The 144,179-nt window shown below is 40.8% G+C and overlaps 4 protein-coding genes and 1 long non-coding RNA gene across 9 annotated transcripts in view; 4 read left to right on the forward strand and 1 right to left on the reverse strand.

Moving 5' to 3' along the window:
- Positions 1–2,289: 2,289 nt before the first annotated feature.
- On the forward strand, positions 2,290–10,273 carry LOC128600117 (cell adhesion molecule 4). The gene is made up of 5 exons (XM_053612313.1): positions 2,290–2,396; positions 5,435–5,695; positions 6,076–6,405; positions 7,015–7,260; positions 8,114–10,273. The coding sequence occupies exons 1-5, from the start codon at positions 2,339–2,341 to the stop codon at positions 8,284–8,286; spliced, it is 1,068 nt and encodes a 355-aa protein (XP_053468288.1). The 5' UTR covers positions 2,290–2,338; the 3' UTR covers positions 8,287–10,273.
- Positions 10,274–15,180: 4,907 nt separating this feature from the next.
- On the reverse strand, positions 15,181–17,478 carry LOC128600121 (uncharacterized). Its single transcript, XR_008384518.1, has 4 exons — positions 17,389–17,478; positions 16,929–17,174; positions 15,822–15,867; positions 15,181–15,703 (listed from the first exon to the last, which is right to left on the reverse strand). It is a non-coding gene; the product is annotated as an uncharacterized LOC128600121 (long non-coding RNA).
- A 16,109-nt stretch (positions 17,479–33,587) lies between these two features.
- Positions 33,588–62,223, forward strand: tyk2 (tyrosine kinase 2). Of its 2 annotated transcripts, none has more exons than XM_053612301.1 (24): positions 33,588–33,736; positions 49,193–49,395; positions 49,484–49,607; positions 49,756–49,888; positions 50,147–50,310; positions 50,574–50,952; positions 51,035–51,223; positions 51,519–51,676; positions 51,761–51,878; positions 52,472–52,655; positions 55,020–55,138; positions 55,257–55,424; positions 55,541–55,628; positions 55,862–55,989; positions 56,112–56,247; positions 56,969–57,120; positions 57,213–57,363; positions 57,518–57,612; positions 57,684–57,876; positions 58,027–58,145; positions 58,276–58,448; positions 60,071–60,188; positions 60,376–60,486; positions 60,572–62,221. In XM_053612301.1, exons 2-24 carry the CDS (start codon positions 49,212–49,214, stop codon positions 60,710–60,712), a joined length of 3,525 nt encoding a protein of 1,174 aa, XP_053468276.1. In that variant the 5' UTR covers positions 33,588–33,736; positions 49,193–49,211; the 3' UTR covers positions 60,713–62,221. The 2 variants fall into 2 exon arrangements, with proteins under 2 accessions (XP_053468276.1, XP_053468275.1); XM_053612300.1 differs by having other exon boundaries at positions 33,591–33,740; positions 60,572–62,223.
- Positions 62,224–63,479: 1,256 nt separating this feature from the next.
- raver1 (ribonucleoprotein, PTB-binding 1) lies at positions 63,480–78,395 on the forward strand. 3 transcript variants are annotated; one of them, XM_053612310.1, is made up of 15 exons: positions 63,480–64,526; positions 66,496–66,562; positions 66,777–67,246; positions 70,092–70,283; positions 70,435–70,555; positions 70,637–70,731; positions 70,886–70,957; positions 73,661–73,739; positions 73,845–74,047; positions 74,467–74,551; positions 74,658–74,794; positions 75,177–75,248; positions 76,075–76,197; positions 76,460–76,525; positions 76,627–78,395. In XM_053612310.1, the coding sequence occupies exons 1-15, from the start codon at positions 64,206–64,208 to the stop codon at positions 76,771–76,773; spliced, it is 2,250 nt and encodes a 749-aa protein (XP_053468285.1). In that variant the 5' UTR covers positions 63,480–64,205; the 3' UTR covers positions 76,774–78,395. The 3 variants fall into 3 exon arrangements, with proteins under 3 accessions (XP_053468285.1, XP_053468283.1, XP_053468284.1); XM_053612308.1 differs by lacking the exon at positions 70,886–70,957 and having other exon boundaries at positions 73,658–73,739; XM_053612309.1 differs by lacking the exon at positions 70,886–70,957.
- A 7,855-nt stretch (positions 78,396–86,250) lies between these two features.
- Positions 86,251–144,179, forward strand: part of pde4a (phosphodiesterase 4A, cAMP-specific) — a 72,564-nt gene continuing 14,635 nt past the window's right edge. Inside the window, exons 1-13 of one of the 2 annotated variants that reach the window (XM_053612304.1) lie at positions 86,251–86,639; positions 124,860–125,045; positions 125,424–125,460; positions 125,571–125,641; positions 126,715–126,764; positions 130,386–130,498; positions 136,406–136,499; positions 138,491–138,654; positions 138,747–138,845; positions 138,979–139,143; positions 139,275–139,374; positions 140,228–140,382; positions 140,476–140,598. In XM_053612304.1, coding sequence (XP_053468279.1) covers positions 86,347–86,639; positions 124,860–125,045; positions 125,424–125,460; positions 125,571–125,641; positions 126,715–126,764; positions 130,386–130,498; positions 136,406–136,499; positions 138,491–138,654; positions 138,747–138,845; positions 138,979–139,143; positions 139,275–139,374; positions 140,228–140,382; positions 140,476–140,598 — 1,650 coding nt within the window. In that variant the 5' untranslated portion in view covers positions 86,251–86,346. Of the gene's footprint in view, positions 86,640–124,859; positions 125,046–125,423; positions 125,461–125,570; positions 125,642–125,751; positions 125,843–126,714; positions 126,765–130,385; positions 130,499–136,405; positions 136,500–138,490; positions 138,655–138,746; positions 138,846–138,978; positions 139,144–139,274; positions 139,375–140,227; positions 140,383–140,475; positions 140,599–144,179 lie in introns of those variants that run through there. The other variant, XM_053612305.1, reaches the window with a different exon arrangement.

Consider the following 144,179-nt stretch of genomic DNA (forward strand, 5'->3'; position numbering starts at 1 on the left):
ATCACATCCCTCTCTACTGGCACATACCCTACCTCATTTAAGCAGGCCCGGGTTACCCCACTGCTTAAAAAACCATCACTTAACCCTGCTGTAGTTGACAACTACAGACCTGTTTCCCTTCTCCCTTTTCTTTCCAAAACTCTTGAAAGGGCCGTTTTTAATCAACTCTCCAATTTTCTCACACAGAACAACCTCCTGGACACCAAGCAGTCTGGCTTCAAGAGCAACCACTCCACGGAGACTGCTCTGCTTTCCGTCACTGAAGCCTTACGACTAACAAGAGCAACCTCTAGATCATCTGTCCTCATCCTACTTGACCTCTCTGCTGCTTTTGACACTGTGAACCATCAGATCCTCCTGTCAACTCTCTCCAGCCTGGGCATCACTGGAACGGTTCTGCGCTGGGTGGAATCCTATCTCTCTGACAGATCCTTCAAGGTAACATGGAAGGGGGGTATTTCTGAAACTCAGCAACTCACAACTGGCGTTCCACCTGGGTCAGTTCTGGGTCCACTCCTCTTTTCTATCTACACTACGTCTCTAGGGCAGGTGATTGAGTCTCATGGCTTCTCACATCATTGCTATGCTGATGACACCCAGCTCTATTTGTCTTTCCAGCCTGACGATCCATCCGTCTCTGCACGCATCTCTGCTTGCCTGTCGGACATCTCGGTCTGGATGAAGGAAAACCATCTTAAGCTTAACCTGGCAAAATCTGAGCTTCTCGTCATCCCAACCTGTCCCTCAATCAACCACAAATTTTGTGCTCTCTTTCTTGTAGGTGGGTGAGTCGGGCAGGGACAGGGGCGTTGGGGCGAGGAACAGCCCAGTATAAACTTCACTGACATCTTATCCTCCTGTTTTCTTATTCTGGACTGATGATTTTCTCTCTCACTTTCTGTTCCTGGAGTTTGACTCCAATCTTTCTTTTGCACTTTTCTACCCCTAACTCTTCCTCCACATCTAGATCACTGACTCGACACATCTGTGCATCTTAGTTTTAGTCACAGCCTCTCAGCGGTCCCGACAAGTTTCGGCACAGGAAAACGTTGTGATTTCAACCAGACAGTTCGGCGGAGTGTGTTGTAGAATCAACCTTGTTTCGACGCTGAATAGATATTTTATTTCAGACCTGATAACGCTGTGGTGAACAGAGCACACAGACTACGTTTACATGGACAGCAGTAATCTAATTATTGACCTTATTCTGAATAAGACAATTGTGATTAAGGTATTTATATGAGTCATGTTTAGAATACTCATTTCATGTTCAGGTTTTACATGTTATAGAACACAGACCGATTAACAGCACACGTCATTACGTCACCGCGCCACGCCGTCCGACGTCCCTCCAGAATTTCACATATCTACATACAGTTGGTCTTCGTTATGGTACCGTATACAGTTTTGGGTGTTTTTATTTTTAATTTTACAGATGTTTCAAGTGCAGTTAATTATTTGTCGTGTTATACGTGCTAATAGACGACTGCTTGAAGCCGTGGGCTGCGTCCCAAACCGCACATTTACAGAAATACGTGAATTTCGCCTACTATATAGTAGGTAAGTACGCGGTTTCGGACGCAGCCATGCTCTCTTGTTTGCCTTCAATGGTTGAGCACTGCCGTGTGTGTACATGTCCTGTCGCACAATGCGGTGAAAACTCCCACATGATGTTAATAGTCTGATTAAGGTGTGTACATGTCTGTAACGCACGTCGATAATGCGACTAAAACAGGAATACTCCACACGTCTTAATTCCATTTGTGTTTACTTCGAGTATGACTTTAATCAGATTAAGGAAATAAAAAATTGCTCTTTACATGCTAGTTTCTTAATCAGAGTATTTTCTTAATCAGGTTAATGTCGGATTATTGTTGTCCATGTAAACGCAGTCAGTAGTGAATGCTGACTGAACACTGTAAATTAATTGATGACTGATTCTGACTATATAACTAAAACTAGAAGTGAATCGACGCCTCTTTGCTGTATCCTATATGAAGGAAGATTTCCAAAAAAAAGAGGACACATCCGGGGTAAATGGAACGTTTCTCAGACTGAATGCGAAAGTAGTTGAGATCCTCCGGTTAATGTGTGTCATGATCAGTGTGTGAACCCAGATCATCTGAGTAACTGACGACAGACCTGGGCGTGGTGTGTGTGTGTGTGTGTGTGTGTGTGTGTGTGTGTGTGTGTGTGTGTGTGTGTGTGTGTGTGTGTGTGTGAGAGAGAGAGAGAGAGAGACTTGGGCGGGTTTTAGTGTTATGAGCCGAGTTGCTACAGACTGTTGGATTTGTTTCGAGCACTCTGTCAGGGATTATTTTATACACGACGTTCAGCCATGGCGCGTCGCGGCTTCTTCCGGTTAGTGTTCCTCTCAGCGGGTTTTATTCTCAAAGGTAGGATCTGAGCTCTTTGATCGACTCTTGTTTATCCTCCTGTTGAACTCTGTGTAATACATTCATTCCTCACGCTGTAAACCGCCGGCCTGAAGTTTTCCACACGGTATGGAACAAAGGTCAGTTAGAAGTAAAAGTACCTCAGGGAAGTGTTAGGGTTTTGCTTTAAAAAACAAGATTTGATATGTTTTTTTCTTACAATAAATTAGCTTCAGTAAACTGTTCGGTTCTGCTTTTTTTTTATACACGTTTTTACCCAGCAAGGGTGTCAATAATTCAGAGTTCCAAATAATTTTTGGTTCCAAGAACATTTTTAAGGTTTGTTTTTGTTTTGTCTATTTCTATAGGAAACAGAACGTTATTTTTAGGTTTGCAGAACGTTCCCCTAGCATTCCTCTAACACTCCCCCAACGTTCCTCTAACGCTCCCCCAACGTTCCTCTAACGCTCCCCCAACGTTCCTCTAACGCTCCCACAACGTTCCTCTAACGCTCCCCCAACGTTCCGCTAACATTCCCCCAACATTCCTCTAACGCTAAATCTTAAAAATATCAATTAACGTGAAAAGCAAACATGCATTGGATATTAAGACTTGTTTTGTGTACTTTGTCATAAATCTTCTCAGTGAACAATAAAATACACTTCATAAACACACTACATTACCCAGGGGGCTCACCTGTTCCCGTTCTCAAGTCTCAAGATAAAATAAAAAAAAAGTCTAGTCTATTGTTATGTGTAACATTAGTGCCAGTCTAAGTAATGTAACATTAATGCTAAGTAATATTAATGTTGGCCTGGATCCAAAACGTCATAAACAGAACGTGCGAGTCAGACTACGTTTCCACGTTTACATTCAGTTTTATTTGTTTACATGTGCATCAAATTGTTTAAGGTCTGCGTATATTCAGGCTGCAGTCATATTCCAAATACAATGTTTATACGCGTACAGGCATTGGAATACATTGTATACAGGGTTGTTGTAAGTACGTCTGAGTTCCTCCAGGACCTCGGTGCTACTTAAAACAACAAACTAACCACATGAGACGACACTGAACTAAATAAGATCTACACATTTCTACATAAAGTGCACGTGCAAACGTGTGCTAACAACACAACACTACAGTACTACTAAAACAGGACAATAGGCACTAGACAATAGTAAGTGACATTTTAGCACCGACCAGTACACAGTTTTAATGTGAAAGTGTCTAATATAACAGGTAGTGCAAAAAGATAGTGCTAAAGAATAACAATATAATAAAAATAAATACATAAATAACTAAATAATGCTGTGAATATAAACAAAACAGACTATGACATAGTATTCAACAGGATTAGCTTATATCATATGTGGACATAGCAGTTAGGAGCATGTGCATATATCTCCTTTCAGTGGTTTTTCTGAATAAGGTATTTACAAGCAACACATTTCTGATTAACACACGCATACATAATATAATAATAATAATAATAATAATAATAATAAAGCCAATAGTGTGATTGTGGCATAGCAAAAGTGGAAAGAAACCCACCGTTTCCATATAATAGAATTGACTCTAATTTTACCGACTTCACCACCCTGGAAAAATAACCCCAACAAAGAAACGGGCGAGTTACCAAAGGATGGCAAAGTAAAACGTGGGTACTCATACAAAAATAGTTCCTTTATTGACAATGAATAATAAAATCATAAAATACAATAAACTTGGTCTATCGCTGCCAGTTTACCCACCAACCAAAACCCAAACAACCAAGAAACAATGACAGCAGAGCGCTATGGCTTACCAGAAGCTGGGTAAGCTAGCTGACAACTTAATACGACAAAATACGAACAATCAAAACACAAAAGGAAAGAACAACAGAAGCCACACCATTAGTCACAGCACAGCACGGAGCAAAGAAAACAAGATTTGCTGGATTCGCACCAAAGCGATAGACAAATCCTCCAAAAGTGGCCTAAGTGCAAGAAAGTACAAAACAGTGTCAATAACAAGCAGCAATTATAACTGGTAGTCACCATGACAAACGGCCAGTAATCAGAAAAAAGCAGCAGTAGCAAAACAGCTATGATATCATGGCAAAACGGCAGCAGCATCAGCAATCAGTGTCTTCAGACCAAGTGTACATTGTGTCCCTGCAACCAGAACAGAGAAAAGGTCATCAGACATGCAATTTCCTTCACAGAACAAACGTATTATTACTAAAAACATAATGAACCCCAATACACCGCATACGAACGAGTCGGAAGCAACTCAGCAGTCAGTCCCAGCCAAAATCAACCACTGCACCAAACTCTAACCAGCTCAGGCAGAAGCGGAAGTGTAAAGGGGAATGGAGGTTGTGCCCCCCATAACACGTATCCAGGCAACCAAACAAAGGGTTTTTAAATAGCGCAGATTTAACTATGATTGCCCATAAATAAATAAGTGATGTCACCCGGATACCCCCCCACACACACACTTCATGCACTGACAGTAACATTACTGTCCATTGAGATGTTAGTTAAAGTGTTGAATAGGTACTTACCACTGGAGCTTAAGTGCTGAAAGAAACAGTGCCGCAAGTTTTATTTTAAACAAACCCGACTCAAATGATGGAGTGCTCTGACATCGATCAGAGATGATTGACAGGACAGGGGCATTTCACATTGAATTCTCTAAATTGACCTAAAATGAACCTCGAGAGTGTTCTGTATAGGTTCTCTTTAGGTTATCACAAAATAAAAACCTCCCTGGTTACAAAAAAAAGGACCTACAGAGAACACTCCTAGAATGTTATTATTTGGTTCCCAAAAAAATAGCCAAACAGGAGCCATATGCTAACGTTAGGGGAATGTTTGGTGTTTGCTGGGTGTATAACAAGTCCAGTTGCCTTGTCTCACTGTTACTATGATTATTCAACATTAAAAATGATCTTAATGCCTCTCAGTCACTAAGTCTGTCAGTTATTTAATTATTGAAGAAACTAGTTGAGAATCCAACATGATCCCGACTATGATTCTGCAATTCAAACCATATTTGTTCTTGAATATGTTCCTAGCTGCTGGTGACCTCCTGGTGCTTCAGCCCTCTAGCCTGGTGGTGGAATATGGCACTCAAGCCTCAGCTAACTGCTCCACTACCTCCAGCCATAAAGGAATAGGCTGGGAAGCCTCACAGGGAGCAGTGGATATGGTACAAACCGTCCAGCACCTTACGTGGACAGTGCAGAACCTTATACACTGGGATATAAAGCCACTGTGCTACATGAACTTGGCAGACGGGGAGCAAATTGAAAAGGTTCTCCCGGTTACTATTTACAGTTAAGTTGCTGTCTTTTAAATAACTTTATGTTTGAGTGATCAACTTTAGCGTGTCCAAAGATGCTGTCTCTTATGCATTGTTGCCTTTAAAATCACTTTGCCATAAAACTGCTTGTGTTGTGGAATGACACGTAAAAGCGTCACCGTTTCAGGCAATTAAGTGATGCGAATAAAACACTCCCAAATTTACATTGTATAGCATTTACATCATGTCTGCTCTGTTTACACTAACATTAAAAGGGACTATTCATCCAAATAATGGCTCAAACATGGCCACCAGTGAATGGACAGCTGCCAGTTAGAAACACTAGCTTTCATTCATCAATAGCCATTATTATTGTTTAGCTGTTGTTTACTAAGACACGTTTCTACTCCACAGAGCTTCCAGACACATTGTCCGTCAGTGTGAAGAATTGCTCAAGAACAATAATTGAGGGGGAAACCTGCTTGCTTCAGTGTTACATTCAAAATGTTGCTCCTGTTCAGTACCTTAAAGTCATGTGGTACAGTCAACAGTTTCTTATGACGAATCACTCCTTTGATGAAACCGCCATCAAACCAGTGAACAAAATTGTAAACCTCCTGATCCAGCCCAGCAGAAATGATGATGGAGCCGAGTATTGGTGTGAGGCAAAGCTGGAACTGCGCCCAGAAGGACTACAGCCTCGTCTTAGAAAGAAATCGGAACGTCTCAGTATTGCAGTACACTGTAAGTTGGGCTGTTCTAAAATATGACCTGTACATATCACCTGTAGAAGTATTCGCGGTCTCTGCGTGAGATTAGCACATGCATTTTAAATGATGATGATGATGATGATAATAATGTTTCAGCAAATAATTCACAGGAGGAGAGTCCATGTTACTTCATTTACGCCTGAATATGAATGATCATTCTTTGGCTTTCTAAAAAAAAATGCAATCAGTTCATTTCTATGGTGTCCGCTTGGTAACTAGTAATCAGTGATTATGTCCGGTATTAGTAGCATGTGCTCACACACAATGGATATGGTGAAAGCTGACTTTGCAAAAGTGACAAGATGGAAACAAAAAAGCAAGGGAGGCGTCGTGTCTGTTTCTGAAACTCGTCGGCCCGTTGCTGAGAACCCTGTGATGTATGTTATTTGAACCGTTCTTTCTGATACTTACACTTTTAGCCTAAGTGTGTATGACTCCTGTATAAAGTGAAGTGATTAGTGCGCTGTTGCCTTTTTGCTCCGTGACCTTTCACTTCCCTATTTTCACGTTTTACAGATTCAGCACTGCTTAGATTCCTTATTTTATGTGCTTAAGGTTGTTTTTTTTTTTTTGCTTTCTTTAGACAAGCCAGTGTTCTTTAATGATACAGAGCAGAAAATCCTAGAAATAGGAAATGAAGAGATCATCTTAAACTGTACTACCAGAGCAAACCCTCCTTCTGAGTACACCTGGAATGTGACACCTGGAATGGAAAAAAATGAACTTAATTTATCGTCCCCATCATTGCCCGTTTCTCAGCCGGGAAACTACACTTGCACTGCGTCAAACCGTCACGGCAAGGCAAAGAAACTGTTCGTCGTCACCAAACGTGAGTTGGTCTTCGTGAGTATCGAAGACTTCTTTTGTCCTCATCTGATATTCGTTCCATCCATTTATTTTGCATGCATGCAAATTGCAGTATGGAGCTTTCGCTTCAGTTTGGGCACGGTAATGTGTGCCTTGATAGATTTATATTTATGCATTTGATCTAGCAGACAAACTTTATATTCAGCTACTTGTTCATACGCATTTGTGAACGTATTGGTTATAACTTCAAAATATACAGTTTATAACTTCAACAGATTATCACGTAGTCTACATCTCCATTAATCCAGATCAAATTTGAAAAACACGTTTTTCTTGACGTTTTTGGCCGTAAGTCCACAGCAGCTGAGCTTTTTCAAGAACGCCCGCCCAAGCGGATGGATTTGAAAACACCGTTTTCATGTTGTAGCGTGGACTGAGAAAACGGAGATTTTCAAAAAAAAATTAAATAAATAAATACGTATTTGGCATATTTTGAGTCACGTGACCCGTTCAACTCAAAACAAACAAGCTGGTTGTAGTGCAGTTGTTGCGCCTGAAATCCAGTTTGGTAGCTTTGTTAAAGATTAATGTCACTTTGCACAACTTTCGAAACGCCTGAGCGAAAAGACGCAGGCCGGAGAGCTTCTTACATTTTTACATTTTAGTGTGGATGAGCAAACGTGTTTGAAAACGCCAGCGAAGACGGAAAGAGCGTTTGAAAATGCAGTTTTCAGGTCTGTCCGGATTAATGTCGACGTAGTCTTAGATTAGTTCTCAGTTTTTGAAGCACTGTGTTCCTTGAACTTGCTGATTTTATTGCTAAAAATGAACTAATAATACCTATGTTTTAGTTCTTTATACCTTTTTTCTCACAGATCATGACTGGACCACTTTCTGGACTATTTTGACGGTTGGATTACTCCTAGCTGCTGTTCTGCTGATTACAGGTTGCATAGTTTTCAAAAAGAAAAGGTCTGTGAATCACAGAAAGACACCGTCTTCAGCAGGACAGCCAAAGGAAGGAAGAGAGTCAGTTCCTTTGAAATAAGTTACATTACTTTTGTCACTGGTGATGTTGATGCACTGTTTTATACATACTGATGCTAATTCTGATACAGCATTGCGTGGCAAAGAGATCAACTTATTTGTACATTTTTTTTATGTGCTGTAAATGCCAGAACGGAGATTGCCCAAGGTTTAGAATTGTCAGAAGAGTAAGACTGGGGTTAATCTGGCTGTGAAGCCTTCACTCTCATTTGCATTCAGTTCTAAATTTAATCTTCCCCCTTTTTTGGTTTTGGTTCACATTCCGATTTTAATACATAATTAAGCAATATCACGCGAGCAGGAGGGCCATTGTAGGGAAAATCAGCACGGCTGTGATTCGCAGTCGTGAAGCCGCAGTTTGCAACTGTGAAATTGCTTTTAGACAAAGCAGGAAATGAATAAGAAATTAACCGAAATTTTAACACAAAATATGGCCAATGAAAATATTTCCCAAAGAAGCCACAACTGGATAGAGTGTTGCCACGGTAACACACAAACTGACCGACAGCCCGTCGTACCTGTAGTAACGGTTGCGACGTAACGAACCATGAACACGGACGAGCGGGGTTAGGCACATACATCTCTACATCTTGGTTGGTACAATCTAGCGTTACGTTTCTGTATTATTTAGCACAATGTGAATATACAGTGGAAATATGTGATTATATACAGTATGTTTATATATGTTTTGTTTTATACGCGTTACTGCTGATGGGCTGAATTCACCAGGGAAATGGCAGTAAAAGAAGGAATCTCTATGACCCTATCTGGCAGACTGAAACAAACCACTGTCGATGAGAAGATCCCAACGCTCACTGATAAGTGACTCTGTGAAAATGATTTGGACACTTAAGCCACACTTAAAAACTTACGACTTTTTGACTGCGTTAGAAAACAAGATGTCAAACCAACGTGGCGTTGAATTTAAAGATCGATAGCTAGCACTAGCATGCTTTTCGAGCAAAAAAATAGGTCTTATGTTTCTGATTATAATATAGCTGACTAACACCACTGTAGGAAAATCAGCCCTGGCGTCCTGTGTGCTTTATAAATACCCTCAGTGCAGTTTGATTGCAAACACTTCACACAAACTCTTTTTTTTCCCCTCTTTTTATTCAACTGAAAACTAAACCAGTTCTTCAGAAGCTGCTGTCTTTCTGTGCATGCTCTTTTGCAGATTTCACCCGTGCTTTCTTGATGAATGGTTTCCGCTCCATTACTCTCTCTCTGTACCCATGATGTCGTTTTGAAGATTTTGTGCGCTAGTTGTATATCTGCTAATTCCCACTGAACTCCGAAGCACACCTTGCTCCTGTTTTTGCCTATTTTTCTTTCTTGATTTTACTGACAATTATCCTGCCCAGTCTGCTGGTGTGTTTTTTTCTGAGTCTGCCTACATGATGTCCGTTTTCATTCAGAAGTCCTTCCTCTTTGAACATTTTTTTTTTTTGTGAAAAGAGGGAGCGATGATGCTAGAACTTTTGTCAAAACTTCCTTCCCTGTTCTTTAACCAGCTGATCTCGAGGTCATTCGGGGCCACTGTATGTTTACTTATTTCAGATTTTACAGTATCAAATGAACACAAGCTGTTATGCATAAATCACGCCTGTTCTTTGTAAAAAACAAACAACATAGATTTTTTTTTAAATCGTCTGGTCACAAGTGAGGTTTGCTCCTCTCTCATTCTGCAGGATCACTGTTCGAGTCCGTGAATCTTTTAGGTTGTGATTAATATTCACTCCTCTATCAGTTAGCGGGTCGACGTGTCGGGTGTAGTTTTACCCCAAGCCGGAGATTTAATTTTGATAAGTGGGTCTCAAGTAGCAGGCATGGTATATGTAGCCTATGTTTTGTTGTTTATACTTGATTTTGTGTCAGAAACAAATTCACTGAAGTACTGTAAAAATATGTTCAGTGGTCTTAATATTGGGATAAAAAGATATCTGTATGCCGTGTATGTGTGCTTAATAAATATTCTGTTTTGCTAACTACTTGCCATGACCTACATTTAAACGGTGGGAGGATTCGAGCTGGTACAGCCGAGTGGATGATACCATCACTGTTATTATTTCTATATAATTATATATTACTATATAAGTGCAAATAATACGATTGAAGTTTGCTTTAACCTTTTACCGTTTCACAGTAATAACACCACAAAGAACCTCCAGAAGCAAACCGTCAGCTGTGCTGTGTTCAACGGAAGGTTGTAACTCGTAATTCCCGACCCCAGACTAAGAAAAACCAAAGTAAATGCCCCTTCGACTCCTAATCAGGAAACTCAGGACGGTCTCCTCATCCCCGAGTTCAGCACGCGACCTCAAATCAACATGGCGGCTCAGAGCATGAACAGTAAACACAGTAACACCGCTTACCTTTAAATGAGTTATGCTGTATATATAATCAGATCAATCAACATACAGACATCATCTATAACACTGACTCTACAGTTCACTGTTTTTAGGAGAATAATATACATCACTCATCACAGTTAGCTGGCTAGATCGTTGCTAACAAACGACAAACATAGAGCTGTCCATGGTTTTTCCCCATTCTGTAGCGCGAATACACAAAAAAATGACATAATTCCTAACAATCTCCTACTTCTGAGGTAAGTCAAATGCAGGGTTGGTCTCTTCAGTAAGTGTTTACCAGGCCCATTTATTTATTTATTTATTTATTTATTTATCACTTCTGTTTGGGAAGTGGTCTCAGTACACCCCCCCCCCCCAAATAAATAAATAAATGGTTCAATTGCAGTGTAAATCCAACTAAAATACATTATAGCACATAGCAGCTAGCTAAAACTATACATGAGATGGTACTAAATACCAGAGAACAGAAACAAAGAGAAATGCTCCATACACCATTACTAATTTAAATGATTTAAACTATGCGTTTATGTACGCAATTTAGTTATTAATTATTTAACTGTCTTTTTTTTCATGTTCAGATGTGAAATTTTTATGCAACAGCTTTGTTCACCTTATCTTCTACCTTATTTCTGATCATGTAAAGAATCATTCCCCACCTCTTCAAATAAAGAAACCTCTTCATTTTTTCATCCGTGAAGTGTGAAAGCAAATTGGACCAAATATGCAAAAGTAGTCTTTATATATATACTGATTTGGACTATGCGGCCTGTGAAATTGAGGTTTGTAACATTACACAGCTGAGGGTGCCATTACATTTACAAATGTGTGAATGTAAAAGAGGTGTAAAAAGTAACGTGTGCTTCAGAACAACCGACATGCATTTCTCAGATAAATGCCTCGAGGGTTCTGTTAAATATATACATATATATTTTTATATAAAAAATAATCAGCGATGGGGCGGTGTGAAGAGTAGAGCTGTTGACACGCCGGATCATTTTCCAATAATAACACGTCCCGAATTTTTTTTATTCCTCACATACCAAATAATTACAATGTTTAAAAATATTTGAATTTTATTCATGAACAACACGTCATACTTGAAACCATTCAATACTACATTTAACGTTGGGGAAAGTCTACAAGGACGGTTAGTTTCTGTTCTCACTCACATCAACACCTTCTGACATGCAACATTCAGACTGCATCTACACATGCATGGCATCTCTCACCTCTCACTAAACCCAACTCAACCACACTGCGAACACACTTGGATTTGTGCTTATTTTCTTAGCAATTAGCATTCATAAATATGAATATAAACCTGTGATTTGATTTGCAACACAGCTGCTGTTATGGAAAATTAAATCGACACCTTCTGAGCTGAGAATTCAACAGCACTGTGGTATGCAACAATAAACCCTACAGCACTTATACAACAGAATTTAGCCTGTCCAACTCATTAATAACTACACTTCAGCTTAAAAGCTAATCGTTACAACACTCACTCAACCCTGTTACCCGAACACATTCCCACCTATGAAACGTTCAACAACATTCCACACACCACGTCTTCATCAAGAATGTTCTGAAGAGCATGAGAAGAAGGCAATAAAGTTCTCTTTTTTTAAAATTTATATTCAGTGATACTGTGAGGATGTTATACTGTTATAGATTGTGTATAAAAATAAATGTAATAAATATCCCGACTGTCCTCGTGCCACTAGCATGGATGCTAGTTAACCTCATTTTGTGTATTTGCAAATTCTATGGTACAAACTCGACTCCATGATTCATTTAAGAGCGAAATGCAGCCAGTATATAACAGGGAGCATAAACACATATCCTTTACAGGCATTGTTACTCATAATGGCTGCACATATCACGATGCAATATACTGTATTATATCTCAAGTTTCACATGGTGCATTCACTGACTATAACCTTAACATAGTAGCTCCCACAGTATAATGAATCATTTTATAACTAGAATTTTTGATAATATGTTAAAAAATAAATACACTACGCATATGCAGTTCTTCCCCAAACTGTTACCACACTGTTTTAATCACTCAATTGTATAGAAGGTCGTTGTATGCTGTAGTATTATAATTTCTCTTCACTGGAACCCAAACCTGTTCTGGCACGACTATGATCCTGTACACAAAGTGAGCTCCATGAAGACTCCATGGTGTGAAGATTGGAAAAAGGTGGAAGACCTCGAGTGAGACCTGACCTCAACCCCACTGACCACCTTTGAGATGAACTGGACCTGGAGTCTCCTCCCATCAACATCAGCGTCTGATCTCAACCTCACTAATGCTCTCGTAGCTGAATGAACACAAATCCACACAGCCACGCCCCAAAATCTAGTGGAAAGCCTTCCCAGAAGACTGGAGCGCATTATCACAGTAAAGTGTGAATAAATCTGTAATGTGATGTTCAAGTAGCACATATGGGTGTGAAGGTTATGTGTCCACAAACATTTGGTCATATAGTGTATGTAATATTAACCATTGTTAACCATAGTGTATGTAATATTAATATTAAAGCGGTGTGTAGTTGTGTAGCAGTAAGCACAGAATCTAGGCACATACACATATTTAGCCTAAATGCTAATCTCTAAACATTAGAGACACTAAATATTATACCAAAGATATAATATCCAAGTAGAGGAGAAATTTCTAAGAGTAAGAAAATGTCCTTGAACATTATCCTTACACAATTATTTTACTCAGGAAATTGGAGCAGGACTAAGACTTTATTAAAGCTATAAACATTTTGACGTCGAACTATCAGCAAGTCAAAGACATTCGATTTGTCTTCACACACGCAAGTCAATACAACATGAAGAGCTATCCATGAGTTTCTTTACTGTACTGTTGATTATGTGCCTACACTGTATTTACGCTCATTAGGCCACTTTATCAGGTGCACTGATAAACATATAAACATATGGATGCACTTTGTACTGTAGGTATGCGCTTATTGGGCCCCATTAATCGAGCTGGCTACAAAGAACTCACTCGCAGGAGCATTTACACAAGCACTGTGGTGGGTGTTTGCGAAAATTCTGTTAATTCCTTAAAGAAAAGAGGTATATATATATATATATATATATATATATATATATATATATATATATATATATACACACGAATTCCTGAGTTCGTGTAAATGTACATATAAGGAGACTCACTTATGTGTACTGTATGTGTATAACTGCCATGTATAACTGCCATTACTGCACGCGATTACTTTCGCTTCTTTATTCATTTGGTCATTTTCAGCTCTCACTGAGCTTTTTTAAGGTCATTTACAGGTGATTAGTATCCCGTCCACACGATCACATGCGTGCGCAGAAAGTCAGCTGACCACAACCTCTGTAAAGCTGATGGAAATGTCTTGTTCTGGTTTCGTATACAAAAACATTTTGATGCACAGTTTACTAAAGGTTTGATCAATGAGGCCCAATGACGCCGTCCATCTGATGCTGTACAAAATTCGCAAGCTTCTCTTTACCACCTGGCTACAGACAGTTAATTACTGTATACACCTATAAACAAGAGCAGGGTGGACAATACTTGAGGGATTGTACTTTGTTACTACATTTTTAGTTTGGTGTATTTATACTTTACTGGAGTATTAATGAAATTGAATACTTATATTCTTACTTAGCTTCATTTTCAAGAAAAAAAAAATTGTACTCCTTACATTTTTAATATATTTTTCCAAGTTAAAAGGTCTCTTCTTCTTTCATACAGCCAGTGACTGTACACTATTCATTAATCAATTGGGCTCAGTTTAGCGTCCGATCATTTCACATTTCACCCCCTAATAAATCCCCATCTCTGAATTAGCTAGATCATTCTCCTCTCCACTAATAGCTGGTGTGTGATGGGTGTTCTGGCCCACTATGGCTGCCGTCACATCATCCAGGTGGACGCTACACACTCCCCCCCACATACTATGTAAAGCGCTTTCAGTGTCTAGCAAAGCGCTATATAAATGTAATTATAAAAAAATATCAAGAATCATAACAAAGTTCATCACCAGCCGTGACCTTCTCATGCTACACAATGTAGTTGACACTACAGCTATTCATGTGTGTGTTTGAAGACTGCAGTGTGGAACTTGAGGATGCGCATCCCTGGCCCTACCTCAGTATAATGTTTCAGACGTGAAGACTGAGGCGTCTCTTTTACCTCTCTAGAACGTATGAACTCTGATTCTAACTTTAAAAAAAACACGTTGAGGTCATTTTCACTAATTTGCTAATATTAACTGGTTATTATTGACGAAGTTAGCTTGTTTTCTTTGTTAACGTCAGGTTAGACTAGCATCCATTCCAGTAGCTAACATAATTTTTACAGGCAGAAAGTCAAATTGTAGCTAATGGAAAATATTGCGCAGTGTTTTCAAGTAACATGACGTAGTCGCTACAGAACGAAATATAATCACAATAGTAATAATAATAATAATAATAATAATAATAATAAAAGTTATCAAAGTTACTTTTCCCATTAAAAACATGCCACAACTTAATTCCGTCAATTAAAAACCATTTACTTTTCACTTTTTAGTACTTTGAGTACATTTTAAAGTAACTTTATTTACTTTCACTTGAGTACAGCGTTTTGCTGGATTTTGACACAGAGTCTATACTTTGAAGTAGAATTTCTCAAGGGTGGCCCTGAGTGAAGAAGCATCCAAGTGAGCCCTAGGGAACAAAACATGTCCAGGAGAAGGAAAACGGTCCAAAATTCATACCAGCTCCCCTGCAAACAATGTGAACCCGTATGTAGATCTACCAGATAAAATGGATTTTAAAAAAACCCCAGGGGTCTATGTGCTCATTTTATTTTACAAATACGTTGAAAAATGTTAAACAAGCTGAGACATTAAATCGACTATCATAGACATTATACACAATGTTAGAAATATTCATGTGTGTGATAATTACAGGGAAAATGTATAGGTAAAAAAAAAAAAAAAAATTCATTGCCGCGCTCTGGTGTGTTTGGACGTCTTCGTGAGGTCTCCACACCTGAAAGAGCAACGAGTCAGTAGAGCAAGGACAGCTGAGAATACAACACAGTGTAACTACTGTTGATTTCTGTACTGTAAAAGTTTGAAGATGGATATAAATGGAGAGATATACATACCATCTGTAAATCCATCCAGTTTAAACACCAGGAAGACTCTAAACACCTGCAAAAAGAAAAGACACATTAATCTTAATGTCCTTAATTTGACTAGAAACCCATTCAGAATCGTTTTAATGTTTGTGTCCTTGCTGTAAAGGTGAATAGTCCTTCATCACCACATGCTCCAAAGAAGTCATACACTGTAAGTATTAGGGTCAAGCTGTACTGTTGTCTCTCTCCATAATACACTCACTGAGCACTTTATTAGGAACAGTATATTAATACCAGGTAGCGCCTTCCTTTGCTCTTAAAACAGCTTCAATTCTTCGTGTTATGGATTCTACAAGATGTCAGAAACGTTCCTTTGAGATCCTGCTCCATGTTGACGTGATTGCATCACGCAGTTCCTGCAGATTTCTCAGGAGCACTTTCATGCTGTGAATCTCCCGTTCTACCACATCCCGAAGGTGATCTACAGGATTCAGATCCGGTGACTGGGAAGGCCACTGAAGAACACTGAACTCATCGGCATGTTCATGAATCTTATCATGCTGGACGTAGCCGTTATAAGATGGAAATAATATTGATTGATTGATTGGTATTAACGGACCCAACATGTGTCAAGAAAACATTCCCACCACCTCCACCAGCCTGGACTGTTGACACAAGGCAGGTTGGGTCCATGGATTCATTCATGACCTACTTTTATACACTGGCTACATTGCAACATGATTGGCTGATTAGATGAATGAGTATTTCTACAGGTGTTCCAAATAAAGTGCTCAGTGAATGTATATAGCATTCACATTATCCATACCGTTTATCATCTAATTATTTCAAGATTTTCTCAACAGTTGCTACTTTTATACATTTTAGAAAAATAAAATCAGTGTAGCTAAAAAAAACCCCAAAACAAACCTTTGACACATCATTCAGTGACATCACATGTATATGCATCTTATAATTTCAGCACTTTCAACTAAAAATTGTGAAAATGAAAATGTCTTAACTGCACTCCTTAATGTCCCAGATTTATTTTTTCTTTAAGGACTTATTCCCAGTCTGTTGTAGTTGACCATGCCATGTGTTTAAATACTGCCCATCCAGAGTCTCATAAAGTCTTACCTTTGGATTTGAGCTTGACGATGAACTGCTTGCTTGATTTGCCCAGTAAATTGTACGCAGTACAGGTGTAAGTGCCTGAGGAAGAAGCTGTGAAAAGCGGCTGATTATCGTCACTCTCCTGCAGGTGCAGTGAGCTCCAGGTGTACAGAGGTGGAGGATTTCCTCCTACTGAGCAATTAAGCGTGATCTTATCACCATCATTGAGCTCGACGACCTCCTGCTGAGGGTCGAATGAGTCAGGAGGGTCTGAGGGAAAATAATCATGAACATCTACATGCTCATTAGGGATAAATTCAAACATTTAAAAGCTATATCCTGAACTTATATATTTCTGTAAAGCTGCTTTGGGACAATGTGCATTGTTAAAAGCTCTATACAAATAAAAACCGAGTTGAATTGAATCGAATCTTCACAAAACAATGATGCTGAACCATAGACAGTGCTGCCTGGATGCACTTACAGTTAACATTAATGCTGAGAGGCTCTGATTTCACTCTGGGAGGAGGTTGAGGTCCTTCCAGTCCTAGTTCCAATGCTGCCTCACAACTGTATGGAGCTCCATCTTCTGCCTTGCTTGGAGTGATCAACAGGGTAGAAGACACTTGGACTGGGGTGGTAGGTGACAGCTCAGAGAACGTGTTATTGTAAACTTCAGTCTGCCCTCGGTACCACCGCAGTGTGAGATACTGCACTGGCGCGATGTTCTGTACCTCACACAGCAGCTGGTACTCTCTGCCTTCCACCATGGCTCCAGTGTGGTTCACCAAGCTAATGGAGATGCTGTCTGGAGTTTCTGGCGAATCGAAAAGTAATACGGTCACTACTTTAACCTTTATCTTTATATCTAAAGTCATGTTACCTAAGCAATAATACATGCACATTACTATTCAAGGTGTTTTGTCATACTGTATAGAACGAGGTTGAGCTTCTCTTCACACTGTCTGGGTGCAGTGAAGAAAACCCCATAGCAGATCGGCTCCTCGATCCAGTCAATCAAGCTATCCACCTGCCACTGGACTGTGAGGTCACGCTGAGTGTATGATGCACCAATGGCTGATTCCCATCCTAACACACGCACGGGCCGGGACGCCACACAGCTCACCGACACCGGTTCTCCAAACCTCACCACTACTCTCGAGGGAGAAATCTCAAGAGAGCAGTCATCACCTGACGCTAAGGACAGTGGGAGATTGTCATAAGACATCTACTGCACTGCAGGATTTAAATACTTTTAAGGAACGTACTGTCTATGAGCAGGCCTCCTGATACAGATAGAGACTGATTGAAATTAGCTGCTTTTCCGGTGGGGTATTACTGCTCAGGTAAAGCTGTTCTCGATTTTCCTCTGGTACTCAAAAAAGCATCGTGACCAACCTCCAAAACAGAAGGTGGCTCATATGTACCCTCTTCACTCACCTCAGTCTTATGTCTTCCCAGCCCAATGTCGAAATCCTTTACTGTTAAAATGGCTTGAAGTTTTGGGTCCAATTTTATGTCTCTGATGGCTCCAGAAATAGAATTTAAGAGACAAAGATAGAGAGATTGCACTGGTCACGTGATCATTTTCGACATTCCAATCATCAACCTCCGAGTGCTTCTGTGTGACCTGCTCTCAGGATCTCAGTACAAACACAGAGCCAGACACTTGAGACTTGGGAGGCAGTTTTGGATCAGGTCCATATCTCCACCATATGCACATATATCCATAGTGTTCTACAATGCAGAGTTGTCCATAGAGTACACTGGTCTAAGAGGAAACTCAGCATTTTACTGAATTAGCAGTATTCTGACACAGTTAGCTAGGAGACTCATTCTAGTTCACTGAAGAAAAAAACCCCCACAAAACCCTCCCACAGTTATTTTTCCTCGCCCTTCCCTTACTTCATTTTTATGTTACTCTTCAGTATATATTATTTGTTGCATACCTTTATTTCTACACTTGCCAGTGTTATTTGTTGGCGTGTACACTTGTATTCTGTTCGATTACTTCCCACACAAAACGTTATCAATAAATAAATAAATAAACTCATAAAAAGGTATTTCTAATGCAGAGAATGTCCATTCTAGGTTCAAAAAACACTGTTCACATTTTTCCATTTGTAAAACTCAAGGTTATTCTAAACTAAATATAGATATTATATTTAACTCAACTAAATATCATATTGTACTTCAGGGTACTGCTGACTGTGTTAACGTACCTGTTTGGAGGATGAAGAGAACAAGGCATTTCAGCATATTCTGCAGCATGTTTGAGATTTAGTTCAACTCTACACAGTCCTGGTGCAGAGGCAAAAGGAATTCTGACTTGATCCTGCTTGGCAACCCAAAAACTGAGCTGTGACTTCTAACAAAAGCTCTGCTTTGCATCGCTGCTCTTGTCCATGCCATAGTTCGACTGAAGGGGAACCAGAAGGGACTGGGGGCCCCAGTAAAGCAAACCTTCTTTACACCGAAAACAATCACTGTAAGCACCCCCCTCCCTCGCTTCTAATGACGTTGCAGCGGGTTCGAGGGAAGCTTGCAAACTTTGAATTCAAATCAGGGGCAGTAGTTAAGGAGAATGCTCTGACTAATTTTCATGGAATCTTGCCGCATTTCCAATCGAGAGCAAAAAGCTCCGCTTACATGTATAAGTACATACAGCTATAGGAGCAGTGTTGTTGCTATATTATTATATCTCTTTGCTTTGCTAGACGTATGCGTAAGTTACTTGTCCTTCAGCACACTACTCAGCAGGGCAGCACACCCACCACATTTTAGCAGCAGAGTGTCCTTGGACTAGTTACAGTAAAATGTAATGCATCCCAGCTGTATGAAACTCACTGGACTGACGATATGCATGAGAACAGAGCAGGAAACGGCTTCATTCTTTTGATATTGAAAACAAAATACTGTAGTTACAAATACTTTGCACAGCATCTATATAATGATATACTATTCTTTTTTGATGTGATGTCTTCTTTATTAACTGGGATAATGTGATTTGGCAGGCTGTTTCAAAATGTCCCTAGCACAGCCAAGTTGCTATGCCAACACGCTCTATACAAACACCCCAACACAAACGGTTTTTGGCAGGAACAATTTCAAACAGAGGCCTTTTTTTTTGTTTGTTTAAGTGAGCAGTGGGACATAAATGGGCAACATTTGATTAAAAAAAACAAGTTACTCAGACAACCCTCATTTTAATTTTGCAGAACTCCTTGCTGTCGTGCAATGTACGATACACTCCGAGTAAAGATAAAAGAACATGAACAGACATGTCTGAGAAATGCCTGGTTTCACCTCCCTGTTCCACTACAATAAACAAGTCTGAAGTGATGAAGCCCAGACATATATAAATAGTTATCTTAGTGCTTGTATATTCGCAACGTGATTGGCCATTTTACTTCCTCACCATGGACAATCTTTATTAACGCACACTGACACGCACTGGCTGAGATGGATGGACACTAATGATATATATTTACACCAATGTATTATTGCTGACGTTCAGTACACATAGCATGTCCTTGAAGAAGTCCACTCCGTTCATACATGCTCAAACGAGTGCAGTGCTAAGTTGTTGGAGGTGCTGTAGGAGAGTGGCACACATTCAGTTACACGCCTGATTCCAGATCAGTAAACTTACCAAAGCCTACACTGAGTTTTTCGAATTTTTAAAGTGCCCCTATTATGCTTTTTCAGATGTTTCATTTCATGTAGTGTGTTACGTCACAGTTTGTGGACGTAAAACGTCTGCAAAGTTTCAAAAATCATAGCGGACGACAAACGGAGTTATCCACTCCCAAAAGAAAGAACCGGTTCTGAACAGCCGAAATGAGTCGTTAGTGATTCCAGACTTTACTTCCTGTACTAACTTACATAGGTTTGTACCAAAAAAAATACGCCTCTGGTCTTCATTGGCTCCTCGTGAACAACATGTACTTCGACCCGCCCTCCGACACTACTGAAAGAGTTAGGTTCACGTCTAGAAGACGTTGTTTTCTGCGCTGCAAAAGCTAAACCACTTTGCATGGCCTTCCAATGGATGAGGATGTAAAGCATCAGTGGTTAGAATTCATTTTAAGATGATACCACAGCAGTCCAACTCCAACTTTCATTTGTATTCCCATAATTTCAATGATGACTGCTTCTCACATCTCACATCAAATCGTGGGATTTGCTGAACAATTATTCATTAAAAACAGGGCCGTACCCACTGAGCTGAAATTCAGATATGATAATGAGCGTTTCTGTTCCGACACGCGCTGTAAGTGGTAGACCAATCACAACGGACTGGGGCGTCTGACCAATCAGAGCAGAGGCTCTCTGAAAGGAGGAGTTTCGCGTGAACGGATCCTTGAGCGAGTCGTTTGTGACACTGAGAAAAAAAAACGTGATGCTACAATGTAAATTATGAGAAAATGAAAGTGTTTGTTGAACTTGGATGCATGTAAACCTATTGCATAAGAAATCTAAAACAAAATTAGGCACTTTTATATAGCATAATTGGGGCACTTGAAGTTTTTCATGTACAGATTCTTGGTTGCTTCGTCCAAACAAACAGCAGCCACTAAATACTAGTGGACATCTGACTGTTGTGTTAGTTTAACTAGTTATGCAGCTAACTAAGTTAGAGCTAACAAGTTGGCCTGGATAGAGTACAGTAGAATGGCTGAAGTTACAAGCTAACATGTTTGGGAGGATAACAGATTTTCTGGAGGTTGACAAATTACACCACCAGAAAAACAACCTGTTGAACAGGAACACGAAACATCTCGCCAGTGCTGAAAAGGTTATGTTTCACTTCTTGTTCAGTTTTGTTGCCTGCCGGATCCTTTCACTTCCACTGCACCTTCTCAGGTTGTTTAGTAGTTTATGTCATGATAAGCCATGAGGAAACCAGAACCTTTGGCTGAACATCACTGCTCTATACAACTTATGCCATCATCCTAGACTTAACTTCTTAACTTGTACACTCCATCAAGATTTCACTTCACTTCCTGATCATTTATAGCCTCTAATAACTGGTCTGTAAAAGTTGTTACAATATGTTTCCGTAGGTATTAAATGACCAGTCAAATAATATATGATATCACTAATCTACTAAAATACAAACAATAAGATGTGATAAACATTTCATAATACTTGATGCTCTGTAGCGCTTGTCAGAGGGCAGAGAGGACAAGTTTCTGCTCTGAACATTGTATATACTAGCCAGCACTTTCTGTTTTCTTTTAATTGACGTTTGCAGTTTTAGTCAACTTTTTATTCTCATCCAAACAGCAAAGGTTCCAAAGCAGGCAGATATACTGACAGATAAAAATGCCATACCTCTTTTACGTGATAAAAATCTCAATGTCTATTTTGACTTCATACGAATGCGGCTTTCCTAACTAATGTAAGTTGTCTAATTGCTTTCTTAAAAATATATTCGATATTTCATATATTTCTATGTTCCGAATGTTTCCCAAATACCTAAACTCTTAAGCGCAGGCTTTACAGGGTGGTTATTCTAGCTTAACACCTGTGCTTAACAACTGTGCTCCAAAACATCTGGGCAGTGGTAGCCTAGTGGTTAAGATGTTGGACTACTGATCAGAAGGTTGTGAGTTCAGATACCAGCACTGCCAAGCTTCTGCTGTTGGGCTCTTGAGCAAGGCCCTTAACCCTCCAATGCTCAGTTGTATAAATGAGATTAATGTATGTTGCTCTGGATCGGTGTCTGCCAAATGCCATAAACGTAAAATATGGTGAGCATATAGTAAATATGTGAGGTTCCTGGAAGAAACCAACCTAAATAATATCAGCATATTTATATAAAAGAATTGTTAAGTTTTATACATGCATTTTATTTGTATGTAAAGGAAAGAGCTGTGGTAAGAGCACACAGCCTTGTTTAGTGTGATCTTATGCACCTCGAGGTCTATAAGTGAGAAGCAGTGAGATGTGAGAAGCTGTAAACAGTTTCATGTCAAGGCTATAACCACATCCTGAGCGTTGGGGTGGCGTCGGAGAGGGGTCACACAAATGTAATGGTCCTTTTTGGTTCTCTATGTAATAAAGGCCCAAATATTTATATATATACATTCTTTATATACAATGTAAGAGCTTTATATTTAGGACCAAAGTAACTACAGTAAGTTCAGTGTGTATTACAAAATAAAAACAAGTTAGATTAGATGGTTTATTATATTTCAGATTTACTCACTCTCTACCCCCAGGCAGGCCTTTCATCTTATTATGCACAGATATAGTGAATAATATGTTCCAAACAGTAGAGCAGACCCAATATGAATTACAAATCTTCCACTGTGTATATACTGTATAACTTTTTTTCCTGTTCCTGTCAGTGTACTGTTTTTTTCTGCTGTCCCAAAGAAAAAATTTATATCATTTGATTGTTGTTAGAGATAAGGAGTCTCATATTATATCCTTCAGTCCTCCGTCAGCCTTACAGCCTTTTATTTCTCTTAACTCTTAGTTCTGTGCTATGTGTGTTTGACCTCAGACCGTTCAGGCCTGGAGAGTCTAAATGAACACACACTGACACAAATGCTGATCACAGAGATGTTCGGCTTATTCATGCAAAACAGGAGTATTTATACACATAGATAAACAAGTGCATGGGTGGGTTTCTCTACTTGTGCAGGTTCTAGATAGATTTCAGATAAAGCACACAGCACACAGAGTCATACTACAAAATAAGTCTTTTCAAGGTATAGAAAATACATGTGTCAGCTATAATAAAGGATGGCAGTTGATCAGCTTATTCAAAGGGGTAATTAAGTGAATACATTCATCATAGGTATTTGATAGCACAGAGACACACACACAGAAACTATAACCCAGTATTCCCTGTATCTAAGGTGTCTTAATAGCAGTTCATAATATAAGAGAGTACATGATATAAGAGAATTCCCTTCAATTGTCTTGTCATTATTGTCATAATAAAGCTAGCCAGAGAAAATGACTTACACAAAATTATTTCCTCACCCTTGAGTTGTTCCAAACCCGCATGCTGTTTTCAGTGTAACACAAAAGGAGAATGTTGAAGAACGTTTACACGCCCATACAGTTAAAGCTGTCCATACGACACAAAGCTCTCAGATGGCCACTTGGGGTATAGATTTTATCACCTTTAAAGCTCATATCTTCTGCCATTTTATGGAGTAGAGCTGTAATAGAGTGGAAAAAGAGTCGTCTACTTCTCATTTTATGTTGTGAGAAGTAACAGTATTTGGTTTTGAAATGACATAAGGGGAAGTAAATGATAACAGAATTTTCATTTTTAGGTGAACTATCCCTTGAACTTTTTGAGCACAGACCAGACAAGGACGTACAGACTCGCATCAAAATACAATGGTTGCAGACACTTGGGGGTTTATTGTCCAAAAAAAGAGAGAGAATTAAAGGAATAAAGAAAAATAGTCAAAGAACTAGATGTACAAATAATATATTTTTATTTTAATAAATGACTTTGTCCTAACCACAACTTAAAAACAGACTTGAGTCAAATCCACACGTTTTACCAGACTTCTAGTTGAAGTCTGAGGATGATAACTCTTCCACTTTTAGTTTTATGAATCATTTTCTTAGATAAGTGAATTTACTGAAAGGCTACAGGTAAAGCCAGTTAACCATGTTCATTACATTCATTCACAATATGCACACATTCATCTTCTGCCTAATATACTGAAAATGGCTCTGTTAATGTTTCGTGTCTCGTCACATTGACAATAACACACTACATTACATGAATCACGTAATCGTTTGCATCCCTGGATATTACTGTCGGTCATTTAACGTTTCTTTTGTAAAAACAGTTGTCAAATATTAAACTTTAACTACTTAGCAACAACAACATCTTATAAACTCTTATTATAAAATTCTTTATTCTAATATTTTAAGATGCTGGGTTTTTGATTTCCTTGAGCTATAAGCTGTAATCATCAAGATTAAAACACAAAAAAGACTTACATTTACATTTATTCATTTAGCAGACGCTTTTATCCAAAGCGACTTACAAATAAGAAAATACAAACAATGCGATATTAAGCAGAGAACAATACAAGTAGTGTTACCATACAAGATCTTTAATTGAGTTCCAGAAGAAGCAAAGTGCGCAGAGTAAGGTTCTTTTTTTTTATGGGTTGGTTAGGTGTTCACAGAAGAGGTGGGTCTTTAGCTGTTTATTGAAGATGGTGAGAGATTCTGTGGTCCGGATTGAGGTTAGAAGTTCATTCCACCACTGAGGAACAGTTAGTTTGAAGGTTCTGGAAAGGGACCTTGAGCCACGCTGAGTAGGCACTACTGAGCGTCGGTCGCTAATCAATCGCAGATTCCATGAGGGAATGTAAGCCTTCAGGAGAGAGTTGAGGTAGGTGGGTGCTGTACCAGACAAAGTCTTGTAGGTGAGCATCAAGGCCTTGAATTTGATGCGGGCAGCTACAGGAAACCAGTGGAGGGAAATGAAGAGAGGTGTAACAAGGGTTCTCTTGGGCTGGTTGAAGACGAGGCGTGCTGCTGCATTCTGAATCATCTGAAGGGGTTTGATGGAGCTGGCTGGGAGGCCCGAGAGTAGTGAGTTGCAGTAGTCCAGTTTTGAGATGACAAGAGCCTGGACTAGTATCTGTGTGGCCTGTTCGGTGAGATACGGTCTGATTTTTTGATGTTGTACAGGATGAACCTACAGGACCGTGTAGTTGTTGAGATGTGGTCTGTAAAGGTCAAGCTGTTATCAAGAATCACCCCAAGGTTCCTGGCCGTCCTGGTTGGCTTGAGTGTGGTTGAGCCGAGCTGTACAGTGAGGTTGTGGTTGACTTGAAATATTTCACTTCATGTGTAACGAATCTACAATATATGAAAGTTCTACTTTTTTAATTAAATGATGGAAAAAAGTCAAACTTTTCCACGATATTCACATTTTTTGAGATGCACCTGTATGTAACTTGGAAAATTAATGGTAAATTGCAGTAGGTGATAAATGCCTATAAATGAGAGGAATTGTTAATGTTTTTGGTCTGGCTCACTAAATATTAGACTAAGTGTCTAGTAACTAAAATGAGATTGGCACTCCTGTCCTAAAGACTTCGTTTGACTTGAATTAATTAAATGAGCTAAAGTTTGTAATAACGAGCATTAAATGGCGAACACACCTTTGACGACCTTTGATGTTACAAATGACTTCAGAACTTCAGTTTCAATACAAAACTCCTACAGGGACGTACTGTACAATATATACAGTGTGTGGCATCTAGAATTTTAGCGCCATCTTCTGGATGATGTCTAGGTTCTCTCACTTCAACTTGCTATTTGTTGTACAGGTGTGAATACTGCATATGGTCCTGATTTTTTAACTCTTCCACACTCAGGGCTAAAGATAGAAATCCCAAGCCCCGTGTGTGTATTACATATGATTTTGTTCTTGCTGTTAGTCCCTAGGATCACTCACAACTCAGCTTCTGGATGATGTTTTTCACATGTATCTCAGAAACTCTGGAATAGTGTTAGTAGTATTAGTATTAGTAGTACCAGCTACTACCACACAGATAATACCACATAGGTGTTTTCCTATCCTGATTAAAGACTTGCATGTTAAGCCTGGCTTTTATTTAGTTTACTAGACCTTTTATTTTCCTTTAAATAAATTTCATATGATTTTACACTTTATATTTCATGACTAGTAATATTATTTTTATTTATTAACTTATTTCTATGCAAAGCCCTTTGAGATTTTGGATTCAAAATGTGCTAGACTATATTAATAAAGATTGTTGTTGTTATTGTTGTTGCTGCTGTTGTTGTTATTGTTATTTTGAGACAAGGGAGGGTAGATTGTCTATATGACATTTCCAACATTTTATCAAATATAAAATCACATTGTGTAATAATGACATGAATAAAGAACCGACACATCCCCGGAGTTTCCTTAGCAGTTGAGGAGAGTAGGTATTTAAGTTCACTATATTATACATGGTGAATTTTATACATTTCCAACAATAACACACAGAAGAGCAGAGCAGTATTTTTACACTGAGACATATTCAATCTCCTCAGTGCTGCGCCAGCAAAGTTTTCAGATCATTAGATGAAATTAGCTTTCACTGTAATGCTTTTTGGGCAGATGTGTCTAATCTTACAATCTGGATGAGACTGGACAACTCTGTTTCAGGGCTTTTTGGCACTATTCTGGTGTTCACTGTGTAGGAAAATGAAATACTAAATGTAATATACCAGAACAACAAGAGAAACAACAAAAAACTTTGTTTAATTATGCAGCATCAGTGCGCCTGCTCTGTAACCACATGCAAAGTTAGCTATCTTTATTTGTTAAGTTTAAATAACTTCACAACTGAGATAGTCCTCATTGCAGATCCACGTCCAGAGGGTGGAGCTAGGTCTGATCCAACTGCTCCTATAAACCCGAACCCTAACCTCTAACCCCAAACTTGAAGAATTTGTATTATTACCCAGTTGTGACATAAACCCCTCCTGCAGAACCAAACATCGAGGGGGTGGAGTCAGACCCAATCCAGCTCCTCCTACCAGGGTGGAGTCAAAACAAAAGTCCAGGGGGTGGAGTCAGACCCAATCCAGTTCCTTCTTCCTGGGTGGAGTCAAAAGAAAAGTCCAGAGGGTGGAGTCAGACCCAATCCAGTTCCTCCTTCCTGGGTGGACTCAAAAGAAAAGTCCAGGGGGTGGAGACTCAGTGTGCTTCAGGTTGGATAAGCGTGTTGTACTGTGTTGGAAAACGTTACCTGAGCTAGAGTTTGGGGTAACACTTTAGAATACAGATCCATCATTAATGATTAACTACACAGGAAGAAATGAAGAACACAATATTAACATTCTAGTAACTTCTATTAACCAACTAGAAACTCTGATTAATGAATCAATAAGTAATAGCACACAGATGAATGCGGTAGCTCACTATTAACTAATCAATAACTACTTTTATTTCATGCCTCCCAGAGAAGTACTAAGAAACTATATACAGTTTCATAATTAATGTGAAACCACTACTGTTAACAAATAAACAAGATTGTTTACATAATCAATAGGTAATAGCAGACTTATGATTTGGGTAAGCTGTTTGTGAGGGACCAAGGCAGTCAAGGCACACAGTTTAATGACTCAAAATATATATTTACAAATAAAATCAAATAATCAAAATCAATACACAGGCCTATAAAAGAGGTCAACTTGTAATGCGGGCCACATCATATTCAATTCGTTATAAACTGAACAGAACTGAACTCAAATAACTGGAGGACTGAACAGAAGCAGACAAATAAATCAACAGAGGCACTACAGACAGACTAGTCCACTTTAGACACCCGGAGGGGGGGCACTACGAAGTTCAAAGTACAACATTAAAGAAAAGATCAGCTAAATAATTGAAATAAAGATAGAAACCAAATAAATAAATAAATATGGTTAAGAAAGTAAAGAAAACGAACACAAACCCTCCCACTCTCCCCACAGTCAGTCTGTGTCATGTAAAGGACGCGCCAACACAAGCAAGTGCCGGTTAGGTAGTTTAACACAAAAACAACAAAGTCCAAAGGGTCATGTAAATATCCACAACTTTAAACAGGCAGAAGTCAAACAAGGCGAGTCAAAACAAGGCGAGTCAAACACGACAGCAAGGCTTGGTCTAGACCAAAACAGAGCGAATACTTCACGAATACACAGTGTTCAAAAAGTCTCTTATACAGCGTGGAGTGAGTGAGTGTGAAATTGGCAACAGGTGTGTATGATTAGAACTCCAGGGAAGGTGTGTGTGTGTTGGGGGCATGGGGCGATTGTGTAGTCGTCTTCTACCATGTTGTAGTTGGTGGTGCATTCTGGGAAATGGAGTTGCTGGTTTGCTGTGACATGACACTCTGCCCCTTGGGACCGTCAAGCGGAACTGAAAATAGCAGTCATTGCGGCGAGTCGGTCTCTAATGCGCACGGACCACATCGGATTTTCCGCAAGGCAGCTACACACACCAGCATCCGCTCCTCAGCTCATCCCACTCAAGAATAACTGAACTCAAAGAAAACAGTGTTAACAAAAGTGTGTACAGTACAACATAAACCAGAATGTGTGCACTCCAACTAGTTTAATGATGCACTGGAAGTAATAAATATTTGAATAAACATAAACTGAGCCTGAGTCTTAATATGTAGTGATTACTGATATGCAAATGTAAACCACTGAGTGAACGGAAACAAACAAACAAACAAAAAACTGAAGCTAATGCGTTTCCCTAAGTTATGATGAATAAATATTATATGCAACCAAACACTAAAGTCAGTGTAAGCTTTTGAAGTTTTTGTAAGGGTTTGGTAAGTAATTCCTTCTGAAGGATTTGGTAACACTCGACTTATTATTAGTGGGCTAGCATGATTCATACAATAGTTATTAATAGTTATAAAACCTAATCCTGAAGTATAGAATCTTCTAAGCATAAGGTCGAAGACTTACATAGAAGCATATATTTCTGTGAGGTATGTTAAATAAATAAATAAATCACTGTATAGGTTACAGTATGTGTGGCATTTGGGGTATGGCTGATGACTTGAAATGTTCCGGTAGTCTCCATGACTCTCAGGTGATTCAGTGAGAAGTGTGGACCTAAGCGGTCTTCTCTTTATTTAAAGTATTAATAATAATGTGGGGGGGTTACAAATAAGGTTGAAGTTCAAAGGCATGAAGGGAAATTGGCCACGAGTAAGGTCCCGAAATGTGCATTTAAAAAGCCATTTCTTTACAATGATCCATAGTTAGTAAATAGTTCTCCAGGAGGAAGGATAAAATGTAGTAATTATTAACAGTTTACCCAAATCATAACTCTGCTATTACTTGATTATGTAAACAATCTTGTCTATTCGTTAACAGTAGTGGTTTCTCATTAATTATGAAACTGTATAGTTTCTTAGTACTTCTCCACAGTAAGCATGGTGGTTTAGTGGTTAGCACGTTCGCCTCACCAGGGTCGGGAGTTCGATTTCCGTGGCTCTGTGTGTGCGGAGTTTGCATGTTCTCCCCATGCTGCAGGGGTTTCCTCCGGGTACTCCGGTTTCCTCCCCCAGTCCAAAGACATGCATGGTAGGTTGAATGGCATGTCCAAAGTGTCCGTAATGTATGTGATTGTGCCCTGTGAAGGACTGGCACCCTGTCCAGGGTGTACCCTGCCTTGTGCCCGATGCTCCCTGGGATAGGCTCCAGGTTACCCATGACCCTGAAAAGGATAAGCGGTATAGAAGATGGATGGATGGACTGTGGCTCAGGTGGTAGAATGTCTACTAATCGTAGGGTTGGCGGCCCACATGACTCCACATGCTGAAGTGTCTTTGGGTAAGACACTGAACCCCAAGTTGCTCCCAATGGCAAGCTAGTGTGTGTGTGTGTGAGTGTGTGAATGGGTGAATGAAAAAGTGTTAAGTGCTTCGTAGAACCGCTAAGATTAAAAAATACATCCTAGGTCACAGATTAAGAATACCATCAGTCTTAAAACTCTGTTAGGCAGTAAAAAAAAAAACACACACACACACAGACAGTTCTAATTTAAGTACTTTAGGAAAAGGTCTTTAGACGTGGTTTGGAGACCACCAGTGACTCAGCTGTTCGGACATCTAAGGGAAGTTCAGTCCACCACCTAGGTGCCAGAACAGAAAAGAGTCTTGATGCATGTCTTCCTTTTACCCTGAGAGATGGTGAGACCAGTCAAGCGGTGCTAGAGGTTCTGAGGGAGCGTGGTGCAGTGCAGGTGTGATAAGTGCTTTGAGGTAAGTGGGTGCTGGTCCATTTTTGGCTTTGTACGCAAGCATCAGTGTTTTAAATCTGACGCGGACAGCTACAGGAAGTCAGTGGAGGGAGCGGAGCAATGTGGTGGTGTGGGAGATGTAAGGAAGGTTGAAAACCAGTCGAGCAGCTGCATTCTTGTTCAGTTGCAGAGGTCGAATGGTGCTCAGAGGAAGACCGGCCAGGAATCAGTTGCAGTTGTCCAGTCTCAAAATGACAAGAGACTGAACCAGGACCTGCGTGGTCTGTATGGATAGAAATGGAGGAATCCTTCTGATGTTGTAAAGGAGAAATCGACATGAGAGTGTCAGATTAGCAATGTGAGAGGAAAAGGACAGTTGACTGTCCATGGTTACCCCAAGGTTGTGTGCAATAACTGAATTTCTCCATAGTAGTAGTTATTAATAGTTTCTTAGTAGTTCTCTGGGAAACATGAAAGAAATAGTAGTTATTGATTAGATAATAGTGAACTACTGCACTCATCTGTTCACTACTACTTATTAATTCGCTAATTAGAGTTTCTAGTTAGTTAATAGTAGTTACTAGAATGTTAATATTGCATTATTCTTTACATCATCTTCAACCTCCATGCTTCGAGCTACAAAGTGGGGAAAAAACATGGATGCCTCCGTGTTCATCTTTTGTTAGCAACAATTAGCCAGCTAACTGTGATGAGTGATGTATATGTTCCTTCTCAAAACAGTGAGTTATAGATTTAACAAGTGAAGATATCTGTATGTTGATTGATCTAAAGCGAAATACATGTACAGTGCATCCGGAAAGTATTCACAGCGCTTCATTTTTTCCACATTTTGTTATGTTACAGCCTTATTCCAAAATGGATTAAATTAATTATTTTCCTCAAAATTCTACAAACAATACCCCATAATGACAACGTGAAAGAAGTTTGTTTGAAATCTTTGCAAATTTATTAAAAATAAATGTATGTACAACATAACTCGTTTAAAAGTAAGAGGTTTTACTGTGTTTATTGTTCATGCTGTGAGCGGCCATGTTGATTTGATGTCACTTGCTGAACTCTGGGTTGAGGAGACCGCCCTGAGTTCCTGAGTAGAAATTTCAAGCTGAGGGGTAAAGTTGATAATTACATTATTGACTTATCGTACGATATACGGACGTGACCGCGATCATTATTGCAGACCTCGATATCGCCCATTGTGTTTACATTTGTGTTTGCTTACATAACAATGAATATCACCAACATTTTAGCTATTCGCTCTGCTTCTGTCCTCTCGTCTGCTCTAGGGCTGTCGAATTAAAATTAACATTTCAAATATTCATCGAATTTAAGTTAAAAATGCACCAAATCTGCATGCATTTGAATTTGAGATGTGTAGCAAGCAATGTTTTTTGAAGAAGAAAAATCTAGAAAGAATAGTTCTAGTGTATGAAATAATCCAGTCGTAGTCAATAATGTCGGGGATTGAGCCGCTTAAGCTGCGTGAGCTGAAGCTGAACAGCGAATGAACAGCGGTTAAACTAAAGCGCTTTACTAGTGGGTTAATTAACTCACCCAAACACATCCTACACACATACGAGATTAATCAGACATTTACACATAACATGAACCTAATATAACAACTCACTTCTGCACAAAATGATACTAATACACAAATGAGCTTGAGCTTAAGTAATGCACCACGTAGAACAGTAAGTCACGTTGTGAATACGCTCTTTCTGTAACAACGCACTAAACCACCGGCGATGAATAACTAAAGCATAAAGAATTCACAGTGTTGTATTACAGTAATGAACTCATTGTAATGATACTACATCCGGAGATCAGGTTTTCACAAGGCCAGTTTTCACATGCCATTGCTGATAAGACTGGACACCTCGGATTAAATCGAATGCAGCAATGTCAGCAGGGTGATAGCTAGGAACTTCTGGGCCCCCTGAAAAAATATTGATGTGGGCCCCACTGCCCTCCACCCAGATCATATACGGTATAAGACATGTGCTTGGAGGCCAACATCTACATATTATTTTAAAAGTGTAATATCATATCACTTTCATACAGTCTATTTACTTGTGAATAGTTTTATTTCAAAAGTGAAATGTTTAGATAAATATTACATCAAAACAATGGCATTAAGCCGTTAATAACTTCTTATGAAACATTGTTTAAAGTCCTCGATCAATTGTTCAAGACAAACTAATCATAATCATAATAACAAAAGACAAGAAAACCATAAAATAGTCAAATAAAACATTTCTTTGTAAAGGTACCAGCAATATAATCAATAGTCTTTCCAGTCAGTTTGGTGTCTAACAGCTGAAGTAATCATTCAGAAATGGAAAAGAATGCAGTCAAATATAAAATAAAACCACTTCAATTACTCACTGTCTTCATAACCTTGGATTATTATTTGATTATTATTTGATGATCATTTGATTGCTTACAGCCATGCAGATAGGCTTACAGATACATGCTCCTGCTCTTTAAAGATAATGAATCTGAATATGAGTACACTTCAGTGAGACCTCTGAAGTCTGAAGAGTAAACCGTTCTCTGCTGTGTGTTTATTATTTCCTTCTTTCAAGGGCTTCGTCAATTCCTTTAATAACTTTAGGACTATTTAAAACAGTTTCAGATATTCATATATGACTGTAAGTCATTCCCTTCAAAAACTTTATTCCAGTCTCTACATTAAATAGTTATTATTTTAAGGAGCTGTGTGTGTGTGTGTGTGTGTGTGCGCGCGTTTTGTGTGACGTGCTTAAAAACCTTTTATTTTGAAGACCTCCCGACTCACGGGGATCCTCCATGTTTTATCAGACGTCCAAGTTATTGCGATTAGACCACTGTGCGTGTGAATGGTATAGAGATCAGATCACCTACGCAAAAAGTCTTTGGTGTTTGATTGGATTTGCTCTTCCGTCACAGACCCTCCCGTGTCTTCAGCACGCAGGAAGCGCGAGAGACTCGGTGGGTGAGGAAGGAGATGTGACCTGGACACCTCAAACCCCTCCAGAACCTTGTCCCAGATCTCCTACACCCCACTGTGTGAATGGTAGGTGTGTGTTTCTCTGGGTTTACTATCTTATTTTACACTTCTCCAGCCACAGAGAGTCTGTGTTCCGGTAAAGCTTGAGAAACCAGGAAGTAGCCTTATCATTACTGTATCATTACTGTATCATTACTGTAGCAGATTGGGTTGTGTTGAGATGTTCTGTTTGTTTTGAGGTCACACTGGAGTCCATTTTATAGGTTTATAGGAGGAAGGTGAATATTCTGAGGTTATTCTTCATCATCATCATCAGCTATATTATCGAGTTGAACTCTTTTACTGACTTTGTTTATGACTTTGATTATTTCCTGACTTTGTTTATGACTTTGTTTATTTCCTGACTTTGTTTCAATCCAACAACAAGCCGTAACTCCATTCTTTACTCTTACAGTGCTATAGTTTCACTTACAAATGTTGTGTTGTAACTAATAGACCATACAGTATGTGTGTGTGTGTGTGTGTGTGTGTGTGTGTGTGTGTGTGAGTTCAATTTAAGGTTCTTTAATGGCGTGCAAACTGTTGCCAGAAAATGGTTAAATAAAATAATCACTCTAATCATGAGGACTTTACATGCCTCCAAAAACACTATACAGCCAAAAGTATGTGGACACCTGACCATCACATCCCACATACAGATTTATTCCCCGTTTGCTGTTATAATGCGCTCCAGTTTTCTGGGAAGGCTTTTGGGGCGTGGCTGTGTGGATTTGTGTTCATTCAGCTACAAGAGCGTTAGTGAGGTTGAGATCAGGCGTTGATGTTGATGGGAGGAGACTCCAGGTCCAGTTCATCTCAAAGGTGTTCAGTGGGGTTGAGGTCAGGTGCAGGACACTCGAGCTCTTCTACCTTCTTCCAACCTAAACACACCACGTCTTCATGGCGCTCAGTCTGTGCATTTTGTCATACTGGAACAGGTGTGGGCCTCTTAGTTCCAGTAAAGGGAAACAATAATGTTACAACTTCCAACTTTGTGGTAACAGTTCGGGGAAGAACCACATGTGGATGTGATGGTCAGGTGTCCACATACTTTTGGCTATATTGTGTATATCTACCAGAATTAAATAGGAAATTAACTAGTAATGCAGTTTAGGGTCTGTAGGCCTTAAGGTCTGTAACCAAGAGCCAGATGTTCCAGGTGTAGTGTCACGAATGGTGAAATGATGAAATGTTGATGCTGGTGTTATTAAGAAAAACATACAAAATCAGAACGTAAATGGCTCACATAAGTGACTAGACAAGTTTGTATCTGTACAAGGTCTGCATGGTCTGTCAGATGAATAGTATGTGAAGGCAGGATGAATTGCTTCATGTCATGATAGCTGTGCTCGTATCGGCTCACACAGTATGTCTACCAGCGCAGTGGCATGTATCAGCGTGTAGATATAAAATTAGGCTACGTACAAAAATAGTGACATCTCCATAAGGTAATGATCGAAAAATAGCAAAAGGAGAAGTCAGATTATACTGGAACCGTGAGGAGGACATAAAAACAAAATCATGAAGATATTTTAGACTATGTGAGTGAATACAGAGCATTTTGGTGGTGCTGGCTAGGGATGGGTGATATGACAAAAATAATACATACACAATATTTATCATGATATTTAGGTTTAGTGGCCAGCTGCCAGAAAAACAGTAGTGTTTCATTCATAATTATATTTATATTTCTACAATATATACAAAAATAAACTGTTTTTTAAAAAGTGTTTTTTTAATCCAATAATTTTAATAAACTTGGTGTTGTGGTTAGTGTTGGAGTTTTGGTTAATTTTGTGGTTGGAGTCATGGTTAGTGTTGCAGTTGTGAATACTGTTGGAGTTGGGGTTAGTGTTGGAGTTGTGGTTAGTGTTGACATTGTAGTTAGTATTGAGGTTGGAGTTGTGGTGAGTGTTGCAGTTGTGAATACTGTTGGAGTTGTGGTTAGTTTTGTGTTTGGAGTTGTGGTTAGTGTTGTGTTTGGAGTTGTGTTTAGTGTTGTGTTTGGAGTTGTGGTTAGCATTGTGGTTTGAGTTGTGGGTAGTGTTGTGGTTTGAGTTGTGGTTAGTGTTGGAGTTGTGGTTAGTGTTGGCGTTGTGGTTAATGTTGGAATTGGAGTTGTGGTTAGTGTTGTGGTTGGAGATGTGTTTAGCATTGTGGTTGGAGTTGTGGTTAGTGTTGGAGTTGTGGTTAGTGTCGGAATTGGAGTTGTGGTTAGTGTTGTGGTTGGAGATGTGTTTAGCATTGTGGTTGGAGTTGTGGTTAGTGTTGGAGTTGTGGTTAGTGTTGGAGTTGTGGTTAGTGTTGGAATTGGAGTTGTGGTTAGTGTTGTGGTTGGAGATGTGTTTAGCATTGTGGTTGGAGTTGTGGTTAGTGTTGGAGTTGTGGTTAGTGTTGGAATTGGAGTTGTGGTTAGTGTTGTGGTTGGAGTTGTGGTTAGTGTTGGAGTTTTGGTTAATTTTGTGGTTGGAGTTGTGGTTACTGTTCTTGTTGGAGTTAGGTTAGTGTTGTTGTTGGAGTTGTGGTTAGTGTTGTTGGAGTTAGGTTAGTGTTGTTGTTGGAGTTAGGTTAATGTTGTTGCTGGAGTTGTGGTTAGTGTTAGAATTCTGGTTAGTGTTGGATTTGTGGTTAGCATTGTGGTTGGAGTTGTGGTTAGTGTTGAGGTTGGAGTTGTAGTTAGTGTTGTGGTTGTAGTTGTGGTTAGTGTTGGAGTTGTGGTTAGAGTTGAGGTTGAAGTTGTGGTTAGTGTTGGAGTTGTGGTTAGTGTTGACACTGTGGTTAGTGTTGAGGTTAGAGTTGTGGTTAGTGTTGGAGTTGTGGTTAGTGTTGAGGTTAGAGTTGTGGTTAGTGTTGGAGTTGTGGTTAGTGTTGACATTGTGGTTAGTGTTGAGGTTAGAGTTGTGGTTAGTGTTGGAGTTGTGGTTAGTGTTGTTGGAGTTGTGGTTAGTGTTGAGGTTGGAGTTGTGGTTAGTGTTGAGGTTGGAGTTGTGGTTAGTGTTGGAATTGTGGTTAGTGTTGACATTGTGGTTAGTGTTGAGGTTGGAGTTGTGGTTAGTGTTGTTGGTGTTGTGGTTAGTGTTGTTGGAGTTGTGGTTAGTGTTGAGGTTGGAGTTGTGGTTAGTGTTGGAGTTGTGGTTAGTGTTGAGGTTGGAGTTTTGGTTAGTGTTGTTGGAGTTGTGGTTAGTGTTGAGGTTGGAGTTGTGGTTAGTGTTGACATTGTGGTTAGTGTTGAGGTTGGAGTTGTGGTTAGTGTTGAGTTTGGAGTTGTGGTTAGTGTTGTTGGAGTTGTGGTTAGTGTTGAGGTTGGAGTTGTGGTTAGTGTTGAGGTTGGAGTTGTGGTTAGTGTTGGAGTTGTGTTTAATGTTGTGGTTAGTGTTTGAGTTGTGGTTAGTGTTGAGGTTGGAGTTGTGGTTAGTGTTGATGTTTGAGTTGTGGTTAGTGTTGGAGTTGTGTTTAGTGTTGTGGTTAGTGTTTGAGTTGTGGTTAGTGTTTAGGTTGGAGTTGTGGTTAGTGTTGATGTTTGAGTTGTGGTTAGTGTTGGAGTTGTGTTTAGTGCTGTGGTTAGTGTTTGAGTTGTGGTTGTAGTTAGTGTATATTTTGCTGCAGCTTTTCAGTCGCGTTAGAACACATTCCTTTTTGGTCACTATCTCCTTGACCTGGAAACACAGAACACTGTGCTGATCTTTACGCTCAATAACTACGGTGTAAACTGAATTAGCCAAGTTGAATTACACTACTTTTGTATTTAAAGCAGCGCATCAGTTTCTTATGTATTAAAAAGTGCCGTTTTCTCATGTCTGGCTCAGCGCCAGTGACAGATTGCTCTCGTCCTGTTCAAGCTGTAGGGTGTAGTGGGGGAAAGATTCGGGGTTGTGATGATGTAATGATGACTGGCCATGCATGTGTGTATGCTGTGTGCACAGCTATTAAAGAAAAATGAACACGGCGTTATATCAGGCTGCTGAATGTAGTGGACACCAATGAAACCGCGTACCGCAATTCCTCAGCGCATCTCGTGTCACAGGTTTGCAGTGCGCACACACATGGCACACACATCCCTTACGCTTCCCCCCGACTGATAAATAAATTCTCTCATGTGACACTTTTTTGTTTTTTGCGTAAGCGACCGCCATTTTTCTCGACAAAAACTGTTTCCATACTGTTTTTGACGTAAACTTTCTGAGCTAAAGTTAAACGAAAAAAGATTACGTTGACGCTTGTGAAATTTTATAGATAATTTGCATTTTCATCAGCTATATCAGTAAACATGTTAATGCGTTAAACCTTTTATCACAAAAAAAACCCCAAAACAACCCTTGGATGGAACCGTGGCTGTGTCTGTGGTCTGAGGCGGATTATAGTCAACTGGCAGGTTTTAAAACATGATTGGATTGAACAGCTTGGCAACCCTCATTTCTTTATGACTGTCTCCTCTGTGTGTGTGTGGGTGTGTGTGTGTGTGTGTGTGTGTTATACTAGTCACATATGGTTCTCTGTAATGCTGATGCTTCCATGGAATTAGATTTGATGTGTCATTTTTACTCAGAAGACTGTATACTCGTGTGGCTCAAACCCTTCATCATTTTCTCATGAGACCAAAGGAAAAAAAAAAATTAAGGGCAGGCTCGTTTATTAACATGCTTCCAGGGATCACATGTGTACTGAAAATTAACTTTTCGAAATCATACCCCGTCATGTCTCATGGTTTAACCGTGAGCCAAAATGTTGTTGTTTTGTTTTTTGCCTTTGTTGCAGTTTCACACCAGTGAAAGCAGATCTCACTTATTTTAAAAAAAAATTTAATGCTTAAAGCATACCAACAAAAAAGCTGCTTAAAAAAAATACCTGTGTGTTGCAGGGTGTCGTCAGCTCCACCCAGTGTCACTCACCGTTTCTGCTTAATGAGTTATTTTCTCACACAGACTATACCTTCAACTAGGGATGCACCGAATGTTGTGTGAACAATGACGTGTTTGATGACGCGTCCAAATAGCCTAGCAACCAGAGCGAGACCCGCGAATGTCACGACCTCGATGAGGGGCCGCACGCATGCACGAGCTACATGCACGAGCTACCTGCTCGTCGGATGTTGACGGAAGTTTACTGTGGACACGTGCGTTTGTTTTGTTTCTGTTCCGGAGTATTCTGTCACGTCGCGAGACGTAAGGGAGTAGAGTATGGAAACAGGTAAAGACATACAGTGAGGGAAAAAAGTATTTGATCCCCTGCTGATTTTGTACGTTTGCCCACTGACAAAGAAATGATCAGTCTATAATTTTAATGGTAGTTGTATTTGAACAGTGAGAGACAGAATAACAACAAAAAAATCCAGAAAAACGCATGTCAAAAATTTTATAAATTAATTTGCATTTTAATGAGGGAAAAAAGTATTTGACCCCCTCTCAATCAGAAAGATTTCTGGCTCCCAGGTGTCTTTTATACAGGTAACGAGCTGAGATTAGGAGCACACTCTTAAAAGGAGTGCTCCTAATATCAGTTTGTTACCTGTATAAAAGACACCTGTCCACAGAAGCAATCAATCAGTCATATTCCAAACTCTCCACCATGGCCAAGACCAAAGAGCTCTCCAAGGATGTCAGGGACAAGACTGTAGACCTACACAAGTCTGGAATGGGCTACAAGACCATTGCCAAGCATACTGGTGAGAAGGGGACAACAGTTGGTGCGATTATTCGCAAATGGAAGAAGCACAAAAGAACTGTCAATCTCCCTCGGCCTGGGGCTCCATGCAAGATCTCACCTCGTGGAGTTGCATTGATCATGAGAACAGTGAGGAATCAGCCCAGAACTACACGGGAGGATCTTGTCAATGATCTCAAGGCAGCTGGGACCATAGTCACCAAGAAAACAATTGGTAACACACTACGCCGTGAAGGACTGAAATCCTGCAGCGCGCGCAAGGTCCGCTGCTCAAGAAAACACATATACATGCCCGTCTGAAGTTTGCCAATGAACATCTGAATGATTCTGAGGACAACTGGGTGAAAGCGTTGAGGTCAGATGAGACCAAAATGGAGCTCTTTGGCATCAACTCAACTCGCCGTGTTTGGAGGAGGAGGAATGCTGCCTATGACCCCTGGAACACCATCCCCACCGTCAAACATGGAGGTGGAAACATTATGCTTTGGGGTTTTTTTTCTGCTAAGGGGACAGGACAACTTCACCGCATCAAAGGGACGATGGACGGGGCCATGTACCGTCAAATCTTGGGTGAAAACCTCCTTCCCTCAGCCAGGGCATTGAAAATGGGTCGTGGATGGATATTCCAGCATGACAATGACCCAAAACACATGGCCAAGGCAACAAAGGAGTGGCTCGGGAAGAAGCACATTAAGGTCCTGGAGTGACCTAGGCAGTCTCCAGACCTTAATCCCATAGAAAATCTGTGGAGAGAGCTGAAGGTTCGAGTTGCCAAACGTCAGCCTCGAAACCTTAATGATTTGGAGAAGATCTGCAAAGACGAGTGGGACAAAATCCCTCCTGAGATGTGTGCAAACCTGGTGGCCAACTACAAGAAACGTCTGACCTCTGTGATTGCCAACAAGGGTTTTTAAACCAAGTACTAAGTCATGTTTCGCAGAGGGGTCAAATACTTATTTCCCTCATTAAAATGCAAATCAATTTATAACATTTTTGATGTGCGTTTTTCTGGATTTTTTTGTTGTTATTTTGTCTCTCACTGTTCAAATAAATCTACCATTAAAGTTATAGACTGATCATTTCTTTGTCAGTGGGTAAACATACAAAATCAGCAGGGGATCAAATACTTTTTTCCCTCACTGTATTTATTTAAGGGCAGGCAGACAAATCCAAATCGTAATCCAAAAAACGTAGTCAAGACAGGCAAAGGGTCGGGCGATCGGCAAACAGGCATAAACGGGGCAAAGCAGGAATCAGAGTCGCGGTCACAGAAAACAGGGTCACAACACAAAACAAGAAACATGAACAAGTACTATGGACTGGGAGCGGAAAAACCAGCGGGGACTAAATGAACTGATCGATAGCTCAAACTAACTAAATCTATCAAGGGACATAACATTAACAATGTATCTAACTCTACTATATCTACTATAATACTCCGCGAGGTGTACAGGGAAGCGAGCGGTATATATCCCCAATATAATCAGCCGAATAGAACCAAATAGAACCATTTTCTGCACTCTAGTCAATGCACCTTTTAATGCACGTTTTTTGTTGTAGGCTACAGTGTGTTCCATTCTTTCAACAGTCAGTTATTGGCCTAACATCGGCTATTCAAAGGGATCAAAGATGACCACATCAAAATATTTTTATTTTACTCATTTATTTATTTAAAGTTATATTGTGCCTTGTTGGTAGCCTATGCCTGCTGGAATGAAAAAAAATGTTCAGTGTTAAATAAATATTTTGAAATTGTAGTTTTTGTAATTGATTTTTTTCTTTGAAAAGCAAGACAAAATAGTAAAAAGCACATTTTGACTATTTAATTTATGCAATGGTGAAAAAAATGGCAAAATAAATGGGAAAAAATGCGAAAAAAAAACGTGTTCGGTTTCGGCCTTCGGCTTTCGGCCAAGTTTTTCATTATATTCGGTTTCGGCTTCGGCCAAGAATTTTCATTTCGGTGCATCCCTACCTTCAACAGCGGATGCTAGCGAGCGTCCAGCGGCTGAACAGCTCAGACGCACAACAACATTGTCTGGTGAATAGAGCACTCCGTTTGACTGCATAGAGACTTAAACCCATGGGGAACGCTGTCCGTTTTGTAACGTATGTAGGCGTGATGTAAAGATGGCCGGATCAGAGCTGTTTCATATTAAAATGAAGATCAGAGGAAGAGAGTGGGGAGTGACACACTCACCACACCGCTGAAATGGAAATTCATCAGTAACAGCCAGGCCAGTGGTAACAAGTTTGCAGTACCTTTACAAATGAAGAGTAGAAACACACACGCACACGCACACACACACACACACACAGTTGATCAGATTGAAATACAATTATCCCATTGTTGCGGCGAGAACAAGGACAATAAAAGGTGTTCAGGAAAAGTGTTGAGAGCCTTTTCTTTAGGCCTTCCAGAAGAGTGGAGTTTATTATAACAATAATGGAGACTAAATCTGGAACGGCATGTTCAACAAGCACTTGAGTGTGATGGTCAGGTGTCCACATTTGGAGTAAATTGTATTGCAGAACACAAGATTGCATTTTTGTTTTTAAAGGATTTGTTTAATACAGTCGTCTAAAAGCATACGCCTAATAATAACTTGTGCATTAGACCATTGAATACACAGGATATCCTGCATTTTCCACACACTGCATGTGTGGAAAATGTAAATCTGCAGTAAGAGCATATACCAAAAGAGTGCAGCTGTATAACGAACCACATCTACAACCGCACACCGCCTCGTACAAACCCCGGCTGGATTGTCCGTATATGGGTCCGGGCAAGTGAAGTAAAATGGTGGACCGTTGGTACAGCAGTAACATGTTTTTACAAGATAAGAGAAACTTGGAGAGAATGACACATTTCTGTGGTATAGGTAGTCGAGAGACAAGAAAAAGGTCACAGTGTTCTTCTTCTTCTTCTTCTTCTTCTTCTTCTTCTCGAGAGAGAGAGAGAGAGAGAGAGAGAACTCACATAAACTCATGAGTTAACGTAAGAGAGCGTGCCATATTAATAGTGATCAATAGCTGCGTTTACATGGACAACAATAATGCACTCTTAACCCGATTAAGATCATACTTTGATTAAGAAACTACCATGTAAACAGCAATTTTTACTTACCTTAATCTAATTAAGGTCATAATCGAATTAAGCTCTAATCGAATTAAGACAGGTGGAGTACTCCTATTTTAGTGGCATTATGGACGTGTATTACAGACATGTACACACCTTAATCACATTATGAACGTCGTGTGGGAGTTTTCACCGCATTTTGCGACAGGACACGATCACACACGGCAGTTCTCAACATTTTACGGCGAACAAGAGAGCACGGCTGCGTCCCAAACCGCGTACTGACCTGCTATAGGCCTGTAGTGGGGAAAAACACATGTATCTCAGCTACTATATAGACGGTAAGTACGCGGTTTGGGACACAACCCACGGCTTCAAGCAGTCGTCTCTTAGCACGTACAGCATGAAAAATAATTAACTGCACTTTAAGCGTTCGTAAAAAAAAATTAAATAAAAACACCCAAAACTGTATACGGTCCCATGACGAAGACGAACTGTATGTTGATACGTGAAATTCTGGAGGGACGTCGGACGGCGTGGTGCGGTGACGTAATGACGTGTGCTGTTAATCTAATTATGTTCTATAGCACGTAAAACGGGAACATGACAGGAGTATTCTAAAAACGACTCATGTAAACACCATAGTCACAATATTATCTTAATCAGAGTAAGGTCAATAATTAGATTACTGCTGTCCATGTAAATGTAGTCAGTGTCTGTCTACGGTGTCAGGTTTGGTGGTTGCATCTTACGTTTTTCATTCATGTAATATGTGTGGTGAGCCTGTACTTTAGCTATACGTTCATGTAAATCTACGGTCTTTATAGCCATAGTAAACATAAATGTAAAGTAGGAGGGGGGCTGCATCCAGGCCTGCATATAACAGAGGGTTTCCTTCTTAGAAAAGTTTCCAAAAAGGTTTTTTTTTTTTTTTCCAGAAACTGCATAGTTTGAGGCTAATTTGGATTTGCTGCTCAGAAAATGTGGACCCTGAATGGCCATTTTAGGTAAAAATAGGTCTAAACATATGTGTGGATTTAGAGTTTATTTATTATTATTATTTACTATTATTAATTTCGATGACACATTAAATCAATATGTAAATCAAGATCAAAAAATAAAAAAATAGGTCTTATATTAATCTTTATTGCTCTCTTGGTGTGTGTTTCTTGTTTCATTGGAAAATGTTTTTTTAAGGTGTTGTTTGAGTCTGTTCTGTCGGTTCATTCGAGTATACTCAACAGTTTCACCTTCGCTGGATCAACATGGGTTTGTTTCCTGTGTTCATCCAGAGGGAGAGAATAGCCCTGTTCCTATTGGATTAGTTTATCAGGGGAAGTCTCTAATACACATTTTACACGTCTGTGCAGTCATAAAACTCTCACATCTGGTCAGCATTAAAATGACCACAGGTAGGATCGAGTTTCTATTGGGTTGTATTTTCTACAAATCTGGACGTCTGCATCATGTGGTCACGTGATTACGACATGACATTCAAGCGGTCCTAGAGGCTCTGGAGTAGAGAAGTAGATATTGTCTGTTATTTCAGTTTGGGGGCGAACCAGTGTTACGGAAACAATATGAAAATACAATTAAACAAGATTACGAGATGCATTCGTTTTCGCTTCGTGACTCAGGAAGTGTTTAATATCTGGGGGAGGGTAACTGATAGACATGCTACGAGACAGAATATGGCAGACGGGGTTTTTTTCCAACACGAGGTAACATCTGCATAGAAAATCACGGACATGTGCACGTGGACTAAAATGATCAGACGATCAGACGATGAGTTTGTCGAAAAACAGTAGATAATGCAGACTGTAATTTTCTCAGAGGAGGATGGAGAAAAATACAGACATGGCCGATTTGGATGTATAAATAATAAGTTACTCCAGGACTCCATGTAGTTTATTCCCATTTGAGTCGGCTACTGATCTACATGTTGATGTTGATTTCATTAACCAGCGTAGTCCAGGGACGCGGGCTGGTGGCACTGGACCCACTCTGCCATTCCTATTGGGAGTAAATGTCCCTTTACAGGTAGCCCATGTCTGTAATAAATGCTTTCAGTGCTTTTCCCAGGTCCCAGCACACCTGAGGCAGGTGATTAATGACATGACTGACAACGGCACTCTGTATTCTTTTGTTCTTGAATAGAGAACAAAATTGAATAGAGACGTTGAATAGATTGTCTGACAGGTTCCACAACATCCGGATCAGGGACCCCATTCGTCACGTACCACGTTCAAATGCAGCGCTGGCGTACGCTGCTCTCACAAACGTCATCCCGGCTCTCTGCTGGTTGTCTTGATTTGAACAAACTACAACAAAGACCTAGATTTCTTAGTTGCTTTTTCAGTTAAATGTGCATTAGGCAAGATCTGACAAAAAAAAAAAAATAGTCAAGATTGGGTCTCTATTGACATGGCTTTCAAGCACACTTGTTTTTTTAACTGCTTAAACATGCAAAACTGGCTCATAATGATTCATGAGGATGTTTCACGAGTGCCGTCACTGTCCTTTTTTCTTTTCAATAAGATCTTATGAGCTCTAAGCTCCAGGATAAGCATGTTAGCATCGGTGTGTCTATAAAATGACTGACAAGAGGCCCATCCAAACACAAACGGGCATTCTGGACTGTACGACACTTTTCCAAACGGCTTTCTCAACCACATAATACATTTGTTCTGAGACCATGGCTTAAACCTGTAGTTTGTTTTTAAATCATGTTCTGTATATCCCTATATATATTTTTACCAGGTTATTTGTACTAGTAATTAATGAAAAAAAATGTATTGGACCTTTATTTGGGATTCTGTAAGCCTTTGAACTAGAAGCAGTACAGTACAGTGTGGATAAAGCACAACAATATTCAGGTATGTTCAGTGTATTGATAGTACAACGGACTGCACTGTAGTCTGTCTTTCAGCCAGTGGGTGTGTTTCTATTGCAGTCATGACACTAGTTTCCTGACCTCAGTGTGGGGGGTGTTTGGGAAATCTGATGCCACAGTCTTCCTTCCATTAAGCTCTTAAGAAATATATATGTGTGTGTGTGTGTGTGTGTGTGTGTGTTTACAGTACACCTCTAAACCTACTGGAACGGCAAGGCCAATTCATTTGTTTTTGCTGTAGACTGAATACATTTGAGTTTGAGATCAAAAGATGAATATGAGAAGAGAGTTTATTATTTCAGAGTTTATGTTAAACGACAGAACATAGCACATTGTGTATCAGACCACCCAATTTGTAGGCCAGCAAAAAATATTGGAACATATGACTGACAAGTTTGTTCTGATAGAGTGACTGTTTAAACAATAAATAGCTCTGAACATCTACTCTTGGTTTTAGTTTAATTTGTTGTTAAAAAGTACAAACCAACGTGAAGATCAGCGAGCTGTCTATGGGAGAGAAAAAAAGCAAGTCAATTTGAAGCTGAGAAAAGAGGGAAAATCTTGTCCTGAAAAAGAAAGAAAGCACTGGTGTACTAACAGCCAGACATGGAACATGAAGAAAACAACAACAGCTGATGACAGAAACTGAAAGCTGTGAAGAAAAACCCAAAAACAACAGTTAGTGACATCACCAACAGCCTCCGCAGGGCAGGGGTGAAGGAATCACAATCCACCGTTCGAAGAAGACTTCAAGAGCAAAGATATAAAGGCCATACCACAATATGTGAACCACTCATCAGAAGTAAGAATCAGAAAGTCAGATTAGAATTCACAAAGAAATACAGAGATGATCCACAAAAGTTCTGGAATGAAGATGAACCTCTACCAAAGTGATGGAAATGCCAAAGTGTGGAGAAAGAAAGGATCTGCTCATGATCATATGTCATTTCCTGACCAATGGGTTGTTGGTAAGACCAATAAAAGCTTAATATTTTTCCATTTTGGGCGTGCTTGTATGTGTGTGTGTGTGCGTATAAACAGTACGTATATATATATATATATATATATATATATATATATGTATATATATATATATATATATATATATATATATATATATATATATAAATATAAAATGTATATATGTTATATGTTGCCATTATCTGTTAGCACTACTTCAGTGTTGGTTTTTAAACTCTCCAGCAGCTATGGAGAACAGCACTCATCACCAATTAGATGAGAAACCTGACACGCAAATCAAATCTAATGAACCACAACGCTTGAACGCTGTATTGGTCCAAGTGTCCTTCGCATTAATACATCACTTGAGGGTGATGTTTTTTTAGTGCCCCTTAAAAATAATCATTTAAATAATAATAATAAATTATTAAATGTTTATATATATATATATATATATATATATATATATATATATATATATACACAGTGAGGGGAAAAAAGTATTTGATCCCCTGCTGATTTTGTACGTTTGCCCACTGACAAAGAAATGATCAGTCTTAAAGGGAGTGCTCCTAATCTCAGCTTGTTACCTGTATAAAAGACACCTGTCCACAGAAGCAATCAATCAATCAGATTCCAAACTCTCCACCATGGCCAAGACCAGAGAGCTCTCCAAGGATGTCAGGGACAAGATTCTAGACCTACACAAGTCTGGAATGGGCTACAAGACCATTGCCAAGCAGCTTGGTGAGAAGGTGACAACAGTTGGTGCAATTATTCGCAAATGGAAGAAACACAAAAGAACTGTCAATCTCCCTCGGCCTGGGGCTCCATGCAAGAGCTCACCTCGTGGAGTTGCAACGATCATGAGAACAGTGAGGAATCAGCCCAGAACTACACGGGAGGATCTTGTCAATGATCTCAAGGCAGCTGGGACCATAGATACCAAGAAAACAACTGGTAACACACTACGCCATGAAGGACTGAAATCCTGCAGCGCCCGCAAGGTCCCCCTGCTCAAGAAAGCACATATACATGCCCGTCTGAAGTTTGCCAATGAACATCTGAATGATTCAGAGGACAACTGGGTGAAAGTGTTGTGGTCAGATGAGACCAAAATGGAGCTCTTTGGCATCAACTCAACTCGCCGTGTTTGGAGGAGGAGGAATGCTGCCTATGACCCCAAGAACACCATCCCCACCGTCAAACATGGAGGTGGAAACATTATGCTTTGGGGGTGTTTTTCTGCTAAGGGGACAGGACAACTTCACCGCATCAAAGGGACGATGGACGGGGCCATGTACCGTCAAATCTTGGGTGAGAACCTCCTTCCCTCAGCCAGGGCATTGAAAATGGGTCGTGGATGGGTATTCCAGTATGACAATGACCCAAAACACACGGCCAAGGCAACAAAGGAGTGGCTCAAGAAGAAGCACATTAAGGTCCTGGAGTGGCCTAGCCAGTCTCCAGACCTTAATCCCATAGAAAATCTGTGGAGGGAGCTGAAGGTTCGAGTTGCCAAACGTCAGCCTCGAAACCTTAATGACTTGGAGAAGATCTGCAAAGAGGAGTGGGACAAAACCCCTCCTGAGATGTGTGCAAACCTGGTGGCCAACTACAAGAAACGTCTGACCTCTGTGATTGCCAACAAGGGTTTTGCCACCAAGTACTAAGTCATGTTTCGCAGAGGGGTCAAATACATATTTCCCTCATTAAAATGCAAATCAATTTATAACATTTTTGACATGCGTTCTTCTGGATTTTTTTTGTTGTTATTCTGTCTCTCACTGTTCAAATAAATCTACCATTAAAATTATAGACTGATCATTTCTTTGTCAGTGGGCAAACGTACAAAATCAGCAGGGGATCAAATACTTTTTTCCCTCACTGTATATATATATATATATATATATATATATATATATATATATATATATATATATATATATATATAAAACTGTTATAATGTATAATGTAACTACATTATTAGCTAGGAACAAGTCTACACTATGGATCCACTAATCGTAGGGTTGGTGGTTTGATTCCCAGCCCACATGACTCATGACAACCTGCCGAAGTGTCCTTGGGCAAGACACTGAACTCTAAGTTGGTCCTGACGGCAAGCCTTGCGTGGCAGCTCTGCTACTATTGGTGTGTGTGTGTGTGTGTGTGTGTGTGTGTGTGTGTGTGAATGGGTGAATGAGAACCAGTGTAAAGCACTTTGTAGAACCGCTAAGGTTAAAAAAGCACTATATAAGTGCAAACCATTTACTTTCAATACAAACAGTGCTTTTGAATGTAATTTGTTAATGGTTTTAATTTTGTTGGTAAAGATTCTGTTCTATCCCATGGGGGAAAATCACTGCTTTTCTTCAGTATGAAGACACTCTCTCAAACCAAGTTTCAGCCAGGTTTAAAGCATGAAACACTAAAATCTAGATGATTTTTAAGATGACTTGTCAGAGATGCCATCCTTCTGGGAGTTTTAGGTAAGTTTTTGAGGACAAGATGAGGTCTGTGTACTACATATACAACTACTGGCGTGAGAACTGTGCAACCCAAACCCGGAGAAACGATTTACGACTGGTTTACAGATGTTAGGAAATGCTGATTTTCTTCATACTCACGTGTGTAAGGTGATGAATGCCAGTCTCGTTTGGCTCGCTTTCTTTATTTAAAAAAAAAAATAATTCTGTAATTAATGCAAATAATGTAAATGTAAACACTTGTGATAGTTAATTAACTGTCAGAATGGAAACACGTTAGCTACTTTTACGGAGGTACTGTAATAGAAAATTGTGATTGCTACTGTGTTAACAAATTTGCCCCAAACTTCAAGAAGAATGGGCCATCAAAGAGGAGTTCAACTCAGAATTTGTGGTTTGGGCAGGTGTGTAACTGAATGGAGGATGTCTAGACGTGGGTGTTTCAAGAGTACGAAGCAAGGGGCGTCCACAGAGCAATGCGAGGCGCCTCGGGAGTCAGGGATTCACGTCTACCTGTTCTGGACCAAAGGTGGAGATTGCTATCTGACTCACCAGGATGGTGAAGTGACGGCGGAGGAACTTTTGATCCAGGCAGCAGAAGTTGTCGGTAAGAGCATTGGCAAGCACCTGAGACTGGTGTGTGTTTAGAGTAAAGGGATGTAAGAGATTTAAAGTGTGTTTGGTGTCTTGTGCAGGGATCACACCTGTATGCCATGTTCTGTTTGCGCTGTACGACCCGTCGTGCTCTTGTTGGTACAGTCCTAACCACAGATTCGACCCCAAAAAACAGTCGAGCCTGATACTTCACTTCCGCATGAGGTTAGTGTGAGACTGTGGTCCTGTTTTGTTTTTTTTTGTTGTTGTTTTTTTGGTGAGGTGGGAGGGGCTTATCATTCATTAGCTTGAATGATACATACATATAACAACACTATTTGAGAAAAAGAGTTAGTATTTTTAAAATGTGCAGGTTCTACTTTCGGAACTGGCATGGACTGAATGAGACGGAGCCGATGGTGTCGCGTTATGCGAGTCACACCGGGAGCGAGTATGGAGCTGCGCCTCTGCTGGAGTTCACGTCTCTGGAATACCTATTTGCTCAGGTGAGGTTGTAAAGTCTAACAGCCAAATCCTGGCTTTTTATTTGTTGTTGTTGTAATATCTGCATTTTACTAAGATAGATTTGTATTGAGGAACTCCATGGTGAGGGTTGGATCACTGTTTTATCATTAACAATCCCAGAACAATCCCATAATTTTCCTTTTTGTCTAGATTTTGTGATGTAGAAAAAATCATCCACACCTTGCATAAACCAGTCAAATTCTACCTGCTTTCTTTGAATAATTGTGTGTATGGCGCAGGCAAAATGTGATTTTGTGAACGACGTGATATCGCTGGAGGATGTGACGGATGAGACAGAGCTCAGCGGCTTTAAAAACGAGAGCTTGGGCATGGCTGTGCTGCACTTGTCCCACAAGGCTCTGCAGAATGGCACCTCTCTACAGGAAGTGGCCAGACAGACCAGGTGTGAGCTTCATTTTTTTTTTTTAATTTTTTTGCAGTGCATAGAAGGTTATTTGTAAGAAGAGACTAAAGAATTTGCATGCAATAAATAATCTCACAAGTCATGCTGACATCCAGGGACTGTAATTGACGTATGGTTAAAAGGAAGTGAATTCAGATCCACATTGAAATCTGATCAGTAGTGGGTTAAAGACATGCACCTGTGATTGATGTGCACCTAATTGAGGTGACTAATTTCTTTGTGTGGACATGAAACTTCTCCAGCTTCCTGCGCTGCATCCCCCGCTCGTTCTCTCGCCACATCAGCCGAGACAACTATCTAACAAAGTTACGCATCCGCCGTGTGTTCGCCAAATTCGTGCGTAGCTTCCAGCAGCATACGGTGGGCCAGGGCAAACTGGGCTCTCAGGAAATCATGTATAAGTACCTGTCCACGCTGGAGCGTCTGGCTCCCCGCTTCGGCACTGAGACCTTCTCCATCTTCCACCTCGACTTGAGGCGACACAGCGATGGCAGCAGTTCGTATCTGAACGCCTCACGAGCACACGAGCCCCTGGAGGAGATTACCTGCAGTCGGCCCACACACGAGGTCATGGTGTCTGGCACCACTGGAATCCGATGGAGGAAGAACCCGGACCCGAGGGTAGGTATTTTTTCTGTTTTATGTTGCTGAGGAGTGTTTCAGTGTGGGCACTTTTTGGTCTGATTATGGGTTTATGTTGCAGGCTCAGGAAAATAACTATATGGGGAATGACTACTTGAGTAAGAAGAAGCGAGAGAAGCATGACGTCATGCAACAGGAAAATAACTCAGAGGAATTTTCCTGGAATGTGTTCTGCGACTTCCCTGAAATCTCACACATTGCCATAACAGGAGCAAATGTCTGCATCAGCCAGCAAGACAGCTTTGCAATGGTGAGACCCTGAACATTATACTGGTGCTGTACTGTTAGGGCAGAACAGCCAAAAAACTATTGTTCTGTCTTTTGTTTGAACAAGAAATTGTTTTGCACTGTTTAGCATGTTACATCATATACATTTAGTAGGTTTCTGGTTTGGACTTCTTCTTTGGAATTACACTTCTTGTTTCGCTTTGAAAATGATGTAATCAGTTTTCTTGCGAAACGGCATACGGTATATGTCTGGTCAGACATATACCGTACGCCGTTTCGCAAGAAAACCGATTGTAGTTGTAATTGTTATAATACAGGACTTGCGCTTGAAGTCAGCTCTTGAGGCGCGCTCTCTGGTGTCCCTGCTTGATGGGTACTTCCGCCTGACAGCAGACGCTCACCAGTACCTCTGCCACGAGGTGGCACCACCCAGAGTGGTCCTTAGTGAGGCCAACGGTCTTCACGGTCCAATACTGTAGGTGTCCGTTTTTACGTTTTACTACGTGCTCGGTTGCTCAACATGTGGTGCTGAATTGTTGTTTATTTACTTTCCTATCAGTGATGAGTTTGTGCTGCAGAAGCTGAAGAGGGAACATGTGGATGAGGGCGCATACTTAGTGCGCTGGAGCGTTCTGGACTACCGGCGTATCATATTAGCAGTTCTGAGTAGGACTGAGGTACCGTTCACATACATGGCTGCAAAAACCAAAGTAGCTAAACAGAATTCTTGTTCTTCGTGAGAATCTCACCTGCTCAATATTCAACTCAGTGAACATATTTCCTGACCTCAGTATCATAAGGTTGGATCTTTGGGATTTTGGTCCAAAATGAGTTAACCACAAAAACTTCACCACTGGGGGGGAGACTTTATTCTCCTGTGTTGTTAGTTTATTACTGTACCAGTTCTAGTTATTTAATGAGATTAAGAGAAACAGTCGGAACCTTATCAAACCAAACGGTATTTGATCTTAGAGAACAATAATTGCAGCCTTCACAATTTTTAATTCCTACTTTTTTTTTTTTGAGAATGTGAATTTGAAGTAACCTTAAAGTGCATTCCTTGCAGATCTGTAAAAGGAAATGACAGTACTGTTGACTTTTGCTAGCTGATGCAGCATCAAAACTCAAAACGGCTCTTCATCCAAAACCTAAGCCATGATTTTATTTAAATTTTTGATGCATCTTGATTTATATAGAATGAATCGAGAGTTTTGAATGTTTATGAACAAGGGTCTGGCTTGTAACACTGAGGGAATATTTGTTTCAATAGGAGGGACAGAATCCAACACATAAGCAGTTCAGGATCATGCAGAAAGGCTCTGTGTTTACGCTAGAGGGCTGGGACCGAGAGTTCTCTACTGTTAAGGAGCTCACAGACAGCCTGAAGACCTTTGTGCTTAAGTCTGGCCAAGACTGCTTCACTGTGAAGAAGTGCTGCCTGCCCAGACCTGCAGGTGATTTGCAGTGTTGATTACACTCTGGAAACCTGGAAGTATGTGATATGAAATGTACTTGGATGGGAGTCAAGGTACTGAATGTTGGGGGAATGAGGTTTGCACATCCTTACTTGTACAGTGGCTGGTCTATATCTCTGCATAAATGTGACCTAAAACATCATCAGGTTTTCACACAAGTCCTAAAAGTAGATAAAGAGAACCCAATTAAACAAATGAGACACAAATATTATACTTGATAATTTTTTTATTGAGGAAAATGATCCAATATTGCATATCTGTGAGTAAAAGTATGTGCACCTTTGCTTTCAGTATCTGGTGTGAGCTCATTGTGCAGCAATAACTGCAGATAAACGTTTGGGGTAACTGTTGATCAGTCCTGCACATCGGCTTGGAGGAATTTTAGTCCGTTCCTCAGTACAGAACAGCTTCAACTCTGGGATGTTGGTGGGTTTCCTCACATGAACTGCTTGCTTCAGGTTCTTCCACAACATTTCTACTGGATTAAGGTCAGGACTTTGACTTGGCCATTACAAAACATTAACTTTATTCTTCTTTAACCATTCTTTGGTAGAACGACTCGTGTGTTTAGGATCGCTGTCTTGCTGAATGACCCATTTTCTCTTCAGATTCAGTTCATGAACAGATGTCCTGACATTTTCCTTTAGAGTTTGCTGGAATAATTCAGATTCATTGTTCTAGCAATGATGGCAAGTCATCCTGGACCAGATGCAGCAAAACAGGTCCAAACCATGATACTACCACCACCATGTTTGACAGATGGGATACGGTTCTTATGCTCGAGTGCAGTGTTTTCCTTTCTCTCAACATAACAATTCTCATTTAAACCAAAAAGTCCCATTTTTCCAATAGCCTTCTGGGTTGTCTACGTGATCTTGAGCAAACTGCAGAAGGGCAGCAATGTTCTTTTTTGGGGATCAGTGGCTTTCTCCTTACAACCCTGCCATACACACCATAGTTGTTCAGTGTTCTCCTGATGGTGGACTCATGATCATTAACATTAGCCGATGTGAGAGAGGCCTTTAGTTGCTAAAAAGTTACCCTGGGTTCCCTTGTGACGTCTTGCTCTTGGAGTGATCTTTGTTGGTCTCCACTCCTGGGGAGGGGAACAGTAGTCTAGAATTTCCTCCATTTGTACACAATCTGTCTGACTGTGGATTGGTGGAGTCCAAACTCTTTAGAGATGGTTTTATGACCTTCTCCAGCCTGATTAGCTTTAACAACTCTTTTTCTGAGGTCCTCGGAAATCAACTTTGTTTGTTTCACTTGTGGTGAAGATCAGACTCTGATAGATCCCTGTTCTTTAAATAAAACAGGACACTCACTCAATCACACCTGATCGTCATCCCATTGATTGAAATCACCTGACTCTAATTTCACCTTCATCCTAGAGGTTCACATACTTTTACTCACAGATATGCAATATTGGATCATTTTCCTCAATAAATAAATGACAAAGTATGATATTTTTCATCTCATTTGTTTAATTGGGTTCTCTTTGTCTACCTTTAGGACTTCTGATGATGTTTTCAGGTCATATTTCTGCAGCTATATAGAAAATTCATTCAAGCACCACTGTATGTTTACAGATATTTCAGGTATTATTTATATGACCAGTACACACAGGGTTATACTCAGCCTCTCAGCCTCTGTGTCAGTTTCACTAGCGACCATTTCAGTCACTTCCTTTCGGTGTGACGCAGCTGAAAGAGTATGCAAAAGAAAACTGATACTGATTTGAATTCTCTTTACCGATTGGTTGTTTTCTACCTCTTGACGATGCATTGCCTGAACACAGATTATTAAAGTGATTAAAATGTGGAGCACTGGCTATCATCATGTGTGCAGAAAGTGGGAACGCACTAATATTCACAGCTCCTCTGACGAACTGTAGCTGTACCAAGAATTGACGCGAGCTGACTTTACGGCTTGTTGACTTCTTTACAATTGGATGTTACTCAGTAGCAATCAAACCCCTAGGGTAATTAAAGAATTATTAGAAAAGGAGAACGTTTTCCCAGCTCTGTCTGGCTTTTTTTGTCTGCCACTCTGCTCCCAAACCCTGAGCTGTGTTCATGTCACTGCCAATTTACAAACAAGGAATGAAAAAACAGATAAATAAAATAAAATGCATTTTTAATGGGAGAGAATATACTTGGGTGGGCGTCAATATTCCTGTGCATCACACCAAAGTATCAGCCGTGTGTGGGAAGCACTAGAGTAGGATCCAGATAAAGCAAACATTTCCAACTAAGCAAGCACCAGACATCGCCTCAAGAATAATCATGCTTCTTCTTCTTCTTCTTCTTCTCTATGATCTTGCTCACCCTTGCGTGTTCACAGAGCTGTCAAACCTGATAGTAAAGAGACAGGGCATAAACGGCAACACCAAGCCTCTTTCTGAAACCCGCAACCTGTGCCAACTGAGATTCCATCAGATTAAAGACAAAGAGTTAATACAGGTCAGTTTCACCTCAACGTCGATTCAAATGCTGTTGTTACTGTGCCACATTTCATTGTGTCACGCTATCACTTATGTTGTTATTTATTTAGTCGTTTTTGTGCGATTTTAATCTCCAGGAGCAGCACTTAGGCCGTGGCACTAGGACCAACATATACTCGGGTCGCTTGATGGTGCAGAGCGGAGTGGAGGATGATGAGGATGAATGGAACAATAATCACACCAATGGAAAAGGCATTCGTGTGGTTCTGAAGATCCTGGATCAGAGCCACAAGGACATAGCACTGGTGAGAGAAGCTGTTTCATCAGCAGCCCTTGATATAGCAGGAAACATGGTCATTTAACCCAGCATCCTACACGTCTACGTAATAGATCACTTGTCCTGTTGACTTCTGTTTTGCAGGCGTTCTTTGAGACTGCTAGCTTCATGAGTCAGGTGTCTCACTGTCACCTGGTTTTCGTGCATGGCGTTTCAGTCAAGGGATCTGAGAGTGAGTGGTGTGCTCTTTTGGGATTTCCTCTTTTGCCCTAACAATCTTCAGAGTGTACTTAAAGTTCTACGCACCTGCTTCGTTCTCACAGTTCTCTAACTTACAGACTTTCAGTCTGTTACACCTTTAATGTTGTATATTATCACTTAGAGCAATTGCACTATTGATTTGAATTTATTTCAGTTCACTTACACCTGGAGTATTTTTGTGTGTGTGTGTGTGTGTCTGAACAGACATTATGGTGGAGGAGTTTGTTGAGTTTGGCCCCTTAGATGTCTTCCTGCACAAAGAGAAAGCTCGTGTAACACCTCAGTGGAAGTTTACGGTTGCAAAACAGCTGGCCAGTGCACTCTGTTATCTTGTAAGCATGAAACAATTCATGAAAACTGACCACAATGTTGGTTTTGACATTTAAAATTATATTAAAGATAACCTCTAAACCATCATTTAGAGTACATTTAAAAACAACGTTTTTGCCTTTAGGAAACGAAACGCTTGGTTCATGGGAATGTCTGTGCAAAGAATATCCTGGTTGCTCGCAAGGGCCTGGAGGAGGGCACGTTTCCGTTTGTGAAGCTGAGTGACCCGGGCATAGCTCTTACCGCACTCTCACGTGGAGGTACCGCACATCACACTGTTGCTGTAATCATAAAGACTATGATGCTCATACTGAACGTCCTTTTAAGCAGAATTGACTTTATAGCAGAGAGTAATCATGTAAGATGATTTATAGTCACACTATCCGGTGTCACCTAGAAGAGGATGGGGCTTCCCTTTTGAGTCTGGTCTGAGGTCATGTCCTCATGTCGTTTCAGGAAGTTTTACCTTCCCACTGTCACCCCTGGTTTGCTCATTAGAGATGTAAATATAAACCTACATCCTGATTTCTGTAAAGCTGCTTTATGACAATGTCGGTATTTAGAAGATCATTTATCATGCTATGCATATTTTCCACTAGTAAGAAATAAAAATAAAAAAACACAACAACAGCTGACTATTTAATAAAGCACCAATCATTCAAGACTCAGCAGTAAATGAATCTGGTCAACTGAAATCTTTCGTCCTCCCTGAGAACATTTGAGTTAGCTCTTTGACCATGCAGTTTCTCTTTGAGAACACTGTCTCTCAGCTGTTTATATCATCTGAATTACTGTTCGTACTCAATGGCGGAACAGGAAGCCTCTAATGCTAACCACTTCCTGTGGTTGTGTTCGCTTCCTCCTCTGTTTTACCTTTTAATAAGGTCACAGTGAAACTGATGCAGCACCAGAAGCCATCTGGTCTGTTTGATGATTTAGTGTTGATTTTGTTTTTATTCCTCTTGTGTGTTCCACTTGTAGAACGAGTGGAGCGCATTCCCTGGATCGCACCAGAGTGTGTGCTCAGCGGATCTGTAATAGGCAGTGCCGCAGATAAGTGGAGCTTTGGAGCCACACTGCTGGAAATCTGCAACAACGGAGATCTGGCCATGAGCGGCAGCACTTTGCCAGAGGTACACCCATCAGCGTAGCTCATGTGCCATCCACTTACTATATGTAGCAGTATAGAAAACATTGCTGACTATAAACCATCCTTTAACGACAGAAAGAGCGGTTCTATGAGACCCAGAGCCGCCTGGCAGTCCCCTCAGCTCAGGAGCTGGCCAGCTTCATCAGCATGTGTCTGACCTATGACCCCGCAGCAAGGCCATCATTCAGGACCATTCTACGGGAGCTGACGGAAATACAGATAAAGAGTGGGCTCTCTTTTTCTTTTCTCTTAGCATTTTGTAACCTTTTCCACTGGATAGTTTTATGCCACTTTGGGACCGAATTCAGTGCATGTTCATTTCAATATGGCCTGCTGTTCTTTCACCAGGAAATAATAATGGTTTTGCTTATTAATAACAGACCCGGACATTTCTTCTGACTGCGAGGCGCTTCCAGACAGAGATCCCAGTATTTTCCTTAAGCGGCACCTGAAGAAGATCCGAGACCTTGGAGAGGTTAGTTTGCTCCTGTCTGAGGTTGTGTTAAAGATCATGGCTTTGCTACTCAGTGTATTTTCTTTCTTCAGGGCCATTTTGGGAAAGTGATGCTCTATGTGTATGACCCTGCTAACGATGGCACTGGAGAGTATGTGGCAGTGAAGACCGTCAAGCAGGAGGGGGGCAGTCTCCTCCATGAGTCTTGGATGAAGGAGATAGAAATCCTCAAATCACTCTACCATAACAACATTGTCAAGTATAAAGGCTGTTGCACTGAACTCGGTGAGATCTTCAGCTCTCCACCTCTTACAGTTCCCATCAAATGGACTGTACTCGTCAGATGATACCATTCACAATATCGTTGTTTGAAGAATACAGATAAATCTCACTCTCTTGGACGATTTGTTCTTTTGGACAATCTTGATACTTCAGGTGGCCAGGTGGTCCAGCTAATCATGGAGTACCTTCCACTGGGCAGCCTTCGAGAGTACCTGCCCAAACACCGTCTGGGATTCACACAGAATCTGCTCTTTGCCCAACAGGTCTGCCAGGTAAACAAAGATGTTTCGCCCACATTCACTGGTTCATTGAGAAAATGAAATAATAAAGAATAATTTCCCAGGAAAGTTCAGACAGAACAGTTGTTCATGAACTTAAAGGGTGGTGCTTCTTTCTCAATAGGGGATGGATTACCTGCACTCGAAAAGATACATCCATCGGGATTTGGCTGCTCGCAATGTTCTGGTGGAGAATGAGGGAGTGGTGAAGATCGGTGACTTTGGCTTGACAAAGTACATTCCTGAGGGGGAGGTGTATTACCGGGTCCGGGAGGATGGAGACAGCCCTGTTTTCTGGTTAGTTTGAGTGACGGATAGAGGGTTGTGGATTATGTACGTCCTGAAGGAAAACACCACTCCCAGGCACATTAAATATGTTTCCTATTGAAATGTTTGTGATGTTTAGTGATTTTGTTTGTTGCATGTATTTTTGTTTTTCCTGTGAGAAGTTTATCTGCAGGCGGACATTATTAGTGCCGTTTCAGTGTCGTTTAATAGCTGAAAAACTGTAAACGATCCCAAGCGTAATGGATAAGGATCTGGTTTTGCTTTTAGTGCCCAAGAACAAAAGAGCAAGACCTTCTGTTCTCACTTGCCATTTTCCAGTGTCATGATGATGAAAAATCCAAAGTAGAAGTACTTGAAGTACTACAGACAGCAAACCTTCAACTCCAAGGTTCAGAAAAGTATCCGCTAAGTTACGGCAGATACTCAGCTCAGCTTGTTAGCGATCTATGGCATGAAGTGAGTCTTTATTGATCACATATACATTACAGCACAGTGAAATTCTTTTCTTCGCATACCCCAGCATGTTAGGAAGTTGGGGTCAGAGCGCAGGGTCAGCCATGATACAGCGCCCCTGGAGCAGAGAGGGTTAAGGGCTTAAGGGCCCAATAGAGGCAGCTTGGCAGTGACCCAGAGCCTTAACCACCAAGCACCACTTCCCCCATGACAGGCGCAATGGTATTGACGGTGGTATTAGCATGAAAGTTGAAGCTTTGGAACCCTAACTGTTTGAGCAGAGTGTACAGATGATGAAGTGACCACTAGGTGGTGGTGGCGGCGGCATTACACACCAGCAGAAAGATATCTGTGATTTTGCCAGCTAAAGTGTGAATTATGCGTCACACAACTGATATTCCATGGAATTGATAAATCTTCTGGATAGGGAACCAGCATGCATATTAGGGCAGTGGTAGCTCAGTGTTTAAGGCTCTGGGCTACTGAGCCAAAGGATGAGAGTTCAAATCCCAGCGCTGCACCCAGCACCAGGTCCTTGAGCTTCGATTGCTCAGCTGTATCCTGTCTCAATTGTAAGTTGCTTTGGATAACTCATCAGCCAAATGAGGTAAACGCATTATCCTGAACCAGCAATGAATCCCTGTGGTGAGATGCGGGGTGTTTACGCTTTCAAAGCTGTGTACATAATAGAGCCATAAACTGTATATAAACTATGTATATAAAAAATGAAATCGTATCGTATCATGTGCAAGCCTGAGGTTTACAATTTGTGTTGTGGGTAATGTTGGAATCCAGTTGCCAAAGTAAAACTAGACCAGAGAGAAGTTCATTAGAGAGATGCCACTGAGGATCACATGCAAATTCAGATTAATACACAAGGTGTTCAGGGTTCTTCTTTAAAACTCGACTCTACCAGGATTCGTAAAGGCAACTCGTTTAAAATGATTGATATAATGGTGATCGAAAATGATTATCTAATGATCATTTCTATTTAATGGCATCCTAATTAGTCAGGATGCATCGAACCAGCATCTCTACTAGGACTTGTCTGAAACGCTAAATAAATGAATGAGCAGAAGGAATAAACTATGGAGATATTTTGTGGGTTATGGAAAGCTGTGATTGACCATTTTCTTGATTATGCGTTCATCATGGTTGTACTTTTTCTTACTTCTCAGGTATGCCATAGAGTGTCTGAAAGAAAGCAAGTTTTCCTTTTCTTCTGATGTCTGGTCTTTTGGTGTTACACTGTACGAGATTCTGACACGCTGTGACCATCGTCAGAGTCCACCTGCGGTCAGAAACCATTCCCCACCTCAGTGTCTTCATGTTTTTTAATAATAATAATAATAATAATAATAATAATTGTGTATACAATGTATATTTTTTATACTTGTGGAGAGCATTTGTTGTATATTATGCTTGTGTATAATATCTACTGAATAGTGTAATAATTGTTCACAATTTGATGTACTTGCTATAGAAATATGTCGAGATGATGGGGATGGTACAAGGTCAGATGACTGTGATGAAATTGATCAGCCTCTTGGAGAAACACCGGCGGCTGCCGTGCCCTCGAGACTGTCCGCATGAGGTAGTGTGAAACATTCAAAACACAGAAGCCTACTCTACTTACCATCTCAAACACTGTACTAATTAACGTATTGCGTAAAATGTAGGTATACATGCTGATGGAGCAGTGCTGGGACTTCACACCGGCACAGCGTCCAACATTCAAATCCCTGGCAGAGTCTTTGGAGGAAATTCGGCGTACGTACGAGGAACCTGCTGTCCGGCTTGCTCAGATTAACCATCACTGACCACTTTTACAAATATATACCACTTCCTGCTGATGTGACCCCGTTGGCTGCATTGGTTATAAAACAGATGTTGCTTCACTGTTACAGTAACAAATCGATCCACTCTGCTCCTCAAGTGCTCTTTGTTGCCATGTTTGTGTTAAAGACTTATTAACTAAAGTAAGTACAGTGATGGGACTTTATTTCTTGGTCTGACAAAGTGTATTGTAAATAGATGTGTTGTTGGAATTTTACAAGTTCAAGTTTCATTATTTCACTGCTCGGCCATAAACATATTCAGTATTTACAGAATGCATTTTCCTTCTGTTTTTATTACTTTGTTGTCCTTCCCCTTTCTTTTCTTTTTTTTTATTTATTAGAAATTAAATGACTAGCAAATGTAAACCAGAGTCAGTTCTGAAAGGGCTTAATGCTGTAGTTGAGTCTGTTTTGCCAATCTGCACCTTACTAGTTAGGAACTTGTAAAAATGTTAAACTATCCTTGCATATTTTTTAAATTGTATTTATTTTCCTTTTTTTTTATTATTTTTTTTTTTATAAAATGTGTAATTCTACCCTTAATTCTCAACAGACTCAAGCATTATATAGAATGCTCAGAGATTTTGATGAATGAGAATGTAATTTTAGATGCACGGATGGACGGATGGATGAATACAGGGCTGTGGTGTACGCACCAACAATGGCTTTAATAAAAATGTGTGTTTCAAACCATTGAAAACTTTTAAGTTGTTTCCAGTCATGTATCTTATAACCCCCTATGCATCATATTTGAACTATTTTTAAATACCATTTCAGGTTACTATTTTAGTCTGACCTGAAATCATCGATCGTACTTATCCAATAAATATAGTCATTGATATGCATTTCTCTTCAAAATTCATTCAAGACTAGACCAAATCAAGCCTGATTACACTTTGGGACATCGTTTTTTACAGATTTTTTTTTTTTTACTCAGTTAAAAGTGGAAGTATCCGGCCAAAAATGTATCAGTAAATGTTTTTAACTGATGAAATCTCATGTTTTCGTGTGAAAAATACTTATCTAACATTGTTTGATTTTTTTTTGTTCTATAGCAATGATGTCGTTTTTGCCTAAAAACCATCATTCAAATAAGTTTGCAATATTTACCACTAACTAGAATTGTCTTGCTGCCTAGTAGCTACTGGAATCGATGCTAATCTAACCTGGCATTAGCAGAATAAATTAGCTAAACTTTCATAAACATGCTTTTTCAAATTAGATGGAGTTCAAGCCTTATATTCCTTATAGAGATGTAAAGGAGATGCCTCATTTTATAGAAATCTTTGCTTACTCCAGCATACTGAGACATTTTACTAGGGGAGGGCCAGAGACACGCATCCTCAAGTTCCACACTGCAGTCTGGTGGATTATCTGTCTTCACCTGCTGAAAAACAAACACAATAGAAACCTTCATAAAATTTGTAATGGTTTTTAATGGGAATTGTAATGGTCCCTGTGGGTCTCTACTGGTAATTTGTTGCCTTCTGTTGGTGGCAGGTTATGTGTAATTACCAATAATGGTAATGGTTTTAATGGTTTGTAACTGTATTTACTGTGGAAACCATTAGAATTTCTGTAATAGTTTCTATTGTTTTTTCAACAAGGCAAACACAATAGTGCCAACTACTTTGTGTAGGTCACAGCAAATGATGAATTGGAATGATTTTTTAAAATCATTTTATTCTACACTGATGAACTTTGGATGCTAAGTGATTAGATGCTAAACTAGGCACCATTTTACTGATGTATAGCATACTGTCACTGGCTGTATGAAAGAAGAAGAGGCCGTTGTGATTAGTACTCTTGAAAGTCTAAATAAAAAGGTAAGGAGTAAAAAGTTTTTTTCTTGGAAATGTAACCGAGTACAAGTATTCAATTTCAATAAAACTCTAAATCTATAAATGCATCAAAATATCCTGCTGGACCCTGCCAACCCTCATAGAATTTGTAATGGTTTTAATGGTTATAATGGGAATCGTATTAGTTCGCCTTGGTAATTTGTTGCCTTCTATAATTGGCATGTTATGTCTAGTGGATACCATTAAGGACCAGTAATGGTAATGGTTTTACTGGTTAGCTAATGGTTTGTAATGGTACAGTCGGGGAAATAAGTATTGGACATGTCAACATTTGTTTCAGTAAATATATTCTCCCAAGAGACCTCTTCGTGCAACATATTGATGTAATCGGATTCAGACGTATTTCAAAACTTCCGAATCCTCCAGTAAGCACCATCAGGGTCATTATCCGCAAGTGGAAGCAACATCACTCCGTCATCAACCAGCCATGCACAGGAGCTCCTCGCAAGATTTCTGACCAGGGAGTCAGAATAGTCAAAAGAGTAGCCCAAGAGCCATGGACCACTCGGAAAGAGCTCCAGAAACACTTGGAGGCGGCAGGTGCCATCGTCACAGAGAAAACAATAGGCAATGCGCTCCACTGCTCACGCTCACCCCACAAGACTCCATTACTAAAGAAAAGGCATGTCGAAGCTCGTTTAAAGTTTGCTACAACTCATTTGGACAAGACTAAGAAATACTGGGAGACTGTAGTCTGGTCAGACGAGAGCAAAATGAAACTTTTTGTCTGTCATACTACACACCATGTTTGGAGAAGAAATGGCATTGCACATCACCCTAAAAACACTACACCAACAGTGAAGTTTGGAGGTGGAAGCATCATGGTGTGGGGCTGTTTTTCATCACATGGTACTGGCAGACTTCATATAAATGAAGGAACGATGAATGGAGCCCTTTACCGGGAGATTCTTGAGAAGAATCTGCTGCCATCCACCAGGATGATGAAGATGAGACGTGGAAGGACCTTCCAGCAGGACAACGATCTAAAGCATACAGCAAAGGAAACTCTCAATCGGTTTCAGAGAAAAAAAAATCAAGGCGTTAGAACGGCCCAGTCAATCACCTGACTCGAATCCAATTGAACAAGATTTAAAGACAATATGTTTAGAAGAATGGACCAAAATCACACCTGAATACTGCGACGCATTAATTTCTTCATACAGGAAGTGTCTTGAAGCGTCATTACAAACAAAGGCTTCTCCACTAAGTATTAAATACATTTCAGTTAGTGGGTTCAATACTTTTTTCCCGTGTCATTCCACTTTATTACACATAACTTCATTCATGGACTTTAATGTTGTGAAATATTTCTATTTCCGTATTTCTTGAGTTAATACTGATGTCTGGCTCAAATTTCATGTGAACAACCTCATTGGAAATATATTTACTGATCCGCTTATCAAATCATCTGGACTGGACCTTTCCTCAGAATCCTCACAGCCTTGCTTGTTATTGATTTAAAATGACCACGTGACCGGTTAGCCCCGCCTCGTACACTGTAGTGAAACGCATTCTGCTGTCAGCCAATCAGCGGCAGAGTTTGTCCCACATGTGTATTGTTTAAACTGCTCGACGCGAGCGCAGCACTCCGAGCCAAACTTCCACACGGAGCTATGGCGGCTGCTGTGTCCGTTAGCAGAGCTGCCGGAGAGGAGGCGTGCTGCGCTGGAATTAGCGCCACTACCCGTCCGCTTTATGAGAACTATGATCAAGCCAAGATAGAAAACTGGGCTGCCGAGAAACGCAGAGACTCCGAGGCCAACCCGCAGCACGAAGAGTCGGCGGCAGGGCGCGACTTTCCGCGCAGGGCTGAGGATGAGCTGACAGCGCTCAGCCCGGAGGAAATCGCCAGTCGGCTGGAGAGAACTCGAAGAGAGTTTTACAACCGCCGCAAAATCATCATTAAAAATCTCCCCGCTGACGTCACCAACCAGGCGAGTAACGATTTAAAGTTCTCCTTCTCCCGCTGTTACCAAACTACAGTGAGTTAGCTACATTATCTACATCAGTAGCATTAGCGTCTGAATATGGAGGATGAACGGCCGTGAAAGTTCAATTTAAACTTCCCTAACACGTTGCTGTATGATGAGTGTTCTCTGGGGCTAACACTTCACACACTAACTCTCAGTTCTTTACCGTGCAAACGCTCCTGAGCCGCTGGAGTTTACACACTGGGTCTGGAAGCTAACGCTGCTAGCATCCCATACTAACCTGGTGCGCGTGCTAATCTTTCACTAACCTGGTGCGCGTGCTAATCTTTCACTAACCTGGTGCGCGTGCTAATCTTTCACTAACCTGTGCGCGTGCTAATCTTTCACAAACCTGTGCGCGTGCTAATCTTTCACAAACCTGTGCGCGTGCTAATCTTTCACAAACCTGTGCGCGTGCTAATCTTTCACAAACCTGTGCGCGTGCTAATCTTTCACAAACCTGTGCGCGTGCTAATCTTTCACAAACCTGTGCGCGTGCTAATCTTTCACAAACCTGTGCGCGTGCTGCTTTAAACCGGTATTTCCTGTCGCGTGCTCACGTAAAGTCTTGCTGAATGTGTTCAATATGTCGCAGAACCACTCACGAGCGTCGTAAACCGTTTTTTTTTTTTTTTTAAATGTTTTTCTTTGGTGAAGACTTTCAGAGCGTTTTAAATCTACACCAGCCTTTTGTAAATGTATAGAAAGTACATAATCCGTATATGTAAAATATTTGAATAAATAAAAAAGCAGTGCTCGTGTTCTTACAGGAGGCGACATTTTGTAGGAAAACGCGAGTAGTGAGAGGCGTGTGCGCGCGTCGTCGGGAACGCGCCTCGGGGACGTGCACTGTAGGGTTGACAAAAGGCCAAAAACGCTTTAACAACAAGTTTCAGCTCCAGTTAAAGGAAAGTGCTCGACTCAAGCAGTTTTTTCCCCTATAACAATTCCTAGGTATCCGATATAGAGTACAAGTAAAATATACTAACTTGTTGATTTGATCATGTTCTCACATTACACAACACTGATTAAACCTGAGGCCCTGATTCTCACAGGGGCCTTTGTTACTGATTGTTTAATACTGTCTCAGTTCTGAGATTAATGTTCAGTTGAAGTGAATAGGTTTAATATTTAGTGTAAAATATTATTGTGTAATCCACCTGTTACTAAATTACATTATATAGAACATCTGTCATGTGCACACTGAAAATTCAAGTCCCAGCTGTTTCTAAAACTACACACAACTCTGTGTACGTGTGTGTGTATGTGTATATATGTGTGTGTATATGTGTGTGTGTGTGTGTATATATTTTTTTATATATATAAACACACAGAAAAGGTTAAACAATAGACAGTTTTTCACAGCCTTCTTTGTTCATGTTTACCAAGGGTGCCAATATTAGTGGTGGGCATTGTGTATTTTAATTTATATCTTTTACATTTGTGTGCAATGGAAATAAACTACCTATTTAACATGGCTGTGTAATATATAAAAGTGCTGTACTTTGTGCAAACTGTATTTTGAAGTCAGTCAGTTAATGTTTACGTTAGTTACTCTCTTTAGGATCGTGAGGAGGATGCCGCTTGATAATCACTGAGCCTCATTTATGATGAATTGTCATGGTGGTGTGAATGTAAGAAGTCGACAACCGCGTTTCAGAGTTTGGTGCAAAAGCTTGTGCCACAAAGGGTTAATAAAAATCCGCCCCCCGGAGTTTGGGGGTTAAGGCAGTTTGCTTGTATTTTCTCATTTGTAAGTTGCTTTGGATAAAAGCGTCTGCTAAATGATATGTAAATGAAAGCTGGGACAGTAAAGCTCCTGTGGAATCGGATGTAATAAGTGTGGCAGTCCTGCACAAGCTGGCTCAAGCCAGATGTTTTTGAAGTCATCTGTCTTTTTGTACTTTTTTTTTTATTTATTTTTTTTATTCAGGAGGTACACGAGTTGTTAAGAAACTATGACCTGAAGTATTGCTTCGTGGACAAGTACAAGGGCACAGGTAAGTCCTTCATTCTTCACAGTGTATGTTGGGACAGTTTAGTGCGATCTGCTCCTTATTAACCAACCAGGAGCTGCAGTGTCATAGCCTTGCATTTATCCATTAAATCCTCATTTTTCTTAGTAGAATAGGAGTACTCTTTTGCAAAGGTTGAAATTTTGGATGAAATGATTTAATTTGATCAAATCGAATCTCCTTATTGTGTTTTCCACAGCTTTTGTGACTCTGCTAAACGGCGAGCAGGCCCAGTGCGCGATCGAGGATTTCCACCGGCACGTCCTGCGTGATCGGGAGATCTCCGTGCAGCTGCAGCCCACAGATGCCCTGCTGTGCATCGCCAACCTCCCACGGGCCTTCACGCAGCAGCAGTTCGAGGAGCTTGTGCGGCCCTTTGGCAACTTGGAGCGTTGTTTCTTGGTGCACAGTGCGTGCACGGGCCACTCCAAGGGCTACGGCTTCGTGGAGTACATGAAGAAGGACTCAGCCGCCCGGGCCAAATCGGAGCTGTTGGGTAAACAACTCGGCTCGCGCATGCTGTACGTGCACTGGACTGAAGTGGGATCGCTGACGTACACCATGCTGCACTCACGCTGCCTCTGCATGGACCGCCTGCCCCCCAGCCTCCTGACTGCTCAGGATCTGCTGAACGCCCTGGCTGACACGCCGGAGCCCATCTTCTGCCAGGTTAGACAGTTTAAAAAATGATTCATTGAGCGATTTTTAAAAATCACCAATAAGAAAGTAAAGTATCTGTAATGAAGATCAGCAGAGTCGTAGGAGAGGGTGGATTTTACTGTCATGTGGCTGAAGCGGGTCAGATACAAAGTCCAAGAAAAGACCATGCTGATTAATGTGGGCGTGTACTGGGTTCATTTTTAACTGGAACCGTCCCCTCCAACACATAACCCTGGAGTAAATACAGTGCAACTCGTTTAAAGGTAAGAGGTGCTGATGTTGACTTGACGTCACTTGCTGAACTCCGGGTTGAGGAGACCGGGAGACCATCCCAAGTTGCGGGGTGTTTTCTTTGGGTTTTCTTGTCGGAGGTGAGAAATTGGGTTGAATGCCGCGTTGTCGCCGTCTGGAACACGTGGCGTGAATTTATATTTATGACCGGCTAAAGATGACCGTTTGGAGGTGACAGTAGACGGGTGTGAGGTTGCAGAAATGGACTTGTTCAGCTCAGGAAAACTGCTCGAGACGTTTGTTATGCGTTTGGATTACAGCCTGTACACGGTGTTAGATCAGATCCACTAAGCATTATTTCTGCCTCTGTAATTACGATTTCCCCTGGTGACAGAAGGGCTGTGACCTTTGGCCTGCTTTTCCCGAGGCTCGGTCCTCAGTTTCTATGGTAATGAGCTGTGGTCGTGGTTTGTATGGAGATGAGCAGCTGACTGGGGTGAGTGCCGTCAGTCAGCAGGCCCTCTGGTCCATGGCTCTTTCTGGAATGGGAGAGAGCAGCTCGTCTTTTCGTACGTCACGACACACGCTGCAAACGTGCGTGGCTTCATGTCTGCTACCATTGTCCTTTATTTGTGAACAGAAAATTGGAGCTTGTTGGAATGTTTCTGCTCCTTTTATTGTTGACATGAAGTTCTGTGCTTCCTGTCCTTTTGAGCATGAGGTGCTCAATACTAATCCTATGTCTTTCATTCTGGTTAAGAATTCTGGTTGTAATCCTATTAGTCTGTTTAGTGTTTAATCTGAATGTTTGTAAGGTTTTACACTATTTTAAAGATTCAGGCGTACTTGATCAAAACGGGAAAAAAAACACACAACTATTATAGACGTGTTGCCCAGCCCAAGTTTTCATGCATGATGTGTGTATATAGGGACGCTGCGCTGGGAAAATGATCTTCACGCGTGAACACATCTTGAATGTAGGCAAATATAATTATTTTTTTTTGTTTGTTTGTTTGTTTTTTTTTCTCCACGCTTATCAAGGGAAACAAGTTTAACGGTTCTCCCGCAAGCAACCATTCCCCCCTACCATCACCCGGCCCCATAAGCTCCTTTCTACCATAATGTTTCTCCCTTCTAACTTCAGCTAGTTAATGAACAAAGATCATTTGTTCGATTGTGTGAATTATTCGGAGTGGGCCACAAATGACCAGGAAAAACGCGTAAGGTTACTATAGTAATAGATCGTCACGTCTCTCTCGCTTTAGGGGAAAATATAAAAATGGTCCACTCAAGCTTTTGTGAATGTTCTGTTCCCTGAACCTCAGTACCGTATCGTTCCCTCGGCCTTTCTTAAATATAAGTGTTAAACGACAAGCTTATCTTTTTTTAATATTCATATCCATCTGCACTCGACTGATGAACTCTATGAAATATTTGAACCTTTTGGTACACTTCAAGTCCTGTTTGCTTTGACTGTGTCTGGGAACTCTGGAGTTTTGAAACATGTGCGGTGTGAATGTGTAGCGTGATGAATATTGGTATGGAGTAGGGATGTCACGATACCAAAAATCTAGTAGTCGGTACCGATACCACCAAAAGTACTCGATACCACAGTGTGGTTTAAAAATAAGATTTCTTTTTTTTTTTTTTTTTTTTAACACCCAATAAAATAAACTCCTGGAGGACATCCTCCTCTGGCTAATACTGGTAAAAAGAGAGAGAGGGATATTTTAGTTAACAAACACTAATAAAACAGTGCTAAGTGCTAATAACAAATGCTAAGGTGCACTCCTAAACACACACACACACACCCCTTATACTCTGAAAGCAAGCATTAGTTTAAATTCACTGATATGGTGGCAGGCCAGAAAGATTTATTAAAAGCATGAACATGCGAATATTATTATTAATATATTATTAGTGACATGAGGCTACATTTATCTGACAGGACACGGGCTGAATGGCAATGCATGGTGTCCATTAGGAGGTAGTTTGTAACACGGCAATGTGTTAGTGTCGTTAACAAATAACCGTCTATCGCTAACATTACATGGAGCATAACGTTAGCTGGTTTCACGGCCACAATGCAGCTGCCTCAAACAAACATAATATAGGACCGTCTTTCAGGTGCTTCGCCAAATTCCAGGTGTTTCCTCGCTTTGTTTGAAATGAACGATAGCAGCGGTTGCACACCGGAAACTGATACTAGCTTTCCTCTCAACGATTGGGGGCGGAGCTAAACTTGTAGCCGTTTCTGTAGTTTTTCCGTGTGCTTGTAGGCGTTCCTCTTCTTCTTCACCACTTGTGGACCAACTAAAACACTTGCGTCTATTTGCTGCCCCCATCAGGTCCGGAAGAATTGCAACATCGGTACCTTAATTACAACTGTACCCACACTACTGCAGAAAAACAAGTACCGTCACGTTTTAAGAATGTTGGTACCGAAGTATTTGCTCTCGTGAAATCCCTAGTATGGAGTGATATGAAGAAAAATATTACAGCAATATTTTTCTTCATAACACACACACACACACACAGAGAGAGAGAGAGCGAGAGAGAGAGAGAAAATGTTCATCTACCTGGTGGAAAGTCATTGTGTGTGTGTGTGTGTGTGTTCTCTCAGCTCGCTCAGGGACAAGATGGCAGTTTTCGGCGGTTTGCCATTTTGGAGTACTCCACGCCAGAGATGGCAGAAGAGGTGCAGCGATTAACTGATGGACGGACTGTAGGTGGTAGCCCTGTTCGCATGTCCTTCTGTGCTCCTGGACCTCCAGGCAGGAGCATGCTGGCAGCACTTATCGCTGCACAGACTCTGGTATTGTCCCATTTCTGCATTAATTCAACACTTTTTATTAAAAAATTTCATTCTTTAATGATGCTCATGAGTGTGTATGTATATGTGAAATAGATCAATGTTATTGTTTGCTTGTTTGTTTATTTATTTGTTTATTTATTTAAAAATGCAGGCTATAAACCGAGGAAAGGGTCTACTTCCCGAACCTAGTGCCATGCAAATACTCTCGAGTTTGAGCAACCCGGCGACACTGAAATTGCTGCTGGCTCCTCTCAATCAAGGACACAAACAAGGTACTGCTGTGTGTTCTGTAGCTGAATATCTGCTCAGCACCAAGAACCTGTTATGGATGTGTTACGTGTGTGTGTGTTTAGGTCTGCTCGGTGCAGCCCCAGCGATGCCACTGCTCAGTAACCCTGCTCTCTCCGCTGCTCTGATGCAGCTGCTGCTTCAGAACCAAGTCCAGCAGGTATTGAATCAACACTTGTCCATTCTTCTTATTTATTTAATTCTGTTGATGTGCTGCTCTTTTTTATTTATTTATTTTTATTTCTATATTCTTTTTTTATTTTTATTTTTTTTAATGAGCTTCATTAGCTTCCTTACTCTCCCATTCTCCCTAGCAAGCCTTTCTAGGAAACCCTCTTCTTTGGGCACAGGTTCTGCACAGTACCGAAAGCCGTCTGCCCCCCAGTGTGAGTGTGTGTGGTGTGGTGTGTGAGTGGTGCTGTGTGAGTGTGTGTGGTGTGGTGTGCTAGGTAGAGACAGGGACAGCTTGTACACAGCGAGGCCTGATGGCTACAGAATGGTATATTGGATGTCCTCAGCTTGTAACAGGTAGACACTGGTATGTCGTATGTGTGTCTGTATATGGCCTGGATGTAGAGCCAGCTTCATCAGACCACAGACACCAGTTACCCCTGGTTACCCCCTGGGTGTTACATGTGTCTTTATCCTGGTTATATCTATGAAACGGAAGTGTAGAGACATAGGGCTGCACGATTATGGCCAAAATGGTAATCACGATTATTTTGATCAATACTGAGATCACGATTATTGATTGGTTTTAGGGACGACATATTTTTATTGCACTTTCACGTTTAAATAAACATACCGCTGCTTTCACCTCCATGTTGTGCTACATTCCTGATAATGTACAAATCTTTGCATCAAATTAGACTGGTTCTTAAAGTGCATCATCTCGTAGAATCAAAATATAAATAAAATTGTACCCGAAGTATAGGGTAAGTAAAAATAAAAATGCCATCAACCAAATGAAAATATGCATCAAATAACAATATGCAACCAAATGAAAACAATTCAGGCGAATGCAGAAAAGACAATAACAGTGTTTACAGGAGGAGAGACGCAGACAAATCACCCAATAGAGCGGTGATGCAGGGACGACGTCATTTTCTACCGAAACCCGGAAGTTAGCGTCACACCAGTTCCCTCGACAAAAACCCAATAGGATTTTCACATAGACTTTTGAATTATAGACTAACACAAGCATGATCCATATTAGGAAAAAGGCTTGTAAGCCTTCTACAGAAATAGCAAACTAAGCTTGATGTCAAATTGATATTAAATGCAACCCATAGTAATTAAACATAATTTCATTTCTCATTTTATTTATATTTTATGAAGTTATCTTCATATTAAATGATTTTATTTATAACTAACCACATTTTCTCGTTTTTTGGGGATAAATATGAACATGGAAACTGGAGTTGACTTCTAGTGATATCTGGCAACCCTGAGTTTAAATGAAGTGAATGCACTGTCTAGAGTTGGTGAAGGAGAGCGGCAGTGTACTGTATGTTTACAGACCGAACAGTTGCTACTCTTGATTATGATTGGTGAGGAATTATTTAATAAAGAAGTTTGAATTAAACCCACCTTGTAGCATCAGTGTTATTAATTTATTCGCTCCTGACGCCGTGCCACTGTGTCTACACAAGCAGGTCACAGTTGCAGGATCAGGTCATTTGTGAGATGGGAAGTTGAGAGAAGCAGATGATGTGCAGAGTTACTTGTCGTCATAAAGGCTTCTCTGCAGTATTTCCACGCTTGTTCAGTTGACTGAGGTGATGAAAAGCAGTGTGAAAGTAACTGTGGTGTGGTGTAGTTGTATTTGAGTAGTTTTTATTACGGTTGTATTATACAGGTCACTCGTACTGGTGCGAATAAATATTTATTCCCAGTCGCACAAAGAACTTCTCAGTCACAAATTTGAGTGAAGTGGTCTCGTTTTAGCACCCCGAGTTTATCTGCAAAGTTTTTTCCTGTTCGGCGTGATGACGTTTAATGTCCCTGACGACGTCTGTAGTGCCGTTTAGCAACATGTTAATGTTGACGCCAACGGAATTATTCTATTCTGTCTAACAGGATAACATCAGCTCATCAACCATGTGAAGCGCAACCATCCCAAACTGGCTTATTCTATAACTACATGGGCCACCATCTTCTATTGCCCTTTATACCACAGCCATCGAACCCCTTTATACTGAAGCCCTCTGATACACGTTTATCATCAAATGGCATACAGTTTAACGCCTTATAGTTCCATTTAATGGAATAACTGAGAGAGGAGTTGGTTCCTGTTCCCGCTTTCCTTTCCCTCGCTCCCCCCTTCTCTCCCAACCTGAATGGACGGCAGTGAAGCTGCTCTCACAGCACTGAAACTGTTCTTCATACTTGTTGCCCTGATTCATTTGCACACACTTGACGAGTATGAGGCCCTGTGATTCAGAGCTGGGGTTAAGTTTTGTCAGAGATCTTGTTCCCTGATCATGGGTATTAATGCACTCTGTATGGTTTTAATGCACAGACTTTGATTGCTAAAGTGGGTGCTGTGTTGCGATTTATTTGTTTTACCAATATGCAGAAATGCTTTCATTGACTTTATTTAGCTGTAGCTACCATGTTTTCCCTGTTCTTTACATCAAGGAGCAGCACTGGAAGTTTGTGGACAAGTGTAATGAGCTGAAGTGCTCAGTGCATGCAGCACGGCCACAGAATTATAATCCGGCCATTTCGCACTGCGTTTCTTCACGGTTGAGTTAATCTGAATAAAATATTGACACAAGATGCATGAAACGAATAGGAGTAAGCAGAGGGTCTAAATCAGTGCTTTTTCCTTTATTATTTTTTCTGTGCTTCAGGACAAGCAGTAACACAAATCGAAGCTCGTGATTTTTAATGACCTGAAACAATTTTCAGTTCAATCCAGTTCAGTATTCTGGTCGTGGCTTCGTTTGTTGTTGTTGCGTGTCTGCGCTTAATCAGATCTGAAGTGAAGTGTTTGTTCAGCTTTGTTGACGTGTCTCTTGTACTCAAGCCCGTGCTGTCTGTGCTGAGATGCTAATGTGGTTTTTCTGTTTGTTTCCGATCAGCAGGCTGGACTGCTCGGTGAAAACCCTCTGGCTGCTCTCCCTCTTCAACACGGCGTGAACATGCTGGGAGATCTGCCTCATGGTATGCCAAGCGGATTAACCTCCACTGCCTTGTTATCTGGTCAGGATTTATTTATACTGCCACCTGGGCCAGCGGTGTTAATTCTCTCGGTTCTGTCTGACACAGGTGCCATGGCTCCTGGCTTGGGCATGCAAACGGATCCTTTAGGCCCCATAAAGCCCCCGTCTCTGGGCCGGACACTCGGGAGGGAGCCGGAGTCCGCGACTGCACCGAATGGTTTTCTCGCAAACCCTTCTCCTGCATTACAGGGCCTGAGCGTTCCACTTTTGGGGAGTGTGCTAGGAGCAGATGGGTCCACACTTCCCCCGGTGAGGGATTTCTTTCAGCCAGGAAAAGCTGCATGGCCTTCATTTCAGGGCGAGATCTCGCCTATCCCGTGTCTTGCTTTCATGTAGCACTTCAGCGCTTCATTAGAAGTCTGTTGATTGATCGGGTGTACAGTAGTGCTCAGTATAGAATTGGATGAAGGGGGGGGGACAAAAAGCACCATGTCCTCTGATGTTGGGTAGCTTTTCACCTTCTGTGGATTGATGGAAGAAATCTTAACATATTGTGTTTTGTGGGAGTTTATACTTCTGAGCACATTAATATTCAAGCTGAAATTTCGCTGCTTTATCTGTAAACTGGGTTCGCACCTGTACACCATCAGCATCTTCAAGACAATTACATATCAATCGATGCAGTTAATATACTGCGAAAGCTCTTCATCGTTCCCTTTTCTTTTTAGGCATCTTTATTAGGAGAGCCACCCAAAGAGATCGGAGTGTCCTCGAACCCCTTTCTGAACTCACCCAGTATATTCCCCTCCTCTGGTAAGGTGGCTGCTATATAGATTTTTAAATTTTATTTTTCCTCCTTTTCTCATGTGGTGCCTTTTTTTTTTATTTTAAATAACTTCTCTAAATATTGTGTGTTTAGCTGCCAACTCCAGGCCCCACCCATACAGGAAGAGACCAATGCCAGGTGGCATGGCTAACCAGCGGTCCTTCCAGAGCATCCACTCTAATTATAACCTGCGCTGCCAAGACTCGTATGATTTCCCGGCACTACACCAGGTTAGCATGACTTTATAAACACTGTGCTGTTGCATATTGGAATCTGATTGGTCAGGAGGAGTGCGTTAATTCTGTACGACCACACAGCTCGGGCAGTAGTTTCTATATTAACCGCTTGTACACCGGGACGCCGTGTTATCCATCACTAATAATCAGCAGATTTTTCTAAAGTAAACGATGACGGGATCGAACTCGTCTCTCAGCCTTTCCATAACGTTAACTCTTCTGTAGAAATGGTTAAAATGTGTGTTTGTTAACGAGTTAAATGTGTATTCCGTGTGGTAACATTTTTAACTCCACTTCGTGTCTTGTCTCATCACAGCACCCTGGTGTGGATTATTTTCTTCTAAACACCTTTATGCTCTTTCCTTACCTTCTCCAGGACCCGGTCTCTCACCTGTACGAGCAGCTGGAGACTCTGGACAGCACTGGACATCTGGCCTTTGGAGCTCAGGTATCTGTCTGCCCCATTACTTCAGTCAGGAATGATTAAAGGTGTTGATGAAGGGTGAGGAATTAGAAAGGACTGCATTTTTAAAAACCACAGATTCCTCACTGGCCTTCTTTCTTTGTTGGCAACACTGAAGCAGTAGTTTGGTCCCGGATTGAAATGTACCTTATTGTTCCCCCTGTACTCAGAGTATATTACTGTAGACCTTGTTTATATGCAAATATTATTAGAGCTGGTTTCATTTAAGTAGAATAAATCTATTTATATAAAAAATATATATATGTATTTTTTAAAGATGCAAATCAAAGTATGACTATCATCTGACAAGCTTAACAAGTTTCCACACACAGCTGTGACGTAGCCAGATGCACAATATTACTCATCTCTTTCTCTTTTTTTTTTTTTTTTTTTTTTTTCTTCTTTTTTCTTCTCTCTCCTCTCTCTCTCTTCTTTGTTTATTAAATATATTACATATTGTGGCATGTCTGTTCTGAGCTTCAGGTGATAACAGGAACTTTGAGAATTGTTAGTCGCTCCCTTTCCAGACTCTTACAATCTCCTGCACATCAGTGATGTTTTTAAAAAAGAAAATAAAAATTGTTTTTGCTTTGCTTTTTCTTTCTTTTCTTTTTTTTTTTTTTTGGTTAAATAACGGGTATAGATGGATAGATAGAGAGAGAGAGAGAATTTTTTTATATTTTTTTTTTCCCTCCTCTACAAGTCCCTGGGAATTCGACGTCGCTATAGAAACAATAGCGTGTATTAGAACGAGCATGTTGTATATAAATGTGCTGTAGTTTGGAAGCTAACATCTTGTCATTCTTTGTAGCATTCGAGACATGGCGCTATCAGGGAGAGAACGTCTCCCTTCGCTTACCCGTCTAGCCCTCCTGCCTCCTCCTACTTTGGCTTTGGTGCTCCTGGGAGTATGCCCTCCACCCAGCTCAATAAGGTACACTCTGTCTACAACGCTGCTGATAATGCTGGATGTTAAAGCGTGGAGTGGGGGGTGTAATATTGACTTTGTGTACTGATTTTTATTTGTTGAGCTGCCAGTACCTTCGACCTTGTATCTCGCTGTAAAAAGAAAGAAGCTTGTCAGTTGTTGAAATGCTTCTAGGCCAAGGATATTGTTGTCCTTTTCTTTTCTTTTTTTTTTTTTTTAGTAGGTGCACAAGTATAATGCCTCCTTTTCTGTCTTTCTGCTTGACCAGGCCGTGGGAATGCCTCCCATGACTCACTCCAGCGTTTACTCTGCTGCTCCTGGAGGTGGAACTAAGGTAGGGTTAGCTTTCAGCATCTGCCCATCCCCGTCCCTTTTAATCCCTCAGGTAACTGCTTTATCTGCACTCGCTCACTCCCTCATTTATTTCTGCTTTAGACTCCCGTAGGAGGACAGAAGCGTCTCTTCTCGCGCCTGATCCCGTCTCCAGAGCCCAGTCCAGAGGGCGGCTACGTGGGTCAGCATTCTCAGGGGCTCGGGGGTCACTATGCTGACTCTTACCTGAAACGGAAGCGCATATTTTAACCCCCTTGCTCATTGGTGCCGTAGTTGACCCTTGCAGGTGGTCAGTGAGGGACCGAAAGAGAGAGAGAGTGTGTGTGTGTGTGTGTGTGTGTGGCGCGTTTGGGAATCCAGGATCCGGGAAACCTCCTGTGTTAACCTGTTCCGTGAATGATTTCAGTGCGCATGTAAATTATTTTTATTTCCTTATTTTTTTTCATTTTAACTCCTTTAATTTGCCTTTTTTAAGTTTTCTTTCATTAACGCTAAGACCACAGGTACCTCACAAAGGAAACATCCCCTTCCTCCCTTTTTTCTTTCTTTTTCGTAATCCGACTCCCCTTTGATTAACTGTTCTGTATATAGTTGAGTAGCATTCATGAATAGAGTCCTGAATAGGGTCATGGTTCTAGGTAACGTGTGTGTGTGTGTGTGTGTGTGTGTGTGTGTGTGTGTGTGTCCCAGCAGCGGTACCGGTAGCTGCTCTGTTCTTTTGCGTCACCGTGTTCTGATCTGTATTTCAGTGTTGAAACTGTCCCGGTCCCCTTCCCACTTTCTCCATCACAAGTCCAGGTTTCCAGCACGAAGTGTTGCGTGTTGCACTTAGAGGATGCGAGTCACATGAAATTTTTGCCTCCCTCATTGTCCTTTCCTCTCTAGCCATTTTGTACTGTCTTCCTTCTCATGGTTTCCTTTTTTCTCTCCTCCCAGTTCTGTCTGTAGTTTTGCTGTACCCCACCCTGATCTCCACTCAGTACTAGCCCCTGTACTGCCAGCAGAAGGAGCTGGTTAGCATTGAGGAAAAGTGCTTTATCTCATGTGCCTGGTTTGCTTTTTTTTCTTTTTAAAAAAAATAATTTTATCACTGGAACGACTGAGTCTGGAGCAGGCCGGACCTGTGCTCAAACATGATGGTTCTTTTTTTTTTGTTTGTTTTTTCCCTCTCCTTTTTTTTTTTTTTTTAAAAATCGCTATTACTGCTGTAACTGTACCAGCTCCATCTTGACTCCTGTAGGGGAGGAGTTCTCACTGACTAGAACATGGCTGGATTACGAGTACCAGATCTGTGACTTGCTTAATCTGCCTGACCTTTCGATTGTGGACACTGAATATCTCTAGCATGCTGCAGTTCATGATCTACAAATGGCTCTCGTCGTCTAAACTGCTGACGTGTCGAGTGTAATCTCTCCCACACACTCTCTTGAACCTACAGACTAGTGTGGTATCATAAAGAACCAAATGGACTTCATCTGTGAAATGACTGCTTTAGCAAGCGCACCATCGTTTGTACAGAGCTTGTCTACGTCTTTGGGATTTTTGGACTCGTATTTGTTTATATATATATATATATATATATATATATATATATATATATAATACAATATAAAAATTTTTTTTTTCTTTTCTTTATCGAGTCTGTAATTAGATCAGAAATGCAGCTGTATTTGTTTTTTGTTTTGTGTTTTTGAGTGATCTTTGCAGCATCTTTTCATGGAGTTTACATATGCTATATGGACTAGTGTGGTATCATAGAGAACCAAACGGACTTCATCTGTAAAATGACTGCTTTTGCAAGCGCACCATCATTTGTACAGAGCTGCCATGCTTTCATGACTTATACTTCAAGTAAATGTTATTTAAGTTCACACCTCATTGTGTTCTTTACTTCTTTACATCGGTCATGTCGACCAGCTTTCAATACATTTAACGCTAATTTGTTTATTGTGTTTATTTTAACTTGTTAATATCTGAAGTCTTTTTTTTTTTTGCAGAATGTTTACATGAATTCTTAAAAGCACTAAATATAAAGATTATTAGCATGAAATGGTGGATTGGAAATTGATCCTGTAACAAATAACAAAGATTGGATTTGGAAAACCAATTTATTTTTGGAACTGGACGTGTCTACGTGTAGAGACTTGATTTTTATTATTTTTATATTTACAGTGTACATGATTGTGAACGAGTTTAACTGTGAAGCACTTCTGGAGGGGGGAACTCTTTTTTTAAAGCTTGGTAGGTTTTTAAAGAACACGGTATGTCTGCGACAGCAGGTACTCAAGGGTTCAGAAGTAGAGTCATGCTGTCTCAAATTTTTAATATTTTAAAGCACGTTTGCCTCACACCTCCAGGGTCCGGGGTTCGATTCCCGCCGGGGCCCTGTGTGTGCGGAGTTTGCATGTTCTCCCCGTGCTGTGGGGGTTTCTTCCGGGTACTCCGGTTTCCTCCCCCGGTCCAAAGACATGCATGGTAGGCTGATTGGCGTGTCTAAAGTGTCCGTAGTGTATGAATGGTTGTGTGAGTGTGTATGTGATTGTGCCCTGCAATGGATTGGCACGCTGTCCAGGGTGTACCCCGCCTTGTGCCCGATGCTCCCTGGGATAGGCTCCAGGTTCCCCGTGACCCTGAAGAATGAGTAAGCGGTAGAAGATGGATGGATGGAAGTCTCCATGCAGTACCTTGAAACACACGGCATTATTTTGATGTAATTTCCGCTGAAACAGGAAGTCAGGGTGGGATATAACGAGTGGCTCCTCCCCTTTTTAAAAAATCCTAATTGCTCAATAACGGCAACTTCGGTAATGTGCCTTCCCCCCCTCTTTTTACTCCCATTATTTTTTTTTTTATAATGTTTGGGGCGGGACACCAGAGTCTAGAGAGTGTTTGATTGGACAGGAAATCTGATAAGAAGCTGAAGTGCAGGGTGATGTCATTAAAGTTCTAGCAGTGGTAGAGAGAGACAGTAAATTTTGAATCTGTATCTTCTAAATGTGATTATTTGTTGTTTTGGAGCGCACTAGCTTAAGACTTCAGACGTTTGTACGAAAAGCCACAAACGTCCGTTTTGATTTCATGGGCACTTTAACCTATTTTCTCCCAAGCGTTGTTGCTTCCTTCTGCGTACATGAGTTCTCGGATGCCCACGACTGTCTAGTGTCATTCCATCACAACTCCAACTGTGTGAGCGAGATACTAGTTTGAGGGGGAAAAAAGCACTTTCTTAACCCCTTAGACTCATTGTTTTGTTTGAAATATCGTGAATGTGTGATGCTACCAGAAGCATTTATGAAAATAATTGAGTCCAAGTAAGAAATAATTGTACACCCCTGTTGTGTTTCATTTATTAGAAACGAATCAGCGCTGGGGTGTGTGATTCATACAGCTCGTCACTTAACCGAGACACCGCAACGTTCTCCGTCCTGAAGACTTTTCCTGCAGTGTAAAAATACCAGGAACAGCCTCCTCGTAGCACTGACGCTCACGTCTTTTCCTAAATATTTATTACAATAAAATATTTCCTTCACAAGAAAATGCCATCCGAGTGACGTAAATAAACTCCTCTTATGTTTGTTTGGTTTTATTTGTGACCCACCATACAAGCCCCTGTGAATTATCTGTTGCTATGGCAACTATATGTATTTATTTTAGACCCGTGTGTTTTTAATATAAACTTGTAATTTGCTTTAACATCAGCCCTAAGTCATGGCTGTGTGATTTATAGAGAATGCATGCGAGTCAGAGCGTGATGAAAGAATTGGACAGTTCTGTAGTAAAGCGTGATCATGTAATAGCCTTGTAGGAGCTGAGACCAAGGAGAACCTTCTCTTCAGTGTGCTGGCCGTGTACGCGTTCAGCTTAAACTGCAAATCCACTCCTGATGTTTAGTCAGTGAGATGGTCTTGAGGTTGTGGGAAATGATATTTATTTTTTTAAAGAGTTTTATGTCCTTTAGTTGTTCTCATGACTTCATAAACGCAGCAACAGGAAGTTGTGTTATGTAATATGGTTTTTAGTTCATTCTAAAATTCCCTGAAGATTACTAAATTAGGGAGGGGAGCATGCTTTCATTTGCTGCACACTCCGTGGGTTTTGGCTGATGTGCTTGGCCCGAGCGCTTCCGGACCAGCGGGGAAAGAGATTTGTTTGGTGAGAAAAGGCCATCACGTGGAGATCTAGCTGTGTGGAAAAAGTCAGCGCACACCCTGCTGTCAGCACCAAAGGCTGAGATCTTCACAGTGATGGTGTATCTGTACAGCGGGCAAAAACTGTTGACGGGAGCAGGGCAACTGAACCAGGCAGAAGGAATTGAAATGACCTTTTCCACTAGGTGCTTCCTTCTAAATGGCAAAAGTGAAGATCATCAGAAATGGGAAGGGCGAAAAGGATTTCAAACTTTTGAACATCTTATAGCGGGATCGCAGGTGTTTATAAATGCCACCAAGTTCCGGTCTCCATCTCTTGACTTTCCCTGACTTTGTCCACGTCTTCTGTCTTTCTGGTGCCTTTTTATACGTTCTTAATTGGGGACAAGGACCACTACAGGAAACTGGCGCTTCTTGGCTCTAATTAGGTTAATGTGCCACACTGATTGCTTAAAACCTCTGCCAGGCCAATTGACGACACGGGACTTGTGGAGATGTCTCTTACACACAAGCAGACGAGAGACATAAACACGTGGCTCCAAAGCCGAGGTTCTAGCTGCTCACTTCGCACAACGCCAGAGTGAAAACCTTTTAAATATAGTCCAATTTATCACTTATTATAAGGTTTATTAGAACCTTATAAAGGAGTTTTAAAAATATTTCTAGACATTTTCTTGTAGCGGAAAACTTTGCTAATTTCAGGCATTTTGTTTCCAGAAGGATGCAGAATGATCTGGCAGTAGAATAAAAAAATGCTTGAGTGATGAGTAAAATGTCTAGAAATGGATGCAATAGTGTTAGTATATTTGGTTTATTGTAATAGTCACACGTAGCTCGCGTTTCCTGTGTACCAGGTGATGCCGTTTCTGGGTTAGTGGTGAGTGGTGGTTTTTGATCTGTGACAGTAGCAGTAGTGACAGGAGTGTGTTAGTGTGTTTTCTTAAGCTCAGTGAAATGAGAATCAATAAACCAACCAATCCTTCTCTTGCTAGCTGCACCGAGACAAAGGAGAAAAATAATAAAAACGGATCTTAAAGGGCATGTCTATGCCTGTTATTATGTGTCATGCTCTTAGCTCATGTCCCCGTTGCTATAAATATGCCTGAGATTGTTCTTAGATCCTGGAGCAGTGCGCCTGTATCCCCTATTCTCCCACAGGGGAACCAAGGCAACACACTGGACATATTTGTCACACACATTTTAAGATTTCTGCCTTTCATGTACCCCCGCCCTGCCTTCCTCCACCCACACAGTCCCTGCACACCGCCCGTGTTGCCTCTACTGCAGAAACCTGTGATTTTCCAAAATACCCACCGGCAGAAAGCTGTTTAAAGGTGCTCACAGCAACGTTCGCGCTCTCTTCGCTAGGCACGTCGGAACGCGTTGTTATTTGTGTCTGAAATAATGTCTGCGTTTTTATGAATCATCTCCTGGGCTTCGGTTCTTCCACATTCCAAGGGCTCGACATTAAACGCCGAGACGCCTCGGTGCAGGCACGGTGTCCGTGATGTGATATAATAATGGCTTATAAGCCAATGAGAATGGACGTGTAATGGTATTGAGTGAACTGCAGCAGCGCTCGGGCGGGCGCACGTGCGGTCACACCGACACTCGACCCTGTCTCCAGCTCTATCGAGTACCATCTGAAATCCAGACTTTCACAAGTTGTCCAATCCAATTAAAGCACAATTAGGCCACTTAGCCTCTTCCTGCTGAAAACCGCAGATGGCCTGATGTTTTCTGTCCTCCAGAAACCGCCCTTTACTTCTTCACACACGCAGACGCTGTCTAAGATTAGTTTTGAGGGGACGGTTGATTGAGCAGGTAATGGACTGGCAAGTGAGATGAACTAAATGTTTCAGCTCGACTGCAGCCTTGTGATTTAAGTAACAGAACGCACGGTCCTCCGTTACAGGCTATATTTAGTTTGTTCTTTTGGTTTTTTTTTTTTTTTGTAAAAGCCCACCGACTAAACCGTGGAAAATATCCTGCTACAAACCAATTTGTTTGCCCTACTCAGACGCATGACTGCATTCAACTGTCAGTATCCTCAGTTTATTTAAAGACACGGGCACAGAGTCTTACATCAGTGCTCTAACTGTTTTATATACTGGCGCATTCTTCAATGTCAGTAGAAAGGTAAAGATTTAATATTTAATTCCCCACGCCTTCCCCGGGGACAGAAGGAGGTTCTAGTTCCCTCCATTTCCTGATGTTGAGTCTGGAGTTTTGGAATGGGAGGCGCTGACACAAACAACCTTCTTGGCACTACACGAGCAGATCACTTTTCGTGTTCGTGGGTTCTGGAGTGAAGTAAAGTGCACTCAATAATGTTTGACGAAAGCAGAAAAGAAAACAGACCCTGATAAAGTGTCTGGTGTGACCTGGAAAAGCAAACTCATCAGCCTTGATACTTTAACTGTGCTATTTATCTGATTTGGGAGTGGGGGGAGGGGGAGGGGAAGAGAGAGGGGGGTCTTTTCTGCAAAACGGAGCTTAAGAGTCTGAGATTCCCTTGACTAAATAAACAGCACGAAAACTTTACAGCGCCGCACTGAACTCTTTAAACAAAATACACTGGCTTAAAAACAATCCAAACTTGGTTATGTTTTAACCCAACGGCTGAGTAAACAGAGGACAGGACACGTTTTGCGTTAAAATAACCCCTCAAATTGGGTTGTTTTTCAACCCAAAGTATAGTTTCATATATTTATTTACAAAAATGCTGGGTTCATTTTTCCATAAATGAGTTAATGTTTTCAGGGTTATTTTTTTTTATTTTTTTTTTTACCCTTTTGAAAATGTCAAATCTACAAACACAACAACATGGTGTCTCCTTTATTTATACACAAGAAGGTGTTCAGAGCTGCTAAAGTGGTGTTAAGTCATATATTTATCAAAAGAGATATTTAAAATATCCACACCAAAAAAAACCCAAAAAAAAACGTGTAGCCAGATTACGATCCAGTGGGTGTTCCAAACAAGTAAACACTAACGAAGATTGCGGTGTGTTTAATGTCATTAACTGTTAACCCCATGGTTGGGTCATACAAAACTACCCAAAAACTGGGTTTGGGTTGGAAAATAACCCAATTAAATGACCCAAAAGGCTTAACCCAGGATTTGGTTATAAAAAATAATCCAGCATTTTATTTATTAATTTATTTATTTTTAAGAGTGTAGGGTTGGACAAAACCAGTTACAAAATGTACCTGGGGAAAACCGTCATGGTTATACTCTGCACTCTTCAATCCCATAATTCCAGGATGAAAGAGTGACCTCTAAGACAGTCAATTTTGACATGGTGCAGCTGTGTTTTGGTAACCAACCACTTATCTGCTTTTTTTTTTTCCAGTGGTGTGTAAGGTCAACTTTGAACTTTTTAAATTGATGGTAATTCGTTGTTTTGTATATCTCACAACGATTCGCTTGTACAATCTCTAAATTTGGATCCCTACTAGGTAAGGCATTGAAGTAAAAGCTGGACGTGTGTGTGTGTGTGTGTGTGTGTGTGTGTGTGTGTGTGTGTGTACATATACACACACACGTCCAGCTTTTACTTCGATGTCTTACCTAGTAAGGACTTTTATTAATATGAATGTGTTCATATGCTGCACTCTTTCTGCACTGGTGTGCTCATTTGTAATATCTGCAGGTAAAATACTTACAATGTGCAATATAATGAGCTGCTGCCAGACTCACCAGGACAGTATTATAATCAAGGGGTTAACGTGGGGCGTGTCAACCCCCTCACCTATGGTTGAAGCAAACGTTAAACAGAACTGGCCTTCAGTACTATAATTTCATGGACATGTACATCACAGCATGGCCTAATGGTGGTGGTGATAGTAATACTACAATATCATGTAATAGGATATGAATCTGCTTTATACAGTGTACTATAGGTGCTGGGAGATTCGTAAGAAATCCTAGTGGCCTTTCTTCACCTGCGATGCCAGTAGCTACAGTTCCTGCACACTCGCTGACCACTTTAATAGGAACACCAGTACTCTTGCTCATTTATGGCGTTAACCAATCAGCCAATCATGTGGCAACAGCAGCACAATGCATAAAGTCATGCAGATACAGGTCAAGAGCTTCAGTTAATGTTCACAACAAACATCTGAATGAATGGTTGTTGGTACCAGATGATGAAACTGCAAGAGTTGATCGAAGTGTCAGCTCGCATTTACTGTACAACACTGCGACAAACCTTCACCATGGACACGCACATGCACGCGCACACGCACACGCACGCGCCAGGCTTTACTTCTGACCTTTAGCACCGCTGTAGTCATTTGAGATGAGGATCTGTTTTAGCAATGCATCTCCGAGGCTTCAGGCTCCCAGTGCTGAATTAATCACTGGAATCACTCTTAATCTCCGTTAAACAGACAAGTTCAGACCGAGGAGAGGAACACACACCGCACACACACCCGGGAGTGGATTTCATCCTCAACCCGACAGATCAAAACTGCGTCGATGGTACGTCCTAATGCACGCTCAGTTTCAGTAAAGTAGGCGGACACACACACACACACACACGCACACACACACACACGCACAGAGAGAGAGAGACAGACAGACAGACAGAGACAGAGAGAGACAGAGACAGAGAGACTGAATCCTGAGCGATATTAGTAAGAACACGAGGCGTAAAATTAACAGAGCACTGCAGGATCATGATTCATTTAGCGGAAGCGAGGTTTCTTTTTTAAAAGCTTAAAATCAAGAAACAACCCCCAAGGAGAGAAAAGGCGTTCATGGATCTCGGGAACATCCCACGCGCGCTGCGCTCCGGGCAAAACATCTCGAGCTGCTCATGACATGAACCTGCGCGCGCGGAGCTTTCACATGGAGGTGGACGGAGAACCTGCCGAGGGCGCGCGCCAGTTTTAATCTTTCCCTCAGCACAGATTTTACTGTTATTATTATTATTATTATTATTATTATTATTATTATTATTATTATTATTATTTTAATATAAATATTTCTTCTTATTATTGTTCACGGCTCCACTTGGAGTGATCTGGAGCGAGCCTCTTCTGACAGACATGTGCTGTCAGCAGCAGCAGCAGCAATAAAGGACCGGCACACAGCACGCGGAGCAGCGCGAGCGCTCTGACTGCGACTCTGCAATAATAAAAAATAATAATCCTTTTTAGAAAAAAGCAATAAATAAAAACTGCGCCGTAAATGAGCGGTCCGTCGCGCCAGGAGACAAACTTGTGCGGGGATATCGTGTGTGTATGTGTGCGTGTGCGTGATGAACGTCTTCTTGCTCGGACGCGTGTGGAAATGTTTCTCCCGAACCGCAAGTTCTGAATTTCCCAACCTTCCACATGTTCAGGAGTCAGGATAACAGCGCGCCTTCACCTGTTGTCCGCACACTGTGATCACTTCCAGCATTTATTTCTCTCTGTCTGTGTGATTATGCGATACGGTCTGTGTTTGGGTTTTAAAGAAGAAGAAGAAAGATAAAGCACATAATATTATCCTAACTGCCTTGGACTTTAGTTCTTTAACATTTCACTCCCGCACATGGAGAAGAGCCAGCAGCCATGGACCGAAACCGGTCTGATATTTTTTTGACTTGGGAGAATATATAGTCATAAAGGATTGATTTTCTACAGACTTTTATCTGAACAGTTCAGCTTTTTTGATTTGCACTATCATGGAAGTGCCACCGTGCTCTAAGAAGAGCCTGTCCCTCTCGCTGCCGGTGCCGCGGGAAGGTCAGGCGACCCTGAAGCCTCCTCAGCATCTCTGGAGACAACCGCGGACTCCGATCCGGATCAAACACCGCGGCTACTCCGACACCGACCGCCATCATCACCCGCACATGGAGCGCGCCGACGCCATGGACACGAGCGACCGGCCCGGTCTGAAGAAATCCCGCATGTCCTGGCCATCCTCCTTCCAGGGTACTACAAGCACATCCACCGGGAACTGTGCTGGGAACAAACGGTAAGACAAGCCCCTGGTCACGTGTTTGTGTGTTAAGAGTTAAACAATGCGTGCTTTAGATTGATCAAGCCGTGCGCGTGGGTTCTCCAGTGATGCGTTATGCGTAACGGGCCGGAACGGCGATGCGCTCCGAGCGCAACACTAAAGATTCAGCTTTACATTGCCAGTCGACTCTTTCGAACTGAATCAATATCGTTTGATTCATTATTTCTGTCTGGACATATGTGGGGACCCTAAAAGATCTCTGGACTAAATATCGCTACAGGATTTAATGCTGATGTGGCCCTTATTTATTCAGTTACTACAGAAAATAAGCTTTATACGAACAGAGATCAGGGTTTTTTTTGTTTGTTTGTTTTTTTTTTTTTAAATATGTACAGTCGAAGAAAACAAAAACAAAACAACCCAGAGATTCATTCTTGCTTAGGAATCGTTTCCATCGACTCACTTAAACGCGTGAATTCAAATGATTCGAAAAGAATCGACTCGTTGATGAATCGCATGTCACTGACCAACACAAGCGAATAGAAGTAGAAGAAGAATCCTTTATTTTGTCACATATACATTACAGCACAGTGAAGTTCTTTTCTTCACATATCCCTGCTTGTTAGGACTGCCGTGATACGGCACCCCTGGAGCAGAAAGGGTTAAGGGCCTTGCTCAAGGGCCCAACAGTGGCAGCGTGGTGGTGCTGTGGCTGAGGTTTAAACCCCCGACCTTCTGATCAGTAACCCACGGCTGCCCAATTTAAAGCGAGTCTAAACGCAGAGGTCAGAATCTCACATGATAAGGAAGCTCATTTTGGGAATCAAATCCACGATTACACTCAGGCTGCCTGACACGTAACGGTTTAACTACGTTAATCTTTGACCCTAACATGTTTAATAAACGGTATGATCCTTATCTGATAAAATAGATCAGATGTTACATTTGCTATCAAATCGTTCAAAATATTATCGTGCGGTGTTTCACATTCAGTCATTCAAAATCGCTTGCCGAGTCGTCCACACGTGCATCTGTGTGTGTCCACCACCTACCAGTGGTTCGTATTCAGTTCAAATTCAGCTCTCAGTCCTTTTCCTATTCTTTCGGCATGCGATTATCCGGATGTCCTTGTACATTTCTACGCCAGGCTTATTCAAGCATCACATTCTATATAGCGTTTCATGTATGTGCCCTTGTTCTCTTAAAGGAATGAGTGTGGGTGTAGTGTCCTGCATTTGTGTGTCTCCACTGACACGCCTGCTGTTCGGCAAAGAGGGGGAGTAAATACAGTAATACAGTAATAAAGTAGAACAGCAATAAAGTAGCACCGTGAGAGGCCATGGGAAGGCGAAGCACCTGGAGTCTGGCTGACTTCCTACCAGGTCGTGCCCAGGCACAGACGGCACACACAGCCGGCTCATGGGAGCGCGTCCAACTCCACCTCACTGGAATCAGGATACTGATTTGTATTCCAGGCTGCAGGCCACACTTACAGCCAGTTCAGGCATTAGTGCAGCCGTGGTGACTCTATCTGCCCTGCTCTTACTGTCAGCAGCACAAGGGAGGAAGAGACGTGTATGTGTGTGTGTGTGCCGCGACAAGCAGAATGTTATGTCAGTAGCTGCTTCGCTCAAGTCACTGCACACCCATATGGTGTGTGTGTGTGTGTGTGTGTGTGAGAGAGAGAGAGAGTGTGTGTGTGTGTGTGAGAGAGAGAGAGAGAGTGTGTGTGTGTGTGTGTGTGTGTGTGTGCGTTCACTTAAAATTGCCTTAAAAAGGTTTACCGACTAACTAAGCAGCACTATCCTAATATTATCTCTGGATCGGTCGCCTGGTTTCTAAGCTGTGTTCGACTAACTATCGTACCTCGACCTCCAATGAGAAAAGAGGAAACGCCTCCTCAACCCCGAGTTCAGCATGCGACGTCAAATCAACATGGCAGCTCACAGCACGAACAGTAAACACAGCAGCACCTCTTACCTTCACATGAGTTACATTACTTTAGATTAATCCACATACAGACATAGTCACTTGTTAAATCTAAAACACTGACTCTGCAGTTCGGTGTGTTCAGGAGGAAAATACACATCACTCAGCACAGTTAGCTGCTCAGCGCGTCGCTAACAAAAGACGAACACGGAGGCGTCCGTGGCGAGCTAAATGATCGAGTCCTTCAGGAATTGTGATTTCCTTCCCAGTAATAAAAGAAACAGGAGGATGGGAAAACAATCCTACTTAGCTGAAAGTATTGTGTGCTCAGAATTTTTGCGAAAAAAGGTACACATTCACTCGTACATATTTCACTCGAATGTTTAAGTAAAATTTTAAGCTCAAATTCAGAATTCTTCTTTTCCCCCACACACACATTTATATTTTCATATAATATACTCAATAGACATCAATATCTATGAACAGTTAAAAGGGTTAGAGTTAGATATGGCTGTGAGGTTTACAGTTGTACCGTGGTTTTACTTAGTACATAAAAAATATTTTTTATTTAAATAAAGTTTATGGAAATAAAATCGAACAATTTCACTCCACATCACGATCACTATCACTACGAATTAGAATTTGTAATCATTTTTTTTAAACGAGATTAGGTTCTTTTTCCCCGTTTATCAGGATTTCGTGGAGGGGTGTTTTTTTTGTGATCGTTGCAGCCAAAAATGCTTGATTTTCCTGTGTTTTTTTTTTTCTTTCTTCAAAATTTGCCATGCAACTTGTGGAGCTTTTTGTGTTTTTTAAACAAATTTTTTTTTTTTACTTGAATCGGTGAAATCGCGATCGCACGAAATAGTTTTGCACGGTCTTTCACAGTGATGTCCGGTGGTAAATGAGACCTTTTAGCTGTCCTCGTGTTCGACGCGCGTGAATCGAAGGGGGCTTTTTCATTAAATGTGCGTCGCGATGAAGTCACATGACACATCTTGTCCCAAACCTGCGTAAAATCAGCAGTAGGTTTTGGAAGAAAAATTTTTTTTACAAGCTCGTCCGAATTTTGCGGCGTTTGCTTGTTGTTGCAAAAAATCCTTTAGGGACTGATTAAAGAAACGTTTATGTATATGAAGAGTAGATGAGATTCATTAGGCAGTCGTTGCATGGAGATGATTTGCTGTAATATCCATACAGATCGAATCTATGGGTTTAATAGGATGTTGTAAATGTAGTTGTTAAAATGTACAGAAACGCACTTTTCTGAATGAAAAACCGAGTCGTGAACTTTGAAACATACGAGCGGTTGGAAGGTGTGAATGAATTTGAATCTTTCTGAACAAGTGACAGACGTGTGTCACGTTTCAGACGCCACGTTTGTGTCGTAGCTCTTTAACTTGAAGGAGATACGTTTTCTAGCATGTTGTATCGCACTGTTGTGAAATTCAAAATAAGGCAAAAGAAGAGTTTTCGCCTCCGGTACTGACACCTTTGCTCTGCTCATGCTGTGCAACTGTACAATGTGTGTGTGTGTGTGTGTGTGTGTGTGTGTGTGTCTTCATTTACATGTAACGTGTATTTAGCATTAGAGTTTGAGTGTACATGTGTGGGTGTGTGACTGGAGGGTGCTGCATAGCAGAGGATTGTTAATCAGCACCGTCACCTCTACGCTCACATGCAGGGTGGGTGGAAGGAGAACGTCCGTTGTGCAGGTTAAATTTTTGTAACAATTTTGTCCATCCTCTCCATTGGCTAAAGATGATGCTGAACGCATTAGCTGCATATAGGAGCCTGAGTAGCATGCAGGTCGAGATCAGTGCTCCTGGCATGTCATCTGCTGCTTCCAGCTCAGGGCCATGCTTAGACTGCTCAAGAGTGAGTGATGCCTCCTCTCACACATCTGCTTACCCAATGTTAACATCCATGGCTCATGTCCTGCCCTGTGAGACACGCGAGGCAAAGTCAAAAAGGTCGAATCAATCCTTTCATTTCTTAAGATAACGGCTTATCGTCATAGCCTTGAACAAAGGTGTTTTTTTTTTCTTTATAGCTGAATTTTTATTTATTTTTTTACAAATCTGGTGGAAATGAAAGCCGCAGGAGTGTGTCTGCTGCGCACAGTGTAATCAGGAGGTCTGATCTAAGCCAATCTGAAACAATCAGAGCAGCAGTAATGCTTTCTCTCTCTCTCTCTCTCTCTCTCTCTCTCTCGCTTTCTCTATCACTGTACCTCTGCTTCTTTTTCCTCTGTGTTCTTGACAGAACATGTAGTATTTTGTAAATGTGTACAAGGTTCGTTAGTGGTGCCATGACCAAATACGACCTCTTTCTATAAGATAATATATTCATTTATTCTTATATCATTTGTTTGCTCTAATCAAACTCTATTATATTCTGTCTTATTCTTTTCTATTTGAAGTGTCTTTTGTAATCTCATCATGAAACCTAATTTGTAATTTTATATATATACATGTGTGGTCATGCTGAAACACTGAATATGCAAATTAGGCTACGATATCATGTGGCGACTTCTAGCGGTGTTTTGAGCGTTCTTTAGCTACTTTTCTCTGAAATGAGTTGGAAACACTGAAGGTGTCCTGAACACAGAACTGCTGAGGGCCTTGGGCGGTCTGAGGAGCATATGGTTCCTCCCAGATGTGAAGGTTGGAAGGGGGACTAGGGACTAGGGGGTTGGGGGGGGGGCGGGGGGGTTACACTCTGAGATGTAACTGGTGTGTGTGTGTGTGTGTGTGTGTGTACTTGTGTGTATCAGTCTAGTGGAAAAGTACTGACAGATTTCAATTAAATTCTGGAGTTCCATAATGTCATTTGGGCAGCTGGGACGCAAACTTTCTCCCTGTTACTTTGTTTTCTGTCAGATGTGTTCGTTTCTCAGTTAGTAATTTCTGTATATATAGCAGCACCTGAGTGGCGAACCTGGCCGAGGCAATGCTTTGGCAGTGCAGGTGCTTTATTTTCAGATCCTAGCTTTCTGTGTGCTGTCTTGAGTCCAGGGGAGAATGCAACTGGCTCATTATTTTTTTATTTTTTTTATATCAGGAGAAAAAGATGGCAGCAAAACACACCAAGCGACGTGCCAACTGACAAAGTGGTTGCATGATTATGTAGCAGAATTAAGCACTTCTACTCAGAGCACACTGAAGAACTTGGCATTACTGCGTGGGCAGCAGATCAAAGCTGGAACAGGTTTTTATATACATCTGTTGGTTAATGGGAGACTTTCTAAACTGGACCTTCACTGTGACTATGATGATGATGATGGAAAAAGATTTAGTGTTCAGTCGTACATTTACTGAAAGTACAGTGTTGTGTTTAGGTTGTAACCCATATTAGGTGTTCCTTGTATTTTCCCAACCAACTGTGTCACTACACCCAGTTTACTGTCACGTAAGATAGCAGCTGTAGTCTGAATTTTATACGCCAACAATTTTGTATTACATTTCGAATAAATGGAACATTACTATACTGCTCATTTGGCAAGCTCGTGTTATCTAGTAAACGAAATCACACAACTGTGATCATTTGACCGATTTTTTTGATCGGTCAAATGAATTATTTCACATGTATGTGTCTGAAATGATTCAAATGAAGGTGAAGGGAGATGGAGTAGAACAGAGAGAAAGAGAAAAAAAATGGATTTCAAACAACTGCTCTCATAGAGATCAACAGTTGCAAACACGACACAGGTTTATAAAAAAATTAATCTTTGTTAAATATAGGTGTGCAACGATTATTGGCACCTCTATGAATTCATATGAGAAAAATTTATTTGGAGTATATTCCCACTGATATTTTACATTGTATTAGTACACCTGGGTGACAAGGAACAGGAAGTTGTTCAACCATGACTTCCTGTTTCACATGAGTATGAATATGAGGCAAGACATAGTCCAAATTCCCTTTATCATGCATAACAATGGGTAAGACCAAGGAATATAAATGTGATGTGCGGCAAAAGTTGTTGAGCGTCACAAAATGGGAAGTGGTTATAAGAAAATAGCACAAGCATTGAAAATGCCCATTTCCACCATTAGGGTAATAATTAAGACATTCCAGTCAACTGGAAATGTTATGAATCAACCTGGAATTGGATGTGTGTCTATATCGTCTCAACGCACTGTGAAGAGGACGGTTCGAGTGGCCAAAAAAATCTCCAAGGATGCAGAATTGCAGGATGGAGATTTGCAGAAGGTAGTTACGCCTTGGGGTCAGAATGTATCCAAAACTACAATCTAAAGTCACCTACATCACCACAAGTTGTTTGGAAGAGTTAAAAAAAAAAAGTCTCGACTCTCATCCAAAACCAAACTCGAGTGTCTTCAGTTTGCACTGCAATATACACCATACAAACATTATACACCATGCAATATACACCATAAATATACACTAAACATTATACACCATGCAATATACACCATAAATATACACTAAACATTATACACCATGCAATATACACCATAAATATACACTAAACATTATACACCATGCAATATACACTAAACATTATACACCATACAATATGCACCATACAATATACACCACCCATTATGCACCATACAATATACACCGTACAATATGCACCATACAATATACACCACCCATTATGCACCATACAATATACACCATACAATATACACCAACCATTATGGACCATACAGTATACACCGTACAATATGCACCATACAATATACACCACCCATTATGCACCATACAGTATACACTGTACAATATGCACAATACAATATACACCACCCATTATACACCATACAATATACGCCATACAATATACACCAACCATTATGCACCATACAATGTACACCGTACAAAATACACAATACATTATACACCATACAATATACACCACCCATTATGCACCATACAATATACACCACCCATTATACACCATACAATATACACCACCCGTTATACACCATACAATATACACCACCCATTATGCACCATACAATATACACCACCCATTATGCACCATACAATATACACCACTCATTATGCACCATACAATATACACCACCCATTATGCACCATACAATATACACCACTCATTATGCACCATACAATATACGCCATACAATATACACCAACCATTATGCACCATACAATGTACACCATACAAAATACACCATACATTATACACCATACAATATACACCAACCATTATGCACCATACAATATACGCCAACCTTTATGCACCATACAATGTACACCATACAAAATACACAATACATTATACACCATACAATATACACCAACCATTATGCACGATACAATATACGCCATACAATATACACCAACCACTATGCACCATACAATATACGCCATACAATATACACCAACCATTATGCACCATCCAATATACACCAACCTTTATGCACCATACAATGTACACCATCCAATATACACCAACCACTATGCACCATACAAAATACACTAAACATTATACACTATACAGTATACACCATACAATATACACCATGCAATATACACCATACATTATACACCATACAATATACACTATATAATATACACTAAACATTATACACCATATTATATACACCATACAATATACAATAAACATTATTCACCATACATTATACAACATACATTATACACTATACAATATACACCATACAGTATACACCATAAATATACACTAAAGATTATACACCATACAATATACACTAAAGAATTTACACCATACAGTATACAACATACATTATACACTAAACATATACACCATACAATATACACCATACATTATACACCATACAGTATACACAATACATTATACACTATACAATATACACCATACATTATACACTATACAGTATACACCATACAATATACACTATACATTATACACCATACAATATACCCCATACAGTATACACCATACATTATACACCAAACATTACACACCATACAATATACACCATAAATATACACTAAACATTATACGCCATACAATATACACCATACACCACAGAGACTACATTCCATTAGAGAATATACATAGACAATATAAGACTGGAAAGGCTTATATAAATAATAGAAAACTGGGTAGCAGAAAAAAGAGCTGCCATTCAGCTATTCAAAGTCAGTACAATAGAGCGGTTGCACAAAAATGTCAAGAGCAGGGTAACGATGGTGTAAACAACACACACAATAGTGTAACTGCAGGATGCGAGATATTATTAATGAATGTGCTTCAATGAGCGTGACAGATAAAATGATCAATATCAAGGCTGCTCAGTAAGCTCATTAATAACGACACACAGCTTATAAGTAAGGCTGGACACAAATATTCAAAACATATTATGAAATGTAGTGGTTATATGAAGACTTTCTCATGTCCTTCCCAGCTACAGAGGGTGTGAGCAGTGTGTGATCTTGTGGCTGATTATATCTGTGGCGTCCTTTTGCTGTAACATCTGTAAGGTGATAGCATCGGCTGAGCTCAAAGGTCAACAAAACTGACATGACATCTCTCCTTCAGGACCTATTATATGTCTGTGTAAGTCTTTTTCTTCTTTCCTGGGTCATATCCTGATCAACCCATACAGATGTGAGAAATGAAGATGGGACTGTACTGCAAATGCTGAAATGATACCCTGTTATTAGAGGTTGCTTAATCATTTTACGCTCTGTGCCACACTAACACTGCAGCTGGTCATTGTTGACATTCATGAGATTTTAAAACTACTGTCAATTGGGGATTATTTTTTACACCATTGCAGCCTCTCTAGAAAATATGATGTCGTAAGAGGCTCTGCTTTGGATGAATATATTTGAATTCCAGTAATCCTTTTTGGGGTTTTTTTGGGATCAATATTTTTATTTGCAGAAAATAGAAAGAAGGGAAGAAACAACAATAAAGTATAGCTAAAACTACATACAGCAATGCTCAAGATCTGCCCAGGATTATAAACAGGAAGAGAAAAAAAGTAATTATAATAATAAAAATAACAAACAACAGATATAATGATAATAAAAATAAAATGAATACAAATGGAGAGAGAAGTACAGTCCCGTATGTTGCGAGGTGGGGCCTCAATTGATCGGACTTGTTTGTCCAGCACATCCCACAGATGCTCGATTGGATTGAGATCTGGGGAATTTGGAGGTTCCTTAAACCATTCCTGAATAATTTTTGCAGTGTGGCAGGGCGTATGCGTGAGCCTTGGATGCCAGTTCACCTTGGATCACTTTTGGTGGGTACTAACCACTGCATACTGGGAACACCACACAAGACCTGCCGTTTTGGAGAGGCTCTGACCCAGTCGTCTAGCCATCAAAATTTGGCCCTTGCCAAAGTCGTTCAAATCCTTATGCTTGCCCATTTTTCCTGCTTCCAACACATCAACTTCAAGAACTGACTGTTCAAATGCTGCATAATATATATACACCAACCCTTGACAGGTGCCACTATATAACACAAATTAATCAATGTTATTCACTTCACCTGTCCATGGTTTTAATGTTATGGCTGATGGGTGTATATACACACAAACACACACACACACACACACACATAAATATATAAAAAAATATTGAACAGGTGATATTGATCATAAGAAATCCTGTGTACCTGTGTACATCCTGGACTTGTGAACGTTATAAAAGCTGTGAACTCTTTGATGAGACACTTATTAAACACATTATACAGCCTCCTGTACATTTGTGTATGTCTATATGTGTACATGTGTGGGGAGCTAATTATGCATGACCTGTGCCCCAGTGCAATCTGGGAACTTACTGGTATACAAAAAAAAAAAAAAATGACCGACATTAAACAGAGGAACCGTTCAGCCTGCAGTTCTGTTGCTATGGTTACTGATTTTGTGGATGTGTATAATAGATACATTTCCCCGAAAAAGGCAAAATGAAGTCTTAATTCCCCGATGTACAGAGTGTTGTCGTGACACATCAAGGCAAACACATTTTATTAACTGTTCAGTGTGAAATCGATTCATATCCTTGATGTGTCACAGAGCCCAGAGGTGATATGTCACAGAATATAAGCTAGAAGCTTTCATTTAACGTTATATTACTGTTATCCGTGTGGCATTTTTAAATGTAACTGTCCCTGATTCTCAAGAAAAAAATCCATCATCCAAAAGAAAATACAAAACCATTGTGCATTTCCATCAACTACTGTTATGCAAATATTTTGAAGAGGATGCAGCAAAGATTAGATAATCAAAAGAGCACTAGCCAAACACGCTCCTGTCACAGAAACTGGAACGCCTAGCAAAGTCATTTGCACGTCACTTACAGCTTACTGTATCTGTATGAATATTTCTTCACCTCAGCCCAGTACAAAAATATTATTCAGATGTTCTTAGGCACAATTTTGAAATTCACGTAAAGAGAAATGGATGGAAACCCACTTATCTAAATGTTCAGCAGCTTGTTAGCTTGTTAAGAGATGTGTTTAAGCAATTGGACACACCTGCGATTCATTAACTCACACCGTGTGATTCACATATTGTTCAAAAAAGAATATAGCCCATTAACTCTAACCTAATGTTCATGTCAGCAGGATAATTGCCTTGATGAATGCCCCTTTCACACAGCTTTTTATACTCTTGCTCAGGCTTCAACCTTGAATTTTAAAGCCTCCTTAGAAACCTTTGAACTTTTTTCCACTTGTATAGGCTTGGCCAAAGGTTGGTGAAAGGTTCATGCTTCTCCATAGGTTGTTGCTATTCTCAGAAATGTGCACCTTCTCAAGCATTAGGGCTGGCTCTTATGCGCTCTTCTTCCAGTCTTATTTTTGGTAGTGTATCTACAACTCCCTCAACACTCATTCATCAGGATGTCACTTGTGTACATGCAGTCTGGATCTTAGGCTGTTTGTTCCTCACTGAACGTCTTGCTGCCTCTTTTCAGCTCCTCGTTTTCTAATTACACACCCTATAGGAGTCTTTGTTCTCCATAATTACCGACTTCAATCTCTGTCGTAATTCCTCACTGCATTTCTCTCCTCCTTCTCATGCAATTTTGTCTGATTTCCCCTTTCTCCAGCTTCCTATTCCTCTTCTCTTCTTTTGTCTTGGTGTTTTTTTCCTTCTGCTTTTCTTCTCGACGGGTCCGAGTCAGTTTGCGGCTTATACTCTCGCTCTGGTGCTGTCTCCTGTATTTACCACTGAGTTAATAACACATCTTTAAGTCTATTTTTTCTTCTTTTTTTCCCTTCCATTGTTGTTGAAATCCTCACAGACTATCACTCCTCCCTTCCCATCATTTGTGAATAATCCCTACCTCCTTCATTTCAAAAGTGTCTGAATAAGCTGGCTACCATTAGATATTCGCTTCTTGCTTCTCGATGGCCCCCTTGGGCACCTCCAGTTAATGGCACCACCACTGTACACTATGTTTCATTCTGTCCTTCGCTATCCATCAAAGCCAACAGCAGCACTTTTAAGATAACCCACCAGCCAGACAAAAGCACAGGAAAAACCCCTTAGAGACAGAAACATAGCAGTCATTGGCTCTCACATGGCCCCCTGTTGCAAACAGCCTGTTTTAATGCTTTGTTTAATTAGCAGAGCCATATGAAACGTGTACAATTTCCAGTTCAGGGCCCCGCCGCCAGTGAACAAAAATGAATTCCAGACCTTCAGTTCAGACAGATCTCATGTGGCTTAGTGGTAAAAGCAATGTAAATCTGATTAGCTGTGCCATGACGAGGAGCCCTTGGTGTTTGCTGTTTGCTGCAATGACAAAGACAGGGGTTGGGTTGTAGAGGTCATTTTACGCCTCATATTAAAGCATGAAATAAATGAGTGGCTCAACAAAACCTATCACACACCACAAAGCAGTAAAATCAACAAAAAGGAAGATTTACAACTAATGCCATCTGATGATTTTATTATGGAGAGAACATATTTCTGTTTACAAATGAACAATTATTGTGTTGTTGTTGCTGCTGCTGCTGTTGTTGTGTTCAAACACTTTGTGGTCCTCCTTTTTCCATGCCATTGTCACATGGCTGTATATGACAGATGTGAAGTGAGAGTTAGGTCAGTGCCTGACTCTTTGTGGCTCCACAGCTTAAGGCACATAGCTGCCAGCTCAGGCATGGTGAAGTGATGTCACACAGAATCCACACCTGTCATATTTGTGCCATGGTCAAAGGAGTGCATTTGGCTGTGCAGAGCAGTTATGGAAAAGTCTTGTTGAATGAACAAATGTGCTGTTTCCATATTATGCTCGTATAAAAAGCAAGACAGTATTATTACGAAAGACTGAAAGACTAATAACAATAAACACATAATCGCAAACCGAATAAGACCCTTGCAATATACAGTCCCTTCTGAAACTATTGGGGACAGCAAGGCCGATTCTTTTGTTATTGCTATACACTGAAGACATTTGGGTTTGAGATCAAAAGATGGATATGAGACGATAGATCAGAAATTCAGCTTTCATTTCCTGATATTTACATCTAGATGTGTTAATCAGCTTACAGTGGGGGAAATAAGTATAGAATGCGTCAACATTTGTTTCAGATATAAATATAAAATATATATAATATAAAAAATTCACAAGATTAAAGTCCATATATGGAGTTGTGTGTAATAAAGTGGAATGACACTTGGGAAAAAAGTATTGAACATGCTTAGAAAAAGCAGTTCTCCAAGGCAAGGTGAGGCAAGGAACCAGCTGAGATCTGTAAGTAATTATACCCCCTATCTGTGCAAATTAATATCAGCTGGGTTAATAAATTGATGGTCTATAAAAATGCTTTTCATTACCAAGGTATCACACAAGAAACATCTCATGATGGGTTGCAAAACATATTGATGGAATCGGATTCAGACGTATTTCAAAACTTCCGAATCCTCCAGTAAGCACCATTGGAGCCATTATCCACAAGTGGAAGCAACATCACTCCGTCATCAACCGTCCACGCACAGGAGCTGCTCGCAAGATTTCTGACCAGGGAGTCAGAAGAATAGTCAGAAGAGTAGCCCAAGAGCCAAGGACCACTTGGAAAGAGCTCCAGAAACACTTGGAGGCAGCAGGTGCCATCGTCACAGAGAAAACAATAGGCAATGCACTCCACTGCTCACGCTCACCCTGCAAGACTCCATTACTAAAGAAAAGACATGTCGAAGCTCGTTTAAAGTTTGCTACAACTCATTTGGACAAGACTAAGAAATACTGGGAGACTGTAGTCTGGTCAGACGAGAGCAAAATGAAACTTTTTGTCTGTCATACTACACACCATGTTTGGAGAAGAAATGGCACTGCACATCACACTAAAAACACTACACCAACAGTGAAGTTTGGAGGTGGAAGCATCATGGTGTGGGGCTGTTTTTCATCACATGGTACTGGCAGACTTCATATAACTGAAGGAACGATGAATGGAGCCCTTTACCGGGAGATTCTTGAGAAGAATCTGTTACCATCCACCAGGATGATGAAGATGAGACGTGGGTGGAGCTTCCAGCAGGACAACGATCTAAAGCATACAGCAAAGGAAACAATCAACTGGTTTCAGAGAAAAAAAATCAAGGTGTTAGAATGGCCCAGTCAATCACCTGACTCGAATCCAATTGAACAAGATTTAAAGACAATATGTTTAGAAGAATGGACCAAAATCACACCTGAATACTGCGACCCATTAATTTCTTCATACAGGAAGTGTCTTGAAGCCGTCATTACAAACAAAGTCTCCTCTACTAAGTATTAAATACATTTCAGTTAGTGGGTTCAATACTTTTTTCATGTGAATAGTCTCATTGGAAATATATTTACTGAAAAAAATGTTGACTTGCTCAATACTTATTTCCCCAACTGTACACCTAGATGTGTTGAAAACTTATTACCCAGATGTGTCATCTTAGATTGATTGTTTATGCAATGAACAGCTCTCTACTCTTGGTTAGAGACCTGGGTTTCACCAGTGAAAAAGGATAAACCATCATGAAGACCAGAGAGCTGTCTATGGGAGAAAAGCAAGCCATTTTGAAGCTTAGTAAAGAGGGATAATCAATCAGAGGCGTTGCACAAGCATTGGGCATAGCCAATACAACAATGTGAAATGTCCTGAAAAAGAAAGAAACCACTGGTGTACCACAATCCATTGATCGAAGAAGACTTAGAGAGCAGAACTATTGAGGCCATACCACAACATGTGAACCACTCATCAGCAGTAAGAATCAGAAAGCCAGATTGGAATTCGCTAAGAAATACAGAGATGAGCCACAAACGTCCTTGGACCAATGGGGCTTCATTCCATGAACTCTAACTTTTAATGAATTTCCCTGTCCATGCATATTTATTACACGTTGTTCATGAGCTAAATCACATACTGCATGTTACATTGGGGAAAACACAAAAATGTGCAAAGCACAATGTTTTAAAAGCATTTTAAATCTTTAAAAAGATTTTAAAACACTGACTGTCTTTAAGATGTCAGATATTATATAACTAGCAGCTGTATGCTGGTGCAAGAAATTGTTCTGGACAAATCTCACAATGGTTCTTCATAGGGATGTCAGTAAGATTTCAGCTGCACGGCTTTTCTTACATACAGCGAGGCTGAAAGAGAAATGCCCCCAGGCAACAGCAGCAAGGCAGACCTCCTCCAGAAGTGCTATGGGTTACTCAGACCATGGGAGAAAACCTACTACAGATCACAACCGTAGCAAATCAGAGTCCAGCCACATGCTCTAGTATGCTTGGTGCTGGACAAAGTTTGACACAGGCAGATATTAACTGCTCTGAAGTGCTCTGGCCATGCCGGGTTTTCTTCAGTCCTAAAAATTCAGTGTTTCATAATTCCCTGAAGCTCTGGCAGGAGCCCAAAACTTCAGTGTACTGGATTATTATGAGAAAGTGGCAGCCTAGCTTGCGAGAATAGGACAGATGGCTGGATGCTGCAGTATCAGCAGAATATGTTACTGGCTGTTATATCGGGTTTTTATCCATTACAGTACAGTATTTATTTAGAATTTCCCCCTGTGCCATTTAATAAATTAGTTTGGCATCACACAGCAGAACTGTGATGATAGAATTGAACATCAATTGCAGTTGAGAAAATTGTGTCCCAGGAGCGGGAAACATTTGATATCTCCAAGATACAGATTTTATAGGCCCTGGTTGTTTGATGAATCGTTCTGACATGACGGAGCAATTCTATGTGAAATCTTACCCCACTCCCGCCAACATTTAATTGATCTGTTTAGCATTTCAGATTTCTTTTAATGACGCTTGGTTTTTCAATGTCTCTCAATGATGTTTGTTGATATACAGTAGGTTTCACATATCCACAAACATACACACAAAAAAGTGTTCTTTTGTATCTTCATTTGTACTAATAAATATAAAAAAAGCATTAGCTAAAATGGAGATGTTGGGGGAGAAAGACAACATAACAATATACTCAAACCTAATTAGGTTTAGAGGTTATCATATGTAATTTGTTATATCTAGTGAATTTTGTTTTACAGTAATCCTGTAATAGGCAGTTGAGAGTCGACAACATACAGTCATTCACCATACAATCTATGTAGTAGTTGTGTTGGAAGTGATATCATGAACTAAGCTTGATAGGATTCAGCAAAAAAATTTCCAGCCCAGCTACATCTCAAAAAACACACAAAAGACCTGAAACTAGCCTAAAACATTTGGGCGCTGGAAAAGGGAGACGTTTTTCTTCTTTTTCCCAGACTTTGCATGGGGAAATAAGTATTTCACACAAATCTCTGATGTACAAATATTATCCACTACATAATCCCTCTTTCCCTCTCTCTTTCTTACAAATTAAATGTTCTGTACATCTTAGACACACTGTCTGCAATTAGCGTTTACCTTTTTGTGGACATTTATTCAATTTAACTCTGCGGGTTTGCTATAAAACAAGGTGTTATTTTTAAACTAGCCTAATCTGACAACCCTGTCATTAGAGGGTTAGGGTGAATCCTGCCCCAATTGGCCTTTAGTAGCACTTGTTGCAGTTCCCATTTTTGAACACTAGGTGCAATAATAACTGTATGGAATCAAAGTAGTGAGCAAATCAACGGAACATCATCTTATATCTGTCACATTACAATTTTTTTAAATTCAAATATTAATGTAATTTAAGAGTTTAAAGTGTATGGAGTTGTGAATGATGACTTTATGAAGACTACCATTTGTTGATCAGTTGATATAAACAGCAGGGCACTGGATGAGCCGCTACTCCTAAACGCATAGGTCAAGTTAAAGGTAAGGTGAAGAATGTTAAACAGTATGCTTAATAACTTTAAACTCAGCCGTTCTTCAGCTATAACCCCGTCTTAACTGCATAAAATCCCTCACAAAATGCAAAGCACAAATCAATCATATCATCCACATGGGAAATGATCCCCTGTCCTCTTGAGTCGAGGTATCAGTGATTCGTACATCCAGATGCTCCACAGTGTGACAGATGTTTTGGAAGAAATTTCACTGGCCTTAGTAGTGGGAGGAAGTACTACCAGTCCACCTCTATGTACAGACTGTATGAGCTATGATTTAATCTACACCGTTTCCAAGAACAGAATCATAAGAGGTATGTTATACTTGAACCCCTAATTAAAACAGATGAAGCCAAACCTGCATTCCTGTGAGCAAACAAAGATACATAGCAGACAAGGTCTCAAGGTTTCAAGGTCTTTCTGTTATAGAATGAGGCACATTCTCTGATGTACTTTCACTGTTCTCTCCAAGTCATCTAGTCATCATAGTCAGCAGAGCACTGTGGACACGGTAAAGCACTTTTCCATTCACTGGGGGCAGATCGTCCCATTTACTCATGCTCTCCCCTTTGCCACAAAATATGTGAACACTGCTCCTTCTCATGGAACTGATCCTGCTACACAATACTTCCCAACTGTCCCACCTCACAGTTTGCATTGGCCCGTCTCATCTGAATGAACTGATGGCAATTTCATCAATTTCGCAAGGAACTGGTTCCTTGCATGGAGGGACTGACTCTTGGGAATGGGCGAATGAGCTCGAGGTTTGATCAAATAGAGTCACAATCTGCTGCACACTGACTGGTAACAACTTAGCCAACTGAATGGCCCTTTGATGACAGCAGGGACTCCAGCACTCATGGCTAATTTGTTCGTGCTGCTCTCAAATCCGATTTCATTTCATACTTGGATTTAATTTTATGATACGCTCATGAGCCTGTCATAATATACTATTTATCATAATTTGATCAATGTAATTTCCTTGTCCTTTTGATTGGATGCATAGCACAAAGATTAGCACAGAACACCTAGCATGCCACTATCCAGTTATTGAACAGTGAGGGTTTGAACAAGATTGCATGTTTGTTTGGACATGTTTCTATCATCAACTGCTGTTGTTATTCTTGGCTGACCCGTTCCATGTCCGGTTGCTCAGTACACCAGTGGTTTCTTTTTTTTTTCAGGACATTCCACATTGTTGTATTGGCTATGCCAAATACTTGTGCAGTACCTCTGATTGATTATCCCTCTTATTCAGCTTCAAAATGGCTTGCTTTTCTCCCATAGACAGCTCACTGGTCTTCATGATGGTTTATCCTTTTTAACAGTCTTCACAGGTGAAATCTCGGGCTCCAACCAAGAGTAGATGTTCAGCGCTATTTAATGTATAAACAATCATTCAAGAGGACACATCTGGGTAAGAAGTTTTCAACACATCTAGATGTAAGTTGTTTAACACATCTGGATGTAAGAACATCATCCTATAATACAGGGGTTCCCAAACATTTTGGGCAAACGACCCCAAATGAATGTTCTGAGACCCCAAACCTGAGCATCCTGAATTCTTTTATTCCAGATTTATAATATAGGATGAGTGTATCATTTGAACATTTTATTATGTCAGTAACATATGTATGTTTAACATAAGTGACTACAAACATTATTCCTAGCACTGACCTGTCTAGTGGGAAATGTTGTTCTCTGGAAATAATCCATGCCAGGGTGGAGTGATGTGGCTTGACCTGAAAAAGAGGAACCTGGTTTATACTTGGACATTCACAGAAGCTGTGGCATTGTTCACACACTCACTGCATATCTTATCTACGTCCAAAAGATTTAAAAGCGACATTCACTTGACGGCACGTCAGAGTGGACATCCCTGTCCATCAGGTTTCCGAGTCAAACTGTAAAATGTTTAACACTTTCATACACTGCGAGGTTAAATACACTGATGAGCTCTGTCTCTCTTCAAACTTCCTGCTGTCGTTGTGATTGTTGTCATGAGCTGCGGCTCCAAATCGAAAGCGCTGACCTTACACTCAAAAGCATCTACTAATTATTTACTTACAGTACAGAAGACTGGTACACAAAACAGAGCTTTCTGTAGGACTGAAGATGACGTGAGAATGTTCTTTTTTTTTGCTAACTCAAATAGGAAAATCGAATCGTTTTAGTGCTCAATATCAGTCAAGAATAGTAGATAAGTATGCGATTTGAGTCACAACCCTACAGGAGAGTGAAAAGGATTAAAATAGCATGTGCACTCTTACTGTAAACGTGCCATGCACATTACACAATGTGACTCCCAGGAACAAATTCAAATATTAGCACACAAAATCCGTCTTTTTATTGATATTTTTCTAATAGTCATTTCTAAAAGAAATAAAAACAAGGAGATTGTGAGTTTCTCTTAAGAGCCCATTTGTAATTCAAGTGACCCCATATGGGGTCGTGACCCTGACTATGGGAACGTCTGTAAAGAGAATGGCCGATGGGTACACTTTTATTTTTTTCAAAACTTACAGTAACTCTATAATCATTTGTTGATTAAAATTAAACTCTATCAGACTCAGTTTGCTATTGTTTTGTTACCAGTAAGTTTTAAGCCCAACATTTGCTAGTGGACACATCCTATAGCATACATTTATATTAGTGTTTATGTCTGAAACAGAGAATCAAAACAGAGGTCATTAATATCACTGGGGCTTAATGGCCATTCATATTTTATGACAATTAAGCATGTATTATGAATTAAATTTTTTTTAAATTTTTGTAAATAAATCAGCAAGAAATATTTTTAATGGACCTCAGCAGTTTGTTTACCAGCTTTATCATCTCTCTCTTTGCCTTTATTCTACTTTTCCCCAGTCTTCCTTTTATTTGCGTTGTTCTTATAATGAGGCCTGAAGCGGCTGGATCATGCTTATCTTTATTCACCAGATGTTTTCCAGTTATACCTGCATGATACAGCAGCCCGAAGTATTGTCCTGAAAGAGGAAGGTGATGCTGACACGCTGTAACACTGGTACTCGCCCCTGGGCCGCGCTCTTTCTGCTGACAAGACGCTTATCAGGCATGGGAGAGGAGGACACTTGTCACTCGCTCTGTTTAAACCATGTTGGCTGTGATGGGATGCAAAAGGACAGTCTGGGTCTTTGTCGAGGGAAGCTGAGGGCTGAGGACAGAACAAATAACTAAGAGTGTGAAGAAAGAATGGGAGACAGAGGGAGAGAGAGAGAGCACATGAGAGAACGAGAGAGAAAGAGAGAGAGAGGAATGCATGTGGAGAAGTGAGGGTTTTTAAAGGACAAGGGATGCAGTAATTCACAACAATCACCCACTTGGCCAAAATCAAATCAGAAAGGAGCCCTGGCTATGATTGGTTGTCGGCACTGTCACTCACATCATCACAGCTGAATGGGGCATATGCGTAGGATGGCTTGTCTTCCTGTCAATGTACTATAAATAAACAGAGAAACGGCCCAAGGCTTGCACTGGAATGACATTAAATCCAGCCAGCCTCAGCACTCAGTGTGTTTTGATATGACTTCAGATTCCTTGCTGTATTCTGCTACTTATGAATACAGCAGCAAGAGGACTGTCTCTTGCATTCAAGGCACGTTTTTTTTCCCTCAGCATGAGTGTCGTCTTTTCTGTTTGTAATGTAGTGTGATGTAGATTTTGGAAAAATGGAAAAAAAAAAGACCAACAATCCTGACTTAATTAGCGACTTATCTTCACAGAAAATTTCTTTTTTTCTTGTCCACATGCAGTGCAAGTCCTTTAGACTTGCACCGATGCATGAGGGCACCATCTAGATTTTTCCACTTCTTGTCGCTTATGAATTTTGAAACCTATATTGGTATTTACAGAATTTTGCATTTTGAGAGCGTGTCAGTGTGGATCGAGTGGCTGCATGTGAGAGACATGCCGAGTATTTGCGTGTGCCTGGAGACAGAGTGGGAGACATCCAGTCTGCTTGGCCATACTGCTGGTTCTTCCTTTGCGATTACATGCTGGAACAGCTTGCTGGGAGACAGAGAGAGAAAGAGCCTTTTATCATGCAGTCAGCCAGGACTTGTTAGCCAATCACTTAGCACTATACACTGTCATCAGCCAACTACAGATTCTCCCTTCCCCCAGGTTTATTTTTGTTTTACTACTGATAAAGTAGTGATGGATGCCCAGTGTACGGTAATACGCGCCACCAATCTGGCAGGTCAAAAACCACACAGTGCACGTACAACTCACTACTCTGTCATACTGAGAACGCTAGACTCTGCGCTAGACTCTGCCGTATGATCAAGCGAACCCTCAACTGGCTGTGACTGTACTTATTGTGACGCTGTCTAATAAGGTGCATCATTCTTTTGATCGGCAGCGTATCAGCGAATTAAATCCGTTAGCTGTGTTCGGTGTGCACAAGGCATTCGGCAGAGCGTCTCTGTGGGCAAGAATGTGGAAATGAAAATAAAAATATGAGAGTCTGCCTATTGATTTTCTTCTCAGCTTAAGTCAATGTAAAAATTGGAATGGGGGTAATAATGGATAAAAGACAGTAGGGATCGCTAAGGATTATGCAAATGAGATCATGCTATCTGGCAAGTCTTAGCTTTTAGGGTGAGCCAAATTAGTATTTAAAGAGTAAACTATTCCTTTAAAACTTTTACAGTGTCACCAGGGATTTATATTTATTTGATTCAATTTTTTATGATTATTATTTTTAATCTCTTAAAGATCGTTTGGCAAACATTCCTTTATATTTCTCCGGCTTTATTAACACGTCTTCTGTTCCCGAGCGCAGCGGCTGTCACCAGAAGCGAATGGAACTGAAGGTTTTACGTGGATGATGTTCACGTTAAGGCTTGTAAAGCTTGGCTAATTGTCCCCACGTTAAACCTAATAAGCCCAATTCACTGAGAGATAAGCCTAAAAGATGGAGAGCGCTGGCACCAGCACAGTCTGATGATATCTATTTTCTAACATAACTTAGTGTTGGATTTAATTGCCCCTTATTTGGACAGAAATTGATTCCCCAGTGGAAATACAGTATATTGGATCCATATCTTGGAGCGATTCAAGATGGCTGGGATTCACAATACCAACAAGGGGAAATGGAAAGCTCTCCTGCATAACTAAAAAGCAAGCCTCCCTCTCTCTCTCTCTCTCTGTCTCTCTCTCTCTCTCTCTCTCTCTCTTTCTCTCTCTCTCTCCCAACTAGAATGTTGCCAGTTGTGTACACCAGGCGTGCCAGCTACAGGAGGCTTTAACCTTTGACACTCATCCAAAGCTCAGTTTTGTTTGAACTTGCTTTGTTTCTAGCCTTTGATCATTTGAAAGCTTTGTGAATAGCGTCAGGGTAGCCTGCTATTTTCCCTTATTCGTTCTCGAGCCAGTTCCAGATCGAGAGGTCTTTCACACTGTTATCTCGTAGATCTCCTGTTTTTTATGAACATCACTCAAATCACGATGTAGATTAGTACGAATGTAACACTTAGCGGAGCTCTCTCATATATATACGATCGTCCATCAGCAAGGAGAGATATATATGCATGAACAGAGCGAGAGGTGGCAGTTCACTGACTGTGGATTAGCAAGAGAGCAAAGATATCCATTGAGGAATTATGAGAGGGACACAGAGACAAAAGGGATGAGGAAAACAAAGCAGCAGGCAAGACAAAGCTGAAGTGTTTGAATAGAGCATCCATCCATTCGTTCTAAAGTTCAGCTATAGGTGTTAATTCCCTAAAATAGTTCCACAGAATTTGAGATATGAGGGTCACGTTTGTTGCCCGAGGATGAGATAACCCACATCGCTTTCATGTAGCTTCATACTCATGTAAAACCACATTACATTACGCTCTATGCAATCTATGCGATTTGACTGGCCAGTTTATCAGGTTCACTTCCTGTATAAAATAGACGCACAATTTGTCTGCCACAGTCATGTGTAGAAAAGGTGATGGATCATTCTCATCACAGCAGTGACACTGACATGGCACTAGTATGTTAGAGTACGAATATGATGTAGGCTGTAGGTGTAGACATGAAGGAACGGCTTTGCAGCACAAGACTGATTTCGACACCATGATATTCACAGAAGATGAAATCTCTGCATTATGGAACATTGCTTTCTTGGAAGTCAGATACAAAAAAAATGTTTAATGTAGGCATTTTACAGGCAGTCACTCCATGCCAGCAACTCTTGCCTGAAGGCCAGTGGAGCGAGCCCATGCTGCTTTTAAAGACAAAACAGTCGGCTCGGAAAACCTTTCCTTTCATTCCCTAATGACTATTTTTACTTCCTCTATTACTATCTGTAATTTCTATGCCATTACATTTCCTTTCTTCATGCATAGTTATATATTTAAGTGTGTAGGAGTTAACATCTTGTGCCACAGGTAAAAAAAAAAAAAGACTGTTTCATTGCACTGTTTTGGGGGAAATTTCTACATCTGATGTGTTGAAATAAACATCCTTGAACAGGCTGATCAGTACGTAATCCGATGGAATGAAAGAAAATATTCAGATTGAAATATCAACAATTATTCTCCTGTATTTTCCATATTTAGCTTATATCCACTCTCACGGTTCTAATTCCTCATATTATATCAGTTAGCATCCTTAATGTGCTATAATACCCAGGAACCATATCAGGGTGTCTTCTAATCTGGCGTGATGAATCCATTTTGAAGGTTGAACAAATGAGATGAAACTCATTAATAAACTGTTCTTCACAGGAGAGAAACATACATTTGGAAACAGATGTATATACCAGGGAACTGTACCAGGTGTGTGCAGAATGGAGAGATCGATACAAATAATGAAATTCTTCAGACAGTTTTTGTTTGTTTCTTGTGCTGTCAGACAAGATGTCTATGATATTAAGCGTTTCGCATAATCGACCTGTTGTTTCTCATCCATCAGATATGATTAATAGCGTTCACTTGACAATGGGGCCTATCCATGCGGACATAACACTACACGCACTACATTGCAGAACAGTGTTAATGTTACCAATATCTGATATAAAACATCTGTAAAATTAAGCCCTAATCTTGAGAAACATCCTCATTATTTTGAGATAGTGAAACAATTTTGAGAGCCGTATAAATGGCATAACTGAATTAAAAATGTTATTTATACAGCAATTTTAGCAGTAGAGAAAAAAGTGCAAAAAGTAGCTGTACAGAAATTCAGATATACGAATGAAATATTTCATTCCTTAATAAATAAGCCAGAGGGAACAGCGATGAGGAAAAACTCCATGAAGAAGAAACCTTGAGAAGGAACCAGACCCCAACGGGAAGCCATCCTGTTCTGTGTGAAACTGGATAGTGGAATTATAAATCATTGCTCTTACACAGTTCTATAATATATAGTCAGATATTAATGAGTGTGTTTCAAGGATGTTCAGTGTGCGTGTCATAGTCTTTATGATTTCAGCAGCAGTTCTGTACAAATCCAAATGATCCACTTTAGAATGAATGAGACTTTGGCATAACCTGTTTTTGGTTAGTGAAAACATTAGGGTCGGGGGCATGGTGGCTTAGCCGTTAGTATCACACCCTGTGTATCTTGAATTTGCATGTTCTACCCGTGCTTCAGGGGTTTCCTAAAGGTACTCTGGTTTCCTCCCTCAGTCCAAAGGCATGCATTGTAGGCTGACTGGCATTTCTAAATTGTGAGTGAATGGGTGTGTGATTTTACCCTGCGATGGGTTGGCACCCCATCCAGGGTGTCTCCTGCCTTGTGCCACGAGTTCCCTGGAAGAGGTTCCAGGCTCCCCGCGTACCCTGTGTAGGACAAGTGGTATGGAAAATGGATGGATGTCGAAAGTCTGGCCCCAGGACCAAATGTGACCTGTGGATAGATGTTAATTGGCCCACGACTTCTCTATTACAATGTATGATAGGTGGCCTGAAAGAGCTATTATTTGTTAGCAAGCTGACATTATCTAGCATTTCAGTCAAATGAATGTAAGTAGCTAATGTAATGTGTGAACTGAAACTATGCTGGTGAACAGCAGTCAATGTTTACACTCAGCACAACAAATTGTTTGAGGGGGGGAGTAATGCTTCCCATAATTTTCATCTGTCACCTGCAGTAAGTTACACACCCGAATGGAAAATTGCTCTTTTATGCGGCTGCTCGTTCTGTCAGTGGAGTTTGCTTAAAAATGAATGACCTTACCAAGCTACTTTGAATGTTAGATAAGGTCATACAGTCAATAAATTGTTATGACATTTAGCGAGTGTTTTATCGGCCTTGGTTTGTGCCATCACTTCATTCACCCACATTGGATTGGTAGTTATTATACAAGTACAATAGTTTTGACATAAAAATGAGAACTCCCTGCTGAGGATCTGTTAGAACAGTTTACAGCCAAACAATGTGTAACTATGCTACAGAACTGTCAAGAGCTTTAGAGGCGTATTGGAAATTCGTATTCACGTCCAAAACTGTCAATCACGTCATCAACCACACCCTTTTTATTTAGAATCAAACAACTCCTATAAAAACACATTAATCATAAGGAAAACTACTAGTGGAGATATCAGGGTCGAATGATTTTGTAATAAGTAGATACAGAACACTATTCCATAAAATAATTTGTGAAAATGTTAACAGGGCTGAGGAAGCTCACTGGGTAAGATGTTGCACTACTGATTGGCAGGGTGTGAGTTCAAATCCCAGCACTAGCAAGCTGCCCTTAACCCTCACCCTCAGATAAGGGTGTCTGCCAAATACCATATACACAAACCTAAAATGTAAGCTTTGGGTCCTTTCCTGATTACTCACAGGGGAATGCACAGGGTTAAAAAAAATTGAGGGCCTCTGAGACATTTTGGCTTCTCTTTTGAGTCCCACCTTTATATACAGTCATTGATTTAGTAACACGACAGGGTCACCATTGACCATGACCTTACTGACATAGCTATTGACGTTATCTTGGCTAATGCAATCTATCTATCTGTCAAAATGGTGCCAAAACAAACAAACAAAAAAAATCAATTTTTAAAATAAAATTGACATTTCTTCTCCAAATACAATTGAAAATGTTTGATAAAATGTATTCCGAGTATATTAGTATACTAGTTTAAAAAATGTAAAATGGAATAAACAGTTTAATGAGGACAATGAATAAGTAGAACATGAATATTTAGCATATTCAATACTGAATACTCAATACTCAATACTGGTCATGCCTGTATTATTACATCAAAAAAAATTACATCATTCATAATTTACTTGGCACAGAGTGTTTGAATATATATAGGCATTATATCACATCAGAAGTAAACTATAAAAGTAATCTCCCCAAATATATATTAATATGCCTGTAGTAAATGTGGTAAAGTTACTTAGTATTGTAATAGTTTTAGTAATGTGGCACTACCAAGTATAATGTGTGACCTGGTTGAGATCTCCGCTCAAGAGGAGATTGTGTATGTGAGATTACTGAGGTCTTTTCTCTTTTATCTCACGCAAAATCCTTCCCTTTCTTTCCAGTTAAAGGATTTCATTGCTGTCTAGGGGAAACTATAGAGTTCATTTTGAAAAAAAAAAGATAACATTTTAGATATTTTTTCTAATGGGTGTGTGTTCCAGCAATCTTGTGATATGACCAAATGTGAGTCATCTCAGACCTGGACACAAAGAACACTTTCCTGCTAAAGTAGATCAGTCAAAAATGGGAACAATTGCATCCTAAGTTAACACTTATCTAAACCCATCATTCTTCATATTTTCAGTAAGGACCCCTAAAATACCTCCAAAAAAAGCAATTGAAATCTGGTGGCTAAATATCACTGGAGAGAACGGCACGCATTTGATGAGGCGTGCTTCCGGTGGCCATGGAATGTAAAGGACATTGCAGCCAAGCATTAAACATGCCTTAAATATTCAAACATAATATGTTAATAATCTAAACTGCTCCACCATTCTTCTGCGGTTCTTGTACTAAGGATGAAAGTGCCCTATCTTAGATACAGGAAAACATGGAGAGGTAGTGGTGGAGGGGAAGGCATCTCTACAGTGAGACAAAGGTAGCTCTTGATGACTCACTCCCTCTCTCTTTCTCTCTCACTCCAGTCTGGATTAAAATAACAGAACCTCAGCAGTCTCAGCCCGCAGAGAGGGAGTTACGCATTCCATCTCAGAGATAGGGTGATCGTCTAAAAATATCTCTTCATGTGTGGGTTGTGCTTGGAGATCAGGATCGGGTGGAACTTGAGGAGATGCGTTCCAAATTACCATCTGACATAAAGTGCATGTACCAGCGGCGGCACTACCAGTCTCTTTACTGTGACTCTTTAGATCCGCGGCACCAAAAATCGATATTAATTAACGTCTCATTACTGAGCTTGGGTTTTATTTGAGCTACATTATTAGGTCTTCTAGAACGTAGAACTCTATTCATCAATAGCACATATCTCACACACTGCAGGTCGACTGGCGTTGTTAGAGAATATGGTCGCGATGGTATGACGTTTCAGCATGCATCTGTATTTATTTTTATTCAGCCAGCTGGGTAATATGGCTCATGTTGTCACATTTTCATAAATGTGCTCCAACACCAGCAGAGGAAATGAACCGTTTTTTTTATTGAAAAACATGCCTCTCAATCTGTTTTTTCCTTCCCAATCGCTTTATTTGCCAGTTCATCTATATTTCTCACGATCGTATTTAGAGACTAATATATTGGTTTGTTTGGTTTTTAAAGATTGAATATGATTTTGTTTCGAAAATGCAGACACAAAGTGCCAAATCGTTAAAAGCTTCAGAATGTACAGTCTTTAAACTAGAACAGTCAGGTGTCAAAAGCCATTTTATTATTTCGTTTTCCTATTCTAAAGGAACCCTAGTGTTGCGAGAAGAATTTAAATGACCAGGTTTGGGGACTCGGGAGTGTGTTAATGTGAAATGTGAGAGCAAGATGGAGGGAGACAAGTGGGAGAAGTGGGAGTCTTTAGAATGCCGTTGAGCACGTCACGAGCAATTAGTCAGACCGCAATTGAAGAAGTGAAACGGGGAACTGGTGGGACTGGTGGGAAGCAGGTCGATGGCTGCTGGCTTTTTGATGGAGTAGAGACTTGTACAGTGATGCAGACTGATTGAGACGGTTTGAGAACAGCAGGGGCCTGGGTGCAATATGATTTACAGTGAGCAAGTTACTATAGCGAGGTTACAGCCAGATGGAGTCTCTGCAGACTAGTGTTTTATTATAAGATGCATATATGGAGTGCGTATTGCCATGGAGGTTCAGGTGATGTTTTGAGGTTAGGGATTAACTGGACTGATGGGCTGTGCTTGTTGTGAAACCAAGTTTCAGCTCTTGCAAGAATGCTCTGAAAAGGTTGGGATTAATGTGAACTGATAGGTGTCCCAGGTGGCTTTCACAGGAATATGGTGAAACATTGAGTGAATGGCAAACAGGCATGTGAGTGGGTCTGGCAAAACATTCGTCTGGGTAAACCAGGCAGACCCAGCTTGCTTTAAAAGCCTTCTGAAGGATATATGGATTTTCTGAACAGCACAGGATGGAGCCTCTTGCATATTATGTCTCGAGTATGTCCCAAGTGAATGGTTTTACATATGAAGCAAAACAGCATGGTGAATTTGCAAGCTGCTGGTGGGCTTTCGGTGCTGGGCCACTTTCGGCGCACATCTCTGATCCTATATACTGCATAATCTGCTATAATCCTCCCCAGCCTGTATTATAACCATGAGGCCATCCTTCCTGGCTGAGTCTGACTGGTACAGCGTGCATGAGGCAGGAGTCAGGGAAGGTCACTGGACTCAGATTATGACATTTGGCATGGAACTGAGATAGCCCTGGGTCTCATCTTGTGGGGCAGGGAGGCAGTGCAGGTGGGCAGGTGGATGACTGGGTTGGCAATACACATCATGTGCAGTTCATACTGGCTGTAACAATGCTCTGGAGGCTAGAGGGAGAGGGGTAAAGAATGCACTTCTATGCTTTTCCTAAAATATACCAGTGAGTCACCAGTGAGACTGTCGAGCTGTGGCCTCGCTGTAATGTGCAGTCAGAGTGGCAGTGCAACTAAATAGACCATTTCCCCCACTGCTCTAGATCAGCTGCAGCTCAGAACAGGGAGGCGGTAGAAGGGGTGTAGGGGGCTTTGTTGCACACTTGGAAATAAGCATCTGTGCTTTGCTGTTTTAGGAAGCGGAGGTAGGAAATAACTGTCACACCCCATTCAGCTGCATGAGTGTGTGTGTGTGTGTGTGTGTGTGTGTGTGTGTGTAGGAGGGGTTAAGCACCATCTCAGGTGAGAAAAAAATCAACTGGGCCCTTTATAAAACAGTATCCTTCATATCTGTATTTTTTTTTCGTTAGAACATCACAAAAACACTCAGAGCTCCATCATAGGTTGTGGCCAGGCTGTTGTGCCAGCAAAGCCTGTGAGCACCATGTTCACGTTTAATGAACAATTTGTCAAGAGGTCATCAGAAAAAAAATGGTATAGATGCTCCTAGGTTTAATTCATTTATCAGCTCATTCACTCCAGCTTCAAAGCATTGATATACGGGATAAATAAAAAAAAATCAATTTCCATTTGCTGTAAAAAGAGTGAGTGCCTGTGGTGTCTCCCAGGCATTTTAATTGCATGCATAGATTTATAACCACGTTGAGTTTGTGAGATGATTTTTGGCCTGTGGTTTTTTTTTGTCACAAAAAAAAAAGAAATACTTATATATGTGTCAGTGCAAATTCTCCCACTTGAAGTTCTTCCCCAAAATGTTACCACAAAGTTGGAAGCACACAACTGTATAGAATGTCTTTGTATGCAGTAGCACTATAATTTCTCTTCACTGGAACTAAGAGGCACAAACACTGTTCTGGCATGATGACGCCCCTGTGCACAAAGCGAGCTCCATGAAAATGTGGTGTATGAAGGTAGAAGAACTCGAGTGTCCTGCACAGAGACCTGACCTCAACCCCATTGAACACCTTTGAGATGAACTGGAACTGGAGTCTAACGCTCTTGTAGCTGAATGAACACAAATCCCCACAGCCACACTCCAAAACCCAGTGGAAAGCCTTCCCAGAAGAGTGGAGTGCATTATTACAGCAAATGGGGAATAAATCGGTAATGCGATTTTCAAAAAGCTCATATGGGTGTGACATTCATGCGTCCACAAATGTTTGGCCTTATAGTGTCGTTCTAGATCTAGAGTGGTCTAAGAAGACCACTGTTAAACCTAAGTGCATACGGAGTACAAAAGGCAATCAGTAATGGAACGATTTCGAACCCAAGTTAAGAAATAATAATAATAATAATAATAATAATAATAATATGAAAAGCAATACATAATACAGAAGGCAATTAATGCTAGGGAAGTGCAGGAGAAAGTAAGGTGTTGAAGAGATGAAGAGAACTGCATGGAAAAGGATCATTTATGTGGCTCATACTGTAGATGCGTGTGTTTATTTTAGAACGAAAGAAGACTGTCTTGGTGGTAGGAAGAACAGAAGGAGAAGAAAAAAAAAAGCAAGAATTAGCTGATAGTAAGATCTGTAGTTGCTTTACATTTCCTCCATTTTCTCTCAGCGTGCTGCACTGCTTCTTCAGATGCGAGATGTCAGACAGCCAGGGGCTGGAAGGTGTCAATCTGCCGACTTACTGTGGGTCAAAGAGCAGACTGAGTCCAAAGAGGTACAGAAAGTAGAAGTGGCTGTGTCAACAGGCAAATCTGAAAAAGAAGGCATTGGTGGTAGGGATGAGAGTACAGTATAGCAGAATAAGGATGGAGACAGGGTTTTAGCATTTCTGTGGGAAAAGTGGAATGGTGTTGAGGATCAACGGGAGAGAAAATGACTCTGATACATGAAGAGGAGTTACTGTGAGGTTTGATGTGGTTGAGATCTTGGTGAAGACGATGTCAGGGGTGTTGTATTGTATAAAAATAAGCACAGGAATTCAACATTTCCTCTCAAACAATAGAATAAAACTATGTGCCAAAATTATTAACACCCCCAAAGGAATATTTTAAATATATGCAAACAAATTGTCATTCCTGAATTTTTGCATTTATATTATTTTTTCATGTGCTCTTATTTCCTAGGAACTGTATTGTTGACTTTCCTGGGGTGTAAATATTTGGTTGCATACACATGAAATCTTTCTTTTCTTTTTTATTTATTTATTTTTTAAAATTTTTTTACACATTATAACCATGGGGAAAGGAAATAAGAAAACAAAAAAGAGACTAGATCTAGATTTAGATGGTTGCACTGCAAAAAAATAAAATAAAAATACATTGTTGCACAAGAAAATATCTTGAATATAGTCAAATGTACAATATATAGTACCTTAAACCAAATATAAGATTATTAGAAATTTGTCAATATTTCTAGAAATTTGTAATCATTTCATCTTGAAATTAATTAAAAATTAAAAAAAGATTAATTTACTGTAATCTTACAATAGGAAATACTAGATACATTTGACTATATTCCAGATGAACTTATGTTACCCGTAAGCCAGGATGTGTTGACCTACACAAACCAAGTAATGATTATTTAAAAAATACATAATGAGTTAAAATAACATTAAGCACAACTAGGGCCAAACTAAAAGGCTTCACATTTATGAAATAGGTCCCAGCAGGTAGCAGACACCTCACAGCTCCAGGGTCCTCAGTTTGATCCAGAGCTCATGCTACGGACTGTGTTGAGTTTCATAAGTTCTCCTTGTGTCTCTGTAGGGTTCCGCAATGTTCTTCGGTTTCCTCCCACTTCCCAGAAACATGGCATTAGGTGGATTGGTGTCTCTAAATTGTGTGTGAATGTTATTCATTCTTTCATCTTCAGTAACCGCTTTACCCCGGCCAGAGTCATGATGGATCAGAGTCGTGATGGAATCAGAGTCATGATGTATCAGAGTCATGATGGATCAGAGTCATGATGTATCAGAGTCATGATGGATCAGAGTCATGATGGATCAGAGTCCTGATGGATCAGAGTCGTGATGGAATCAGAGTCCTGATGGATCAGAGTTGTGATGGATCAGAGTCGTGGTGGATCAGAGTCATGATGGATCAGAGTCATGATGGATCAGAGTCATGATGGAATCAGAGTCGTGATGGATCAGTTTCGTGATGGATCAGAGTCGTGGTGGATAAGAGTCGTGATGGATCAGAGTCGTGGTGGATCAGAGTCATAGTGGATAAGAGTCGTGATGGATCAGAGTTGTGATGGATCAGAGTCCTGATGGACACATTTTGCACACATTTTCTAAATGAATCACTAGTCCACATACTGGCATTTTTCTGGGAGGTGGAAGGAAACCAGAGAACCCAGAGGAATCCCATGGAGAGAACATTAAAAAATGTTCTGGCACCCTGGGGCTATGAGACACCAACACTTTTTTATATATATATTTTCAGATTTTTTCCTCATTCTTCTCATGAACTATGTCAATAATTCTGAAGGGTACTGTACCTGATTTAAAAAGCAGTTATGCTACCAGACCTGCTACTGAACTAGGTACTAATACTAATGATGAACTAATTGATAAGCTTGAATCAGTGCTATTGTTTGGCTTGAGGAACATACCTTTACATGCTGAAGTTTCAATTCTTTTGCTAAATGCATTCTGATGCTTATTATCCTAAATGAAAGCACTGGAAAGTGTACACCACTGCCCTCACTCCAAAAAACAAAACGAAATGATATCTTCGCCAGTAAAAACATGTTGAACATACACTCGTTCAACTAATGTTTCGCTTCATTAGATTAGATTATTAGATTTCCATGGTCCAGCTGCAGTACGAAGCTCCGTCCAGAGAGTTTTGTCTGAATTTGAGAATAAGAACACTTCAGAACTCATCCTGCTGCTTTTGTCAGCAGTCACATCATCAATAAATACAAGAGAAACAGTTGCTCCAACAGTTGTACGCTCGCACACCATAAGATGAGGTGGTATGCTTCAGATCATAAGCAGTTCCTTCCCTTCTCCATGCTCTTGTCTTCCCATTATTCTGCTACAAGTTCATCTCATTGGTCTCATCCTGTCCATAGGATGTTTCTCCAGAACATTTGACATGTTTTTACTAAACTCTAATCTGGTCTTCCTATGTTTCACGTGCTTCCCTGTGGTGTACATCTTGTGATAAACCCTCTGTATCTAACTCTGGTGAAGTCTTCTCTTGATTATTGACTTTGACACAAATATATCTACCTCCTTGAGGACGTTCTTGACTTGTCCAAGTGTTCTTTATTTCTTCACCATGGAAAGGAAATGATCTTCTCTCTTCGGCTATAGTTGTTTTGCATGGTCTTCCAGGCCTTTTTAGTGTTCCTGAGCTCACCAGTCTGAGCTGATAGGCTTTTTTTTCCCAACATAATGATGGCTTGCTTCACTGGCAGTCATAGCTCTTTGGACTTCACAATCGAGAGTTAACAGCAACAGATTCCACACGAAATCAAGCCTAGGTCTACTTAATTGTATAGTAAGTGAAATAATTTAGGGAATAACACACCCCTGGCCATGGAACAGCTGAGAAGCCAGTTAACCAATTACTTTTGGTCCGTTAAAAAGGACGGACCACATGCAAAAAGTGTTGTAATTACTTCAATGTTCACCCGATACCCTCAGATTAAAGCTGAGCGGTTGCACTTCGAGCCTACACTCATCCTGTCTTAGACAGCTAAAATAGCAATAACCTTGTCATTGTTCAAATATGTCTGGACCTGAGTTACAGTATCTCACAAAAGTGAGTACACCCCTCACATTTTTGTAAATATTTGATTTTATCTTTTCATGTGACAACACTGAAGAAATGACACTTTGCTACAATGTAAAGTAGTGAGTGTACAGCTTGTATAACAGTGTAAATTTGCTGTCCCCTCAAAATAACTCAACACACAGCCATTAATGTCTAAACCGCTGGCAACAAAAGTGAGTACACCCCTAAGTGAAAATGTCCAAATTGGGTCCAATTAGCCATTTTCCCTCCCTGGTGTCATGTGACTTGTTAGTGTTACAAGATCTGAGGTGTGAATGGGGAGCAACTGTGTTAAATTTGGTGTCATCGCTCTCACACTCCCTCATACTGGTCACTGGAAGTTCAACATGGCACCTCATGGCAAAGAACTCTCTGAGGATCTAGGCTATAAGAAGATTGCCAAGACCCTGACACTGAGCTGCAGCACGGTGGCCAAGACCATACAGCGGTTTAACAGGACAGGTTCCACTCAGAACAGGCTTCGCCATGGTCGACCAAAGAAGTCGAGTGCACGTGCTCAGCGTCATATCCAGAGGTTGTTTTTGGGAAATAGACGTATGAGTGCTGCCAGCATTGCTGCAGAGGTTGAAGGGGTGGGGGGGTCAGCCTGTCAGTGCTCAGACCATACGCTGCACACTGCATCAAATTGGTCTGCATGGCTGTCGTCCCAGAAGGAAGCCTCTTCTAAAGATGATGCACAAGAAAGGCCGCAAACAGTTTGCTGAAGACAAGCAGACTAAGGAAATGGATTACTGGAACCAAGTCCTGTGGTCTGATGAGACCAAGATAAACTTTTTTGGTTCAGATGGTGTCAAGCGTGTGTGGTGGCAACCAAGTGAGGAGTACAAAGACAAGTGTGTCTTGCCTACAGTCAAGCATGGTGGTGGGAGTGTCATAGTCTGGGGCTGCATGAGTGCTGCCGGCACTGGGGAGCTACAGTTCATTGAGGGAACCATGAATGACAACATGTACTGTGACATACTGAAGCAGAGCATGATCAGTATGCAGTATTCCAGCATGATAACGACCCCAAACACACCTCCAAGACGACCTCTGCCTTGCTAAAGAAGCTGAGGGTGAAGGTGATGGACTGGCCAAGCATGTCTCCAGACCTAAACCCTATTGAGCATCTGTGGGGCATCCTCAAACTGAAGGTGGAGGAGCACAAGGTCTCTAACATCCACCAGCTCTGTGATGTCGTCATAGAGGAGTGTGGGAACCTGTGAAGCTCTGGTGAACTCCATGCCCAAGAGGGTTAAGGCAGTGTAATTTCTTCAGTGTTGTCACAGTAAAAGATATAATCAAATATTTACAAAAATGTGAGGGGTGTACTCACTTTTGTGAGATACTGTATATGTCTAGAAATAAGCTTAATGGTCGTATATTTGTTATATAATTACCTCACAATGATAAATGTTGCTAAGTTGCTAAGATGTCTTTTTTCCCCCAGTGAATTCACACCTACTTCACAGGTATAAGGTTTGTGAAAATACAAATGAACAAATCTTTTTTTTTGTGGTCCAACTGTACTGATGTGCGGTTTTTAACTCTTTAAACCTTTCAGTGATTTGACTCACGCCATGCCCCTTCAATACCACGTGTTCAAAGCTATTATGAATCTTAAAAAACCCTTTGGTTGGTCATCTCGTGTGGGATTTCTCTGGGTTTTTTCCCCCCAGCACACGTCACTTAGAACACTCATTTGCCTGGTTCTCTGCTGCAATTCTTGTCAGGTTTCGAGACTTTCTGTAGTCACTCCAAGGTTAACAATTCAGGGAGGCAGAGCAGGTACATTAAACAAGGCAGTCAATTTGCGAAGGCTTGTTTACCATGGCTTAGGAATGCTTGGATGTTAGCATTTTATCTTTTTACAGTGAAATATATCCAGCTGGTGGAAATCCTTTCCTCTGTGCACCCTCTGATCATCATGTCATTGTCCAGAGTTCTGCTCTCCAGGGGTTGTCTTAACACTGAGCGAAAAAGAGAGCTGCCAGCCTATAATCACTGCGTGTGTGTGTGTTCATGACAGAGACCGGAGTGTGTGCGTGTACGTGTGTGTGTTGTTGTTGGGTTTTTATATGCATCTCATTTAGTTTTATTTTTTCCCCTGACTACTGATGCATATTAATTACTATCTGCCAGGTGTATTCATTTGTGCCGTTAGATTAAACCGCGTATTTATCCTGCATGCACTGCTAATGGCCGAGATGAAGTCGCGATCGTCTCACACGTGTGTCACGTATGTAGATGCTGTCGGACACAGCAGCTCGGGTTTTGTATTTAATAATGTCATTTTCTGTGGCTCTGTGAGCATGAGCCGTAGATCTTCTATAACCTACAAACGAACTGAAGCACTGGTGTAGCAACACACGCTTGGCTCCTGCTTTTTCTACCACTGAGTCATAGCTACAGAGGCAAAATGATAAACAAAGAGCGAGGGAGAAGATGTAGAAAGACTGGAAAAGACAGCGGCAAAGTGACACAAAAATGAGGGGAAGGAACGGATGCATGAAGACACAGGAGAATCAGGAGATAAAGAAATTTCTTAAGGTTTTATACATTTTATATATATATATATATATATATATATATATATATATATATATATATATATATATATATATATATATATGTATGTATGTATGTATGTGTGTGTGTGTGTGTGTGTGTGTGTGTTCCGCTCTGAATGATACTTGAGACTGACAGAGTGCTGCACCAGATTTTTTCTCAAAAAAAAGTCACATGACATCAGAAAACATTAAGATGAGACAGCGAAAGAAGGAGCATGCGTGTGCACCCACTCACTCCCTCTCCCTCCCCTCACACACTCACACTCTCTCATGCACACACACACACTCTCTCGCACACACACACACACTCACACACACACACACACAAATATTGTATGTGTGCAACTGATAAATAAATAAATGTAATTTGCTCTGAATAATAATAAAAAAAAAACTAAAGGCAAAAATAATTAGTTCCTCTAATAGGAAACCAAGCTTCATTTTGAAGACCCTGTATAACCTGCAAAACATTTCGTCTTAGCACATGGAAATATCTTGAGTATAGTCGCGTTTATCTAATAGATCCTGTGATAAAGATTACAAGAAACCGGGAAAAAAGAAGATTATTAAACTTATTTTGAGACTTTTTGTTTCCTAATTTCAAGCTTGAAATAGTCCTTTTCTATTGCCAGATCATTTTGGCTAATTTTAATCCTTTATTTATAGAAAGAGGCAAAAAACAAACAAACAAAAAATGATCTGGCAATAGAACAAGATTATCTCAAGCTTGAAATGATCAAACGAAACGTCTAGGAATAGGTTTAATAATCTTTAACGATTGGGTTGATTATAATCTCTAACACTAGACCAATTCGACTATATTCGAGATATTTCCCACTTGATATGATGTAAAGGTTTGCAGTGTACGTTTTCTTGTCGAGTGCAAGGAAGGGCAAGTCCGTATTTATATTTATATTTATATTTACCTACAGGAAAAACTTGTTTGTACGCGCGTTCCTGACCTTGCTACGGTTCTTGATGGAAAAGAAAAGCTTTTGGAAGAAAACACTACATGCTCAAGGCTTCCACAGAATGTAAATGTTTAGAGCTCTAAGTCACTCTTCTGTGGTTCCTCACGCTGATATGTTTCCTTGCTACTTGGCTAGGAACTGTTCGCCGGCGATAAGAAGAAGGGAAGACGGAGAGGAAGGGGAGAGGATGCAGATGGAAACGAAGGTCTGTAGTAGAAGGTAGAAATCAGGGTTTATTGAAGGAAAGAGATGAGGGCGTGTGGAATGATGGATTGGTCTGGACTGGACTGGAGCAGAGCAATTAAAGCAAGTGGTGAGTGAAGGGGTGAGCAAACCTGGTCAGAGAGAATCTCCAGAGAGATAATAACAACACAGAAGACAGAGACAGGCCTTTCACTTGTTTGGTCTTTTTCATAAACATGCCAATGATAAACAAGCAAAAAAGAAAAAGAAAAAAAAGAAAAGGCGGTTGTGTAGTGCAGTTTCGGCAGCACTAGTGCTCACTAGAATGACTCAGGCTAGCTCTTCATCAGTGCACAAAATGAGTGGCCAGGCTTTCGTTACTGCATCTGCCATGTGTGTGTGTGTGTGTGTGTGTGTGTGTGTGTGTGTGGGAACAGGGTTATTAGACTCCTAGAGAGAGAAAAGGAGTGAGGGGGAGGAAGTCTGACTGACAGAAACAGAGAAAAAGACAGCGGGTGAAAAAAACAGAAGAAAATCTCGGCTCTGACGCGGAAGTGTTTGCACGTTGGTTTCTTCATCTTTCGGCATGAGTGTGTGTTTGAAATTCTGAGTGTTGCAGCGTCCCCAGAATTCCCAGAGATGACTCAAAGGTTCAGCATGCAGCAGCAAACCTTCCTACTTTACCTTCCTCCTACTCCTCCTCGGCTTAGGCCCTGACCCTAGACACACACACACACACACACACACACACACACACACACACACACACGGATCCATGTGGCTCAGCTGCAGCATTCACGATTTAACACTGAATAATACAGCGCAGAATTAGAGCGACCGAAATGATTTGCGTATGCTGAACTCACTTTCCTAAATGCCACACCACGCTGTCTGTTTGTCTTTATAGGACATTGTGCTATGCTGATAGCAGCCATAATGTGTGTGTCTGATATTTGAAGAGATGGTGCGGAGATGATTTGATGGCGGAAAGCTTACGGGTTGTAAAAACCTCAGTAATCATGGACACCAATCAGCTCTCTTTAATTCTTCTGCAGTGTAGCACGACTGTACTAACATACTTTGGAACCAGCAATTGAACACATTGTGCTTATCGTTAGTATTTGTTCCATTCACAGCTCGTAACTGTTGCAGACGAGTGGACATCGCTGTTGTTTACAGTCAGGATAATGGCTGCATGTACCAGTGATTATCCTAAACAAGACAAAGCAGGCTGAAGATCTTTTCCCATTAGGCTGCTGATGCTTATGCTAATGGGGCGGCCGTGTGGCTCAGGCTCTGTCTGTCTCGGCACTTTAAATGCTTGGTTAATGTCTGCTGTAAAGTATGTGGGGAGAGAGAGCCGATCATGACGGTCTGTGCGCACGACTCTCTTTGTCCTGTCTCAAAGTAGGAGGCTCTAGTAATCCTGCCTCTAGTAAAGGAATCTGCATGATTGAGCTAAATGACAAAATGTGTTTGACCTCTTTCTATATCTTTAATGTTTCTCATCGTCTCATCTATCTCCTGTATGTATATCACTTTCTCCAGTTTCGAAGGTGAAAATGGACCGTCTCCCGGCCGCAGCCCAATGGATTTGCAGGCGAGTCCGGGGCTGGTGCTCCATCCCTCCTTCCCACAGAGTGGCAGGAGGGAGTCTTTCCTCTACCGCTCCGACTCCGACTACGATATGTCACCGAAGACCATGTCCCGCAACTCCTCCATCAACAGTGAGGGGTAAGCAGCCTCATCCAAAACACCTCACACACCCGACACGTAACCCACGTAACATTTCACTGGTCACTATCCACACAGCCCAAAGGCATAACCGCTGTGAACCACTCTGCAGGAGTACCTCTGCAGCGTTTACCCTGTGTACTTTACCCTAAATTACCAAATCTAATGTTACAGTACTGGAAGCGCCCTCTTCTCTCCACAGTTACAGCACAAGCACTCTAAATGATAGTAATGAACATTCTGACGTGGTGTCAAGTCTTTCTCATTCCAGCACAGATGAGTTTATTCTCTCGCATTTGCGTTGCGTTGCATGAGATAAAAGATAACAGGCTTTATCTGTGTAGATTTCAAACATATCTCTTTCTTGTCTCTCTCTAGCCATGCTGAGGACCTCATAGTCACCCCTTTTGCTCAGGTAAGCTGTGTTGTAGATTCTACATGAAATCACATGATGAATTTTGCTCAAGAATTACAATAATGGTGTTGATACCGTGCCCTCTCGGCCCTCCTATCTCTCTCTACTAGGTGTTGGCCAGTCTCCGGACTGTCAGAAGCAACTTCACCATTCTTGCCAACGTCACATCGCCTACTGACAAGTTAGTGCAGTGTCTAGAAAGTAGTCTTTTTTTTTCTTGGTCTTTGTCATTTTTTCACATGCCACTCTCGCACTGTGTTCTCAGTGCCATCCAGCATGATGTACCGTAGAATAGTTTCTCAGCACGAGCGGGCATCTAAAGCTCATTTCATAAAGTCACTTCTACGACACGCAGAAGAAATGACAGCGCTGTGTCATAGAGGTGGGCCGTGAATTCTTGTTGACTCAGAGGATATTAATGAATATAACTTACACTTGATTTATGCTTATGGGCAATTCCACACAAATGTCAACGTTAGCATGGAAAAATAATGGCGTAAGCACAGGAACAACACTACTCACTCATGTCTTCAATTATTTTTCAACGTATCTAACTTCTCTGGTCGAAATTATACAGAAAATTTTCATTGTTAATACAACATGTATACAGAGGTCTGGTTCAGACACGTCACATTCATAACATCAGGGTGGGTGGGGGTTTCTTAATGAGGTATTCTCAAATCAAAACAAGAGAACGTTCATTCGTGTCTCATTCGTGTTCTATATATGATGTGTTCTATGTCGGCCTTTACGATTCATAGATTCATAGAAAATTTGGCCACTTGATGTCACATATCCATAACCGTGGTAAACCGCCGTGTGTTTGGAACATGTAAATCAGTGCATGTTATATATTTTTTAAAGATTTGTCTGCGTTGTCCTCAAAAGGTTCACTGACAACATATGCAGACTGACTCATTGATCCTAAGCTGTGCGACATTTTGTGAGCCAGTGTGAGTGCAGATATCTCATCAGAATTACCATTATTCCTTTATTTCTGATATTTTGTACATTGTATGGATTGTAAACCAACAGTGCAATCATGCCTTATTAAAATGATCTTAATATCAGATTAAGATCTGATTTTTAAAATTTATTTTAAAAAAGAAGGAAAATACCCAAGTTTTCTGTCAGTGTATATATCCATCGCTCCCCAGACTAATCTGAGATCATGATTCTGTGTTAGAGTGTTTACCACCAGCAGAGGGCTCCCTTCAGCCATGAAGCTGACTATAAGTCTCTTTCTGTCCACAGGAGGTCGCCAGTTACGAGCCAATCTACAGTTCCACCAGCAACGCTCTCTGGTATGTTTACTGTAATAAATATTAGTCACTGGAGAGCATTTCTATCTCTCTCTCTCTCTCTCTACCTCTCTCTCTCTCCCACACACACTAGCGCTCTTCCCACACACTGTCTCTCACATATACTTGCACCATGCTTCCTGTTGTAGGCTCTGCTGCCAGGACAAAATGAATTATATCACTGGACGCGGTGGAACCATATGGGCAACAGGGGGCTGGAGGCCTACCAGACTCTTTAATCAGACTAAAAACAGCTCTCCGTGGCTTGCCCCTATGATGAAAATAAATGACAAATTGTTCGGTGCCTGCTCTGTTCTGCAGAGGCTGGAAGATAAATGTTAGTATGTTCTCTCGATGGCAACACTCCAACCTTGATGCCGCTCCTAGGGGTTAAAGTGGAATCTACGTATGGTTGGGGAACCAAACTTCTTTCATGAGTGCTGTTAGAACAAGTTTTAGATATACAGTACTATTTTCCCATGAAAAGGGTTCATTTTTTACCAGATAAAGCTGTCTGAGCCTAGAGTTTATCTGAAAATATTCACTATACAGTAAAGCTTAATGTGAAGCTCTTCATTCACATCATTATCTAGCTACATACTGTACATAACTAATTAGGATATAAGAGTGCCCTTTGAGTGCGTTTAGCAACAGCCTCTTGACAAAATAATAGCCATCATACATTGCCTTGCTTAAGTATTTACCGCTTGAACTTTTCCACATTTTGTACAGTTACAATCTGGGATAAAAATGAACTTAATTGGTATTTTGCACATTTGATTTACATAATATGTCTAACAATTGACAATTTTTTAAAACTTTGTGACAAATGGTTAATTACCACCATAAGAACTGCTACTCTACTACTGCAATGTGACTATTTGTTTTGCACAACTGGATATTTTTGCCCATTCTTCTTTCCATAATTGCTCTGTCAGATGGAGATTGTTGGTGAACAGCATTCTCACCACTAATTCTCAATTGGATTGAGGTCTAGCCTTGAGTGACCTATACTAACACATTCAGGTTCTTGGATTTGAAGCACTCCAGTGTAGCTTTGGTAATGTGCTTCGGGTCGTTGTTGGAAGGCGAACATCTGCACCAGCCTTAAATCTGTTGTAGACTGGAACAGGGTTACTTTTAGGATTGCCCTGTATTTGGCTCTATCCATTTTGCCCCCACTTTCCCAGTCCCTGATGATTTCTTGAAAAGCAATGCTGCAACATGATGCTGCCACCATCGTGCTTCACCGTGGGGATGCTGTTCTCAGGATAATGAGCAGTGTTCGGTTTTCACCAAATATAGCATTTTGTGCCAAGTTGGTGTCTTCGAGCCAGAGAAACTTGTTCTACATGGTTGCTGAATCTCCAACATTACTTTTGGCAAACTCCATGTCCGCACATTTCATATGTTTTTTTTTTTTTCAATAATTTCTTTCTTCTCATGGAGTGTCTACTGTCTACGCAACAGGATGTTCTGGATTGTTCTTCAGAAGATGTCATAGCAAGAAAAAACAGAACAGCAATAATCTAGGGTACTAATCTATGCCTCGATGGGTCAGAGCTGTTTTGGCCTACACAATATAAGGCCGGTGGTTTTAATGTTATAGCCGGGACATTAAAGCCTGGGACATTTACATTGCATTTATTCATTTAGCAGACACTTTTATCCAAAGCGACATACAAATGAGGAAATACAAGCAAAGCGGAGAACAATACAAGTAGTGTTACCATACAAGATCTTTAATTGAGTTCTAGAGAAGCGAACTAGAGTAAAGATGTAAGAGCCAGAGTAAGTTTAAAAAATTTTTAAATAAATAATGTGGGGTTGGCATTTTAGGGGATAGTTAGGTGTTCAGGGGAGAGGTCTTTATCTGTTTTTTGAAGATAGTGACAGATTCTGCGGTCTGGATTGAGGTAGGAAGTTCATTCCACCACTGAGCGACGGTTAGTGTGAAGCTTCTGGAAAGGGACCTTGAGCCACGCTGAGTAGGCACTAATGAGCGTCGGTCGTTAACCGATTGCAGACTGCGTGAGGGAATGTAAGCCTTCAGGAGAGAGTTGAGGTAGGAGGTGCTGTTCCAGACAAAGTCTTGTAGGTGAGCATCAAGGCCTTGAATTTGATGCGGGCGGCTACAGGAAGCCAGTGGAGGGAAATGAAGAGAGGTGTAACAAGGGTTCTCTTGGGCTGGTTGAAGACGAGGCGTGCTGCTGCATTCTGAATCATCTGATTTGATGGAGTTAGAATCATCTGGGTTTGATGGAGCTGGCTGGGAGGCCCGGGAGTAATGAGTTGCAGTAGTCCAGTTTTGAGATGACAAGAGCCTGGACTAGTATCTGTGTAGCCTGTTCGGTGGGACTAGATTGATCGTGGAATTTAAACAAAATGGCTTTAGTGTAGACTGTAGCTGTCCAGGGGTTATCTGTCCTTTATCGCAATAAATAGTTAAAAGCATTAAACAAATATTGTATTAAAATATCCTTCTCATAAAATGACAGGCTTGCAGGCTTGTCATTCACAATAAACCCAAGGTGCAGGAGCTTGCACCATACCACACTGGGTGAAATACAGGTGACTAAAAGTGTGTGCTTTAAATGTAAGCAAGCCATTTCGGGTCAGATTGCCTTTTGTCCTGTATTTACACTGGTATCACTTCATTTTGATTCTGTTAATAGATTCTGCTTATAACGAGTAGGTCATATAAAATATTTTAATCCTTGATCAGTTCTCATCTCTGGATTTCAGACAGATATTATATCTTTAGGGTCATATACTTGTAAGGATACTGCACTGCTGTGCTTTATAAGCCACTTCAATACATTTTCTATCATAATAAAATAACAGAATTTCTATGAACTTGTATTTTATTTAGCCATTACTTTTGTGGGTTAAATTTCAAACTTTCATTACTGAATGCTATATATTTTAAAGTTCCGAAATTTGTATGGTTATTAGGCGTTCTTTGCTGTGCGATTTGTTTATCAGCATTGTATAGATATCAATCGGTCCCTCCAGGATTTTGCGATTTTGCAATCGCAGAAATGAACGCAAAATCAAACAAGTGCCACGATGTTCAGAGGAGCTTGCAATTTTTTGAAATTACAGCAGATCTTCTGCAGATTCGGGCCGAGACACAGCATGTGACGTCATCGCAGCATGCTTTCAGCCAAAGCCGTCTTAGATTCACGTGCGTCGAACACGAGTACAGTTAAAAGGCCTCATATACCAACAAACGTCACTGCAAAAGACCGTGCAAAACATTTTCGTGCAGTTGCAATTTCACCAGTTCAAGCAAAAACGCATAAGAAACCCAGCAAGTTGCATCGCACATTTTGGAGGAAAAAAATCAAGCATTATTCGCTGCAACAATAAGTCTGATCAGTATTGTATTTCTGATCTGAAACAGGTCAGCAGTCACACCTTGATATGTTTGATAAAAAATACGCCATAGATGTTTGAGAGTTTCAGCTATACTGTACAGTAAGTGACAATTTCCTGCAAAGATGCCTAATTTTCTGGCTGAACCAGACTCTTTAGGGGTTGAGCACAGTAATATAACATTGTTCCAATGTGTGAGTAAAGTTGTGCTAACGCTGTAACTATTCTTGTGCCTCTGCAATATAGAAGAGACATACCAACAGCTGGCCCGGGAGACCCTGGAGGAGCTGGACTGGTGTTTGGACCAGCTGGAGACCATCCAGACACATCGCTCTGTCAGTGAGATGGCCTCCAACAAGGTGTGCTTGCATCTTTTTTCTTTTTTGTAGCCACTAGGGATTATTACAATTCCTACAATCCCTCCAAGTTTCACCTCTTGTCCTAATCAGCTTGTATGTCTACATGCATCTGGCCTGGGTTACATGCCTATGTAGTGATTATATACCCATTACACTCTGTGATATGACCAGCGAGATTCCTGTTCATTAGATCCTGTTCTTTTTACAACAGTAGTTGTAGATCAGACGTAGCTGTAGATCAGACGTTTGAAACAGATAACTTAAGCTGCAGAATGCAGAAAAATCCCAGTGTTGTCTTGGTGTGGTTTTCTTCACTGCAGACTGTTCCATTTAAATCTGAGCTGTTTGTTTTTGTGTGCTCATTAGTATGTGGAACTATTAAAATATATTTTCCAAATTAGTACATTCTCTCTCTCTCTCTCTCTCTCTCTCTCTCTCTCCTGCAATGTCTGTACATTATACAGTATATGCAACCAAATGAGCATTTGTGTGAATGTCTGGCAACCTTGTGATACACATTGGCTTCTGGCTTTTAGAAGAGGGGAGGGGAGAGAAAAGGGTACGAAAGAAGAAAAGGAAAGAGAGGGAGGCTTGAGAGAGAGAGAGAGAGAGAGGATGGGATCAGGGCGCTCTCAGGTCCTGATGCTGTTTATGCTTTAACCTTGGTTGCTACGGAACTGCAGCAGGGTCTGCCCCTCCTGCATTATTATTGGCTCTCTGCAGCGACTACAAAACATGTACTTTCAATATTAGCCAATGGCACACCACTACCTCTCTTTGCTACCTTTCTCTCTTAAAGGAATAGGATCATTTTCTCATTTTTGTTATTGCACTAAAATGGCCGGGTTGCAATATGCAGTACTGTTCTTCTTTTTCGTCCTTGTAGTTGTACAGAGTGTACATAGCCAACAGATGGAAAGAAGGAAAACTGTTGTATACCAGGGGGATGGATGGTGTGTGTGTGTGTGTGTGTGTGTGTGTGTGTGTGTGTGTGTGATTTGACAGAGACAGAGTGCTTATGCATTTTTGGGATGAAAATCAGCAAAGATATACACACCAAGCCATTCATGGAGAAATCAGCATAAACCTCAGAGTCCTTCACAAACAAACACACACACACACACACTGACATGCCCTCTGCTGCACATGCGCAATCAAGAGTGCATACTCGCACACTCACCCCACACAAACACACACACATGCACGCTCCCGTCAGAAGAGGCTGATTAGCTTGCAAGAGCTGTCTACAGCATCCAGGGAGACAGAGCTGAAGACACAGAAACAGGCAGCGGTGGATCGGCTAGCCAGACACATCTGTGTGTGGATTCAAGCAGTTGGTGCTCTAAAGGGAGGCAACAGCGCAGGACGGACAGGAGCTGCAGCTTAAGGTCTTTGCTGGAACAGGATCGGTGCACACCGTGGCAACGTGGGGCCCGACTCAGAGCTCCACTGTGGGGGAGGGGCAACAGACCCAAGGACAGCGAGTGAAAGACAAGCTGTTTTTCCAGAGCCCTGATTGAATAGGATTGCTAAAGGCCCTGGCTCTATTTTCATTTCCTTGTTTCCTTCATTTGTATTGCTTGTCTGTTTGGGATCAAGTGTTCCTGTTAGTAGGCAGCTGGCTGTGTTGTTTTGCTCCATCCTATCCTGTCATCACATTCGCTCTTTCCGTCTCATCCTCACACTTTTTCACTACGCTGTCTCTATCCTGCTGTCCACTGCCTTCTCCTCCCCGTGCCCTTCAGACGGTCTGCCTTTTCCGGAATTCTCCATCTTGGTCCACTCCTCTCCTCTCCCCCCTCCCCACACGGTTGGATTTGGGTCAGCTCTGCTCCTTTGCTGGGATGCAATGTAGCCCTCTCGGACAGCGGATCCAGGCGGCTCCTGGAGAGCCGTTTACAATTCACCCTGAGCCTGACACCTGCATGTAAAGCGCTAGGGAACGATAAACAGAGAGGAAGAATCCTTGGGTGCCTGGACTCTTGCCAATCCACACTCTGGAGTGGCCTGGCGGGGCTGGCTGTGGCCTCAGCAAGCACACCCTGACTGCGCCCGCATGCCGCTGGGGTACAAGTGCTGCACCGGCCCCGCTGCACTACTGTGCCTCCTGCCTGTGCCAGCGGCCTGTGCCGCCGGTCTCACTCAGCATGGGTGTGGTGGAGGCCATCGAGCCAGCCACCTCACCTGGACCTTCACCTGGCCCTGCAGCCTACAGGCTGCCCCACTCCTCCAGCTACAGCACCCTGCAGGGGAGAGGAGGGGCAGAGCTGGAGCTGGGGGCGGTTGGAGGGCTGGAGGGAGGAGGGCAGGCCACCGAACGCAGAAGCCCCTTGATGGATCTGTTCTGTGAGACCTGCTCCAAACCCTGGCTCATTGGCTGGTGGGACCAGGTAGGGACAGGAAGTAGAGGCCTGCTAGGCCAAAAGGGAAGAGGTGTTTGTCATTAGTGATTGGGAAAGTGGGCATTAAGAGGGTTAAAGGCCAAGCAAGAGGATAGTTAGGTATTCTGGCAAAAACATTTAGAAAAATCCGGTTAGATATTAGATAGGTAAGTTAAAAGGATAAAGAAAAGTTTTGAATAATGACATGCCATACTTATAGTACTTTGCAAGTCCAAATTCTTTTATAAATTTTGTGTTAACTGTTTTCTTCCACATTAGTATGTCAATAGGAAAGAGTACATTATAGCTGTCCAAATGTTCATTTTCATAAATGAATAACATTTCAAGAAATAACCACCCAACTAAACAGAATGAAGAAATAGATGTTACAGATAATAATTAAAGAAAGTTCATTTGTTGTTAAAGAAAGAAGAATATTAAGCAATAGACCACATTTCAAATAGAAACATTCTTGAGGTAAGTGAGAAAGCCAAAGTCTGCAAAAATGTGACAAGTTGCCTAAGATGCTTGGAACAGCCTACCAGCTAATTTCCTATTGAACTAAGAACCTAATAGACTGCATGATGCTGTAATGATGACATTCTAAAGGCAAAGGCAAACAGTCACACTAAATATTCATCTGATCATTTTCTTTCTGCATAATGCTAGTTTTCTAGTAATTACTTTGATATACAGAAACATTTGATTTCATTATTTTGATGTGAAAGCACCTTTGCTTCACAGACTTAAGGTACATGTGCAGTATATGTTCTACAACAGTGTTCTCTAAACTGTTGGCTTCTTTGCTTTGCTCTTCAAATCAATTCTGAGCTGTGAACCTGAACACCAACACCAGGAGCATGTCTGGGACACATAGAAGTATAGCATTTTTAAAGAGCACTTCTTTTTTTTTTTGCATATTTGCTCTATTGTTTAGAGATTGTCTCACTCTTTCCTTCACACTTGTTTCTCCTATCCCTCTCTCCCATCTTTTACAACCTATACACGCTCAGACTTCACCAATAAATATCTAGTTCCTACGTCTCCCAGTTGGATGTTGATCTCAATTGAGCATTTCATTACTTATCCTAAACTTTGCTTTTAAAAAGTGTGATTTTATCTTGTGGGAAAGACTTCATTTGCTAATCATGGACTGACTTTCCCATCAGGTGGTCTGCTCTATTAAAAACTTGCCCAACTCATAGACTTTGACTTCAGACCTTAGGTGTGCATCCTGTGGTGTAAATCCTTATTTCATTTTTCCTAGGTATTGATTAATGGTAGTAAGCTTATTTAATGGAAGTGAATAGGAAGTAAGATGACAAGGCCATTTTTAAGAAACATGCTAAAAACAACTGTGGCAGAATATGAGTGCTGTAGCTGGATTGGCATCAAGCAAACACCTTTGGGACATTGTGTATAATTTAGTGAAGGGATTCTTAATGTCTTAGGGAGCCATAGGACCATACCAATCACATTCCTTATAATATTAGTCCTGATCTTTTATCTTCTTATTGATGACATTTATGTAAAAAGTAAAGGTCTTTGATAAATGGCAAATAAGGGCTTTCTGGTCAAATGTATAGTTTACAGTCACCTCAATATTGTTACTAGGTTGTTCATCCCTATACTGGTAATCAACAGTAATCAGTCTGATCTTTGCATTTGTTATTTATTTCTTGCTCCACATGTTTCTGAACCAGTTTGTTCATGTCTACCTATTTGATACGTCTAGTTATATAAGAGACAACAGTCTAATTTGGTGGGGCATCATGATCCACAGGTAGAAGAAGATTATTGGCAGAGGGAAAAGAAGACAACAGACAGAGGGAGTAAAGGCAGAGGATGTAGCAGCTTTGTGCAAGGATGTAGCAGTGGCGAGAAAAAGGGGACAAAATAACACATGGAAAAGCACGATGGAGAGAACAATTAGCTGTACAAAGTGAAAGAGCAGGGGACATGGAGATAGAGTGAGTTGCTGCGTAGAGTGATGACCTTGGAGGAGGTCAAAGACAGACACCTGCCTACTCTCTCTGACTGTCACCCAACCAGTTGACTTGCTCCTGTAATGCCGCAGGAGGGAGTGTGAGGAGACAGTTGCTAAGGAAACCTGCTGGTTGCCATGGAGATTGTAATGTGTGAAGGACCAGTCAGTGGGACTGCGCTAGGGTCTCATCCGAATCCCACAGCAAGTCTGTCGGGTCTAGTTATGTCTTTTACGCTGTGTTTACATCATTTTATCTAACCCTAGCAGTAATTTAGAATGGAGAACCATATTCCTCTGCGTCTGTGCATTTGGGCTGCAAGATATGACAAATATCTGCTTCTGCCATTGCATCATTTCAGTGATTTGTGCCAGGACTGCTTGATTGGCCTGCATTTAATTTAAGTTTTTACTAAGTATGGATGTTATTGATTTGACAGTAAGTAGGATACAAGTAGGATATCAGAGATGAGATTGGGTTTAACTGAGCATCTGTCAAATACTACCAGACATATGTGTATTGCATAACTCAAATCAACAGACTCATGTTATCATATATTTCTTGCCTGATTATTTCTATTTGGCTTTAAAAAAATGTCAAGTAAAAAAAAAAAGGCTTATTTATGAAAGAAAGGCCTTGCTGAAGAATCCAGCTTACCAGTCGGTAAAAACACAAGCAGAACTGGTCAAGCTTCGCCAGTAAGTTATTTTCTAGCTTCCTTAATTCTAGATAAAACTGACCAATAGATGTTTGAGATGTTCTAACTACCTCACTGTTATTTTCTTTAAAATGACGTGTCTCTGATGTAGCATGAGCAGTGTTTCCATTTACCAGCACTTACAAATTGGCAAAGATGGTCTACCTGCTCGGTCAGCTTGGCCTGTGTTTTGGCACCTGGTAGCTGGTCAGACTATACTGCATTCTTGCAGGACAAATTGGTATTTTGTTTGTACTGTCCAATTCTTGCCCATGAATTATTAGGATTGGAGTAGTTGTAATAGGATTTGCTCACTTATTAACAATACTTTTGTATAGACTAGAATGTTTAGGTGTTGTTCTTTGAGTTTAGATGGCCTTTTTTGTTTGTCTGTTTGTTTTTTTGTTGTAGATTGTTATATTTTTGGGTTGTCTGTCCATCCGACTGAACTTCTTGTTAGTGAGATATTTCAAGAATGAGTGGTTTGTAGGATACATGTGGAATTATTATTGTAACCTGATGAACTAATTCGATTTTGTAATTTAATGACTGAATAGCAGCATGGACCATGCACCAGAAATCTCATGATATGCTGTACTCACCTACCTTCTATTGCTCTCGGTACATTTTATATTGATTATTGTTGGTCATGGAAACACACTTACTCATTAATTGTAATAAGTGTGAACACCACTGCTGGACAGTCATTTGAATTCTCCTTCATTTTTGTACAGTATTATATACCAAGTATCATTATAAATACTGTAAGATAATCCAGTGATATTGAATATCACCTTCCGATGTCGTCAGAGACATTAATCATTCTCTTCTCTCTGTCCTTCAGTTTAAGAGGATGCTAAACCGGGAGCTGTCTCATCTGTCTGAGATGAGCCGTTCAGGGAACCAGGTGTCTGAGTACATCTCTACTACCTTCCTAGGTGAGTGAACAGCATCTAGCCCAATTCCTCTGCTATTTTTAACTCTCTGAAGCTCCAGCTTTATAGGAGCCAAAATGTTGCCTACGTTCATGTGAAAAAATCAGTACACCCCATGGAAATTGTTGGCTTTGTTGACATATTTGGACAAGCAAACATTTGATCATCTTAGAAACAGTGTCTATTAATGTTAATATTAAAGTTGATATACTTGAACAAAAGCACCAGGAAAATTAGCTTTTTCAATCATTTATTCGACAGAAATATCAATAGATGTGATATTCTTCTGTGGAAAAAGTAAGTACACTCTTGTCCTCAGAAGCTAGAATCGCCCCCTTTAGCAGAAGTAACTTCTCGTAGGCGTTTTGGATAATTGTCCACCAGGTTTGCTGGAATCTTTGACCACTCTTCCATGGAATATTCTTTCAGTTGCAATATGTTTGAGGGTTTTCTTACATGTTCTGGCCATTTCAAATCCCTTCACAACATTTCAATGGGATTCAAAACCAGGCTTCGACTAGGCCATTCCATATCCCTGCATTTCTTCTTTGTGAGCCATTCCTTGGTGGATTTCCTTGTGTGTTTAGGATCATTATCCTGTTGAAGGGTTCACTTTCGGTTCAACTTCAACTTTCTGACAGATGACTTCACATTACATTCAAGCAATCTGTGAAGCAGTAGGGGCAGTGATGGTTTAGCGGTTAAGGCTCTGGGTTACTGATCGGAATTTCGGGGGTTCAAGCTCCAGTGCTGCCACTGTTGGGCCCTTGAGCAAGGCCCTTAACCCTCTCTGCTACAGGGATGCTGTATCATGGCTGGCCCTGCACTCTGACCCTAGCTTCCTGACATGCTGGGGTATGCGAAGAAAAGAATTTCACTGTGCATATGTATATGTGATCAATAAACACTTATTATCATTATTATATAATGCAGAATTCATAGTTGAATCAATGAATGCAAGCTGTCCAGTCCCTGAGGCAGCGAAGCAACCCCAACCATAACATTTCCACCACCGTGCTTCACAGTTGGTATGAGGTGCTTCTCCTGAAAAGTTCTTTTTGGTCTGCGCCAAACATGTCTGCTGTTACTGTGACCAATCAACTCTATCTTTGATTCATCTGTCCAGAGCACATTATTCCACAAGGCCTCGTCTTTGCCTATATGCTCATTGGCAAACTGTAGTCTTGCAAAGGCTTTTTCCTGGAACACCTCCTATGCAGGTCAAATTTACAATCTCTTTCTGAGTGTAGAAGCAGGCACTTTGACAGCAACTGTTGCAAGACTTACTTGCAGATCCTGTGATGAAATTTTGAGGTTCTTGGAGACTTCTTTGTGCATCAGACGGTCTGATCTTGGGCTGAATTTGCTGGGACGGTCAGTTCTGAACAAATTGGCAGTTATTTGAAATCTGCACCATTTGTAGATGATTTTCCTTACAGTGGAATGATGTATTTCAAATCATTTGGAGATCTTTTTAAATCCCTTGCCAGACTCATAGACATCCACAACCTTTTTTCTGAAGGCCTTCCAGAACTCTTTAGATCTTGGCATGATGACACCACACACCTCAATAACAAAGGGAACACCAGACAATAGATATGAGAGGGGTATATATAAGACAGGTTCCACCTGCACTCTCCTAGCAGGTTCTAATCACTGGCACCCAATCTTCAACACCTGATTCAAATTTTATGGTTTTGAAGGTGGGATAAATGTAGGGGTGTACTTACTTTTTCTATGCGATTGAGCTGGTTTTTTGTTAATTTAAATTGTGAAAATTACTGCAAAATGTCAGTTTTATGTGTCATTTGATAGAGTCTATCAACTTTATTAATAGGCACCGTTTCAAAGAGGATCACACGTTTGCTTGTCCAAATATGTAAAAAAAAAAAAAAAAAAAGTAAAAATTAAATTTCCATTGGGTATACTTATTTTTTCACATAACTGTACATCTTTGTTGATTTAAATAGCTGAGATCTGTGTATGTTCCTCAGACAAGCAAAATGAAGTGGAGATCCCATCCCCGACGTTGCGGGAGCGTGAGAAACCCATGTGCCATATCAGTGGTGTGAAGAAGCTGACACACAGCTCCAGCCTGACCAGTAAGGCTCTGCCACGATTTGGGATCAAGACTGAGCATGAGGACTCACTGGCCAGGGTACCGATTGTCTTCCTTAACACAGGAAAATGTCTATAAGCAAGATAAGGCAGATGGCCTCATGCTAAAAAACATTTGTATGATTTCTGCAGGAGCTGGATGACTTGAATAAGTGGGGCCTTAATATTTTCCAAGTGGCTGAGTTTTCCAATAACAGACCTCTGAGTTGCATCATGTTTGCCATCTTCCAGGTACTCGAGCTGATGAATTTCTGGTTTCTGTGCTGCTCCTTGGAATTTGACTTTATTCATCAACAATCTGGTCAATATTGCTAAGAGAAGCGTAGTGTACCACAGTACATATTGTTTCTTGGTCTCTTCCCAGGAGCGTGATCTGTTGAAGACATTTCGTATCCCTGTGGATACATTCATTACCTATGTGATGACACTAGAGGATCATTACCACGCCAATGTGGCCTATCACAACAGCTTGCATGCAGCTGACGTCACGCAGTCCACACATGTGCTGTTATCAACTCCGGCACTGGACGTAAGAACAGTTTTTCTCACACATTTAGAACTCTGGGTTGCCTCTCATAGAAACTATACAAATCCACCAGATTTGTTGCTGGCATGAGTCATGGTGCATTGTGAGTTGATTCTATTATGTCTCTTGAACAGGCTGTCTTCACTGATCTGGAAATTCTGGCTGCGTTGTTTGCTGCTGCCATCCACGATGTGGACCATCCTGGAGTTTCCAATCAATTTCTCATTAATACCAGTAAGCCCTCACAGTAGAAAATTAGATGAATATCAACATGATTGGTTTGAATGAAAGCTTGAACTATGTTTGATTATAAATAAGATTCTAATGAAAGGTTTCATAGCTACCCTAGATGATGGTTCAATTCTAAAAAGACTGGCATATACTGTATAGTCTACAAAAGATATCTTGTGGTCAGAAATCAACTAATAAAGGGAAATATGATTAAAACAAATTGTGCATGCCAAAATGATCTATAATCTGTACTACACACCTACAAACAAGATAGTGTTGACTAATAAAGTGTCACATCATGTGGACATAATGGAGCATTGTTATGCTGGAACAGGTTTGGGTTCCTCTTAGTTCCAGTAAATGGAAACTTTAACGCTAGAGCATGCAAAGACATTCTATACAATTGTGTGCTTCTGACTTTGTGGCCAAAGTTTGGGGAAGACCCACATATGAGTGTGATGGTCAAGTTTCCACATAACTTTAGCCATATAGTGTAGGTGTACCTGATAAATGAATGAAGGCATATCCTAGGTGTACCAGCTGAGTATATTCATGCATGTGTTTATATGCCTGTTTCTAATTAATGTTCATTTTATTATTTGCAGTACTGGATCAATTTGTATATGAACTATATACATGACCTCAACTTTTATGCATACACAAATATTGTCTGCAATTGTCATGTCTCCTCTACCTCCCACACTGTTTAAACTTGTAAATGTTTTATCACACAAACAACAATTAACACAACCAGTTTCATTAAAACAGATTCGTAATTATGTGTGTATCAATTTGTAATTATTTGCTGGAAAGGCAGTTACACGCCTGCTTGACCTGTCCATCTCTGTCTTTGCAGATTCAGAGCTGGCTCTGATGTATAATGATGAGTCAGTTCTAGAAAACCATCACCTAGCTGTGGGTTTCAAGCTCCTCCATGAAGACAACTGTGACATCTTTCAGAACCTGAGTAAACGGCAACGCCAGAGCCTGCGCAAGCTGGTTATCGACATGGTGAGGCACTGCTGATGTAGTGAATTTCAACAGAATTAAGAATATAATTTATCTTTTTTCTGACCCATGTTTTTTTTTTGGTTGTCTTCTAAGGTACTGGCAACAGACATGTCCAAGCATATGAGTTTGCTGGCTGATCTAAAGACCATGGTAGAGACTAAGAAAGTGACAAGCTCAGGAGTGCTACTGCTTGATCATTACACTGATCGCATACAGGTAACAATGTAGAAACACTGCTTTAAACATGAATAAAACCCACAGCATGAGATATATTATGGTACCTGGAGTGTACCATATTTTCTACTTTGCTAATGCCTACCAATTAGGTAGTTGTGTCCTATCATATCTCCTATCCTATATCCCATCTCCAACCAGGGAGTGTGTGATGAGAACTGCTGCTCATGCAACATCATAGGTCAGAGTGGTCAGCATAAAGTTAAGTGAGCAAGTAACAGTAGTCCAATCTTGAGATGATAAGGGGCTGAACAAGCACTCGAGTGTCTTCAGTGGACATGAAAGGTCAGATCCTCCTGATGTTATAAAGGAGAAACCTGCATGACTGAGTCTGGTTAGAGACGTGTGGCAAGAAAGATAATTGGTTGTCTAGATGTACCACAAGGTTGTGTGCACTATCAGACGGTGTGAGCTGAATGTTGTCCAGGGAGATCACAAAATCTTGATATGGGGATGCAGCTCCAGGGATATACAACAGTCCAGACTTGTTGGGATTTAGTTTCAGCTGGTGAGCTGCCATCTATGATGTGATGTGTAGCAGACATGCAGAGATTTGAGCAGAAAGATGAATGTCTGAGGGAAGGAAAGGAGAGGATGAGTTGAGTGGCATCAGCATAGCAGTGGTGGAGTGGTGAGAGAGCGGGTATAGAGGGAAACAGAAAAGTACCCAACACTGAGCCTTATGTGGTAGCACGGTGGTACAGGGCTGTCACTGCCTCACAGATCCACTGTCCCCAGTTCAATGCAGAGCTGGGATTTTGCACGTTCACTGGTTTTCTTCTCACCTCCTAAAACATGCCAGTATGTGGACTTGCAACTCTAAAGTGCAAAAGAAATGCAATAAATTGCCCACAGTTGTGAATAAGTGTGGGAATGGGTGAGTATGTGATGCCTATTGATGCATCCCATCCAGGGTATTTTCAGGCCTTGCGTCCAGAGTTCCTGACCTACGCTCTGTGTCTACTGGAACCCTGACCACCATAAAGTGTTTACTGAAAATGAATGAATAAATATGATTTTTAACTGTATATTAATTTAGAAATGGATAGAGTGTACATACTCTAATAGTATAATAGCACTAAAATGTTTCATTTGATGAGTTGATGATTAGTGTGGAAATCTGAGCAACCATTTATGGGGAATTACATACTACCAAAAGAGTATTTATTGGCACTGTTCATGAAAATGAGTAAAAAAAAAAAAGCATAGCTAAATATATAATATAAAGTATTTTCTTAAATATTGTTTTTCATGGGAAACATTGGTTTCATATATACCGATCAGCCATATCATTAAACAATGGACAGGTGAAGTGAATAGCAAGGATTATATTGTTACAATTACACCTGTAAAGGGGTGGGATATATTAGGCAGCAAGTGAACATTCAGTTCTCAAAGTTAATGTGTTGGAAGCAGGAAAAATGGGCAAGCATAAGGATCTGAGCGACTTTGACAAGGGCCAAATTGTGATGACTAGATGACTGGGTCAGAGCGTCTTCAAAAGTCCTGTGGGGTGTTCCCAGTATGCAGTGGTTACTAACTATCAAAAGTAGTCCAAGGAAGGACAACTGGTGAACCAGCGACAAGGTCATGGGCTCCAAAGGCTCACTGATGCACATGGCGAGTGAAGGCTATCCTGTCTGGTCCGATCCCACAGAAGACCTACTGTAGCAAAAACTGCATAAAAAGTGAATACCGGCTATGATAGAAAGGTGTTGGAACACAGAGCATCACAGCTTGCTGCATATGGGGCTGTGTAGCTACAGACCAGTCAGAGTGCCTATGCTGACCTCTGTCCACTGCAGAAGGCACCACGAGCAATGGGCATGTGAGCATCAGAACTGGACCATGGAGCAATGGAAGAAGGTGGCCTTGTCTGATGAATCACATTTTTTTTTACCTCATGTGGATGGCTGGGTGCATGCGCTTCACTTACCTGGGGAAGAGATGGCACCAGGATGCATTATGGGAAGAAGGCAAGCTGGTGGAGGAGGTGTGATGCTCTGGGTAATGTTCTGCTGGGAAATCTTGGGTCCTGGTATTCATGTGGATGTTACGTTGATACCACCTACCTAAATGTTGTTGCAGACCAAGTAAACTCTTCATGGCAATGGTATTCCCTAATGGCAGTGGCCTCTTTCAGCAGGATAATGTGCCCTGCCACACTGTAAAAATCATTTAGGAATGGTTTGAGTAACATGACAGAGTTTCAGATCAAGCATCTGTGGGATGTGCTGGACAAACAAGTCCGATCCATGGAGGCCCCACGTCACGACTTACAGGACTTAAAGGATCTGCCGCTACAGTAATGTCTTGGTGCCAGATACTACAGCACACCTTCACAACTCATCTTGTGGAGTCCTTTCCTCGATGGGTCAGAGCTGTTTGGCAACACCAAACAGCCTTCCTTCTAAGATGGTCATAGCAATACAATAGTTCTGTGCTCTTGTTGATTTGTCTATACATTTGGTTTCCAGGTACCAAAAAATATCCAGGTACCAAATAGAACTCATGATGCTCTCTCCATAAGAGGCCTTGGAAGTCTAGTCACAAAACAGATCCAAAGCATCAGTTGTCCACCACCATATTTTACAGTGGGAATGGATACTTTTCATATGCAGTCTTCATTTTGTTCGAAAATTTTTGAATTTGGCCTCATTGGGGCGGCTGTGGCCCAGGTGGTAGAGGGGGTTGTCCACTAACCGTAGGGTTGGCAGTTCCATCACCGGCCAACATGCCGAAGCGTCTGTGGGCAAGACACTTAACCCCAAGTTGTTCCCGATTGCAGGCTAGCACCTTACATGGCAGCTTTCTGCCATTGTTGTGTGAGTGTGTGTGTGTGAATGGGTGAATGACAAACAGTGTAAAGTACTTTGTAGAACCGCTAAGGTTAATAGGCACTATATACAGTGCCCTCCACTAATATTGGCACCGTTGGTAAATATGAGCAAAGAAGGCTGTGAAAATTTGTATTTATGGTTTAATCTTTTGATGTTTTGTTTAAAAAAAATCACAAAAATACTCTGCTCTCATGGATATCAAACAATTGCAAACAAAACACAGGTTTGTAAAAAAAAAAAAAATCTTTTTTAAATATATGTGTGGCACAATTATTGTAACCCCTTTGAATTTATATGAGAAAAATATATTTTAAGTACAGTATCTCACAAAAGTGAGTACACCCCTCACATTTTTGTAAATATTTGATTATATCTTTTCATGTGACAACACTGAAGAAATGACACTTTGCTACAATGTAAAGTAGTGAGTGTGCAGCTTGTGTAACCGTGTAAATTTGCTGTCCCCTCAAAATAACTCAATACACAGCCATTAATGTCTAAACCGCTGGCAACAAAAGTAAGTACACCCCTAAGTGAAGATGTCCAAATTGGGCCCAAAGTGTCAATATTTTGTGTGGCCACCATTATTTTCCAGCACTGCCTTAACCCTCTTGGGCATGGAGTTCACCAGAGCTTTACAGGTTGCCACTGGAGTCCTCTTCCACTCCTCTATGACAACATCACAGAGCTGGTGGATGTTAGAGACCTTGTGCTCCTCCACCT

Source organism: Ictalurus furcatus, chromosome 24 (genome assembly GCF_023375685.1).
Source record: "Ictalurus furcatus strain D&B chromosome 24, Billie_1.0, whole genome shotgun sequence".
Lineage (NCBI taxonomy): Eukaryota > Metazoa > Chordata > Actinopteri > Siluriformes > Ictaluridae > Ictalurus > Ictalurus furcatus.

Bases quoted from the DNA above. Each gene is read 5' to 3' on its own strand.
- tyk2 (XM_053612301.1), top strand. From the start codon at position 49,212: ATGTCTAGACGTGGGTGTTTCAAGAGTACGAAGCAAGGGGCGTCCACA. The intron at 55,425-55,540 runs GTGAGAGAAGCT...TCTGTTTTGCAG, and splicing joins GCCACAAGGACATAGCACTG to GCGTTCTTTGAGACTGCTAG. The intron at 55,629-55,861 runs GTGAGTGGTGTG...GTGTCTGAACAG, and splicing joins TTCAGTCAAGGGATCTGAGA to ACATTATGGTGGAGGAGTTT.
- raver1 (XM_053612310.1), top strand. From the start codon at position 64,206: ATGGCGGCTGCTGTGTCCGTTAGCAGAGCTGCCGGAGAGGAGGCGTGC. The intron at 67,247-70,091 runs GTTAGACAGTTT...GTGTTCTCTCAG, and splicing joins CGGAGCCCATCTTCTGCCAG to CTCGCTCAGGGACAAGATGG. The intron at 76,526-76,626 runs GTAGGGTTAGCT...TTTCTGCTTTAG, and splicing joins CTCCTGGAGGTGGAACTAAG to ACTCCCGTAGGAGGACAGAA.
- LOC128600117 (XM_053612313.1), top strand. From the start codon at position 2,339: ATGGCGCGTCGCGGCTTCTTCCGGTTAGTGTTCCTCTCAGCGGGTTTT. The intron at 5,696-6,075 runs GTTAAGTTGCTG...TCTACTCCACAG, and splicing joins TCTCCCGGTTACTATTTACA to AGCTTCCAGACACATTGTCC. The intron at 6,406-7,014 runs GTAAGTTGGGCT...TGCTTTCTTTAG, and splicing joins TCTCAGTATTGCAGTACACT to ACAAGCCAGTGTTCTTTAAT.